At 36.2% G+C, this 134,938-nt stretch overlaps 4 protein-coding genes across 7 annotated transcripts; 2 read left to right on the top strand and 2 right to left on the bottom strand.

The window, feature by feature from the left end:
* Window positions 1-33,952: 33,952 nt before the first annotated feature.
* Window positions 33,953-54,682, bottom strand: PGAP5 (Per1-like protein PGAP5). The gene is made up of 10 exons (XM_069842498.1): window positions 54,546-54,682; window positions 53,322-53,439; window positions 49,485-49,627; window positions 48,720-48,790; window positions 46,133-46,274; window positions 43,418-43,584; window positions 43,254-43,336; window positions 41,399-41,521; window positions 36,910-37,050; window positions 33,953-34,369 (listed from the first exon to the last, which is right to left on the bottom strand). Exons 2-10 carry the CDS (start codon window positions 53,418-53,420, stop codon window positions 34,208-34,210), a joined length of 1,131 nt encoding a protein of 376 aa, XP_069698599.1. The 5' UTR covers window positions 53,421-53,439; window positions 54,546-54,682; the 3' UTR covers window positions 33,953-34,207.
* A 2,197-nt stretch (window positions 54,683-56,879) lies between these two features.
* Window positions 56,880-62,151, top strand: Prosbeta2 (Proteasome beta2 subunit). Its single transcript, XM_069842497.1, has 5 exons — window positions 56,880-57,032; window positions 57,229-57,556; window positions 57,806-57,973; window positions 58,658-58,809; window positions 61,963-62,151. Exons 1-5 carry the CDS (start codon window positions 56,971-56,973, stop codon window positions 62,087-62,089), a joined length of 837 nt encoding a protein of 278 aa, XP_069698598.1. The 5' UTR covers window positions 56,880-56,970; the 3' UTR covers window positions 62,090-62,151.
* A 4,217-nt stretch (window positions 62,152-66,368) lies between these two features.
* On the bottom strand, window positions 66,369-122,015 carry rt (Protein O-mannosyltransferase rt). Of its 3 annotated transcripts, none has more exons than XM_069842493.1 (13): window positions 121,728-122,015; window positions 121,253-121,434; window positions 117,342-117,466; window positions 113,981-114,157; window positions 111,422-111,596; window positions 105,606-105,855; window positions 99,243-99,593; window positions 98,905-99,018; window positions 93,376-93,529; window positions 88,670-88,887; window positions 88,268-88,394; window positions 78,895-79,069; window positions 66,369-76,203 (listed from the first exon to the last, which is right to left on the bottom strand). In XM_069842493.1, exons 1-13 carry the CDS (start codon window positions 121,935-121,937, stop codon window positions 76,017-76,019), a joined length of 2,445 nt encoding a protein of 814 aa, XP_069698594.1. In that variant the 5' UTR covers window positions 121,938-122,015; the 3' UTR covers window positions 66,369-76,016. The 3 variants fall into 3 exon arrangements, with proteins under 3 accessions (XP_069698594.1, XP_069698596.1, XP_069698595.1); XM_069842495.1 differs by lacking the exon at window positions 121,728-122,015 and adding an exon at window positions 121,569-121,697; XM_069842494.1 differs by lacking the exon at window positions 121,728-122,015 and adding an exon at window positions 121,548-121,696.
* On the top strand, window positions 81,515-86,760 carry LOC138711145 (uncharacterized). Of its 2 annotated transcripts, none has more exons than XM_069842496.1 (4): window positions 81,515-81,943; window positions 82,434-82,551; window positions 83,003-83,132; window positions 84,213-86,760. In XM_069842496.1, the coding sequence occupies exons 1-4, from the start codon at window positions 81,900-81,902 to the stop codon at window positions 84,326-84,328; spliced, it is 408 nt and encodes a 135-aa protein (XP_069698597.1). In that variant the 5' UTR covers window positions 81,515-81,899; the 3' UTR covers window positions 84,329-86,760. The 2 variants fall into 2 exon arrangements, 1 of the variants encoding a protein (XP_069698597.1); XR_011335350.1 differs by having other exon boundaries at window positions 81,516-82,001.
* Window positions 122,016-134,938: the final 12,923 nt, after the last annotated feature.

Here is a 134,938-nt window from a genome sequence, read left to right as displayed (position 1 = left end):
AAATGGCTTTTAAGGAACCCGAAGGTTCATTGCCGCCCTCACATAAGCCCGCCATCGGTCCCTATCCTGAGCAAGATTAATCCACTCTCTATCATCATACCCCACCTCCCTCAAATCCATTTTAATATTATCCTCCCATCTACGTCTCGGCCTCCCTAAAGGTCTTTTTCCCTCCGGTCTCCCAACTAACACTCTATATGCATTTCTGGATTCGCCCATACGTGCTACATGCCCTGCCCATCTCAAACGTCTGGATTTAATGTTCCTAATTATGTCAGGTGAAGAATACAATGCGTGCAGTTCTGTGTTGTGTAACTTTCTCCATTCTCCTGTAACTTCATCCCGCTTAGCCCTAAATATTTTCCTAAGTACCTTATTCTCAAACACCCTTAACCTATGTTCCTCTCTCAGAGTGAGAGTCCAAGTTTCACAACCATACAGAACAACTGGTAATATAACTGTTTTATAAATTCTAACTTTCAGATTTTTGGACAGCAGACTGGATGATAAAAGTTTCTCAACCGAATAATAACAGGCATTTCCCATATTTATTCTGCGTTTAATTTCCTCCCGAGTGTCATTTATATTTGTTACTGTTGCTCCAAGATATTTGAATTTTTCCGCCTCTTCGAAGGATAAATCTCCAATTTTTATATTTCCATTTCGTAGAATATTCTGTTCACGAGACATAATCATATACTTTGTCTTTTCGGGATTTACTTCCAAACCGATCGCTTTACTTGCTTCAAGTAAAATTTCCGTGTTTTCCCTAATCGTTTATGTAGTAATTTTGATTAGCGCGTTCGTTTCCAATGCTCGATTTTTTCCTATATCACGATTACTTCATATAATTAGAAAGTAACATCATTTTAGATATCTTATTTGTGTAGTGGCACTTCAGAGTGTCAGAAACCACTGCCTAGTGCTTCCGCGCTTGGCTGTGCTCCCTCAGGCGGCTGTATTACGTAACAACACGCCAAGTATCGAGTTCTGCCACAGATAGAGACGCGTGTGGTTTCACGACCGTCTAACCGCAGAGGAACCGATCCCAAGACCCACAACTGGGCGTGCTGCGTGAGTTTCATGTTTCTGATATTGAGGTAGAAATGTCAAAAAGGACAATAATGCAACAGACAACCCCAGTCACTTACGAAACCTGAGCAGGGCTTAAAATGTCACTTCTCTTATTTCCTTTCTCAACTAGCATAGCTGGTTCTTATATCTTAATCGAAAACCAAGGCATTCGAAAAGTAATGGCAACATAGTTACTGTTTCACACTACATTTATTTAGGTTATTTTTGGCATTACCAACTTCTAACATAATCTCTTGCCATGTCAACAATACGTTGACAAATCCTTGGAAGACGGCGGACTCCATCTGCGGCATCATTCCTGGATCTCTATATCAGTGACCGATTTAAAGCTCTTTGGATGTTAACTCTTGATTGAAAGCGAATGCCTCGTCTCTACCCATCTTGCGACAAGTTCGTTATGGTTGGACCTCTCTCCCACAACCTTCTTGTAATGCCGTAAAGCACTGCGTTGCTTTTTTCCTCTTGCAATTTATATTTTTAGGCGGTATTACTTAGTACAAATCAGACACAGACCCTGTATTCATAAAATACAGTCTCATCTGTTCGGGTATGGATAATATTAATTTATTATTTTTATTGGGTTATTTTACGACGCTGTATCAACATCTAGGTTATTTAGCGTCTGAATGAAATGAAGGTGATAATGCCGGTGAAATGAGTCCGGGGTCCAGCACCGAAAGTTACCCAGCATTTGTTCGTATTGGGTTGAGGGAAAAAACCTCAACCAGGTAACTTGCCCCGACCGGGATTCGAACCCGGGCCACCTGGTTTCGCGGCCAGACGCGCTGACCGATACTCCACAGGTGTGGACAATTTATTATTATAAAGATATTATGATAGTAGGAAAAATTTATTGCTGGTAATATTATGATTAAAAGATCGGAGTTTCCATAGGCCTATATGACAATCAACAATGCATAATCTGAAAGGACAAATGAAAATCGTAGATGATTAAAATGGCTACTACAAATCAACAGCGGACACAATGTGTTCTTTGGTATGCTAAATTTGAGAGTGTTAAAAGAGTTCAGAGGGAATTTCGACGTGAGTATGGTGTGCGTAATGTACCTAAATACGATTCCATAATGTTGTGGTATCGGACATTTGTAGAAAAAGGTTGTGTGTTAAAAAAAAAAAATATGCAATAGATCGCAGGCAAAATCCAGTAGGAGAAGTAGCTATCTCTTGGCTTGGCCCCCAAACTCCCCAGATCTAACCCCTCCTGACTTCTTCGTGTGGGGTTTTGTTAAAGACATTGTCTATTCACAGAAACCCAGGAAAACTGATGATCTGAGAGTAAAAATTACTCAAGCTTTTCAACAAATCACCCCTCTTATGTCACAACGGACATGGGCTGAATTGCATCACCGTTATGAGTTGTGCAGGGTGCGCAATGGGGGTCATGTTGAGCTCTGAGGAATCTCCCATCTTTCAGTGTTGTATGCACAAAGTTTCAACAAATAAAGTTCAGTAGTAAATGTTTTACGCGCTTTTATTTTATCCATACCCAAACGTAGCACCCTGTATGATTACTAAAATACTTTGAATATTCCACATTTATACAACAATCGCTCCTCTATTATGTATTAAAAGATTCTGATGCTCACCGCTAGGAGCGCTCATTTACAGTATTGTTGCCATTACTTATTGAATGCCCTAGTAGACAGTACTGTAGGCCTGTCAAGGGGAAAAGAACAACTTACAGCTTTGTTGTCGAAGCGAAGGTACTACGAACATACGTAAAAGATGTAAGTTCTCTCGCGTGGGATTCGTTCTCTCATTCAGAATAGCATGGATGGTCAGTATTAAAGTCTACTTATCCATGTATCTGTGATATGAACAGTTGCAATATTTATGCATTCCCGACGTAAAAGGTCATAAACCTCGATTACTTTTCATCTTCGTAGTATAAATATGACTTTTGATAAGTGCACAAATATAGCATGGCCTACATTATATCGCAGTGCATCGTACAACTCAAGAGACAACTGATTCAATTATTTTTTTCACACTTTTCTTTTAGTATCATTTTAATAGACGCTGAAACTGGTTTCATAAATCACTCGTCTTTAATAAGGGGGAATAAGGTTCGAGGCAAAATCATTCGATATCTGAGGAAAAGCTACTTTAATTCTGTAGTGCTCGGGAAAAGTGGTACAAGTCAAAAATGTTAATTTTACAGGAGAAGGAAAAAACCTGTCTTCACACTGGTTTATGTCGATTTGATTTTCTTCTGTATCAATTATTGTAATGGGAGAAATACTTACTGTTCTCCAACCAGGAGATCAACCGTGAAAGGAATGTGCTTACTATTGTGTCATCTATTGGAACGAAGTAGATTAATATTACCGTTATAACGCCAGTTTAAAAACCATGCGCTCTCCTGCATATGTTATTTCCTGTATGAAGAGATTAAAAGACCAGGAGATTAACTGTGATCTAATTTTGTACCTAGGGTAGTATCAATATGTGTGTATCAATGTTATGGTTTGTGCTGTGAGAGGTAGCCAATAGAGATGAGTACCCACGTGTGTGTGACCTTATGACATCTTATGACATCAACATTCATTCACAGCATTACCCCTCTTCGTCTCATCCGGCAGAGACTTTCTCGTGGTTGGAGCACAGTATGTATCTTTTCCCAAGCGAGCAGATGTTCCGTAAATTGTCAATAAATAAATAAAAAAATGTTTGTGGAAACTGACTTATGCCACTTTTCCAAAGCATTGCAGAATTATCAGACAGACTAACCACTAAGTTACAAATTGAAATCATTCATTCATTGTTTTCTGCCCAATGGCAGGTCTTTCACTGCAAACCCAGCATTCTCCAATCTTCTATTTTCTGCCTTCCTGTTAATCTCCCATTATGGTCCAAACAATTCGTTTCTCTCTTCCTGATCAGTTTCAGCATCATTCTTTCTTCACCCACTCTTTTCAACACAGCTTCGTTCCTTATTGTGTCTGTCCATTTCACACGCTCCATTCTTCTCCATATTCACATTTCAAATACTACCTTCACTTCGTCGTAATGTCCATGTTTCTACCCAACGAGCTAGAAATAAGAATATAGAGTGGCGATCACGCTACCATCTTTGAAACAGTTGAATCTATGCCCGCCAGTCGGCCTGGTTGGCGCAGTTGGTATAGCGCTGGCCTTCTATGCCCGAGGTTGCGGGTTCGATCCCGGGCCAGGTCGATTGCATTCAAGTGTACTTAAATGCGACAGGCTCGTGTCAGTACATTTACTGGCATGTAAAAGAACTTCTGCGGGATAAAATTCCGACACACCGGCGACGCTGATACAACCTCTGCAGTTGCGAGCGTCGTTAAATGAAACATATCATTTTTTATGCCCGCCATGTTTTAACTGGTGAACAAGTGGGTGTAAAACCCATTTCAGTTTGGTTGATAGGCTTTCCCCTCTACTCACACGTCCACACCTGTGGAGTAACGGTCAGTGCGTCTGGCTGCGAAACCAGGTGGTCCGGGTTCGATTCCCGGTCGGGGCAAGTTACCTGGTTGAGGTTTTTTCCGGGGTTTTCCCTCAACCCAATATGAGCAAATGCTGGGTAACTTTCGGTGTTGGACCCCGGACTCATTTCACCGGCATTATCACCTTCATCTCATTCAGACGCTAAATAACCTTAGATGTTGATAAAGTGTCGTAAAATAACCTACTCTACTCACACTCCCTACCAACAGTGAAGGGGAAGATGCTACTGTTCATCTTACAAACGTTTGACTAATTGGCTTTCTACCACTAGTGACAAATTTTATTTCTGAAAGTGTTTACCGGTACTCTATATTTCGAAAGTCTATACTAAGCGTTTATATTGAATTTTGTTGCTGTTTATATCAACTGGCACATTAAAAAGCTACTGACAACAGAAGATAAATGTTTTCTTCACCGCTAGTTGCTACTTTACAGCATACACAATGGGGCAATCTGCACTGTCTTGCTCCCACTGACTTCATAATATAAATTGACATTCCTAAATGTAATTAATTATTATTGGTTGAAAATATTGTAAGAACGGCACTAAAATATACTCTAACATGTAATTGTCAAACTTCTGTGTCACTGTATTTTATATCCACTCATGTACTTTATTTAGTATTTTATTTGCTAGTGTGTACAGCTTGAGGGGTGCAGGTATAAGAGGTAACAGCTACCGGTCTGTTACTGACAGACTAGGGCATGTAGAAGGGGAAAGAAATGCCTTCGCATCCTCTCAACTTGTATGAAATGCAGGGGCGGCCCGTCCTTATGTGCTACAGTGCTACAGCACAATGATAATTTTTGCTCAAATAAAGTGTTTGCAATACCATAGTATTTGATCTGCCATTTGACAATTTCCCGTTGTTATGTTCATGACGCGTTATAGAGTGTTAGTCTTCGCTCTCCGCTCTTTGATGCCTCAGGGGGTTCGTTGTGCTACTCAAAACTTACATGAGAATGTAGACAGTTAATGCGCATGTGCGAAGCTGAAATCACTGCCTTGATTGGCTAATTTTACGCGGGGAAGTGCTGTAGTCAGCTTCAGCACAACACAGCTTGGAGATTGCAAAAGTAAAGCGTAACGAAAGAATGCTTGTTTGTGGAGGAACTCGGAACTATAATCTTTTCGCTGTAAGAAAAATCCTAATGTAAACAATAGCACGTGATTGAAGTGAGGCTTCATTGGCCACCGTTTGGCGCCATAGATTCTCAGTACGTGTTCCCGCCTACTGTTGTACATTCTGTTTCATGTTAAACATTTCCCGTTACTCGTCAAGTAGGCCTAACCTCACTACTATGCATTCGTTTGCTGAGGAAACATTTACTTTATAATTACTACAATTAAATTATTTTCAAGTCCTATGTCTTCACAATGGACAGTTGAGGATACAGAAGCCATACTTCGGTACTACGTGCTTACGTCAGCATCTACGAGCTCAAGTGACGCCAGCTTGTTACAAGAACAGACTACCTCGGTATTACTGTTGGTATTCATCCGCGTTCATAGTACATAACAAAATATAAAAGTAGCTTTTCTTTTACATAGCGTTTTACACATGAGTGAAGTTAAATGTTTTATCGTATTTAACAATTAGAATTCAATTTTTTATTTCCAAATAATACAAGATTATGGTTTCCAAATACGAACTATATTTTCCTGCGTCATGTAAGTGTTTCGACTGGGAGCCAATCACGGGTATGACAGCAACGTGCTTATGTTTACATTAGGATTTTTCTTACAGCGAAAACAGTATATGTACAATGTATTTGGTAATTAAAATGTTCGACTGCTGCTGCCATCTACCAGTTTTTTGAGGTTTCTCCTGAATCAATCAGCAAGCGACGGAAAATTGAATCCCAGAAAATTGATGCCAAGGAGGTATGTAACCGTATAATTCTGGAAACTACTCATCGTTTCCAATCTTTAAGCTACCTAGACGCAACAAAATTGTTAAACAGCGAATTTTCCTGAACGCGAACTTGAAGTTGCTGTCAACAGCTATACTGTACTGAACAAAAGAATGTTAAAGACACAACTTGGAGTTCTATACGGAAGATCCGACTTCCGAAATATAGATGGCTGTTCAATTGTTACAAAACATAGTCTCCAACAATTCACGGGATCCATTCTGTGAAGTAACGAAGTTGTTAAATATTTTGGTTACAACACCAATGACCTCTGCTGAGCCAGAAAGAAGTTTTTCTTGCTTGAAACGCATAAAAACGTTTTTAAGGAACACTATGTCCCAGGATCGCCTCACTGCTCTTGCAATACTGTCAATAGAAAAGAGTATAATGTCCAGGATGGAGGGTTTAACACCAGGGTAATTGACAAGTTCTGCAGTAGGAAGGAACTTCATATTTCGTCACGAGGCGAATCTCAAATTAAGATAAATTCATATAAGTGTATACAGTAGGCCGATATAGAGATTGTAGCACACTCATTATTTTGACCACCAGCCGCTACTGATGAACTGTCGTTTAGTTCTATAGAATGAGACGGAAAGAGACTGTATAGAACATGTTGCATTTTGTGAATCTTATTTTTATATCCCATTTTCACTAACACTTCTCTATTTTTTATAGTCGTCAGTAAACACGACTATACTTGTTTTTTTTTTTAAAGATGGGACATTACAGTTAAGCGGCCGAGCTTGGAACTACAGTGCCATGTTGCCAATATGGACTACCACGCTGCCAGCTGATGGAAGCTAGCAATTGACGTTAAGATGGCTGATGTTAAAGCATTCATTGAGAATTGACGCGGACAATACAAAAATCGACAGAGAATCAAAGACGAAACGTACCAATGCTAACATTGTGTGCACAATAAACGTCGCCAAGAGAGCTATTAAGGGGAGAGAATGGTATTTTTTAAAACTTTTTTCCTATTTGGTGTAAAATATTAATTTTTTGTATGTAGAGAGCTCATAGCTGTGGCAACTCAACCAAATAAAATATTTTGAAAAAAAAAAATGATTTTGGGGGCCCAAATTTGAAAAAATATATACCCAATGCAGGATTGTACTAAAACCGATATATCTAAACCGTTTTTAAAGATAGATTCAAACGGTTTTTGCGATGTATTTGCAAAAGTACGTTCTACAAACTGTCTGTAACAGAATTTTGATATTAGTCCCTACGTTTGTAAAATAAACAATTAAAATTTAGTATCAATTTTCTGATTTCCTTTCTTGCAAACAAACGGACGTATTTCTAAAATGAAATCAATTAACAAAATTCTGTTACAGAGAAAAGTTTCCTAATAGTCTAAAGAATGTGTGTTCTAAATTTCATGCATGTATCTTTAATAGTTCAGAAATTATATTCATTTTGTCTGGCAATGTAGCAAAAAAAAAATGAAGTTACTGGAAACCGATAAAAGCGGGCGTGTGATTTAAAAATCCATAGCGCAGGAAGTTTAAAAATGACGTCTCAACATCCGATAAGGGCACAAATACCCACAAAATGTTATGCAATGCATTCCCACACATATCAAAGGGTGACTTTCGGTTGTTTTTCCGATCGCAACGCTCCTGGCATGTTCCATCTTTAAAAAAAAACAAGTATAGAAGTTTCTTTCCTTTGTAAATGAGGTGAAAAATCGAAGATGGCTGGTATTGCATTGGCCAGCAAACATTTCTTCTCGTTTATAGAGTACATTCGTTTATTCTCTAAATGTGCAAAACACAATATACTACACAATTGTTGTGGGATATAATTTATTCCTCTTCATTTTCGAAACCCCACTGCTTCGTTAACAAATTACTTCCCAACAGGAATCTGTAAAAACAATATACACATTATTATCTATGAGGATAGTACACGTCCCTTTCTACTAAGCGGGCTAACCAGTTAAAACATGGCGGCCGGTAGTTCAAGCTACAGCGCTGATACAGACGTGTTTGCCACTCTATATTCTTACTTCTAGCTCGTTGTTACCGCCCCATACAATGCCACACTCACCATAAAGCACTTCATTAGTCTCTTCCTTAGTTACTTTTCCAGAAGTCCGCAGAAGATGCTCCTTTTTCTATTAAAAGCTTTCTTTGTCATTGCTATCCTCATTTTGACTTCCTGGCAGCAGCTCATATTACTGCTTACAGCACACTCCATTGTCCAAGTGTCAAGATGGTCGATGTAAGCACAAGCGAAACAGAGAAGCAGCAATTGCAAGATGGCGGTACCTCTCACATCGTAAAATTATTTTGCAAAACGAAAAGTTACATTTGTTCGGATCAAATTTCTGCACGTTTAAAGGACAAAACTAAAATTCTTTCAATCATTTATTATCATAATACATTGCTCTCTTAAATTGACTGAGCATATTGGGAATTCAATCAATGGCATTCCCAAAACACGCTACGGAATATATATATATATATATATATATATATATATATATATATATATATATATATATATATATATGGGGCGGCCGGGTAGCTCAGTTGGTAGAGCAACTGGAAGGTCCGGGGTTCGATCCCAGGCGGTGACAGGATTTTTTCTCGTTGCTGAACTTTCAGAACGGCCCCGAGGTTCACTCAGCCTCCTATAAAATTGAGTATCGGGTCTTTCCCGGGGGTAAAAGGCGGTCAGAGCGTGGTGCCGACCACACCACCTCATTCTAGTGCCGAGGCCATGGAAAGCATGGGGTTCTACCTCCATGCCCCCCAAGTACCTTCATGGCATGTTACGGGGATACTTTTTTTTTAATATAACATATATATATATATATATATATATATATATATATATATATATTCTTATGAGGTCTTGCCATTCTCATTAAATAATCAATTACTATAAGTAGCCATACTGTAAATATCTATTAATTTGAGATCGCGTCCCAGTATGGCTCGGATGGAAAGAGCGCTCAGCGCGCACAGCTGAGAGGTCCCGGATTCGATTCCCGGTGTCGGAACGAATTTTTTTCAAATTAATAGACTTTATGAAATGTTTCATATAAAGCAATTTTTATCTCGACACGGAAACAAACTTTTTTGTTTGAAATATCTCAAAGAATAACCCACTGAAATTAATGACATTACTTAGGATTCACCCTGTATAAGTCTGCTTAAAAATAACTGTTTCAAAGATCACACACTTTCCACAGTAATAGATACAGGCACGTCAAGACAATAAAAAGCTTTCTTCTTTCTTCCTTCTTCCCCCCCCCTTTTATTTCGGGGAGGTTTGAGGTCCCATAGACCCCCAGCGGGTACGCCACTGCAGGGACTTATTTCTTTTAGAGCTCATCTGGACTATTTGTCTTAACATCTTAGGAAAACCACAGGCAGGACCAGTGGTCTCATCAGATATTATGTTGAACATCTTGAAACACGTAGCCGCCACCGCAGTCTAACGGCTGGAGCGCTCGACTTATAATCCTGCGGACCAGGGTTCGATCCCCGGTCTAACCCCGACTTATAACTTGTATTAGGCAAGCCCGTGATGCAGGTAACACAGGGGTTTTCTCCGGGATCTTCAGTTCTCCTCTGGAACCCCAACAAATCTCCATCATCATCTCATCGAGGGTGTAGCGTAGACCAGCCTCCTATGGCGCACCCTAGGCAACGACTCTGTCGGTAAATTTGTCTATACAACTGACTTTATATTCTCATTATCTGAAAAATGTAACAAACCTCCTACATCTATATTAAGTATTAAATTACATAATTCTGATTGTTGTCTTATACAGTGTAAATGTCCGATTATTAAAGAGTCCTCTGAAGTTTTAAGTATTTAGGCATAATTTTCGATAACACTGGTCAACAATGAAAATGTTTCTTGCTCAAAAATATCTAATTCTTATGTATTTCCATCTGCTGAATTCAAAAATCACCATAAAAATGACATATTAGCTCTTGCTTTGTAGATAAAGTGACATTTCATTTTTTAGAGTCAACATTTTCAATTTGGGGGAAATTTGGAGGAAATTTTGTTTTGGGAGTTGGCACACCTGTCAAATAACAAAAAAACAAATGTTCTTCAGCTGTTTGTAAGTTACAAACATAGGTATTGTTGCTGTGACTGTGAATTTCATATTGTTTCTGCTGTAATTAATGCAGAATTTCTGGTTTGGAAGTGTTTTTAAGGCGTAAAATTTGTAAAAATGCCACGAAAATTGTGTTTGAAGTAGAAAATGAAGACAGTGCGGAACAAGAAGAAGAACCCAACAAGCCTTCCACATCCCAGGACCCTGATTTTGAGGAAAAAAGATGATAAACAGCACAGACTGAGTCAAGCGGAATTGAACGATCTCATTAGAGACCTTGACCTGTCAAAGGAGAAGGCAGAAATTCTAGGGTCTAGACTACAGCAATGGAATCTTCTCGAACGTGATGTCAGGGTCTCACAGTACAGACAACGTCACAGGGATCTGCTTCCCATTTTTTTTAGAAGAAAAACAATCTTGTTTGCTGCGACATTAATGGCTTCATGAAATGTTTGAATTTGAACCATGATCCAATTGAATGGAGGCTATTCATAGACTCCTCCAAGCTTAGTTTGAAAGCTGTATTACTTCACAATGGCAACAGTCTTCCTTCTATTCCTGTTGGTCATGGAGTTCACATGAAGGATATTTATGCAAATATGACAGCCCTCTTCGACTCAATCGAATATCATGAACATAAGTGGAAAATCTGTGGTGATCTAAAACTCATTGCTGTACTCTTAGGAATGCAACTGGGGTACACAAAATATTGCTGCTTTTTATGTATGTGGGACAGAAGGGATAGGAAATCACATTATATTCAGGCAGACTGGCCTGCAAGAAATCATAACCCTAGCGAGAAAAATGTTTTTGCCGAGCCTCTCGTGGACCCAAAAGATGTTCTTCTTCCACCCCTGCATATTAAGCTGGGTTTGATAAAATATTTTGTCATAGGTATGAACCAAGAAGGACAGGCCTTTAAGTAAGTAAGAGAGAAATTCCCGAAATAAAGTGATGCCAAAGTCAAGGAAGGTATTTTTGTCGGGCAACAAATTCGAGAACTTGTAAAGGATCCTGCATTTGACCAAGTTTTGGCGGGGAAAGGAAAGGAAGTTTGGGAAGCCTTCAAGGGAGTTATTCATGGATTTTTAGGCAACAAAAGAGATGATAACTACACTCAGTTACTGACAGTGCTCCTGCAAAAATGCCATCAACTCGGATGCAAAATGTCCCTTAAAACCCATTTTCTCCACTCCCACCTAGACGTTTTCCCTCCTAGTTGTGGAGCTTTCAGTGATGAACACGGAGAAAGGTTCCATCACGATATTTCTGTTATGGAACAAAGATGTCAGGGCCGCTGGAATGAAACAATGCTTGCGGATTACTGCTGTCTTTGCGTAGGGATGCTCCGGAACTCACAAGAGGCAAGCTAAAAGACGACGATCTCATGAAGCCACACATGATTCTCTTCAGACCCAACCATCTGCCAGGTATTCTTCCATAAATTTAGAACTCTTAGAATGTAACTGCCACTTAAAAAAAATTAAATGCTCTTTCAATGTTGTTGGCATATGTAATTAAAATGTATCGTTTTCTCTTAATCCGTTAAACTGAAATACTTGCACCTATTGTTTATCACAGAAACTAGAGCTAAGAAAAATTTTTCATTGTCATATTCTTTTTTCTCAACACAAAATTAGTAAGAATTGACTAATGAAGAGCAAGAAACATTCAAAAAAAAAAATTTTTTTGTTGGCCAGTGTAATCATTTAAAATGGAACCAACACATTAATTACCTTTGTAATAAATTACGTAAAATAGTATATTATTTTGTTTTATTGAGGAATTAATTGTCAATAAGTTTATTACGCACAATATATTTAACTTTATTTCAATCGGTAATTATGTATGGAATTATAGGATGGGGTAGCTCATTTAAATCCAATTTTAATCCACTTTATTTATTACAGAAGAAAATAATTAAAATATGTCTTCATAAACCTATTGATTTTTCCATCTCAAAATTTGTCTTTATACTTTAATGTACTTAACGTAAGATAAATTTATTATATTGTATTAATAAAATTCATACATGAAAATCGAAATAATTTTGAATTGTATTCTCATAGTTATGAAACAAAAGGTATGAATTCTTTAAGATTGTTTGAACCAAAATGCAACACTGTTACACTATTTAATCATAGTAGTAATTTAGGCTCAAGAATATATAACAAATTTATATACTATAATTGCATAGTAGACATAAGACAAATTGTATTGTATAATTATTAATTTCAATTCAGGAATCCGCCCCTGAGCACGAGTTCTACTCTTTCAGGGGCGAGCTAAAGTTTTTCTGTATATATTATATTTTATGTTACAGTTATTAGCAAAATAATAAATAAATAAATAAATAAATATGTGTGAATTACGAAAACTTAATTACCTACCAACAGTAAAAAAAAAAAACAAATCTTGAAACAAGTCGTGTAAAATTAGTGCGTAGTTCTAAAGAAATTCAAGCCTTATCAGCTAACTGAATCGACCAAGAATGATCATTAATTTAATTTTTTTTATTTTATTCCGCAGAAGAAAATTCTGACAATGGCCATAAATGCGCTATGTAGCTCCTAGACAAAAAAAAAATTAAAATAAACTCAACTTTAGAAATTGGTATTATTCTAGCAGAACTTGTAATTCGAATCGAATAACACCAAAATGAATGCTGTATAATGTGTTGTTCCCGAGTTATGGCCATTTATTGGCCAGTGATACATTCTCCCTCCATACTTGCCCCCACCACTTCTATAGTGATGACTCATTGCTTGGACCGCACGTCAGAAACTTCGTCCTTATACCACAGTCTAGTATATATAGTCGCGAAGCTCAATACGTAGTAAATATGCAAACATCAGATAGTTGCTCACCACCAGGATCGCTAATATCGCTTCATTACAGGCAATGCAAAAGAGTACCATCACAGTCTATTGTTTCTAGCACCCTCAAAACTCAAGCTTCGTGACTGTATATAGTAGACTGTGCTTATACTCTAAAATGCAATTTGGTTTATTTGGATATCACTGTTAGTCACTTACACTAGAATTTTCTAATCTCGTCTAATTTCGAGGCACTTTTGAGTGAATCTGGCTTTCTATATGCAGTGTGAAGAGAGATATTCTACGTCAAAAATATGCAGGTTGCGGTGTCTTTTCTGCAGTTGTATTGCTGGGCTAAGTTGTTCATTTTTAAGTTGTTTTGTTCCTTTACAATACACTTACATTATTTGTGAATGAATATCACGTAATATTCAGTAATAATGTTCATACATACCAAAATAAAGGTGGATGCGTAGAAAATTCCATCCCTGTTGTTTTGAAATATGACAGCAATAATGTGGCCTCAATGAATTATGGGTAGGTTAGGAGACCTAGAATCGATACCTACTCGAATTTTCGAAAAAAGGACAAAAAGAAACAGAGAAATGCTCCTTGCATCAAAAATATTCTGAAAATTTGATGTACTAAGACTTCATTAAGTTTTAACATAACCCCACATGCTAGGTTTCTGCTCTCAGGGCGAATTACTGCGAATTGACAGACATAACACAGTCCGCTCAATAATTGCTAACAGATTAAGGGAACATGGTGAATACGAAGTATATGAGGAAGTTCAATGTCTTTCTGTGGAAGGATTTACACGGCGTGCTGACATTATAATAACTGACCGAGATAAAAAAAAAACTGGTCTCATTCTTGACCCCACTGTAAGGTTCGAAATTAATGAAGATCAACCAAAGTAGGTACATGAAGAGAAACGCGCTATTTACCTCCCATGCTGTGATGATCTCAGTCATAAATATAATATTCAAGATTGGAATGTCATTGGACTTATGTTTGATGCGCGAGGAACAATTCCCAAGATCGTCAGAAAATTAAAGGTTCCTGAAAAGACTCTTCAGACAATTGCATCAACCATTTTAAAATCTTCATTGAACATCATCAATCACCATCTCTATTCATCTTTATAATATTCAATGTATATTATTTATTTTCAATAATTTTTTATCGTTTTGATAGCTACCACATCTTGTCGCAGAATATTCTTTTTTAAAATTTCATTATGTATTTTTTTAACATTAATTTACATTTTCTTTTTTGTTCATTTGAATTGATCAGGATGCCGATATTTTAAATCCAAGATTTGGACGGCTATCATTTTGATTATGTATGTACAATATTTTCATCCAATTCCTATCGCTTCATATTGTAGCCATCACTGAATGCAAAGAAATGGTTAACTTCCGATTGAACAGCATGCATTTGTTTATTAGAACATAGTTTTCCCTATGCCAACAGTATCTTGTCTTTATGTTCGTTAATTTCCCTTGCATCAACAGTATTTTTATCGCTAAATTAAAGTTGAGATTCGTATTTTCTGTTTTGTTTGCATACTGAACGTCACAGCAACAGCTGTGCACCTGGATTCCATAGTCGTTCAATTTCTAGGCCTCCTCTATCATCATGAGAGAAAAAACAATTGCAATCGCAAGCCATAAGCTGCTGCACTGCATACTGCTAAACGAGATTTATTTCTTTAAATTATTTCACAAAATCAGAGCCTTCTTCAGTTACAAGCCGGAGCATGGGTAGGTTTGGCAACGCTGAGTGGAGGTGGGCGGAGACGAAATAAAGGCGTGACGTTTGACGTTTTAGTGCTTTGATTTCGTTGTCACATGTACATTTTCGACATTAATTGATACAAAACTAAGTGCATATCGTCACCTGAATGCAAGAACTAGGTAACTTGATTTTTCATATTTTGTGACATTGCCTATTGACTTATTAATTGCACTAGGGAATATGTCTCGTTTTCTTTTGCCTATTTGTTATATTGGAAAATAGATGTCGCTGGTATCGTTCGATCAGTTATCTAGTTCTTGCATTAAATTTTGTGCGATTTTTGCTATGCTATAAAAGAGGTAACTAAAAAACGCAAATTTCGAGTTACCTAGTTCTTGCAATCACGTGACGATATGATCAAGATTCAGTGTATTGATGTACGTAATTTATTACGGAATCCGAATTGGTATTTTATTTGAGTTTCAGAATACCGCGTAAGCACTTGCATACAGCCACTTATAACTAAAAAAAAATTAAAAGCATACGTGTTTTTTATTGACGGCACAAGGCAAGAAAAATAAATATTAAAAGAAATGTTACTTGTACCAAAAATAAATAAAATAACGTACTTTCGCAGTACCCTATTCCAATCAATTAACCATTATGTGGGTAGTAAATTGACAATGTTTTGCCGCTTAATGTTGTTTCACCTCTGACGTGAAAGGTTTAGGATATCATATACATTTTAATTTCTTGAGATTATCTGTCGTGTTTTTCTAAAAATATTTCACATGCCCAGGAAGCCAGTTTTAGTTTGAAGCTGGCCAATCACCATAACAATATTGTTATCCTAAATTATTTGTTATAAACTTTTTAAAATACGAAATAATTTTAAATAAATATAACTACAGAAAACAGGCTAAGAATATAAATTATCAAATAAAATAAAAATGTAAACAGAGGAAACTATTGACATATTAGGCCTATAATAAAGTATGAGGATGTAAATAAATACAGTTAGGCCAAATACAAAGATCTATGAAAAAATGAAGAAACATACCTTTAACATAGTAAGTAACAAACATCATTATTTATTAAGTATGTGCCAATTAGCGTAAAGTCAGTGAACTTTAAATCCTGTAAATACGAAGTGAAAAGAAACATGTTTATAACTAATTTTTTGTGAAAGAAATAATATTAATAAACAAACCTTGAAAACCAACAAATTGAGTGTATGCACCTACAAATTATAGATAGATCTGACGTATAGCAGGCATTCCGAATCTTCAACAAAACTGTAACATTTATGGGATCACAAAACAGCTGTTTACAATGAACTTGAAAATCAACGGCGTAACTTTATTGATATAGCAGGCGAGACCCAACAATTTGGCTAGAATTCTGATACACCACAAACCACAACCACAATAAAAATGTAGTTTATACAATATTTAATATTTAGAAGAATTGTCAATCACTTTGTCATTAATAATAACCGCAAAAATTGCCAAAGACTGCAGCCATATTTTCATTTATTGTCTTGTTTTTATCGCCAACACGCACTTAGTTTATAATTCATCAACAATTAACGTTTGGTACGACCGCGAACATAATTCCATCGACACACACTTATATTGCAACATTAATTTACATTGAAAATCGGCATTAGAACAAACACGTGTTCTGTATCGTAGGCCTCCGGTTGACAGTTAATTACAGTTTTGCCGACGTATGGCTCTGGCTTGTAACTAAAGAAGGCTCTGACAGCATGCATTTGTTTATTACCGGTATAACATAGTTTTCCCTATGCCAACAGTATCTTGTCTTTATGTTCGTTAATTTCCCTTGCATCAACAGTATTTTTTATCGCTAAATTAAAGATGGGATTCGTATTTCCTGTTTTGTTTGCATACTGAACGTCACAGCAACAGCTGTGCACCTGGATTCCATAGTTGTTCAATTTCTAGGCCTCCTCTATCACCATGAGAGAAAAAACAATTGCAATCGCAAGCCAAAGCTGCTGCACTGCATACTGCTAAACGAGATTTATTTCTTTAAATTATTTCACAAAATAGAAAGACAACCAAATATTCCATTCAGTGATTGAATTTAGGACAATCGATAATTTAAAAAAAAAAAAAAAAGTCGAAATAACCTAACGCGTCTAGATGATAACATATACCTTTTTCCAAAGTGTCTCAAATAGGTAATATTTGCTGTATTTCAACCAAAAAGAACCCCAGATATTACAGTTTTACCATGTCATATAAGGAACTAAAAAAATTACGTTTATAATTCAATATATCTTCAATATCTATAAACGCCACTGATACTGCTGCCGCCACTGCTACTGCTGCCGCCACAGTCACACCACCACCACTACATTTCTTCAAGAAATTACAAATAAAATATACCAAATTAAATTGATTTACCATGTGCCATGTTAATGAATGTATAGATGAATTACACAGTAATAAGAAAATGTATTCTGTTATATAATGTTACAACATATAATACAAATATTATATTTTGTACGGTATATATACAAGACAACTTTGTACCATTTTACAGTTCCCAACACATAACACTAATGTCTACCCTCCTCTTATAATCTTACAAAGGGCGCACAACACAAACAATTGCTTAGTTTACAACGTTTATTACCAAAAACAGTGCTACCAATTCTTGCTGACCATAATATAAAATACGTGATAACAAAAAAAAAAATCCCTATTTTTACATAACTCACGTTACCTGTAGAAAAACTCGAGGGAAGTGAAGGTTTCTGTATTTTTGATTATGAATTGGAGGGAGGAATCAACTCTGTTTTAGAGGTTTCGTAAGTATGATGTAAGAAATCGAATTAATTCGAACCTGTTTGAGTGGACTGTTGCTGCCACCATCTTATAATCGGTAAGAGATAACAAAACATTAAAATTCCTTAAAAAACACAACGGTAACACTGAAAAATAAAATTTCCACTATTTCAACGACAGACTAGTACCATAACACTTACAAACTATGCATAAATTTGATTCGATAGATAATCTTGAGCAACACAATTTCCTTAACAGAAGTCTTCTGAACGAACATAATTTAATTTTATTGCGCTCTTTATCACTATATATAGAATATAAAATGTAAAATAACTAGTTTGCCAACAGATTTAAAGAGAGACTCCACAGAATACCATGAAAATTTTCCAAAAAATGTTATTACAATGTATATTTTCATACTCAAATGGATTTAGTTCAATTCTGATTACAAATATGTTTAAGTTTTTTATAAAGTAAGGCTGTAAGGTGTCAAAATTATTTTTCCTTAAAGAATTCTTTTCTTTTTTTACAAATTTCTGATTACAAATTTAGCAACTTTTTATTCTAAAGTTGGCTCTCTGAAGTTACTAGATGAATATAGCGGAGGGGAATTTTAATTTACATAAATAATCATTTTCCTTTCAAATCCATTTTTTCGTAAGTTTATTTTTCTTGATTCAACATCAACTTTTTTTAAGCCAAATATTAATCAATCTGGTTGGAATTTTTACTGCAAGTATTTATGAGGTAGCTACATATATCTATGCATGTTGTTAGTTTATTTTATTAATATTTTTTTCATGAATTATAGGAATAATACAATTTTTTAATTTTCAAAAAAATATTTGAAAGTAAATAAATGAGATATTTCATATAATGAATGCATATAAATGTTTCACTACGTCTTGTAAGTCTAACAAAAAAAAAATTAAGCTTAAAATTGAGATCTTATACTAAAAACTTGAGTTTGAAAATATTTCTAAAAAGAATAGATAAAAAGTCAAAAGTCAAAATTCAAAAGCCAAAACATTTGGGAGTTCAAAATTTTCATTTTCTTAGTCCTTTACATAGTAAACATGCTCTCAAAATTTAGTTGAAAAAAAAAAGATTAGGAAAAAAGTTGGGGAAGATAACAGATAATAGATGGGAAGATAATATTAAAATGGATTTGAGGGAGGTGGGATATGATGGTTGAGACTGGATTAATCTTGCTCAGGATAGGGACCAATGGCGGGCTTATGTGAGGGCGGCAATGAACCTCCGGGTTCCTTAAAAGCCAGTAAGTAAGTAAGGAAAAAAGTTGTCATTTTAAGCGGAGTATCACCTTAAAATACACGCAATATAAACACAATATTTTCGGCTTCTCCCCTTCAAAATTTTCTAGAGCTCCTTCAGTGGAGCAGCATGACCCGGAGTGAGACAAGTGGCCAACAGGCTTGGAGCTCACATATTTAGTTTCTTTCAGCCCCGAACCCCTTGCAAGGACGCGTTTTGCGTACCTTTTAATTTTCTCCTCCCTCTTCACCTCTTTCAATTCAATTCAAAATATTTCACACAATATTAAACACAAAAGTTTTGATTATTATAAGATGTAAATCATTTCACCAAAATACTTCCGTATTGTAAACAATAAGCATCTAAAAACGAGTGTGATATCATATGGCCAGATTCATATGCAAATGCAAATTTTTACTTCCCAGATGAAAGTCATTAAAAAACATTTTATATGTGTTTTGAAAGTCTATGACGAATATGCAAATTTAGTCCCGCATATTTTAGGCGTTTTTACAAATAATAGACTAGGTATTGTAGCATATTTTCAGAATTTTATTGCATAAACAGAAAATTTGCATATTTTGTAAAAAAAAAAACACGTATCATTCACATAGTAAACCCTACAAAAATTGGATTTTGTATGTTTTTGCGTATTTTTTTGTTTTATTGTACATATTTCAGACTTTATTTGTGAACCATAACTAATGTCTAATTTCAGGGGGTTATTCTTGGAGATATTTCAAAACAGAAAGTTTAATACAATCTTGCTCGTTTTTGCTTCCTTTTCGAGATGAAAATAGTTTTATGAGAAATATTTCATTACGTGTTTTAGGAAAGCCACTAATTGAATTCCCAATATGCTCAGTCAATTTAAGAGAGCAGTGTGTTACGATAATAAATGATTGAAAGAATTTTAGTTTTCTCCTTTAAATGTGCAGAAATTTTATCCGAACAAATATCACATTGTGCAAATCTAGTCTCCCTGTAAAGCAGATTTGAATAATTTCAAGGGAAAAATTGTTCCGGGGCTGGGTATCGATCCCAGGACCTCTGGTTGAACGTACCAGCGCTCTGCCAACTGAGCTACCCGGGAACTCCACCCGACACCGTCTCAACCTTTCCCGGGTAGCTCAGTTGGCAGAGCGCTGGTACGTTCAACCAGAGGTCCCGGGATCGATACCCGGCCCCGGAACAATTTTTCCCTTGAAATTATTCAAACATCACATTTCTTCGGACTAAATTTCTGCATATTTAAAAGACAAAACTAAAATTCTTTCAATCATTCATCATCACAATACACTGCTCTCTTAAACTGACTGAGCATATTGGGAATTCAATCAATTGCTTTCCAAAACACACTACCGGTATGAAATGTTTCACATAGAACAATTTTTATCTCGAAAAGGAAGCAAAAACAAGCAAAGTTGTACTGAACTTTCCTGTTTGAAATATCTCAAGGGATAATCCTCTGAAATCAATACATTACTTACGGTTCACTTTATATAAATTCTGGCTCTAGATATCACAGTACACACGCAATTCCTTGGTCAGGCGCAGCCAACCTATGTTCTAGTTTAGGCTCTGTTAGCTATCTCATTGAATTGTTCACTACATTCAGTTGTTCGTTTTTCTTCTATACCAAGCTATAGTTAATGAAGGGTTTGATAAGTCATAATCTCTTGATCTATCACAGACGTATCAATTTATGTGACAGCTTCTTTCATAAAAGAGGATTATTGCTTTGCAACAGTCGAAATTCGGCATGCCAAGACCACAAGATAAACCATGGCATGGGCTTTTTTGATCAATTAATTCTGTTTACTGTTACAATGTGGGAATATTATCTTATAATTATCTATATATTTCACCTGACATAATTAGGACCATAAAATCCAGACGTTTGAGATGGGCAGGACATGTAGCACGTATGGGCGAATCCAGAAATGCATATAGAGTGTTAGTTGGGAGGCCGGAGGGCAAAAGATCTTTGGGGAGGACGAGATATAGATGGGAAGATAATATTAAAATGGACTTGAGGGAGGTGGGATATGATGGTAGAGACTGGATTAATCTTGCTTAGGATAGGGACCAATGGCGGGCTTATGTGAGGGTGGCAATGAACCTTCGGGTTCCTTAAAAGCCAGTAAGTAAGTAAATAATTATCTATATATATAATTTGAACTGGTAACAGAAATTACGGGAAAACGGCTGAATGGATTTTAAAGAATAACCCCTCATTCTGATGCTTGGAACCCAAAGTTTTTCAGAAAAAAAGTAACTTTCAGTGAAGCGTTAGTTTTGCTACATAATTTTTCTATTTTCCAAAATCCATCTTTCGTCAGTTTTGGGAATTGCATTTCAGAATAAAACAAAACACACACTACAATAAACAATAGGCTATTTCACGAAGGCATGACCTGCAGGATTGCTGACATATTTAGAGTTCAAATTCAACTGGTTATTAAAAACTTCAAGACTTACTAAAAATAATTTACAGGTCTGATTCTGCGGTGTGTAATTTTCTGAGTACATCTGTGTATTGGATATCAAAATATACAAAACTTGAGGTGGTTTGATGACATTATTACCATTAGAAATGAAATATTATAGTTAATGCCATGATGTGACTATTTTTCATTAATTATACATATTAATGCTATATTAATGATATGAAAGTGAAATGTTTTGGGGATATATAAGTAGATATAAAGAATATTTTAAATTACATATTCATTTCTATAATTTACTGAGTGGCGGCTATATATATAACTACAAGACTTACGTAAGATAATATTGTTTTCAAAAATCAAATTATTTATAGTTATTAATCAAGTGGGGTTGGGTCTTTTTCATATTCTTAATGATGGTGTGATGTAGATATTTATATTTATTTCAGTATTGGCTCGAAAGAGCGCAAAAATTACAGTTCCTAAGGAAAGACCAAAAGGTATTACTTACTGATAAAATAAGAGGCCTGCAAAAATTTTGTAGTCTCTCGATCATTTCAGCAAGATCTCTTAGCAGGATAAAATGATTTTACCCTCTTCATTTCAAGCTCTACATGCAGCAGCTATACCAAGATACTATAGCTATTGTTCGAAAGCATAGCAAACCTGACATTTTTTAACTTTCACCTACAATCCACAATGATCTGAAATAGATATTACTTTAGTCCCACATGAAAAACCCACTGATCGTCCTGACATTGTTACTTGCGTTTTCGTGTTGAAACTCAAAAACTAAGATGGATAGTTTCAAGAAAAAGTATTTGGCATAAAAAAACCATTCAGAAGGAGTATGTTTTATTATTATGGAAGCAAATAATTTTAAAAATGTCTGGTATTCTTCATCTATACTAATAATAAATCTGTAGCCGAAATTTTTCTGGTATTTTTCGATTTTCCAAAAATAATTGGCCCTAACATATATAATTAATCACCCTGAAACCGAAAATAGCTTTTTTGAAATTTTTGTTTGTATGTCTGTCTGTATGTTTGTTACCTTTTCACGCGATAATGGCTGAACGTATTTCGATGAAAATTGAAATATAAATTAAGTTCGTTGTAACTTAGATTTTAGGCTATATCACATTCAAAATACATTATTTAAAAGGGGGTTATAAGGGGGCCTGAATTAAATAAATCGAAATATCTCGCTTATTATTGATTTTTGTGAAAAATGTTACATAACAAACGTTTATTTAAAAATAATTTGCGATAAGTTTTATTCCTTGAAAAATTTTGATAGGACTGATATTTAATGAGATAAATGAGTTTTAAAATTAAAATAACTGCCATACAAGGCCGTGTAATGAATTAAAAAACAAATGACTTCGTCTATAAGGGGCCTTGGACAGCAACAATCGAAAGCTATGAAAGATAGCCTACAGATAATGTTTCTGTGTTTGAATGAAGTAATATCGGAAGCTAAATTAACCGATTTGTATAATTAATTATTAATTCACCATTGGAAAGTATAGTTTCTCTAGATGGACATAATGCTATAATGTTATTACAGTAACTTCTGAGTGAATCCAAGACAGGTAAGATTAAAATAGCTTCTTATGCACAGAAAACTTGATAGGCTATTCTGTACATTCATTTCCTGTATTTCCTAAAATAATTTTTATGACAAAATGAGTGGTCTCTGGATCAAAATGATCGCATTTTAATTATGCAAATACAATTTAAATTAAGTAACATAATAAACGATTTATCCTTATATCAAACACGAATGTTCCCTGGATCAAATGTCCTATTTTAATTATGTAATTACTTTATATTTATTTCTAACGGGTGCAGCGGAGCGCACGGGTACGGCTAGTTGAAAATAAATCTGAAAAATTTTTATTTGAACTTCTAATAAACTTAGTTTGCAGCATTTGCTGCACAGGCCACTAGTTTCCTATATTTCTTACAATGTTTGTCGACAAAATGACATCAATATGTCCAAGTAATCGTGAAAGTGACAAACGCATTACAAAGTCCAAAATATATCACTAACTACAGGCAGCGAGAGTGACGTGTTATAGACACTGACATAACATTTCTTCGTCTACATCTTTTATGCAAGAAATTATTATTATTCCACAATTAATGGAGGAAGCTAAACATTGTTTGAACAACCTTCAAATCTATGAAACTGAACACCTAACTTCTACGAGTGGAGTAATAAACACCAGAAAAATTAGGACCGAATTACGCCAGCGAGAGTACAACGCATGGTGCAACTTACCTCAAAAGGGAAAAGGCGTTACTCTGTACACTGAATTCACTCCCTCTAACAAATGGATAACTAAGCCCGATGGAACGACTAGCGGTGAATGGAAGGAGGCTATCAAGATGACTGCCAACGTAAGCGCTGTAAGAGCCATACCCGGTAGGTCTCAGGACAACCACTGCAGGCGATGCCTCAGTGAGATAGAAACCCTTGGACATGTCCTGGGAGCCTGCCCTTATGGCGAAACATTGCGTATACATAGGCACCATGCAATTACAACTAAATTGGCCGATGCCCTTAGAAAACTAAAATACACCGTCTATGAAGAAGTCCACGGAACCGCCGACAATGGCAGTAACAGACGAATTGACATAATCGCCATTAGCGAATCCCTTTCTCAGGGTATGATAATCGACCCCACCATCAGGTTTGAAACGTACAAAGGACAGCCCGAAGACGTACATGAGGAGAAACGAACAATCTACGTTCCAACCATCCCGTATTATAAAGATAAATACCAACTTCACGATATCAGTGTTACGGGATTGATGTTTGGAGCAAGAGGAACGATACCCAACTTCTCTTCTAAATTCTGTAAGACCCTAGGAGTGCACAAATCTTTTTGAATAAACTGGCCCTCCTCATAATTAGAGAGTCAGTCAAACTTTTACGGAACCACATATATGGACTCTAATTCAGTGTATGGAAAAAATTGACGCACATTTATCATTTTTATTTTTCCTTCTTAGCTTTCATTGATTCTTTACTTGAAATTTTTTTTTTTCTTCTGTAAACTGCCATTGTTTGTTTTTGTATTTGTTTGCCTTTTTTCTTACTCTTTTAGCTCTCATCATCTATTTATTCTTGTATTGTTTTGTATGCTTTGTCTAATGGCAGCCTCTAATTTGAGGAAGCTCTGATAAGTAAATAAATAAAAAGAAATTAACTCCCACGCATTACTATCAGATGAATTGAAGCATTGAGCTGTAATAAACGCTGGTAAACACGTGATATACAATAGTAATCAGTTCCTTTAATGCAGGAAGAGGAGACATAAATAGAAATGTAAGAAATAAAATAATGCAAGAATATAAAAAGACTTTGTATAACCTTAACACAACACCATAAAAATATGGTGTTTACAATGCCACAAAGCGATTTCAAGTTCCCATTATACTTCTTGGTAACTGAAAATTTTAAATATTAATTGTATAAGGATTTGCAATGTGTACCCAGAAAGTAAGTATTGTTGATTCTGAATAAAAGAAATATTTTCATAACATAAGGTTAACATATGACGCGGCTTCTCTTTTTTTTGCTTACCTACAGTAAGATATTTATGATCTTGAGGCACCAATGAATGCTAAATTGTTGTAAAAGGTGCAAATCAAGATTTCAGGTATAACTCCCTGTAAAGTTGATTTGAATAATTTCGAGGGAAAAATTGTTCCGGAGCCGGGTATCGAACCCGGGACCTTTGGTTTAACGTACCAACGCTCTACCACTGAGCTACTCGGGAACTCTAACCGACACCGATCCAATTTTTCCCTCTATATCCACAGACCTCAAAGTGGGCTGACAACCGTCAAGCAACCAACTTCGAGTGCACACTAACTCCGTGTGACTTAAATTGTGGTTTTCTGTTAACGAACAGTGACGTGTATTATGCAAATCAAGATTTCAGGTATAACTCCCTGTAAAGTTGATTTGAATAATTTCGAGGGAAAAATTGTTCCGGAGCCGGGTATCGAACCCGGGACCTTTGGTTTTGTTGTAAAAGGTGTTCGTACCTTGAAGAAATTACCTGTCTGTCAGAAGTTCGACAATGACGACGAGTTACAGAGTATATTTAAAAGTGCCCAAAATTCTATGAATAGGATCTACAATATCCTGTGCCCTGCTATGATAATTGTCTCACAAGACGAGATCACCAATGAGAAGGGATCATATTTTTTGGTAAAAGCGATATGCGCGAAATTTTCTACAACACCACATAGAAAACACAGTTCTACAGAAACAGGAAGATGAAGAATAACCCAATAAAGCTTTTAGGAAGGGCGTTATGAGCTATGAAACCCATGGGAAAAAAAAAGATTATTACCAGTTACAAACATGTCAAAATATATGTTTCGAAAACATGAATCTTCTTCTTCTTCTTCTTCTTCTTTGGCACTACGGCCCTTGTAGTCTAGCCTTGGCCTCCCTTAGGATCTTGGTCCATTCCTGTCCAACCAGAGCCTTCTGCCTCCATCTTCTCACGCCTAGAGTCCTTAAATCAGTGGCCGGCAGATGCTGCAGTTGTGACGTAAGAGCCAGTCAGATCGCAAGAGCTTGGGAGAGCGAGCAGTGGAGTCTGTCTACAGTATGTCACCCAATTACAGGCACGAATAAGTATGTACAAATATTAGAAGAGCTGAGTCAGGAATTTGATTGCAGATTTCAAGAGTTTGCAAATCTTCAATCTGATATTTCCATATTTGCGACAACATTTTCAGTGAATATTGACAGTGTTCCATCATCATTGCAACTGGAAGTCATTGATTTGCAAAATGATATTGAAATGAAAGACCGCTTTGAAAACAAAAAGGATCTATCTACATTTTATAGAAGATTTCCCCAAGCAAGATTCCCTCGATTGCATAAATTTGCTGCTAGGATGTTGAGCATATTCGGATCTACGTATGTATGTGAACAGTTCTTTTCTTGTATGAAGATCTGCAAACCACAACATAGAAACCACCTGTCTGATCTGAACTTGAAACATATTCTTCGCTTGTGTGTTAGCCAGATTATGACTCCAAATATTGCAAAATTAGTGTGCGAAAAAAGAGGAAAAAAATCTCGACAAAGCGTTTAGCTTGGGCACGGTAGTGACACAAAGTGATGGTGTGTTTCAAAAGTTGAAATATACTTTGCATACTACTCACCAAGATAGGGCCTATGTAGTTTAATCTGTATATTATGTAGAGAAATGTGTGTTAAAAACACTTGAACTGTTTTCAAGTTTCCGAGTAGACAAAGTGTTGCAGTACTGCTTAAAGTATTTATTTATATGCTTGTATGTTTATAGCAGTTTCGGAATTTCATTTATATATGCAAACGCTTCTGCAGGTGGCTGTATTATGAGTTTCATATTATTGTAAGTACATTAAATTTGATTACAAACCAATATATTTTGTTACATTGATTTATCAAGGTTGTACAGTTTTGTTTTCGTACAAATGTATTATAATTGTGCTGTTCCCATACTATCTCAGAAGAATGGTTCGCGCTCTGTCAGTGCATAGGCGCCGCACCACCACTGTTCAGATGAACCTTCTCTCCACGCTGTGCTCAGTATGCAGAGATTACCGAGCAAAGTGGCTACGTCGTATGACGTCACAGAGCACGGAACATGCCGGTCACTGCCTTAAATCTTCCTCCACTCCATCCAACCATCTTAGTTTCTGTCTGCCAATATTGCGCCTGCCTTCTGGTTTTGTGTTTAGAATCTTTTTTGGTATTCTCTGATCATTCATCCTGATTACATGTCCTAACCATTCCAACCTACGGGCTTTGATTTCAGCAACAATATCTGGTGATTTATATTGAGTTTTCAGCTCTGTATTATATCTAATCCTCCAGTGCCCATTCTCATATTTAGGACCATAGATTTTCCTTAGAATTTTCCTTTCCCATGTCATCAGTTGTTGTTCCATTTTCTTCGACAGAGTCCAAGCTTCACTGCCATAAAGCACAATTGGTCTTACGACTGTTTTATATAATGTGAGTTTTGCTTTTTTACTTATGCATCTTGCTCTCAAAGTTTTGTTAAGGGCTCTCAGGCATCTATTTCCCCCAGCAATTTTTTGCCTCATATCCGCATCTGCAGTGTTTTCTTGGGTAATTAGAACTCCAAAACATGATTCTACTGCAATACAAATTGACCGTCTTTGTTACATTTAAACTTCTAGGGCCATATTCAAAGACATTTTTAGCGCGGGTTTCCGGTGGATGATCAGCGTTTTTCGTATTCATAAACCAGTGTTAGCGATAGGATATGATTTGAATTCTGTACTAGTAACCAGTGGATGGCCGAGGCTAGCTTAGTACGCTCGTAGCACGTGCTGCAAAATGTCTATGAACACGGCCCTTAGATACCAAAAATACAATATTTAAGCAAAACAAAATCACGAAATTTGAAGTATTGTGCAAAATATGTTAATAGCCATGAAATATACTGCCTCTACAGTAAAAAAAATACGAAATATGCAGCAAAATTTTATTCAATATTGTTGAAAAAATATGTTCGTGACTTTTGTTTTAGTTATTTTGTCAACTACTTGGTAATGACAATATTTCTTTATTTCCTCTAAGGATATTGTATGAACTCACTTTTATTATATATTATAATATGTGAAAGAACAAAATGTAGCTACAATGGCATTTATTTCTTTTGAGAAATAATTGTATGTGTAACAGCCAAGAACCATACTAGGCCAAAATAATATGACGTCACTGACTGATTTGCGATTGTTTAAAGCCAAAACCAAACTACGCTATAAAATATAGTCCCGTAAATATTTAATTATAACTAACGTTTTTACACATCTTATTTTAATTCAAATCAATGTAATGTAATCCATTACGCTATATTAAAAGAAATCTAATGTGTTTATACATTAATGTGTACTTGATCTTTTTTTTTTTGTTTACCATGGCGTAGTGATACATTAGTTTGGTTCTTGGCTTGGATAGGTAAGTCGTCTTTGTTTTATAACGAACATTCAAGATAACCTCGTTTTTATAAAAATAACACTCTTCTTTTTTTTAATATAACACATCTTTTTCACAAAAAAATAATCTTACCGTTTGCAGGTCTCAATCTACCAATTACAGCAAATTTGCCATTAAACAGAACTTACTTTCTGGGTTCACTTCATACTACTCTGCCACTTTATGTGTTACTCAACAGCAATAATATATTATGTACAATTCGATACAAAATCTAATAACCTGTACAAACATAGATATGAGAACACTGATATGCATACACACAGACACATGTAAACTGTTGTGGCATTCCCCTCCTGTATGGCACCATGTCCTTCCCAAGTAGAATGACAAGAATGAGCCTCCATTTTAAATTCCACATCTCCAAAGAGAATGACAGAAATTTCATATTCGGTGTACAGAACACACAGAGGTCCAGTTATTCATGACTAGTTACTTTGAACATAACGACACAGCCAATGTGTTGTATACAAGAACAGGCCATAACTCCTTGCTTCTATACTACAATGAACAGCCTTCAATAAGTCTTAAAAAAATACATGAATCATCATATCAAATACTACTGGATACATATATACAAGAGGACATTACAACCGCAACGACAAGACAAGTATTCATTTTAATGTGTAACATCTATACTGAACTTTTATTAACAGAAAAAGATGAAAGAATTTGAATGTTTCATTACACTGACGTCATTCGAATTTGGTTGCCTTGGAAATCCTTATGTCATATCGATAAACTGAACAATGTGAACAAGTCCATTCCCATACAAAAGGGGTGTCCACATCTACAGAGTGAACCGTAATAATTCATTAAATCCAAGAGGTTATTCTTTGATATATTTCAAACCAAAAACTTTTAATACAATTTTGCTCGTTTTTGCTTCCTTTTAGAGATAAAAATGGTTTTCAAAGTGTGTTTTTGGAAAGCCATTGATTTATATTCGCGACGCTGCTATTCCCGGCGTGACTCCTCCTCTTTGCTTACGTCTTAGGAAGTGAAGGCTCTATAAAGTCTAGGTAGGGAGTATCGTTCGCCATTTTTGTTCTTTCGTTGCTGAGCTACCATACGAGGAATCTATTTGCCACACCGTTAAATATTATCATGTCGTAGCTCCTATGATAATAAACCAAACGCACTGTAATTCAGCAAATAATTGAGCGGTAAATAACGTCTTCGTGTGCTTTCTGCGAATGCCAACGAAAGAGCCGAAATGGTGGGCGATTATATTAAGTATTTATCGAGCCTTAAGAAATAAATAACTTCATCAGTGAATCCCAACACGCACATGTTTAAATGTAGCCGACCTGCAACATGATTGGCTGCCGGAAATTAGAGCGATGGGACTATAGTTCCCAATATGCTGAGTCAAAATTTAAGAGAACAGTGTATTATGATAATAAATGATTGAAAGAATTTTAGTTTTGTCCTTAAATGTGCAGAAATTTGATCCAAACAAATGCAACTTTTCGTTCTGAAAACGAATTTTATAATGTTACATTTGTTCAGATCAAATTTCTGCACATTCTGAAAACGAATTTTATAATGTTACATTTGTTCAGATCAAATTTCTGCACATTCTGAAAACGAATTTTATAATGTTACATTTGTTCAGATCAAATTTCTGCACATTTAAAGGACAAAACTAAAATCTTTCAATAAATCTATTCCCATAATACTCTGCTCTCTTAAATTCACTGAGCATATTGGGAATTAAATAAATAGCTTTCCCAAAACACGCTATGAAATGTTTTTCATATAAAATTTTTATATCAAAAAGGAAGCAAAAACGAGCCAAATTGTATTAAACTTTTTTGTTTGAAATATCTCAAAGAACAACCCCCTGAAATTAATGACACTATTTACGGTTCACCCTGTAAACATAATGTACTTGGAAGAGTTTATTATAATCCATGGGGGGAGTCACAATATATTTTTAAAAAATAATATTATTCGGTTGTGCTTTGACATGGACTTGAAAGAGACATATGCTCAATACATGTGTTATTATGCAAAGTGTGAAAGAGAACTGAATGTGATTTGTGAGGTCAATAGCCGACCATTGCAATGAGGAGTGATGCCACAGCAAGGAACTAGTGTAATGGTAGGTCACCACTCAAAACACTAACCAAAGCAGAGATGGAAATGTTGGTCGCTCAATCAGTTTCTGTTTGCTCCTTGTGCAGTATTAAATTGCTTGTTGTTAACTTCCTGTAATTCAGGCCTAAAACATCATGACGTCATAAGAGGAAACCCTTTAGAAACGGTTCATTACCTGATGTGAACTATTCATATTAAGAGTACATTCTTGTAAAAATCCCACATGCATTCGATGCTTTATGTTAAATTGTTAATATACAATAATTACTATCTTTCATAACATAAAAGCTTTTTGCCCCAAATCCTCTCATTCGATTTTAATTACTGCAATAAATTATGCGTTACTTTGTTAACAACTTGTATATGGGTTGCTTGGTTTCTCGCGGCCTTAGTAAATAAAAACTAAATAATTGATTAAATGATGATCTTACTCGTGTTAATTATGTAAGCATGTGCGGCTTACAGCTGTTTCAGTGCTTCTTCACACCATCCTCAGAGCCTACTAGATCTCGGCGTCATCTCGAACTTCGCTGCCTGTTGTGTGGGTGCGTTCGATTGTTGAAAAGTGTTGAAATGTGGTGTCAAACAGTGTATGTGTTCTCAAATTGATCTGTGTGTTGAGAATTTGATCAGGGCATGTTTTAGTGTGTTAGTATGTCTGGCTCTGAGGATGGTGTGAAGAAGCACCGAAACAGCTGTAAGCCGCATATCCTTACACAATTAACACGAGTAAGATCACCATTTAATCAATTATTTATATTCAAGTGTTAAAAGTAGTGTACGGAAGATTCAACATGGAAAATAAAAACTATTATTTTCGCACGATATGTCCATTGAACGTCAATAAAGTGTAAACCATTTCAAAAACAAATAAAGTACTTCAAAAAAAACCTTCAAGCATGTCTAGGTTAAAGGAAATCCCTAAACAGAAATAGACAAAATGCTAAAAACGACATTAGCGGTCTCAAGAATAATAAAATGTGCAATTCATTTTTTTTTACTCTCACAAGATGTCTCTTTATACTTGAGAAGGCAGCTAGCTGCTTTCTAATACTGGAAACTTGACAACTAAGTTTTGCTCTTTTCAATAAATGATCTCAAAGCAATTTATAATCATTTTAGTTTATACATTGGCAGGATGATCACACGGGTAACTCTGGCCCAACAAGAATATGAATTGACATGTTCCCACTCTTCTCGACAGAGGTCTCCACAATCAGTAAAGTGGTGATATTTGTTATCAATAGTAATGAAGGGCCTGGACATATAATCTGTCTTCATTTATCTTTATTTATGAACAAGGGAAACTTTTACACGTAGTAAATTCACTACATGAGACCAACTTCATTTCCTCAACCAAAGAAAGCTGTATTATAAGTTTCTTCAGCATAAAAAATTAAATAATTGATTAAATGGCGATCTTACCCATGTTAATTATGTAAGCATGTGCGGCTTACAGCTGTTTCGGTGCTACTTGACACCATCCTCAGAGCCTTCTGTGTCTCGGCGCTATCTCAACTTCACTGCCTGTTGTGTGGGTGCGTTCATGTGATGAAGAGTTGTGTCAAATAGTGTGTGTGTTCTGAAATTGATCTGTGTGTTGAGAATTTGATTAGGTTGTGTTTTAGTATGTCTGTATATTTCATATTATTCTAGTGTGTTGAGTTTTTGGTTTTTGGGTTGCATGTGTAGGATTTCCATGTCAGTATTTATGTTATTGTGTGTGTGGTTAGCATTGGTTATGTGTTCTGCATATGTAGATGTATTGTGTCCTCTGGTTATTGCTTTAATGTGTTCTTTGTAAAGAGTTTGGAATGATCTGCCTGTCTGTCCAATGTAGAAACTGTCGCAACTATTGCATGTGAGTTTGTATACGCCTGTGTGGTTGTATTTATTTGTTTGTGTTGTTTGTGTGTTGAGATGTCTTTGTAGTGTGTTTTCTGTTCTGTATGCTATGTTGTATTTCTGTTTTCTGAATGAGGTTGCGATCTTGTGTGTGTTTTTGTTTTCGTATGTTAGTGTGATGTATTTCTTGTGTTCTTGTGTTTGTGTTGTGTGTTTTTGTGTTTATTGAGTTTTTGTTTTGTCTTCCTTATGGTGTTGTCTATTATGTTTGGGTTATAACCATTTTCTTGTGCTATGTATTTGATTGTGTTCACTTCTTCATTGTAGTGTTGTTGGCTCATGGGTATGTTGAGTAATCTGTGTACCATTGTCCTGAATGCAGCATGTTTGTGTTGTGTGGGGTGATTAGATGTGTTGTGTACGTGTGTGGTGGTGGTGGTTGGTTTTCTGTGTATTTTGAAAGGTGTGTTATAATGTAACATAAAAAATTATTCACTCTCAGCAGAAATCAAACCCTTAACCCGGCACATGCAGGAGAATGACCATGATAATGAAATAGTAATATGCGTTACAAGAGCGGTATGTTGAAGTTTTCATGTTCGAGGAAAAGTTTGAAAAAGCGAAATGTAGTTGAGCTTTTTTAATTTCCGAGAAGTGAAAGAAAACATACCGCTCGTGTATCGTACATTATTTTGTGCGAAGATCGTTTATTACATACATGAAAGAGGAATTTCTAATTAGTTGCAATGAAATCTCCATCTTGGTTTCTGTTCAATGACGGCAAATTTGCAAAACAAAAATATCTATCTTCAACATGTTGCTTTAAAATGTTTTCTGTGTTTACTATACTCCAGCAGGCCGTGATATATTACGTCTGTCTTTTTTTTCCCCCAGTCTATAAATGCGAACTTAAAACAAACGGTAAGGTTATGTAATGATTTATTTTTCATTTTAATATTTTAACAATATTATTTATATAACATATTGCAGTAATAACATCGGCAAGTTTGTTGATTTTTTCACGGCTTCCTTAATGTTACTTGCATCACGAATGCAGTAACTTTAGTGGAGTTGTAGAGTTTACTTAATTTTTGCAAATATTTAAAAACAATAATTAACAGTGCAATTTAGGTGAAATTGCAGTGGTAAGTTTCCAATTTATAATTGTTACTATATTGAACGTCTCTAAAAATAATATGTTAAAAGCCTAAAGCAGTAAAATCAATATGTCACTTAAGCGGTAAGAAGAGGGAAATTGTTATGTGTGTTAGGTTGGGAATACTGAATGTGGAATTTTAGACTTTCCGCGGATTGGTTTTGTGCGGAAAACAAACAAATATGCACGATCTCGCACAAAAGTAAAATTCAGTAGAGCTTTTAAAATAATCTGTACACCCAATGTCCTGTAATTGTCTCATCGCTGTCAATTGCAGGTTGTAAAGCCACTCTTGCACTACACATAAATGCTCTCGTTTATAAATATCAGTCTGGAGAAGAATGTACATGTATACCAGCATTGCTTACTAGTTAGTCTTGAACCATCGTGCGCGTCGACATAACCTTCGATACGTGAGCACCAGGCAGCAGGCTATGAGTGCCGCACCAGACATGTACAGCCAGAGGACTGTGGACTCCTGCGGCATGTAGCACTTGGAAATTGCGAAGTTGTTTGGAGAGAAGACAGCCTGCAACAACAACGCAACCACCAAAAGGCTTCCCAATATCATTTGAATGCAAAAGCTGTAACAGAGGGAAAATGGGGAGTGGAAAGACCAGATGGGATGGATGAAATCGATCAGGATATTGACATTTCTATTGAGTGTCTGAAGGTGTGGTCACAGGTCACTACTAATGCAGTGTTACAGTACAAAATATTCCGGTAAATGCAGCATTTTCATTACAAATTTTCAGTTCTTACAATTTAGATGATAAACACATGGCTGCACTCATTTGTTGACAAAATGGTGGAATGAAATGTGCCATAAAAAACTGAAATTATGAAAATATTACATAAAAATACATTATTGTGAAGACTTTATAAATAAAACAGTAAGTATTGCTGCAATTCATTTTAAAATTTTAATAAATTCTTTTCTTCGTATTATTTCGCGAGCGAGTGAGTGAGTGAGTGAGTGAGTGAGTGAGTGAGTGAGTGAGTGTAGGAATAATGGAAGAATGAATGAATGGAAGAATTAATTAATTAATGGAGGAATGAATGAATGAATTAATTGAGGAATGGAGGAATGAATGAATAAATGAATGAATGGAGTGAATGAATGGATGGAGGAATGGATTACTAAATAGAATGAATGAATGACTGAATGAATTAATTAATTAATGGAAGAATGAATCAATGAATGTCATGTATTGTAGGTCTCTATCACCACGGCATGGCGCGTCCTCAGGTTGCGGATAGAGGAGACGGCCTCTAGATATGGAGGGTAGCTGCGAATATATTGAATAAGCAGTCGTGGACAGCCAATAAGGGGAGGTCCTCCAGCTTGGGGGTTGGGCAAAGGGCTAACAACCCATCACCGTAAAAAAACTGCTTGTTACGAATCCCTACAATAAGGCACGTATGGGCGAATCCAGAAATGCATATAGAGTGTTAGTTGGGAGACCGGAGGGAAAAAGACCTTTAGGGAGGCTGAGACGTAGATGGGAGGATAATATTAAAATGGATTTGAGGGAGGTGGGATATGATGATAGAGACTGGATTAATCTTGCACAGGATAGGGACCGATGGCGGGCTTATGTGAGGGCGGCAATGAACCTTCGGGTTCCTTAAAAGCCATTTGTAAGTAAGTAAGTATGAATCAATGAATGGAAGAATGAATGGAGGAATGGATTACTAAATAGAATGAATGAATGGAAGAATGAATCAATGAATGGAGGAATGGATTACTAAATAGAATGAATGAATGAATTAATTAATTAATGGAAGAATGAATCAATGAATGGAGGAATGGATTACTAAATAGAATGAATGGAAGAATGAACCAATGAATGGAGGAATGGATTACTAAATAGAATGAATTAATTAATTAATTAATTAATGGAAGAATGAATCAATGAATGGAGGAATGGATTACTAAATAGAATGAATGGAAGAATGAATCAATGAATGGAGGAATGGATTACTAAATAGAATGAATGAATGAATTAATTAATTAATTAATTAATGGAAGAATTAATCAATGAATGGAGGAATGGATTACTAAATAGAATGAATGGAAGAATGAATCAATGAATGGAGGAATGGATTACTAAATAGAATGAATGAATGAATTAATTAATTGATTAATGGAAGAATGAATCAATGAATGGAGGAATGGATTACTAAATAGAATGAATGGAAGAATGAATCAATGAATGGAGGAATGGATTACTAAATAGAATGAATGAATTAATTAATTAATGGAAGAATGAATCAATGAATGGAGGAATGGATTACTAAATAGAATGAATGAATGAATGAATTAATTAATTAATGGAAGAATGAATCAATGAATGGAGGAATGGATTACTAAATAGAATGAATGGAAGAATTAATCAATGAATGGAGGAATGGATTACTAAATAGAATGAATGAATGGAAGAATGAATCAATGAATGGAGGAATGGATTACTAAATAAAATGAATTAATGAATTAATGAATGGAGGAATGAATCAATGAATGGAGGAATGGATTACTAAATAGAATGAATGAATGAGTGAATGAATGTAAGAATGAATTAATGAATGGAAGAATGTATCAATGAATGGAGGAATGGATTACTAAATAAAATGAATGAATGAATGAATTAATTAATTAATTATTTAATGGAAGAATGAATCAATGAATGGAGGAATGAATCAATGGAAGGATGAATGAATGGAGGAATGAATGACTAAATAGAAGAATGAATGAATAAATGGAAGAAGGAATTAATGAATGGATGAATGAATGAATGAATGAATGAATAAAAGAATGAATGAGTAAAAGAATGTAGGAGTGAAGAAATGAATAACGGAATGGATGAATGAATGAATAAAAGAATGGAGGAATGAAGAAATGAATGAATCAATTAATTAATTAATTAAGTAAGTACAGTATAATGTTCAGATAATATTACATGTGTGGTAACACAATTACTGTTTTGCATAATATAACTGTGTTGTACACACGTTGACACCAAATTAAATTAAAAGCAAATGAAAATAAATTAAATGAATGAAACTTACAAGCATGAAGCTAGGATTATCCTTATTTCTCCAACTGAAAGAAGGCAGAGTCCATTCATGAATGTCTTCCCTGTGTATGCGATGGCACCCATGATGTGTATGCCCAGTCACCACAAGACGGGGCTTCAGTATGTCAAACAGCTGAAAACAATAATCAGCCAAAGTGACAATGAGTCAGCTAGTTTCCTACATCCATCAGGAAAGACATAAAATGTTTTTCTTATAAAATATAATTACATAAGAACTTTATATGGATAGCACGTGTGCTTCCCAACCAAGCAATCTGTGGTTCGATTCCCAGCATGAGTGGAGATTTATCTCCATTACATGGGACAGGGTGTTTGCCTTTTCTCTTATACTTGTCCTGTGACATTTCCATGGTACCCCTACATTATGCTGACCACATGGGAAGGGATGCCCGCATTTTGAGAGTCTAATGTTGGTCCAAAGATATGCCCTTCCCTACTGTCCATCCGAGTGATTATGTCACAGGGTCGTCGAAAGGGGGGAAATCACGCGACAGTTAGTTAACAGTTTTATAATAATAATAATAATAATAATAATAATAATAATAATAATAATAATAATAATAATAATAATATTAATAATAATTACCTAGATTTCCAATTCAGTACAGCAAATATTTTCAGGAAAGAGCCTAATAGTCCAGGCACTAGCCTTTACAGAGAGGCTAGCAGAAACCAGGATGCGACATAACCATTCGGACAGACTGTATTGGATTATTGTTGTTTGCTAATGCTCTCGATTTTGGATTTCTTTTATTTTTCATACAGCATTCCAATAGTACTTTGTTAGCTAGGATAGTGTATCTCCTTGGATTTTGTTTTTTGGTTTGTAAGTCAGTGCAAAAGGAGGAGTTTAAGCAATATAAAGAAAGAAAAAGAAAAGAATTACTTAGGAATACGATATATGGTGATTACTTTCCATGTTAATTTGAACTAAGTTTTTAAATATCTAGCTGACTAGTTTCGGCTTCACTATTGAAGTACTGCGTCTTCTTGTGTTTTCACCCCCCAGTGGGGGTGCGTTTGTGTTGTGTAGTGTGAAGTCGAATAGTGTGTGTGTTCTGAAATTCAGTTGTGTGTTGAGGATTTGTTGTGGGTGTGTTTTTGTGTATCTGTATATTTAGTAATCACCATAAATTGTATTCATAGTGTCAAAAGTTGTGTAAGTAAGATGTATAGAAAAATTAGTTCTATTAATGAGCTATTCCATCTCAAATCGACCGAAATATAGAGAAAATTGACCTTACAATTTTCAAATATAATGAAACTTTTTTTGTACGTAGAGAACTGTGATACAATGCTTTGTGCAAAGTTTGAGGCATCAGAACTTCATAGTGTTTAAATTTAAAATATGTAAATTTATCGCATTTTCATAAAATTAGCAACTTTAAACTGTTGTGGCTCCGAAACCCTTTCACCCAATGATCAAAATCATGGTTTAGTTTGATGCTGAGAAATTAAAGTTTATATTGACATATAAACAGATTTTCTTACTTTTTATGGAAATGGAGAAATTTAGATTTTTCCTCATTAAGATGCCTTTGCCAAGGAAAAATATTTTAAAAATATATGGTTAGATTCCGCATTGAAAATACAAATAAACACATATTTTTTACTGATGGTATGTTGATAAGAAAGTATTGAAAATATCAAATAAAGAAAATAAATAGTACGAGCGTGAACTAACCAGCTGACTGTGAGACGGAAACTAGCCGAGACAAGCAAAGCCAGGAGACAAAAACACGTGATGTGTCGTCTAACAGTGCATGGCTGTGCTAGCTTTATCACAGGTTTTCATAAACACAGGAGTAAAATGACGCCCAACGCTCGCTTATCTTCAGCTCTCGGCCAGTGTGTGCGGTACTGCACTGTTCAAGTCTAGGCGTATGAAAATAATCTATTTAATACCCTCGAAACTTATTGCCATACCACTAAGCAAACAATGCCGCATCCCTCTTAATAATACAAGGTTTTTTCTCAATATTTTTTTACATTTTTACAAATGGCCAAAAAGCCTAAAAGTAAGTAAAATCAGATTATCTGTGTACAATAAAAATAAGGTTTACTTCTCAACATAACCTACCAAATGTCAGCTTCAAAATAAGCTCTCGTTCAATGTTCTGCAGTAAATGGTTCCAGAGTTCTGAGCACTGAAAGAGGCTTGTTTTTATAAAATATGCTAAATTTGTCACTCAATAATACGAAAACTGTTTGACTTTCGATAGTATATTTTTGAAAATGCACTGTCCTCAGGACCTTGTATAAATAGGGAAAAAATTAGAGTATAAAAAATGCGAGGTTTTTTACTGATCGATTTCATATGGAATAGCCCTAATACTGAATGAGATTTCTGAGAGGAATTATAGGTAAAACTAGAATGGCTAAAATAAAAAATGAACAAATTAGAGAAGAAGTAAGAGTTGAACATACTGACATCCTTGGAAGGACAATGATTGAGATTAATCTTGCAGTGTAGGCTTTCACGGCCGGAGTCTATAGATGTAGATTCATTTTCCGGGCTGAGAGGCTGTGGTCTATTAGTTGGTTTTATACCAGACGTTTCGTCTGCAACTGCGGCAGACATCTTCAGTGGAGTGGTATCTGAGGTTGCCTCAGGTACGCCGAGAAGAGTCTTGCGACCTCGGATACCACTCCACTGAAGATGTCTGCCGCAGTTGCAGACGAAACGTCTGGTATAAAACCAACTAATAGACCACGGCCTCTCAGCCCGGAAAATGAATCTACATCTAATGATTGAGAGTGTTTGATCATGTGGAAAAGACAGAAGATGATGGTGACCTAGAAAGGTGCTGGAATCAATAGAAAGAGGAAAGAGACCAAAAGCAGATGGGTGGACAAGGTTTAAAGAAAAAGATTAGAATGATGTAGATGGATCTCAACTGTGGAGGACAGCGGAAAATGGACAGATTTTGAGTCAAACTGATTGGATGGTCAGGATAACATTATAAAAAAGGACAGCCTCATTCAAAATGAAACATATTGTTATCTTTAGGGCTAGGATTTTGATGAAATTGCATTTTTTTTTCTATTAAGTCATAAATATAGCTGCTTTAGTATTTATATGTTATGTGATAAACTGAGTGTTTTAAGACATATTTGTTAGGGCATTTTTTTTGCATTTTTTGCCTGTTTCAACTCATAAGAGCAACTCTTGTTTTATTCGGACATTTTTTAGGCATTTTCTTTTAATTTTCGCCATGAATCCACATTATTAATATAAAATAATGTTTATTTCCTTTGATATCTGTCTACATATTTTGTCCATTAATACCCTCTATTTTTTACTTGGTTATTTAACGACGCTGTATCAACTACGAGGTTATTTAGTGTCGATGGAATTGGTGATAGTGATATGATATTTGGCGAGATGAGGCCGAGGATTCGCCATAGATTACCTGACATTTGTCTTACAGTTGGGAGAAACCTCGGAAAAAAACCAAACCAGATTATCAGCCCAAGCGGGAGTCGAACCACCCGCGACCGAGTGCAACTCCGGTTCGGCAGGCAAGCGCCTTAACGGACCGAGCTACGCCTATGGCTAACACCCATTATTTTGTATAATATTTTAATCGTTTTTCTACACAAATATTGCCAGGCAAAACATCAAAATTCAAAATGGAAAGAATCACTCAAAGATCCAAAACTAATTCCTGATCTACCTCCAAAATCTCCCGTGGCTATGTTTAGATTGATTACTGGTCATGATTGCCTCAGTAAACACCTCCATCGTATTGGAGTACTGAATTCACCTAAATGCTTACTGTGCACCAGAGAAGAGGAAATGGAGATGGAGCACCTGGCTAATTGTGAAACTCTTAGGACATTTGTGGACCTTCCATTAAATATTTGGGAAGCAAGAAGGATGATGACTTCATTGTTAAATCCAGAGCATTACACGCACGCACGCACGCACGCACGCAAACACACAATATTGCCATTTTAACGTAGTACACTCCAACCACCCCTTCAATATAGACTCCTCTATACCTGCTAATTCCGGATAAGAGTGGCCCTTTGGTGAGCTATAGGGAAATTGCATCAGGTAAAATAATTAATTAAAGTGTACCACTTAGAAAAAATTATGTAAAATTAAATAAACTTAAATGTTGGTACTACTCGTAGAATTTAATTTAGTTACTAGTCTAAATATTAAGTAGTACAAAACCTCTTTCCTACTATGCCAATTATGTAAGAACAATTTTTAGGGCATTTTTAAGAACATTTTTGAAAGATTTTTAGATCATAAATGCGTTGTGTTTAGGACATTTTTTTCATTATTTATAGGTCATCAAAATCCTAGCCCTAGTTATCTTACTTAATATTGGACTAGAAAAAAAACTTTAATACTAACTTGAATTAGACTTGCTCTAGAGAAGAATGCTTTAACCTAAACATGGACAGTAAATCATGATACTTGTTGCCTAACTATTCTGAAAACAAACCTGTTCTGAAGACTCTTTGGAGAGACATTCCCACCGCTCACGAAACTTCTGTGTCTTCTCGTCTTCAGGGGCTTGGTCAGGCTCATTGCAGTCCGCATCAGACTCTCGATACATGGGGAAATGCTGTAGGCAGAAGACAAGAATAAAGATACAGTCACACGTCGCTACTTTTGCAGCGCTGCAGTACAAAAAACTGCGCAACTCTCGTACTGCGACGTGTGAACAACGGTGCAACCCGAAAAGTAGCGGCTGCCGAACCTGCTGCCCGCTACTTTTCCATGCTGCGCGTAGCTTAAAAGTACCGACGTGTGAAGAGGGTTCTCACGGTTGCAGCCGCAGCATTTTTCATATCGGTTTTCTTGAAACTTTTTCTGTGGTTGCAACCAGTGTTGCCACCCAAATGTGCCAATGATACTTTTATTGTTTGGATATATTTTAATGTTAGCTGTGATGAAAATAAATTATTTGTAACAGTTATTAAATGCACAACACAGTCTGAGCATAATTGCTGACGATATAATTCACTTTTTTAATTTTCTGTAGTGTAGTTTCAAACAGGAGGGTTGCCAACATTGATCACGTGAATATGCTGCTGGTTATCATTTAAGTATATAGGCGTTTTTAAAAGCTTTATAGTAAAAATAATGTCAATTTCTGAATACTAGATACGACAGAAAAGCAAATAATAGATAAGGAAGCTTTCGCATGAGTTTCTTAATAATGCGAACATAACCACAAAATGTATATTGAGAAGTCAACACGGAGATGGAAACCTGCAGCATGACTGCGGCTGCAAAAGTAGCGCCTTGTGTGTGAACAGACTCGCAACCTCCAGTTGCAACTTTTGCAGCACTCGGGTTGCGCAGCACGAAAAGTAGCATGCAGCGCGCTACTTTTGGCTTACGTGTGAACATGACACGCAACTTTTGCAGCTGCAGTACAAAAGTTGCGCAGCAAAAGTAGCGATGTGTGACCGTATAATTCCACCTCAAGGTACACAATTCTTGTCCTAAATTTTAATTAATATTTCTGACTTTATCACAAAAATACTTATAAAAATACAGGCTGGGACAAAAAACGGAAGATTTTTAAATGAGTAAAAAAATATATATATATATGTTTTATTTAACCAGGCTCGCAACTGCTGAGGTTAAATCAGTGAAGCCGATGTACCAGAATTCTGTCCCGCGGGAGTTCTTTTACATGCCAATAAATCTACTGACATGAGCCTGTCGCATTTACACACACTTAAATGTCACCGACCTGGGCAGGGGTCGAACCCGCAACCTCGGGCACAGAATGCCAGCACTCTGCCGACTGCGTCCCCCAGGCCGACTTTAAATAGTAAAATGAAACTTTAGATAATATTATTTTTATTATATTCAAATATAAAATATAGTACACCATTTGCACGTAATAAAAATGCGCGCACGCACGCACGCACGCACACACACACACACACACACACACACACACACACACACACACACACACACACACACACAGGGTGGAAGTGAAATAACCTTGAAGATTTAAAATTAAATTTACACGAAAACCGTCCACAATATTGAAATACGCCAGAGGGATAAATTATTCTTTATTAGATTTTTTATCGATATGGACAAAAATCACGATCCTACTCGCAATAATTACCGAATAAGAGGGTGTGAAACATTTAAGAAAAACATTTTTTTCTGAAAAGACTATAAACTTTCCACCACTATGATATAGTTTTTTGTTACATACAACATGAGCTATTCGCTCTGAAAATCTGCAAGGCTATTTCACTTCCACCCTGTATCTTATACAGGGTGAGACTATGTAACAAAATGGTGCCAAATACTGATAAACTAACCTGCAGTAAAATGGGGCGACTATACTGGGTCAGATCCATGCCCTTGTCGCATCTGCGCGCTCCCTTTGTACACTGCAATCTCCCTATAAAAATAACACGAAATCAGGCATGAAGGACAGTTATGCATGCAAGGTAGCAACAGCGACTTCCAACAGACGACTCACTGGAGATCTTCTGCAGCTGCAACTCAGCCGGGCGGCACAAGAAGCAGCCATCGCCTTCCATGGCCATGCTGTTCACCAGCACGAAGTGGTTGCCCTTGATGGACACCAGTCTCACTGACTGCGCGTCAAAAGCCGATGAGAAACGTTCATGTAGATATGGGCTGATCCTGTTAACACACCAGTACACCAGTCCTTACTCATGTACGCATATTAATGAGGATTGTTAATAATGTTACGTATAAAGCCTGTGTAAGTAGTAAAATTATGCCATTAGTAATGTCCAGGAAAACAGAGAGGGTTTGGAAATGAACATTAGCTGCTTGTTTATGAGGATGATTTGAATATGTTAGAAGAAAATCCACAAACTATTAGGGAAAAGACGGGAATTTTACTTGAAGAAAGTAATGAGATAGGTTTAGAAGTAAACGGCGAAAAAAGCGAAGTATATGATTATGTCTCGTGACAAGAGCATAGTATCTTATAGAGCACCTTGTTTACGATTCTTTCTTATTTTTAAGAATAATTGTAGTAATAAAAATTACAAATATTTCAAAAGGACCATGGCGGAATAATATTAAAATGGATTTGAGAGAGGTGGGATATTGCAACGGTCGGCCTCTGTTTGACTTGAATAGTTGGTATAAATAATAAGAAAATAATACTTAAACGATAAAGTTTTGGCCTGCCGTCAATCATATGATAGGGTCGATTGTCTCATGAGTGAGGTGGTACAAAAGAAAACACTCAGCATAAATAATCAACTATCTGTTTACATTTATTAATTAGCACTTCCGTTAATTGAATCGTTGAGTTGGAAACGGGGTCATGTCCTGAATAGTAAATTGTTCAGGAGAGACAAAAAAACTCTGGACATGACCCCTTCTCCAACTCAATACTAATCTAATGCACACTTCTGTGGACGGGACATGACTCCTTGTTATACCAAACAATGCGTACAGACATAGCAGTCAGGTATCGCCAATAAACGCCATTTTGAAAAATGATGGACTTGACCCCTTTTCCAACTCACCGATTCAATTGGAGAATGAACAAAAGAATGCAGTAGAAATACAGCCACCTATAACTCCACCAATGCATCGAAACTAGCTTGCCATAATCGTCACTCAACTGGCATTCACCATTACACACAATAGTAACACCATCTATACCCACAGATTGTAAGTATAAGTAACTTGCTAGACAAGTCCAAACTTGTCGGATGTGGCAGGAAGCACTAATACGAAACCAAACACAACCAATGTAAAATATACACTTGACGAATGCCAGCTTATTCGTGAATTACCTAATACTCTGTATGAAATCAAATATACTTCGACTAATCAAAAGAAACATACAATTACTGATGTAGAAAAACCTGTTATGATCCCTGGTAGGCCAGTCTCGAAACCAAATAACAATGGTCTCTCTTCAAGTCTCATGCCTCTGTTATCACACAGCACACCACACCACAGCTCGGCCACGCTTCTGCATGTAGTAAGACACTATCCCCAATCAAGCCCTGGCTACAGCAGTACATGTCCCTGCCCAGACTGGGTTATCCGTGATCCCATCACAGATAGCCGCTAAACAAAAACCCCTCAGCTCTCCACGGCTGTCACACAACCATACTCTTCGAGCGTCGACCCCAGACTGCACCGCGTCAAGCGTCCCTCTCAGGAGAACCGACGCTAATTAATAATTAATGTGAATAGGGGCAATGAAAATCTAATACCCATGTCACGTGATAACTTAAATTGGCTCCTTATACGTGAGAAGTAAGAGACCATGAATGGCGGAAAGAAAACGAGCTATTTATAAAAGGAAGAGGCCTAAAATGGCGGAATAGAATGCCATCTATGAGAAGTAAGGGTAACTAACAAGAAAAATGACATAAATAAGGAAGAAAAAAAGAAAAGAAAGAAAGAAACACAGAGTGCCGAAACAAAACGGCACAATATGATGCTAGGAACTGGATTAAACTTGTTCAGGATAGGGACCAATGGCGGGCTTATGTGAGGGCGGCAATGAACCTTGGGTTCTCTGAAAGCCATTTGTAAGTAACAAAATACTGCAATAAGCAAACATCTTCAATTAAGTTTGTGGTTGGTTAGTTTTTAATGCCAAGCACTTGGCCACTAACAAGGAGGAAGCTGTAACATGCATGTCAAAGATGTGCAGATATGTTGGCTTGGCTTAAAAAATTTACAAGAAGTTACTCTGAAATATTAACTTAAATTTCACTATTTAGGAGGTAAAATAGGAGTGCCATATCTGAAGTACCTACAGTGCCATAAGTTCAGGGGGTTCGAGAATAAGGTTTTTAGGAAAATATTTGGGGCTAAGAGGGATGAAGTTACAGGAGAATGGAGAAAGTTACACAACGCAGAGCTGCACGCATTGTATTCTTCACCTGACATAATTAGAAACATTAAATCCAGACGTTTAAGATGGGCAGGGTATGTAGCATGTATGGGCGAATCCAAAAATACATGTAGAGTGTCATCTGGGAGACCTGAGGGAAAAAGACTTTGGGGAGGTTCAGACATGGGAGGATAATATTAAGAATGGATTTGAATGAGGAGGGATATGATGGTAGAGAATGGATTAATCTTGCTCAGGATAAGGACCGATGATGGGCTTATGTGAGGGTGGCAATGAACCTCTGGGTTCCTTGAAAGTCAGTAAGTAAGAAGCAAGTGCGAAAGCAGAACTTACCCATAATGGAAGCCCACATCATGATTCCCCACAACTACAAACATCTGTGAGCCTGCTGGCACTCTGAACAAGTCGTTGAACCGGTTGACATAGTATGCAAATTCCTTCTCACTGCACCACAAGCCCTCGTCAAACAGATCACCTGCAACACATGCATCAATCAATCAATCAATCAACCAATATTTTTCATGTATCCAACAGGATGCTGATAACATAAGCTCTACTGTAGTCCACTGTAACCTTCAGTTAGGGCTTCTTCTAACAAATAAAGGATACTTATATCATTGTTCAACAAAGATGCCTGTTGCCACTAGCCAGAGTTGGCTGTAGTTAGTACAGAGTTAGAGTTCCCAGACGTCCCATAAAATACGAGATCGTCCCGTTTTTCGTTAATACATCCCGCTGTCCTGATAAAAGTCTTCGGGACAGCTTTCCATCCCGTATTTTAGAGTTATAAACTGAGAAAAAACGGAGAAATTACTATGTCTATTCTATATTACAAATTACAAACATCATTGCAGGTGACTGTAGATGGCTATTATAGAACAATATTATTGTGAGTTTAAAGCAGGGAGATGCAATATCACCTTTACTTTTTAACTTTGCTCTAGATTATGCCATTAGGAAAGTTCAGGATAACACAGAGGGTTTGGATTGAATGGGTTACATCAGCTTCTTGTCTATGCAGATGACGTGAATATGTTAGGGGAAAATCCACAAACGATTAGGGAAAACACGGAAATTCTAGTTGAAGCAAGTAAAGCGATAGAGTTGGAAGTAAATCCCGAAAAGACTAAGTATATGATTATGTCTCGTGACCAGAATATTGTACGAAATGGAACTATAAAAATTTGAGATTTATCTTTCAAAGAGGTGGAAAAATTCAAATATCTTGGAGCAACAGTAACAAACATATATGACACTTGGGAGGAAATTAAACGCAGAAGAAATATGGGAAATGCCTGTTATTATTCACTTGAGAAGCTTTTGTCATCTAGTCTTCTGTCAAAAAATCTGAAAGTTAGAATCTATAAAACAGTTATATTGCCGGTTGTTCTGTATGGTTGTGAAACTTGGACCCACACTTTGAGAGAGGAACATAAGTTAAGGGTGTTTGAGAATAAGGTTCTTAGGAAAATATTTGGGGCTAAGAAGGATGAAGTTACAGGAGAATGGAGAAAGTTACACAACGCAGAACTGCACGCATTGTATTCTTCACCTGACATCATAAGGAACATAAAATCCAGATGTTTGAGATGGGCAGGACATGTAGCACGTATGGGCGAATCCAGAAATGCATATAGAGTGTTAGTTGGGAGGCCGGAGGGAAAAAGACCTTTGGGGAGGCCGAGACATAAGTGGGAAGATAATATTAAAATGGATCTGAGGGAGGTGGGATATGATGGTAGAGACTGGATTAATCTTGCTCAGGACAGGGACCGATGGCGGGCTTATGTGAGGGCGGCAATGAACCTCCGGGTTCCTTAAAAGCCAGTAAGTAAGTATTATTGTGAGTTATTAATTTCTCAAGGCGAGTGATGGCAACACCAAATGTTTAGATGAAGTCTGGGTGGATTTTTTTAAAAGTACTGAAGGAGAACTCAAATTTGAAGAGGGTAGTGGAGTTCATTATGTGCATCCCTGGAACAAATGCGTGTGTCGAAGGATTATTCTCTCGCATGAACGCTTTATAGATGAGAACAATAAATTTTCTGTAAAAACAGTAAAATCAATGCTTGTTGTAAAATCATTCTTCAGTGAGGATTGTGTTGCTTTGCATGACACGATTCTTCAAAATAAACAATTGTTAAGTGAAATTCATTCTTTAGAGAAGTATTGCAAGGCCAAGATGGATTCATTCATAAGAATATTGTCACGTGAGTATCTTGATGTATTTTGTAGCTATTTCTGTAATAACTTAGTAAAAACAATTTGAAAGCAACTTACATAAGGAAGCTTAAACGTAATGCAAATATGCTCCCTAACAATTCTGTTTACTATTCGTTTACTTACCTTTAATTAGTTAGTAAAGGTTTGTATAGTAACTTTACTACACACACACTTTGAAAGATTGGCATATTTGATGGGTGCGCATACTAAACATACTCAGTGATAACCGATAAGTGTCTCGTATTTTTTTCCAATATGTCTGGGAATCCTATACAGAGTCTTCTGTATATAATGTCAAGGGACGTACAGAAACACTGCCTCCTACAGTGCCGTAAGCTCAAACGTTCAAGGGCACTTGTTGGGCATTGCACGCATGTAGTTAACTCAGTCTGTTGAGAGCTACTGAAGGGATTACTCATTCGTGAGTAATGCAGTACAAGGTATTGTTTTTTTTTTAATTGTATGAGAACACCAAAGGGATTACTCATCTGTGTGCAATGTAGTGGAAATTATTGTTTTTTTTTCTAATTTATTGTTTGAGAATGGTGTATAGAAGTGTTCCTAATACTTTTTAAAGGCACGACTCACTTTTGGGCTAACTTCAGTTTGCAAGACACTCTCTACTACCATACCAGTTCTCGAATCTTTATAATTTAAAAGTTAAGTCCTCCAAGGCATAAATATTATACAGACTTACCCAGTACAAAAACAACATCTGGCTTGTGTATCCCCATGGCTGTTTGGAAAGCACGATACATCTGCCATTCTCTGTAAAGACATTAAATTTTCAGATACAATTTTTACATATGTTGTTGTTGTTTTCTAATACCAGGCGTTTGACAATAAAGTCATTTGACCTCTTGCACAGTTCTTTTATTCACCTAAAAATTTATAGATATGAGGAATCACTTCTTAGGCATCAACATAAAATATGTTCTTTCTTCCTTGCCTTCTCTGATAAATATCTTGCTATTCTCTATTCCTAAAATAGAATCAAATATATACGTTCTCCCTTCCTTGCCTTCTCTGATAAAAGACTTGATACTCTCTAGTAAAAAACTAAGATCAAATATATACGTTTCCTCTTCCTTGTCTTCTCTAACAACAATTTTGCTATTTTCTATTACTACAGCTGGCGCCAGCGTTTTTGGCGTGTGTCCTAGAGTATAGTACCCAGTTTGTGAGCATGTTGCTAGTGCAGCTGAGAATGGTACCACTTCCTATACACGTCACATCAGCCATTTGCCAAACACAATTGTCAGACTGACTATTGCAAAGGTAAAACAATCATACTTAACATTCCCATTACTTACTTCACACGCCAAAAACGGTGACGCGGACTGTAAAACAGGATCAAACATATAGATCTCTCGCTTCATTACTAGCTTCGATGATGAGGCTGGAAGAATGACATTGTGCAAAAATAAAAAAATTGACTATTCTTTAGCCACTAAAATCTTACCTCCTCAGTTTGTCAAACCAGTGACCCTTCCGTGAACCTAAAAGATGTGTATCCGCTAGCAGGAGAGCCCGGACTGGTCGTTCATCTTGTCTTAAGTTGATAGTGTTGTCTGACTTACTAGGGTCCAGCTGGGGCCACCAACACTGCATATAAAACATTCATAAAAAATATATGTTACTTACCTATCATCGTTATTCCTGCAACAACTCCTATGTGACATATTTATCGATTTTCAGATTTTTGCTCTATTAAATAGCCTAACTTAAATAGCGATACAGCAAATAATAAAATCTCCTATATGTAATTATATTTCTTTTTTTCGAAAATGTAAGAATTCACAATCCCCTATGTACGGCTGTCATAGGATGAATTAATGTTTTTTTCCTCCTATTGAAAAATTGTATATTTTGCACATAGGAGTTATTGCAGGAACAACGACGATATACACAAAAGGTGTCTGGTTAACCAAACTAACTGGTACCAATGCTTGTTTGGATTAGCAAAATGCTTAGACTGTCTAGTGACTACTTAAAAAAGGTGACAGTAAAAACTGCAGCTTAAGGGGAGAGGATGGTATTTTTTTTAACTTTTTTCCTATTTGGTGTAAAATATTAATTTTTTGTATGTAGAGAGCTCATAGCTGTGGCAACTCAACCAAATAAAAATATTTTGAAAAAAAAAAAAATTATTTGGGTGCTCAAATTTGAAAAAAATATACCCAATACAGGACTGTACTAAAACCGATATATCTAAACCGTTTTTAAAGATAGATTCAAACAGTTTTTTGTAATGTAGCTATTTGCAAAAGCATGTTCTACAAACTGTCTGTAACAGAATTTTGATATTAGTCCCTACGTTTGTAAAATACCGTAAACAATTAAAATTTAATAACAATTTTCTGATTTCCTTTCTTGCAAACAAACGGACGTATTTTTAAAATGAAATCAATTAACAAAATTCTGTTATAGAGACAGGTTTCTCAATAATCTAAAGAATGTGTGTTCTAAATTTCATGCATGTATCTTCAATACTTCAAAAATTATATCCATTTTTGTCTGGCAATGTAGCAAAAAAAAATTAAGTTACCGGAAACCGATAAAAGCAGGCATGTGATTTAAGAATCCATAGCTCAGGAAGTTTAAAAATGACGTCTCAACATCCGATAAGGGCACAAATACCCACAAAATGTTATGTAATGCATTTCCACACATATCAAAGGGTATTTTACAGAAAAAAAATTTTTTTGAAAATTTAATTTACCGGAAACAACAATAAAAGTGGACGATTTAAAAATCCATAACGCAGGAAGTTTAAAAATGGCGACTCAACATCCGATAAGGGCACAAATACCCACAAAATGTTATGCTACGCATTCCACACATATCACAGACTATTTTAAAGAATTTTTTTTAATTTACTCATTTTTCACCAAAAAATACCATCCTCTCCCCTTAAACCCTAAAAACCACTCCAGACAGATTTAATTAGAAGCAGATTATGAAACTGCCGAAAATTTCAGATGAGGAGGAAGATTCCCATTTGCAAAGCAGTTTAAGGTGAAGTTTCTGAGTGGCCCACAGTTGATATCCATAGTTTTTGACACCAAAATTAAAGTGGCAACAAACTTGTAAACAGGGTCATGATGGCTAGGACACAAACAAACTGTGCGTTTCACAATTTCCGAACTCTCTGAAAATTTCCCACAAATTTCAAGGACAAGTCTCTATGAAATTGTTACGGCAAGGTTAGGTTTCCACAAATTTTGTGCACGATGGGTGCTGAAAAATCTCACTGACCACCATAAAGCTCAGACAATGATCTCGGCCTTAATGTTCCTTCAGCGTCAACACAATGATGGTAATCAATTTCTGGACAGATTCGTGACGGGAGATGAGACATGGGTATAGTTCGTGACCAAAAAACAGTCAAAACAGTGGTTACACACCCAAATTTATTGGGTTTTCATTATTTGACTCCAGTTAAATATCTATATCAATTTTCTTTCGTTCTACCAGTTGAATCAATTATCAAATTAGGTGCTGCCATTTTCATGTACAAAGTTATTAACAATTTAATACATAGTAATATTATATTTCAGTTTAATAAAGATATACATACTTATTTAACAAGACAAAAAGACAATATATTTTTTTCTCAGCACAGCTCAGTAACTTATGGAACGAAAGGACATTTTTAACAACAACTTTTAACCAACTTTCTTTAGAATATAGAATTTTACCATATTGCCGGTGTTTTAAGAATTGTTTTAAAAATACGTTTTTGGGAAGATTATTTATTTTAATTCTCAGTTGATTTATTTATATCATGGTTTCAAACTTTTTCTTCTTTCTGCCCAAAACTTTATGTCATCTTATTATTATTTCTTATTTTGCTTTCTTTCTTTGATAAATTCTTGTGTTATTGTTTGTTTTCACAGACAGTAGTTTCATGACTTTTCAATTACATTGTACAACATATGTATGTGTTCCTGTATAGCCCCTACATATGAGTTATACTCATTGGGGCATACTCAATAAATAAAAAAAAATAAAAAAATCCCCAAACAAACCAAAAAAATTCAAATAAACATTGTCGAACCGAAAGATGATGGCTGCAGATTTTTGGGATCAAAAAGGAGTATTGTTGACAGAGTTTATGGTGTCTTTTTTATGTTTTTTTATTTAACGACGCTCGCAACTGCCGAGGTTATATCAGCGTCGCCGGATGTGCCGGAATTTTGTCCCGCAGGAGTTCTTTTACATGCCAGTAAATCTACTGGCATGAGCCTGTCGCATTTAAGCACACTTAAATGCCATCGACCTGGCCCGGGTTCGAACCCGCAACCTTGGGCATAGAAGGCCAGCGCTATACCAACTTGCCAACCAGGTCGACATTTATGGTGTCTGGGATCAAAATAACAGCAGATGTTTATTGTGAAACGCTAAAGAAGCTTCGGAGAGGAATCCAAAACAAATGCCGCGGATTGCTCTCCAAGAGTGTCATTCTTCTCCATGACAATGTGAGGCCCCATACTGCTGCTCGCACAAAGGCTTTATTGGACAAGTACACATGAGAAACTTTCGAACATCCTCCCTACGGTCCAGACTTGGCGCCGAGCGACTACCACCTCTTTCCCAAGATGAAGAACTGGTTAGTCACTCAGTGCTTCAATGACGAGGAGCTCATGGACGGAGTGAAAACCTGGCTGAGTACACTTTCGAACATTCCCCCTACAGTCCAGACTTGGCGCCAAGCGACTACCACCTCTTTCCCAAGATGAATAACTGGTTAGCCACTCAGCACTTCAATGACAATGAGGAGCTCATGGACGGAGTGAAAACCTGGCTGAGTACATTTTCGAACATCCCCCCCTACAGTCCAGACTTGGCACCGAGCAACTACCACCTCTCTCCCAAGATGAAGAACTGGTTAGCCACTCAGCACTTCAATGACAATGAGGAGCTCATGGACGGAGTGAAAACCTGGCTGAGTACACACGCAGTGTCCTTTTTATGAAGAAGGAATACACAAGCTAGTCCCAAGCTATGACAAGTACTTGAATTTATATGGCGACTATGTTGAAAAATAGTGTCACTATCCAGAAACGTTTTCCAGGAAATAAATAGTTTGTAACATTGTTTGTGTTTTTTTTTGTAGCCAATCGGAAGTTGATTTCTGAATAGCCCTCGTATAATGATAAGTTTATGATTATGATTACTGGCATTCTACTGTACATTTATTTTCCTATCAAAAATAACAAATCATGTATTAAGTGTGTTCCACGCAACTTGAAATTATTTTACTGCAAAAACAAGTCAATCTGATCTCCACACCCACCTGAAGTAGGACGATGTAGTAGATGAGGAATTCACAGTAGAAAACAAGCCCTAAAACAGCCACCAGAAACTTCGTGAAGTATGCAAACTTGGGACCCATGTTTCATCTTGTATACAACCTGCAAAGATACCAAACACTGTTAATGCATCTAAATAAATAATTGCAACATAGGCTATCCAAAAGTTCAATGGCTGCTGGTAGAAACATGGCTTCAACTATGGCTTAAAACTTTACAACAAATTAATTTCTCAGTACCCTGTTTTAGCTAACATAAGTACGATTAAATTTAAACTTAAAATTAAAGAAATTATTAAGGGAACTTAACATAGGGTTAGATAATTCATTGTTAAATATTAGGCTTATATACTTGTGAATATTGGTTATAGGCCCTAAACGTTTTCAGTTGTGATTGTTCTTTATCATATAGGCTCTTGTTTTTGTAACATGTGCTATTATATTGCTTATATTGTTTATTGTCTTCTTCTTTCTTCTTATCTACAGTGCAGTTTTGAACTCCCTATCACAAGCCTTTGCTCATATGGGGGTAAATTCTTTAATTTATATTTGTTTTATTTAAATATTTGACATGTTCATTCTTGTTTGATGTATGTAAGGGTTAAACGAGCGTTGAGCGACTTCCGCCGATTTTGGAAGACACAGATGCACTTAGGTTAGTTCAGGCTTTTAATATCCCGTCAAGGTGAAGGTGAAAGCGATTGAGTGTATGTATGTACTTTTAGCCCCGTGAAAGACACGATATTCAATTCGACACAAGACTAAATAGAGTCGGAGCTGTTCTGGAACTTTCGGCAATGAGAAAAATCCAATCACTCGGAATTCAACCCGGGACCTTCCATATTCTAATGAACATCCCTTCATAACTTCCTACTGTCTTTGTCACGTTATTACATTACAAAAACTGAAAGCAACAGATTCAAAGAAATGCAACATCTCCCATCCTTTTACTAGCCTATATTAGGCCTTCTCGATATTTTCTTTATGTAAATTATTCGATATGTATATAAATATATAAAAACAAATTCCAAACGTAAATTCTTTTATCATACACACTGTGCGCTCTTCACTCTTAATGCTATATAAACACTGGTATGTAATTAACGAAAAGAAACCTTGCACATTCAAAAACCACCTAACCTAACCTAGAGTGATTTCTTGGTAAGTGGCTTTGCGACGAAACGACATCAAAATACGTACAGTATATACCTGGATGCAATGTATTTTCGAAACTATACAATTAAACTTCTACACATAATTTTCTTCCAAGTACACTATTCCAATGAAAAATAGTAATTATCTCAATATAATAGGACATGGGCAAACGGTCATAGCGCAACGTAGGCCTACCACATCCAAGATGGACTTGGTAGATCACGTCATAACCACTTGACGGTTATCTCTGTGAATTCTGTGATCAGTCACAGTATAAAAACGGGTGCATTCGAGTGTATTGCAGAGTGTTTATGTTTCTATCTCTCAGGTTACAGTTTACACTTCAGGCAGTAGGTGATAAAAGTATTATCCCTTTCGCGTTATCGTCATCAAATGACGAGAAGCAAGCAGAAGATTATTTCGTATCCCACTTCAGATCACATGCGTGCAAGGACCATTCATTTCATTTAGTGTTCTGCCCAAGGGCAGGTCTTTCACTGCAAATCCGGCTTTCTCCAATCTTTCCTATTATCTGCCTTACCGGTACTCTTCGTTTCCTCATATTATCCATGTACCTTAATGTCGTCTATGATCTGATGACCATCTATTATCTATTTTAGTCCCTCTTCAGGGGAGGGCACGAACTGGGCCTGGCACACAGGCCGCTCGGGTGGGCTCACTATACCACCTGGGATGAAATGGTGTCCATGCCCTAAGGCCTCCCGTGCACCGCCTCCGAACTCCCCTAAGGGTAGGTACACGTTGGAAGAACGATAAACGATAAAAGAAATGAGCTAGCGACGCTTTGGTATTATCAAAGAATCAAGTGTTCATATCGGAGCAACGAGGACGCGGGAAGCGAACATTTTGATTTATCAGTAGAAGATATTCTATATATCCACTTAATGAAAGAAGATATAAAGGAAATATCAGCTGCTAGGCTCAAGTTTAATATAACTTAAATACGTACAAAATTGAACCCGTTTCTCATCCCAAAGGTAGTATAAATTCGTTGTGCTGTGATTGGTTATTGTGATCGATAATGTATCACGAATAAATACACAACTGATCAATTTGCCAATATCTACAACAATTAATTTAATATGCCGAAGTAATAATAAATCTATTAATATTCGGATATATTGATAACCACCGGTCATTATACAGATCAATATTATCTTAATCAGAGATTATATGAACGACAAGAGCGAAGAAAATGGAACTTATCTTTTTCGTCGCTTTTATCGTGTATCTTCGCTTTTATCGTTACTCCAATATGCACACCTCAATGACAATGCATGCTTCAATTCTCTCTGATATAGCATCGCTGCTTCTTTTATCGTTTATCGTCGCTCCAACTTGTACGTGCCCTAAGGCCTATATGATCCCTTTACCTTTCTACCGCAGTCCCTCAGCCTCGGTCCCACGAGTGCACATGGACCCTGTGGACAGCTCACGGTGCATAGCACTACCACAACAACGAATGACCACATATCTACGGGGACCAAGTTTGGCGGCGGCGGATTGCAGCCGATTCTACATCAGAGCAAGTCCGAAACCTAGGAAAAGAAACTGATGATGATGATGATGATGATGATGATAAAAGCGGGGAAGTGTAATTATAATGGTAAAATGAATCAGAGGCCCAACGCCAAAAGTTACCGATCAGTTCTGCTTCGATTGGTTAAAAAAAATAATAACATAATAAACTCCTGACTGTTTGCTTTCAGCTTCAAATAGCCTATTTGGGTTGTACTGTACTATAAGCAGTAACATGAGCTGCTGCCAAGAAGTTAAAAGGACGATAGCAATGGAAAGAAAGCTTTTTATAGAAAAAGGAGCATCTTCTACGGACCTCTGGAAAAAGAACTGAGGAAGAGACTAGAGAAGTGCTTTGTATGGAGTGTGGGATTGTATGGGACAGAAACAAGGACATTACGACGAAGTGAAGAGAAGCGAATAAAAGCATTTGAAATGTGGATATGGAGAAAAATGGAACGTATGAAGTGGACAGACAGAATAAGAAATGAAGCTGTGTTGGAAAGAGTGGGTGAAGAAAGAATGACGCTGAAACTGATCAGGAAGAAGAAAAGGAATTGGCTGGGTCACTGGCTGAGAAGAAACTGTCTACTGAAGGATGCACTAGAAGGAATGGTGAACGGGAGAAGAGTTCGGGGCAGAAGAAGATATCAGATGATAGACGACATTAAGATATATGGATCATATGAGGAAACAAAGAGGAAGACAGAAAACAGGAAAGATTGGAGAAAGCTGGGTTTGCCCTTGGGCAGAACACTAAATGAAAATGAGTGTTTGCTTTAAAACAGTGTGGTGTAAACGAGTTACGGATTTCTGTTCAAATCTCCGCGCAAACCAACGATGCAGCTACAACTCTGGTGGCGCAGATATGAAGTGAGGAACAGTTGACATTCGGAACTGCGAACAACGTAACAACTGTAAATAACGTCAAATCATAATCATGGCGTCTGTGTTGGTTCCGGACTTCGATAGACCTGGTTTTTCATTCGAAAACTGCATAAGGTAACAGTACTTCATCACTAAATTTAATTATAGTACCTTTGGTCTCATTAGTATTATTATTGTGAAGAGTACTATGTTGCTTTTTAAATTGTGGGACGTGTGTCGCCGAACTCAACATGCTTTGTCATGTTCGAAAGAAATTACAGTGAATTTCACGTTACTTCATGAGAATGATATTATTTTTGTATTGTTTTAGGAATGAATTCCTTGCAAAGAAAGGCTTTCCTATATCCAAGGCGAAAAAAACTGGAACAACAATAGTGGGGATAATGTACAGAGATGGCATTATACTTGGAGCTGACACTAGGGCTACTGAAAATACTATTGTAGCAGATAAAAACTGTTCCAAGATTCACTACTTAGCTCCCAATATGTACTGTTGTGGTGCTGGTACAGCAGCTGACACTCAAATGACTACTCAGCTGATTGCATCACAGTTAGAGCTCCATCGCTTGAACACAGGGAGACTTGTACCTGTAGTTACCGCAAATAAGATGCTGACACAGATGTTATTCCGTTACCAGGTAATACTTTTGGAAGCCATTCTCTTCGGTAGATGTCGGTAAGCACTAATCTAAGCACTAGCAAAGCTAACCCACCCAACTTAATGTAGGAAAAGTATGTGACTGTATGACTTCAAATATTCTCATAGCCTATTTGTTTCTGTGATGTGATAAAATTTTAACACAGTAAATAGTGGGAAGATAAAAAGAATATCAGTAACCTGCCAGCGTATATGTCTGTATTCTAGTTGTAAAAATGCATTATTACAGGGATATATCGGAGCTGCTCTTGTCATGGGCGGCGTTGACAACAATGGATCGCATCTATACTGCATATATCCTCACGGTTCGACTGATAAGCTACCATACGCAACAATGGGATCTGGCTCCCTTGCAGCAATGGCAGTGTTCGAGTCCAAATGGAAGCCAAATATGACCGTAAGTGTGCATTCATATCACAAGGCTCGTGCCCGATAACTAAGGTGAAGGCTAAAAGAATTATAGGTAATTTCATAGATTCGATGGGTAACGTGATGTCATTGATGACGTCGTGAACATATTTGTGAGCTATATTGTTTCCAGACGAATTGTAATTTACATTGTCAAGTTGATACATTTAATTTTTGATACTGTTTTTTTAAGGTAGAATTTTTATTTTTTTATTTTTAATTATTGAAATACAGTAGAATCCCTCTTATCTGGCAATAAAGGAACCAGGCTAGTTCCGGATACGAGATTTCGCCGGATAATTGAATAAATACCGGTTTAACCGAAAAAAGTTCGTATTTCATGGTGCCAAGTGTTGAAACCGCAACCATGTGAAACTTATATCTTTCTATCACTTGCTCATAACTGAATCAACATAAAAACTGTGTGGATTTTCATTATTAAAACACATCACACAACACAAATAATACACTAATTCTAATTCACTGAAAATGAAAGTTCGTGAGCACTTCCTAATGTGGCAAAACTAACGGCACAGACTATGGAAATGTGGCTGATTTAAACATTTTTTTTTTGCCCACCCAAAAGTGCCGTTGTTTTGGTATTTCCGGTTATTTGGGTGCCGGATACGAGGAATTTTACTGTATTCTCTTAACTCGATTATGTTTCACGCAGGAGGAAGAAGGCAAACAATTGGTGAGGGATGCCATTGCTGCAGGTATCTTCAATGATTTGGGCTCAGGAAGTAATGTGGACCTCTGCATCATCCGTAAGGACAATGTGGACTACTTGCGTCCATACGACTTGGCGAATGTGAAGGGGACAAGGTGAGACTTCTACATCACATTATTCCATATACCCTCAACCTATTACCTAACCACACAAGAAAAATGACACTTAAAAGTGCTGTCATGGTGTCTAGTGGCTAGATAATCCTGAGAATCTGGGTTCGGTCTCCAGCATACCCCGATTTAGAACTTGTGTTGGGCAAGCCCATGGTCCAGGTAACACAGGTTTTCTCTGGGAGCTCCGGTTCCCTGTGGCATCCCAACAAATCTCTGTAATAATGTCATCATGAGTGCAGTATAGACCTATGACACACTTCAGACAACTGTCAGTAAATTGGTCTAACTTACAGGTCACCGAGGCATTTGCCTTCTGATCCGGAGCTGCTCTTGGGTGCGTGTTCGATTCCCGCTTTGATTCATTACCTGGTTGAGTTTTTTCCTAAGGTTTCCCCAACCATAAGGCAAATGTCAGGTGAATCCTCGGCCTCATCGATACAATTTCGCTATGATCAATTCCATAGACGCTAAATAACCTAGTAGTTGATAAGTTACAGCATCGTTAAATAACCAACAACAAAACATTGGTCTACACAACGGCTTCATATGGTTGAATGACAGTCAATTACCTCTCCATTAGTTAAAAAAAAAAAGATTGCTTAACATGACTTTATGAAGGTGACAACTCTGTTGTCATATCATGTAAATTTTGCACGTTTCTTTGTGTCTCGGTAAAAAGAAAAATAGAAACTTCATATTTTCATATTTATTGAGAGATTTCATTTTATGTAGAAAGTGAGAACACTGAATGTAGAATAATTATATTCATGTATAATGACTGGCAGTTTTAATTTGGCCAAAAAATTTTACTGTTACAAGTTTCATACATAGTGTTCTACCCAAGGGCAGGTCTTTCACTGCAAATCCAACATTCTCCAGTCTTTCCTATTTTCTGCCTTCCTCTTAGTCTCTGCATAATATATCTTAATGCCGTCTATCATCTGATATCTTCTTCTGCCCCGCACTCTTCTTCAAAACTTGAACTCTTTGACCCACTTTGTCAAAAGGAGCGAGATTCCTTGGTAATGTGGTTAGCATGCCACAAAGCCACTGCTGACACAGGTCAAACACAAAACAGTTGCCAAAAACTTCTTCATAGGAATTCAGTTGTACTACTATAAAAATTTTCGGAATACACAATGTAATAATTATTATGCACTGTAAGTTACTGTAATAATTAGGGCTAGGATTTTGATGACCTATAAATCATGAAAAAATATCCTAAAAACAATGCATTTATGACCTGAAATTAGTAAAAAAAATGCCCTTAAAAATTTCCTAAAAATTGTTCTTAGATAATTGGCTTAGTAGGAAAAAAAGTTTTGTACTACTGCATATTTACACTAGTAATTAAATTAAATTCTTGTAGGCCTTACTTACTTACTTACAAATGGCTTTTAAGGAACCCGAAGGTTCATTGCCGCCCTCACATAAGCCCACCAGCGGTCCCTATCCTGTGCAAGATTAATCCAGTCTCTATCATCATACCCCACCTCCCTCAAATTCATTTTAATATTATCCTCCCATCTACGTCTCGGCCTCCCTAAAGGTCTTTTTCCCTCCAGTCTCCCAACTAACACTCTATATGCATTTCTGGATTCGCCCATACGTGCTACATGCCCTGCCCATCTCAAACGTCTGGATTTAATGTTCCTAATTATGTCAGGTGAAGAATACAATGCGTGCAGTTCTGTGTTGTGTAACTGTCTCCATTCTCCTGTAACTTCATCCCGCTTAGCCCCAAATATTTTCCTAAGCACCTTATTCTCAAACACCCTTAACCTATGTTCCTCTCTCAGAGTGAGAGTCCAAGTTTCACAGCCATACAGAAGAACCGGTAATATAACTGTTTTATAAATTCTAACTTTCAGATTTTTGGACAGCAGACTGGATGATAAGAGCTTCTCAACCGAATAATAACACGCATTTCCCATATTTATTCTGCGAATATATTGAATAAGCAGTCGTGGACAGCCGATAAGGGGTGGTCCTCCAGCTTGGGGGTTGGGCGAAGGGCTAACAATCCATCACCTTAAAAAACAGCTTGTTATGTACCCCTATAATTCTTGTAGGCTTATTTAATTTTACATAATTTTTTCTAAGTGGTACACTTCCATTAATTATTTTACCTGACATAGTTTCCATGTAATCCACCACAAGGCCACTCATCCGGAATTAGCAGGTATAGAGGAGTCTATATTGAAGGGTTGCTTAGTTGGAGTGTACGATAAAATGACAATATTTGTGTAGAAAAACGATTAAAATATTATACAAAATAATGGGTATTAGCCACCAGCATAGCTCGGTCGGTTGAGGCACTTGCCTGCCGATCCAGAGTTGCGCTCGGTTGCAGGTTCGATTCCCGCTTGGGCTGATTATCTGGTTGGGTTTTTTTCCGAGGTTTTTCCTAACCGTAAGACAAATTTCAGGTAGTCTATGGCGAATCCCCGGCCTCATCTCGCCAATATATCGCTATCACCAATTCCATCGGTGCTAAATAACCTCGTAGTTGATACAGCGTCGTGAAATAACCAAGTAAAAAAATAATGGGTGTTAATGGACAAAATATGTAAACAAAATATCAAAGGAAATAAACATTTTATATTATTAATGGGGATTTATGGCCAAAATGAAATGAAAATGCCTAAAAAATGTCCAAATGAAACCAAAGATGCTCTTATGAGTTGAAACAGGCAAAAAATGCAAAAAAATGCCCTAACAAATATGTCTTAAAACACTCAGTTTATCACGTAACATATAAATACTAAAGCAACTATGTTTCTGGCTTACTAGAAAAAAAGATGCAATTTCATCAAAATCCTAGCCCTAATAATAATACAGGATGTGCTGATGACAACTGACTTGCTGGTCACTGGAGCCAGTTGTTCACACATTACTTTTTACTATTTATTCATGCAGTTATAGCTTGTTCTTTGTTCCAGCATTAACTGTTATCGTTAAAAGAATGTGTGAGAATTGTGTATTGGAAAGAAGAAATTTCTATTTGGTATTTTGTTTCGAGTTTCATTAGACCCATAATTTTTTTTCACGTGGCTGTAGACCATGTTTGGATAAATAAATTTCTTATACTCTTCTTGTATAAAATTTAATTTTGATAATCTGTGCGTGTTTCAGGCAAGGATCGTATAGCTTCAAGAAGGGTACTACTGCTGTTCTGTCAACCAAGACCATGCTTGTTGACATCGAAGAAACGTCAGTCCGCCCTGTTGAGTCAGCTGAATCCATGGACACATCAAGTTAAATGCAATTATTGCTGTATTTTCATTCAATAAAAGTATTTGCTGTGTTTACTGGATCATAAAATGTATTTATTAGTTGCCTACATTTTCCCCAATCCTTTTAAGTAATAATAATAAATAATAATCTGTGGCACTACAGCCCACGAAGGGCCAAGACCGACTAGCGGCTGCTGACCTCACGGCCACATGCAGAAGCAGAGGTGGACGATCATCCATCCAGAATGGAGATTTATAGCTGGTTTGCATAACCAGATTTCGCTATCTATCGTAGCTCCCCAAGTGCCTCACAATGATGGGTGGGCACCATCCCATACACTGGCCGAAATTCCATGAGAAAATTTCTTCCCTCTTGAGGACTCGAACTAGCGCGCATTCCGTAAGGCGAGTTCTAGACAGCATGCCTTTCACCACGGCGCGGGACAATCATTTTAAGTACCTACCATTAAATTTATGGTGCACAGTAAAAAGCGCTTAGTACGTCAGAAATTGGTGATTTTGAGTTATGACTGCCATGTGAACACAAATGTATTTCAGCTGGTATAGAGGGCACATGTCTATCCTCTTTCATAAGGAGGTACAGCATCATATTTCCAGCCCCTGCGCAGAAATTTTAATTACTTCACCTTTTATAAACGACATAGAATATGTTCAAAACCAAGCTCTCAGATTCATTACTGGTGGAATCAAAACAACTCCAATAGATTCTATGAGATTCCTCACTAATATTAACAGTATCAAAATGACAATAGAAGAAAAAGCACTGATTCAAAATGAAAAACTTCTCAGATTACCAGGAAACAATTGGCATTCATACAGTCCTCTCTGTAGATTGAAAACTCAAAAAAGTTTCATATCCATTGTTCAAGAATTAAAACAGAAAGTCAATATCCCGAATTTAAAAGAAAACTTACAAATTAAACCAAACCCTTTAACTCTATTAAATATAGAATATAATCTAAATTTAACAGAAGAAATACTGAAATCAGAAGTAAACACTGAAATACTAAAACAATTGTTTTTAGAGACAATTAATGTTAGGTACCCTTTGACTAGCCTCATGGTCTAGAGGTCAGAGCTTCTGGCTATAGTTCATGAGGTCCTGGGTTCGATTCCCGGTTAGAGCACAGGAATTTTTCCTTAAAGGGGATTATTCCTGTGTTCGTCCATGGTCTGGAATTTAGGTTAAGTTAGATTTAAGACCTCTCCTGGCACCACATCATCCTATCACATCATCGGGGTAATGTAACTCCGCCTTCCAGGCACCCCAACCTCAGAAGTGGGTTACAACTAAGCCGCAGCCAGGAGAGAAGACCAGCAATATCTAAAAATTTTTTTTTTATTGGGTTATTTTACGACGCTGTATCAACATCTAGGTTATTTAGCGTCTGAATGATATGAAGGTGATAATGCCGGTGAAATGAGTCCGGGGTCCAGCACCGAAAGTTACCCAACATTTGCTCGTATTGGGTTGAGGGAAAACCCCGGAAAAAACCTCAACCAGGTAACTTGCCCCGACCGGGATTCGAACCCGGGCCACCTGGTTCCACAGTCAAGACGTGCTGACCGTTACTCCACAGGCGTGGACTCAATATCGAAAAGACAACCTGGTGGCATTGGATAAAAAAAAATATATATTGGTTCTCATTTAAAACTTTCCTTTTGCTCTACTGAAAATTTGCAATTTATGACTTAGCCCTTTTTACCACTCATCATAAAAATGGTCCAATAAGAAATGATACCAAAAGTGCCAATAAAATATGAAGGATTTTAATAATTAATAACCTTAAACTAATTTTATATATTTCAATTATTACTCCACATGTTTAAAGACAGGACATGGGAGAGTCATGCACAATGAATAATATTTAAATAATGACCTCGAATGGCAATACATGACTTAAACATTCTTTAAAATTGTCAATAACTCTGTAGCACATGTCAGATACAGACTCTGTGAAGTTCTCCACGTTTCTCTTCAGCTCACAGATGGTTCTAAAACTGTTATAACCATTTTAACTTAAACATAAACTCCCAAGCTTGCTTTGTGTTCAAAAACCCCATGAACAAATTACTTTTCAATATTAACAAAATAAAATCATTCATACTTTATTGGTGCTCTCTGTATCCCATGGAAAGGAATGAAGATGGACGATGTTTTTGATGATATGCAGCAGAAACCACTGGTATTTGGCTTGGACGTGTCAACAAAGTGAAGGAATAGAAACTTATGAATTGGGTGTTATATTGGAAAATTCGTCTGCTAATAACTTTATCGCTAAATGCAATGCATTAAAAACCAAACCACCACCAATATAATTGAATCAATAATTGGATGGACTACAGCTATTGTGAAAATAAGCACATTCCCAACTATGAGGTACTTCTGCTAAGATTGGTACAATTGCTGAAAATAATCTTGAAACACATTTTATTTCGAACTCACCAAAAAGCCTGCTGGAGACTACAATTCCAATATGATCTTCCACAACACAAAAATTACACGGTGCCAAGCCAGGGGAGTATGGAGGATGTGCTAACACTGTGATATTGTCAGCATATGTTACTATTCTGTCTTGCTTTTAATACTGCAAATTCGCTAGTATGATGTATAATACAAGCAACCCATTGTGTTATTTTAAAGTTTATTTTCACCCAAATTTCCTGTCCCTCAGTATAAAGAAATGGGACCTGAATTTGGGTATAATTAGTGCTTTTTTTCTGGCAGAACACACCTTTATCATCAAAGAACCAAAAATTGTGAGGCTTTCCCAACTTAACTTCGTTGTCTCTCCACTGAGATCATCCCTGCTAGTTAACACCATGAGAAACCTGATTCTTATTAGAATTGTTGGGCCACCCTTGATCAACTTCAACCCTGACAAGTATGTTAAATCTTTGTTACAAGGCCGTCATGCTCCAACAGACAGCACAGAAAAGAATGTAACAGGAAAGAAGAAAACACTGAAGATATGGCTATGCTGTGGAAAATCTCATAATACGTTGAGTACTGGTATGTAGTTTACTGAATGCTTTTGTTGCAAACCAACTTATTATTTAGTTAATCCAAATTGAATCAGTTTATACTAACACGAATTTAATTTGTATTTGTTCTGAAAGGCGCATTAAGATGTAAAAATAAATTAGGGTTATTTATGTTTTTAACGTGATTTTTTTTCTGCATTCCGTTTAGGCCCTGAATTCCCTGTGCATTGGGTAGTAATCATTTATCCGACCATTCCAACAAATGTATACAGAGTTCGAGCAACTTTCTCTTCAGAAAAAAAAAGCGCTGGGTATAACACTATAAAATGCAGGTTTGTCCAACTTTCACACTGTGAAATGTGCTGAATCACACTATACTAAACACCGGGTTATGAACCGACTAAACAGGAAGTAGTTGGCATGGCGAAAGGAAAGTGCGGGTTAAAGGGGTAGCCTCTGCAGCGATGACACAAGTGTCGGGGGTTGGAGGGGAAAAGGAGTACGGAGCTTTTCATTGGACATCACGTGAAAATGTCGTCTGCTAACGAAAATCTGGCAACGGAATCACGGAGACAGTGTAGCCAAACTGCCCAGTTCATTTGCACTACCACGTGTATCACGAGTCGTATTTCGTACCAGCGCCATTAGCTCGTACTTTCTTCTTTTTTTTTTTATTGGGTTATTTTACGACGCTGTATCAACATCTAGGTTATTTAGCGTCTGAATGAAATGAAGGTGATAATGCCGGTGAAATGAGTCCGGGGTCCAGCACCGAAAGTTACCCAGCATTTGCTCGTATTGGGTTGAGGAAAAACCCCGGATAAAACCTCAACCAGGTAACTTGCCCTGACCGGGATTCGAACCCGGGCCACCTGGTTTCGCGGCCAGACGCGCTGACTGTTACTCCACAGGTGTGGACTCGTGCTTTCTTAAAACAGTAATTTTAATTACTAGTATTGTTGATAGTGTTATCGAGAACAATATACAGTAATTATTTTAAACATATCGGTGACAAACGCTAAATACGCTTTGAATCTCGCGCCACCATGTGGCAACAGAGCTTACAAGGAGAGCAACAGAACGTTGCTTCCGGTTTACTCGGTTCATAACCTGGCTTTTAGTATAGAATGGTGGCAGTAAGTGAATGTGCAATGCATTCTGGAACAAAATGACGAAATACAAAACAATGCTGAACAGCTGCTGGTTCATGACAAGAAATACTGAAAATGTAAAGCTCGTAATTATGAAGATTATATGTATAAAGAATATTCCAAATATACTCGTAAGAATTACAAATAATTTTATAAAAATTAAACTGTTTATTACAAAAATAACTATTCTTAAATTAGGCAAATATCTTCCACCAAAATACAATTAAAACAAAGTAATACACTTCCAAGAGTCACATACATTGAGAAAACTTGCATACATATAATTACACTGACATACAACATGAGTCATATAAGACAATTCAAGCACTCATGAAGTACTGATGTTTTTAACAATTTGAAACTTGTGTATCTTTTTACGGATGACGCCTCTTCTTGACTTCAAAACTAACTAAAATTTTCAATTCACGAAAAAGTGTAACACTACCAGACAAAGAATTGTATGTCAGATATTTACTTACGGCACTCATAATTCATTACGGTTAGTCTTAAATCATAAAGAAAGATGTTATGTTTTTTAATGACACTCGCAACTGCCGAGGTTATATCAGCGTCGCTGATGTGCCGGAATTTTGTTCTGCTGGAGTTTTTTTACAAGCCAGTAAATCTACTGACATGAGAATATTATATATTTATTAATTTGTCCTACAGAATAATCTCTGTAATGTTGACAATTAATATTTCAGGAGAAAAATTCGCTCCGGCACTGGGGATCGAACCCGGGTCCTTGGTTCTACGTACCAAGGGCTCTGACCACTGAGCTACGCCGAATTCAATCCACAGCACCGGATCGAATCTTCCTCCTTCAGTGTTTCCCTTTGTGGCCTGACTCCAAGTTAGGAATATATGTTGACGTATATGTCTAGTGTCAACTGCCGGCGCCGGAGCGAATTTTTCTCCTCAAATATTAATTGTCAACATTACAGAGAATATTCTGTAGGACAAATTAATAAATCCATAATATTCTCATAGCTAGCAGTGCATCATAACTGCGGAATCCTGGACAAATAAGTCACTCAACTGAGTGCGCTCCTAGTATAATGGCAGTTGACACTAGACATATACGTCAACATATATGCCTAACTTGGAGTCAGGCCAAAAGGGAAACAGTGGAGGAGGAAGATTCGGTCCGGTGCTGTGGATTGAATTCGGCGTAGCTCAGTGGTCAGAGCGTAGAACCAAGGACCCGGGTTCGATCCCCGGCGCCGGAGCGAATTTTTCTCCTCAAATATTAATTGTCTACTGACATGAGCCTGTCGCATTTAAGCACACTTAAATGCCATCGACCTAGCCAGGAATCGAACCCGCAACCTCGGGCATAGAAGGCCAGCACTACTGGGTGTTCATTTCAAAGTGTGTCATGACGTCACTGTTGTTGGGTCACCGATTTGAAGCGAGTTTCAGTTTATATGTTAGAGAAGTTGCCTATTATTTAAGGCGTTCTTCAATCTGAACTTGAGAACGTGTACGGTATAACTTGAACGTCGTAGCAACAGATGGCGGTCTGTACGGTCTGTGTGCTACCATAACCTCTTTCGAACTGTGTTTTGCGCCGGCAAGTCGTACGCAGGGTATTTGCTATCATCGGTTGCGTACGGTAACATTCCACAACACAAATCAAATGCTCCGTGTCCATGTTGACCGTCGAAGTTAATGTCAACAAATACGTAAGTAATTGTCTTAACCCTCTCCCCATATCTTGACAGTACGTATTTCCAAACAGTTCACATTCCTGCCACTACCGGCGTTACCGTACGTATTGGCACGTACTTCAGAATGAAAGCCGTACTTGCTAGCAAACTTCTCTGCCTCTTAGATTATACACCCGAGCTGCGGAAGTGTAGGAAGATTGAATTCTCTATGCTCATCAGCTAGCCACATGACGGTATACAGCGAGCCATGACACATTTTGAACTGAACACCCAGTATACCAATTACGCCAACTTGGCCAACTCTTAAATCTTACAGAAAACGTTCTTTATTACAGTCATTTAACTCATAGCTAGGGATCTAATATATGCAAAATGCGTTAAGAACTTAATTTTATGCATTCAAAATGCAAATTCCTTTATTAAAGACCAAAATTAAGTGAAATACAGAGTGTCCCTAAATTAAACCGACAAATTAGGGAGCAGATAACCTTCGTGGAAGCATATTTTGTTAAGGAACCCATGGGCTGCGACGCTTCGTTTCATTGCAGAACAGATAATCACTCTTTTCAGTCCAAGAGGGGTGCGTCATTACTACTGTCACTCGGTTTGTTTAGGTCCAGAGCCCAGTATCATTTGGTATCGATTACAGCAAGTTTGTTTACTTCCATTGGTACGACCTCTTGTTATCCGCATTATTCGTCTACGTAGTTTAGTACTTGTACCGCACTCATTCTGTTGTAATGTTCAGTGCAGTTTAATGCGTCGTTGGTTTCGTTTTTCTGTACGTATTTTTTCTTTGTTTAGATTAACACACAGAATCATGTGACAATCGCTTGTTATTTCCGCACATCATTTGAACAAACCTAAACTTCTGGAAGGAATATCATCCTCAGGGAAAAATCATATTTCGCACAATGATAAAATGAAACCAGTAATGGCAGGGCTTTATAGCATTATTGGGCTATTCCATCTCAAATCGACCGAAATATAGAGAAAATTGACCTTGCAATTTTTAAATACAATGAAACTTTTTCTGTCCGTTGACAACTGTGATACAATGCTTTGTGCAAAGTTTGAGGCATCAGAACTTCATAATGTTTAAATTTAAAATATTTAAATGTATCGTATTCTCATAAAATGAGAAACTTTAAACTGTTGTGGCTCCGAAACCCTTTCACCCAGTGATCAAAACGATGGTTTATTTTGATGCTGAGAAGTTAAAGTTTATGTTGACATGTAAACAGTTTTTCTTACTTTTTATAGAAATGGAGAAATTTAGATTTTTCTTCATTAAGACGCCTTTGCCCATGAAAAAATATTTTTAAAATATATGGTTAGATTCCGCATTGAAAGTACAAATAAACACATGTTTTTACTGATGGTATGTTGATAAGAAAGTACTGAAAATATCAAATAAAGAAAATAAATAGTACACTCGTGAACTAACCAGCTGACTGTGAGACGGGAGCTAGCCGAGACAAGCAAGGCCAGAAGACATAAGCACGTGATGTTTTGTCTAGTAGCGCATAGCTGGACTAGCTTTATCACAAGTTTTCATAAACACAGGAGTAAAATGACGCCCAATGCTCGCTTATCTTCAGCTCTTGGCCAGTTCGTGCGGTACTGCGCCGTTCAAGTCTAGGCGTATGAAAATAATTTATTTAATACCCTCGAAACTTATTGCCGAGCCACTAAGCAAATAATGCCGAATCCCTCTTAATAATGCAAGGTTTTTTCTCAATATTTTTTACATTTTTACAAATGGGCAAAAAGCCTAAAAGTAAGTAAAATCAGATCATCTGTCTCTGTGTGTACAATAAAAATAAGGATTACTTCTTAACATAATCTACCAAATGTCAGCATCAAAATGAGCTCCCGTTCAATGTTCTGCAGTAAACGGTTCCAGAGTTCTGAGCGCTGAAAGAGGCTTGTTTTTATAAAATACGCTAAATTTGTCGCTCAATAGTACGAAAACCGTTTGACTTTCGATAGTATATTTTTGAAAATGCACTCTCCTCAGCACCTTGTATAAATAGGGAAAAAATTAGAGTATTAAAAAAATGCGAGGTTTTTTACTGATCGATTTCATATAGAATAGCCCTATTGTTGCAGTATTTTGAACACTTTAGTAATGTATTAGATACTGTTGATTTGTTGACTGAGTAGTGTTTTGTTTATATACAGAATGATTCACAAAGATTGTGCCATATTCTAGAATCTGATTCCTGATATCATTGTGAAGAAAAAAGTTGATAAATACATGTGTCCGATTTTCAATAGTTTTCGATAAAATCATGGTTCTTCCTTCTGTAACTTGCATCCTTGTGAACTTCTCTCTTTCTCTGGACATCTGGAGCTGTGTGTGTTACAGTACAGCTGATAGCAGCGACACAAAGTTTCATGACATTAGGGTCAAGGTTAGAGATAATGCACCACCAGTACAACGTATCTACCTAGCATCTGAACAACAGAAGTTAGGGAATGCGTCATGCACAGTTCATTTTTGGGCGAAAACTGGGTTTAATACAGATTTTTCAGGTGAATAATAATGTGAATGTTCTTTAATTAATTTATAATACATTCAGTGCCATTCTCGTAAATAATTTAAATGCTTAAACCTTCACGTTTATGTTTAACATTCAGGAAGATTAATTCACTCGATTTTTAAAATATGACATACGTTTACATGAAATTTTTTCATCACAATGTCAGAAATCAGCTCCTATAGTATGGCACAATCTTCGTGAATCATCCTGTATATATTATTATGAATATATATGAATATATTACCATAGTCTAGCATATACAGTCACGAAGCTCAATACTTACTAAATATGGAAACATAGACAGTTGCAATATGCATCCATAGATAGTTGCTAACCACCAGGGTCGTACTATCGCCTCATCACAGACCCTTTCCCCAGCAGACGATAAAATGTATTGTACTTTCGATATCGTATTCTTTTGAAAAAATTAACACCTTCCTTCCACTATTGAAATATGAAATATATAAGGTTTATATATTATTTTCATAAAGTATATATTATATTTTATAAACTCACCTTCCTGGATCTTTCGGAAGAAGGATAAATCTGACCTCTATTTCTTACAATATTTATAGTACCACAAACGTCTCCTTGTCCCATATTATTATTCAAATTATTGTATTTTAGCCATTTACAGTTATTACAACCGATAACGAACATTTCACAGTTTACACAACTTTTCACAACAATGCGAAATACAGCACAGTCAATGCCTTTTCGATCTAGACCAGGCTGTAATGTACGTTCGGGTTTTCTATTTCAGTGTATGTAGCTCAGTGAAATATTATATTATAACTTTATTGCGTATCATTGCTAAGTTTTATTTAGTGTAATGTGTCCATAAGTTCTGTTTACTTCTTGTTGCATAATATGTTGCAGAAATAATTACAAAACTGTGTTTTTTTAGTGTGAAGAGAGTTTTACGTGTTAACATAATCTGTTCGCATCAACATTTTAAGTTTAGAATGGAAGCTATTTTGAGGTTCAATAAAAACGAATTTATATTGTGATTTTAATTTAGCACATCTACCTTCCTTAATTGTAGACAGAAAATTGACCATGCCACTCCTATGAAATTAATGTATGTACGATTGTGTTACTTCATCTCTTAGGTAGTAGATAAATACAATAATTCAGTACTCAATTGTAGTATTAAAATACAAATAGAATGTGACGGGTATCATACATGACATTATGTTTAATTATAATGTATAATTGCGAATATAGGAATATAAGTTAAATAAAGTAACATAACCTATACTTTCCATATGACATAACATACATATGTAGTGGCAGGGCATTGGAGATCACTAAAATTAGACAGAAATGGGCAACTGGTACAGTAAACATAACCTATAATTTCAACATATCTAAATATTCGTGCGGTGCAACTGAAAATTATTGAATCGTGCGTAAATGAATGTACAAGAATTTCGCAATATTTAATCGAAATAAAGGCAAGTATTACACATACGAACAACGTAATTTTCACACCAAAAATAATATTACACCTTAACTCGCAAGGAATTATGTCTGAAATGTCTCCTAATCATTGTTTTAAATTTTATTAATGCAATTACACTACATTTTAGAGAAATATATGTTACTCTTTATGCATTCCAATTAATTTATATGGTTGAAATGCCGCCCTTCGTGATCGGGTTAAGCGAGTCATATGGTCTGTATTAGATCACGATGGCAGTGACACAGTCTATTGTTCCTAGTACTCACAGCACTCCAAGCGGCTAGCAACTACCGTGAGAAATGCAAAAAATCACCCCAAGCTTCGTGACTGTATATAGTAGACTGTGATATTACTATGGCAGTTTTCAACAAATTATAAAAAATAAAATTGTAAATAGTCAGTCTTCAAAACTTGTTTATAATTTTCAAGAATATTTCTCACCCCTTGTTCCTGTGACAAATTGTATCGTGAACACCATGTCCTCTACCTGCAAAAGATTTGGCAACACTGACTAACATTAGATAACAACTCTTCTTCAATAAGAAATGTCGTAAATCTGTGACTAGGAAATTAAGAGAGGAATTAAGAAATACAGAATTCGAATCTTGCAAAGTAATGCCTGGAAGAGGCAGAGGTGTAGAATTGTACAGCCAAGTACCTAAAGCCAATGCCTGGATTTTTAATAAATCTGGACTATCTACATCTGAATGGGTAACCTGCCTCAAAATGAACGCCAATTTAGCAGCAGTTAGAGGGATACCTGGTCGCTCCTTGGACGGATCCCGGTGCAGACATGGCTGCCCAGAGACTGAAATCCTTGCCCACGTCCAAGGTCAATGTAACAGAGGTTTACCACAGTCTACAATATACAGTCGCGAAGCTTGAGGTGATTTTTTGCAAATCTCGTGATAAAGCGCTCCAAGCGGTTAGCAACTAGAAACAATAGACTGTCCACGGTCGACTTTGGACTGTGTCGTATTTCCATCGAGTGCTAGCTCGTTGCGTATTTCACATTGATGCTTGTGAAATGTTCGTTATTGGTTATAATGAAAATGTTAATGGCTAAAATACAATAATTGGAATAATAATATTTTACTAGAGACGTAGAAAAATTAAGTTTGTTTTGATGAAATTTATTGATCACATTTTATTTTCAATTCTGGTGGGATTATTATTGCTTAGGCCTACTTTTTTTTTTCAAGGATATGTTTTAATTATAGCTGTTAATTTTGTTGTTATTTTTATTTGTTACTTTACTAGAGACGTAGAAAAAGTCTGTTACAATAAAATTTATTGATCACGTTTTATTTCCAATTCTGGTGTGATTATTACTGCTTAACCTCATCCCACTTCGTTAACTACGTAAGCTTACACTACAAGTACCGGTACACGTAAGTTACTCCATTAATTCATATTTCCATTATTATTGTTGTAAAGAGAAATTCAAATTAATATTTATTGGTTTCATAGTTAATTATCGCTATAATCTTGAATGAGTGAAGCTATTATAGTAAATTTCAGTTCGTTTTGCACAAACAAAAATTATATTAACTTATTTCTTGCAGGTATCTTCGAGTTTATGGTGGAATTTAATATACTTCATTAAAATAATAAATTAACTTTATGCATTTAATATTTCAATAATGGAAGGAAGGTGTTAATTTTCCCAAAAGAACACGAGAACGAAAGTGTAACATATTTTGTCGGCTGCTAGGAGAGAGATCTGCGATGATGAGGCGATAGTAGCGATCCTAGTGGTGGGCAACTACCCATGTTTGCATTTTTACTACACATTGAGCTTCGCGACTGTATATAGTAGACTGTGGGTTTACTCCTCCGAAATGCCAGACACCATCATGTTCGATCCTTAATTGCAACTGTTTTGAAAAAAAAGTCTTGGACAGTAGAAGAGGAAGTTTTTTGTCTTGCTACTAATGGCTTCTCTAGACATATTGACATCATAGCGTATTCCCAGACTACCAAGAAAGGATATATAATTGATCCTTCCATATGGATTGAAATGGGGAGTAGCCAGCCGGAGGATGTCAATCAAGAAAAGATCAACATTTATCTGCCAACAGTTGATTACTTCAAAGCAAAATACCAGCTTGAAGACATTGACGTGATTGGTCTTCTTATTGGAGCTCTTTGAAAGCTTCAGGAAGACTTTAAACTACCACAGACACTTACTACTGACATCATAACTTCAGTTTTGAAACGCTCTTGCCAAATTCTGAGTCATCATATTCACTCTGTTCAATTTCTTTTTCTTCACTTTATAATTCATACTAGTGGCTTGTGCAGCAAATGCTGCTGCAAACTAAGTTCGTTAGACGTTCAAATAAAAATTTGTCAGATTTATTTTCAATGAAGAATACTTGTCTTTTTGATAGTTATTTGCTTCCATAATAATGAAACATACTCCCTCTGAATGGATTTTTTTAGGCCAAATACTTTTTCTTGAACCTATCCAATTTCAGTTTTTGAGTTTCAACGCGAAAACGCAAGTATCAATGTCAGGACGATAGCAGTAGCTATTTCAGGTCATTGTGGATTGTAGGCGAAAGTTAAAAAAATGTCAGATTTGCTAAGCTTTCGAACAATAGCATTTTCGTATAGCTGCTGCATGTAGAACTTGAAATGTAGAGCATAAAATCATTTTATCCTACTAAGAGATCTTGCTGAAATGATCTGGAGACTACAAAATTTTCTAGGCCTCTTATTTTATCAGTAAGTAATACCTTTTGATCTTTCCTAAGGAACTGCAATTTTTGCACTCTCTCGAGCCGATACTGAAGACAATGTCACATATCAATATCTACACTACACCGCCATTAAGTATACGAAAAAGACCCAACCCCACTGGGTTAATAAGTATAAAAATATTTTGATTTTTAATAACAATATTATTATCTTACTTAAGTTTTGTAGTTGTATATAGCAGCCACTCAGTAAATTATAGAAATGAAGATCTAAATTAAGATATTCTTTACATTTACTTACATAACCTCAAAACGTTTCAATTTCACGTCATCAATATAGCATCAATATTATGTACAATTAATGAAAAATAGATGCATCATGATATTAACTATAATAATATTTAATTTCTAATGGTAATAATGTCATCAAACCACCTCAAGTTTCGTAGATTTGAATGTCCAATATACAGCTGTACGCAGAAAATTATACACTGCAGAATCAGTTCTTAATAACAAATTGAATTGAGCTCTAAATATGTCGGCAATCCTGCAGGTCCATGGCCTTCGTGTAATAGCCTATTGTTTATTGTAGTGTGTGTTTTGTTCTGAAATTCAATCCAGTCGTTCGTGATTCAATAACATTAGTTCTCAAAACTGACAACAGATGGGTTTTGGAAAATAGGAAAATTATGTAGGAAAATTGACATTTGCCTGAAAACTACTACTTTTCCGAAAAACTTTGGATGTCAGGCATGAAAATGAGGGGTCACTCATTAAAATCCGTTCAGTCGTTTTCCCGTAATTTCCATTACCAGTTCAAATTATATATATATAGATATGTTTATTTTAATTTTTTGTCAACAAATTTATGTAAACATTTAATATTGTAAAATTCATGTAGGAGAGTATACTGAGTCCTTCTGGGCTACCTCCAACGGGAGGCAGTTAACAATTTAAATTTATCATACTTAAATAACCCATATTCACTTCTTTATTGCACAGTTAAGAAACAATCTTAGTCCTTACGTTAAAATTCGTGAAAAGGAATGGAGAAATTCTGTTTTGTGTTCAGATAAATATTCTTTAACATCTCTATGGATACTAAAAAATTAAGAAAAGAATTAAGTAAATGGAACAATTCTGGAAAATTTCATGTGAAATTTCCAGACCTCATACTCATAAATTTGTGCATTTCAACATTAATAAAATTATTGACACAAGTTTCATACTGTTATCATTACACAACTAGGAATCGTTAATTTAAGTTAGTATACTTACTGTATAAAAATAATAGGAACCAAAGAAGGAGAAGAAGTATCTTTCGCCATAAATGACTTGAGTATTAGAAACTGCTTAGTAGATGTGAATTACTAGACAGGCGGAGGTTGGCTGTAATAAGGCTCGCTGTCGCACTCATTGTCTGTGGAGAATGAAGTCCCACGAGTCTCTCCACCGCAGTCGGAGGATGTCTGTGGCCGACAGAGGAGTTGTGCCATAACTTAACACAGAAAACCGTCTGAACACAATGAGCACTGCAATCAGCCACGCCCCCATTGCTAGCTTGAACCCTGCCAAGCCTAGTCGCCAGGACAAGGTGTCACTGCAACAACAAAATATATCCATGTTGATTCTTTCGTACACTACTTTTAACACTTGAATATAAATAACTGATTAAATGGTGATCTTACTCGTGTTAATTATGTAAGCATGTGTGGCTTACAGCTGTTTCGGTGCTACTTGACACCATCCTCAGAGCCTACTAGATCTCGGCGCTATCTCAACTTCGCTGCCTGTTGTGTGGGTGTGTTCGTGTGATGAAGAGTTGTGTCAAATAGTGTGTGTGTGTTCTGAAATTGATCTGTGTGTTGAGAATTTGATTAGGGTGTGTCTTAGTGTGTCTGCATATTTCATTATTGTCCTAGTGTGTTGAGTTTTTGGTTTTTGGGTTGTATATGCCGAACACATAACTAATGCTAATCACACATACAATAACATAAATACAGACATGGAAATCCTACACATACAACCCAAAAACCAAAAACTCAACACACTAGAACAACATTAAATATACAGACACACTAAAACACACCCTAATCAAATTCTCAACACACAGATCAATTTCAGAACACACACACTATTTGACATAACTCTTCATCACATGAACGCACCCACACAACAGGCAGCGAAGCTGAGACAGCGCCGAGATCCAATAGGCTCTGAGGATGGTGTCAAGTAGCACCGAAACAGCTGTAAGCCACACATGCTTACATAATTAACACGAGTAAGATCGCCATTTAATCAATTATTAACAAAATATAATCCTCTGCAGCACAAGCAGGAGACAGGTATATAGTAAAATCCCTCGTATACGGCACCCAAATAACCGGCAATACCAAAACAACGGCACTTTTGACTAGGCTAAAAAAAAAGTCATTCATGTGAAAGGGAAGAGTCGGACGAAGATGGAGTGGTTTTCACGGATCGCACATGCCACATATTGTGTTTACTCTTTACAGTGTTCACGAGTGAAGACATAAGACAAAAAAACCCGTTATGTCCCTGGAGTATATCGGGTAGCATCGGTAAGCTGTCACTTGGACCTTGCAAACAATGCACAGAGACGATATCTTTCAATTTACCACTTGAACTCACTCGTTTCGAAGGGATGTTGGATGAGTCTAAATAGGAAAGTGTGAAATTCTCTGTTCCTGCAGTGCGCAAAAATTTTGAGTGATAATATCATGGCTATTACCGCTAAGCGCTGCTATTGCACAATGGATTCTGCAAAATGCAAGCAAAATATTCTTACTCTCAAATCATCGAGTGCTACTTCATCGTCTTCATAGTTCGATGTTGGCTACAATGTTGTTAATGTCACATGATTCGCATGACTGCCATTTAAAATTGTCACAAGGTTACGAAAACTTTTAGTATTTTGTACGCTATTTTGTAAATTATGAATTGATGAATGTACATTACCGTATTCAGTACTAAAAATAAACATTGTACGTATTTAAAAAATTTATTTTTAAATATCTATATGAAAATTCCTTTAGTCGCAACACTGTTATTCCCGGTGTGACTCCTCCTCTTTGCTTACGCCTTAGGAAGTGAAGGCTCTATAAAGTCTAGGTAGGTAGTATCGTTCGCCATTTTTGTTCTTTCGTTGCCGAGCTACCATATGAGGGATCTATTTGCCACACCTTTAAACATTACCATGTCGTAGCTCCTATGATAATAAATCAAACTCACTGTAATTCAGCAAATAATTGAGCGGCAAATGACGTCTTCTTGTGCTTTTTGCGAACGCCAACAAAAGAGCCAAAATGGCGGGCGATTATATTAAGTATTTATCGAGCCTTAAGAAATGAATAACGTCTTCAACAGAAAATCACAAGACGCACACATTTAAATGTAGCCGACCTGCAACGTGATTGGCTGCCGGAAATTAGAGCTACGGGACTGTAAATTTCAACATGGAAAAAAATGTTTGTGCAGTACAGTGTGTCGTATTTTCCAATTATCCGGCACAGGCTTTGTCCCACAGTTGTCGAATACAAGGAATTCTACTGTACAAAGAAACAGGAGATTTTAATTTTGTTGTAGGTAGTACAGTTGTTGTTTTCTAATGCCAGGCGTTTGACAATAAAGTCATTTGACCTCTTGCACTCCAATATTTTTCAAAGATATTATCATGACCAGCCACTGAAGAACAGATTTTGAGGTGTTCCGAATCCATTTCTTGGTTTGAGTTGCACAATGGACAGTTAGGGGACTGATATATTCCAATTCTATGCAGGTGTTTGGCCAAACAGTCATGGCCTGTTGCCAATCTAAATGCAGCTACAGACGATTTTCGTGGTAAATCGGGAATTAACTGTGGATTTTGGTGCAGAGAGTTCCCTTTTGTCCCTTGGGATTGTGTTATCAAATTTTGTTTGTTGAAGTCTAAGTATGTAGATTTAATAAATCTCTTCACAGAGTAATACGTAGATTTAGTAGTACAGTAGAATGATTATTTTAATAGGCTTAGATTCATTTCATTGTTTAGCCTGATTATTGCAATTTATTGAACATGGTGCATTGGACTGATGGGCAACAAGGATATGCTGTAAATTCTTATTATCTAAATCAGTCATGTCAGTATGAGTCCCCTGAGTTAGAGGTGCTCACCGAGTGCATTGATGCCTTTCCCCTTCTTATGCCACAAGAGGGGCGGCAGAGACAAATAAGTACACGGTTGGTACGAATCATACAATTTCTTGCTTTACAGTACCTACTGAAAACTCACCTGAAAAGCTGGTGTAGGTGTTCTACCAGTGCAGCTGTCAACAGCACTTTGAACGTGAAAGCTGGCAGGTAATGGTGCAGGAACAATGTGCGCTCAACGAAAAAGTATGGCAAGTAATGGAAGAGAAATCCAGACAGCAACACTTCGCCCATTGTGAGGAAGTTACGCCAAATCTCTGCAACAAAAAGTACAAGATACTGCCAATTATTTGTACCCCGATTATGTGTCAGGTGTAGATGGGGAAGGGTATGGAAGACCTAAATCTGAGATTACGAGGGGGATCCAGGAAATAACGACCATTCGCGCATACCCGCCACGCAGCTGACTCCCCTTCCTTGTTTGAAGGTCAACTGGCTTCCTTAACATGTGTTCTCATAATGTTGTGAGTACTGGTTGCAACAAGTCGCCATTGTGCATTTTGTGTTACTTCAAAATGAAAGACGTGATTGATAATCCCGCCGACTGTGAGGTGAGGAGTATGATTCGATTTTTGAATGCCCGACATTTGAAACCTGCAGAAATTTACCGGCAATTGAAAGAAGTGTATGGCGATACTGTAATGAATGAAAGAAATGTGAGAAAATGGTACGAAATGTTCAACAATGGGCGAACAAATGTCCACGATGAAACTCGACCCGGACGCCCATCACTCATCACAGAAGACCTGAAGACTAAAGTGAACGACAGAATCTTGCAAGACAGGCGCACATCACTCGACGAATTGCATATTTCCTTTCCTGACATTTCTCGTTCTTTGCTTGGTGAAATTGTGTCGCAACATCTTGGCTACCACAAAATCTGTGCACGATGGGTTCCACGGCAACTGAGTGACCAACACAAAACTCAGAGAATGGCCTCAGCATTGACATTCTTGATGTGATATCACACAGATGGAGACGCCTTTCTTGATCAAATTGTGACTGGTGATGAGACCTGGGTGTCTCACAACACCCCAGAGACCAAGCGCCAATCACGTCAGTGGCATCATCCCTCATCACCCAAGAAACCGAGAAAATTCAAACAGACTCTCTCAACACAAAAAGTCATGGCTACTGTCTTTTGGGATCGCAAAGGTGTTCTTTTGCTGGATTTCATCCCAAAAGGCACTACGATCAATGCAAATCGTTATTGTGAGACTTTACGAAAACTACGGCGAGCCATCCAAAACAAGAGGCGAGGAATGCTTTCAAGAGGAGTTGTGCTTCTTCACGACAACGCCTGCCCGCACACTACTGCTTCAACTCGGGAATTGCTGGATCAATTCGGTTGGGAAATCTTTGATCATCCACCCTATAGTCCAGACCTTGCTCCTAGCGATTTTCACTTTTTCACTAAGTTGAAAGACTTTCTGGGTGGTACGCATTTTGGAAGTGATGAAGAGTTGAAGAAGACAGTGAACACCTGGCTTAATGAACTGGCGGCAGAGGAGTATAACACGGGAATTCTAAAGCTGGTGAACAGATACGACAAATGTTTAAATGTAGGTGGTGATTATGTAGAGAAGTAAAGGAAGCTTCAGTTATGTAACAGACTGTTTTTTCAAGTAAATATATATTTTTTTAATTATTACAACAAAACGGTCGTTATTTCCTGGATCCCCCTCATACATCCTATTCTAGTAACCATTCTCGTTTCACAAATGAGATACTTCCAACAATACAATGCAAATAACTGAAATCTCTTAATTGTTCAACTGAAAAGAGCTTTCGAGATTAGCTTCATTATCTGACATTATAATCTGGCTACCTACAATTAAAGCTGAGCTTAAGGCTATGGATCTGTGAAATTTCTAACTTCTACATTTTTACACCTTACTTACTTACTGGCTTTTAAGGAACCCAGAGGTTCATTGCCGCCCTCACATAAGCCCGCCATCGGTCCCTATCCTGAGCAAGATTAATCGATTCTCTATCATCATATCCCACCTCTCTCAAATCCATTTTTATATTATCTTCCCATCTACGTCTCGGCATCCCTAGAGGTCTTTTTCCCTCCGGCCTCCCAACTAACACTCTATACGCATTTCTGGATTCGCCCATACGTGCTACATGCCCTGCCCATCTCAAACATCTGGATTTAATGTTCCTAATTATGTCAGGTGAAGAATACAATGCGTGCAGTTCTGTGTTGTGTAACTTTCTCCATTCCCCTGTAACTTCATCCCTCTTAGCCCCAAATATTTTCCTGAGAACCTTATTCTCAAACACCCTTAACCTATGTTCCTCTGTCAACGTGAGAGTCCAAGTTTCACAACCATAAAGAACAACCGGTAATATAATTGTTTTATAAATTCTAACTTTCAGATTTTTTGATAGCAGACTGGATGATAAAAGCTTCTCAACTTCTCTACATTTTTACACCTATTAATCTGAAACTGTTACCACATATTTATTATAATGTGGATATGCACTACACAAATTTTGATTCTGATATTCCAATTACATTACTTATAATTAATTATTGTTGTTTTTTTAATACTGAATTATGTTGTTGTTGTCTGCTAATGCCGAATATCTGACAACAAAATCATTAACTCTCTCGCTCTCCAGTACTTTTTCACTCAAGGACGCCAAGTTGATAGTGGCTGGGCAGTGTTGAAGATGATTTTAATCAGGGGGGTTTAACTCAAATGATAGATGTTGGATGCTCATAGATGTTCCATAGTTTGCCGCATGTGGTCAGGACAGCGCTGGCTGTATTTCGATAACAGAGTTTGTAAAATTAGCAGTACAAAACTCTTTGGTTTCGAAAGTTCTTTGGTTTTAAGTTTTGCCAATATGACAGTTTTAAACAGATATTATTAATATCCATTATTTACAGAATGTGTCAGTTTTATAATATTCGGATTATTATTACTATTACTATATAGCTAATTTGCATTTTCATTCGAGGACAAAGTAGCCATATTAGTGTACTGTGTATGACCTATTAACCTCATTTGTTCAGTTGATCAATTGTTGGATGTTGGCATTCCTATTCTGTTTAAATCTTGTATAAATTATGGAATGGACGAACATGGCTGCTTAAGGAAGAAATTTGAACAGATCGAGTTAATTGAGAAGTTACTGGTGCTTTCCTGCAACAAGAAATAATTCGCAACGTTAAAGGTAAGAAAGAAATATGTTTGAGATTACATCTACACGGTTCAACTTCACACATCCAAGCAATGCCTGCAAGATTGGTATTTAATAATAACGGAAGTGCACACAATGTGCAGGATAATATATTATTTTAGCTTTCGCTGCTGCAGAACTTGGTCAGTGAAACTATAATCGGTTTATACACTCCATCACATGGTATTTTGGTATTTTAATTTTAATATGGCGTACCTTGTAGATAGGAAATCTTAATGTATCTTAATTCAACATGCGCTTTAAACTTGATTCTTTCAATATTCTTCCCAGACTGCGTGCGTACGAGCATGAAAAACTGAACCGTGTAGATGCAGCTTAACTGCACCGTCATGTTTTCTAATTTAAACTGAATTCTTCCATCATATCTTAAACGTTTATTAAACTGAGATCTGTAATTGTTTTCAGGGATAAACTTCAGAACGCGATTACCTTCCTTCTATCACTACCACATGATGAACTGACTTCTGTGTTGAATTACAACAGTGTATTAGGCCTAACTGCAATTACGCCAAGAGCTTTAAAGGTAAGCTAACAGAGTTAATATACACTTTGGGTATGAACGAACATCTTATTTTTGTATATAGCTAAGTTAAGTTGGTCAGACATCTTAAAATTCGTGGGACAGAATCTGATATGACTAAACATGTTGTTCCCGGTGTAATTCTTTACAGTTGCGTTACCAAAGGATGGCGGGGTACCTTAGCTCGGTAACGCAATAGTAAAGAAGTGTTGTTCCCGAAAAGATATATTTTAGAAATTTGACTTTACAGTTAACAATAGTACCTTTACTGGAATAATTTTGATAAAATAAAAAGAGTTAAATTGCCGGAGATATTATTTTTATAGACTCGTGGATAGAATTCTTCCAGGAATATTTTACAAACGTTGATTATACTGCAATCCTTCAATTGTACTATGAAATGTAGTGTTATTAATGCATTATATGATACTAGGCTACTGCTGGTTTGTTTCAGTTAATAGAAAGACAAATGGCGGAGTTTTACACTGTGAATGTGCTGCAGTGTACTGTCAGAAATCGGATAGTAATGAGGAGACCTGGTTATTCCTGTTTCCTGCGCCAAGTAATGCAGCACAGCTTAAAAGGTAAGCAATGGCATTGGCATAAGCTCAATGCAAAGATATCCTTATATATCATCAGTAAATAGTCAAGGTTGGTAAACTGTAGTGATTTTTAAATTTAAGTGAGAATTATTTGTCAAATTCGTATTTGTTTATTAAAATGAGTTTTTGCCTTCTTTTGTAATTCATTTAAACTTAATTTGTGCATTAGTTCCTACATAATTGTGTATTTTGTTAATGTGTTATTTTAAGTAATTAATAATAAAAAATAATTTACTATGTTTACACATAGGCCTCATTGTTAATACATGAAGAGTTACAGCACTAATAACCTGCACTTAATGATAATAATAATTAGCTTGGACTTAGGCAAGATATTATGCTCAGTTTGTTATTCACTAGAAAAGAATTCAACTATTTAGGGAGATTAATATTTACAAATAGATTTATCAGAAGAGCTTAGCATTGTGTGTTTTCAGAATAAATACATAGTCCATTTGGCATTGTGCAACTTTTACTTTGAATATTGTTATGAGCTACAACTATTCATTTCAATCCTCAGCATCATACTGTGCTTTAATTAGGTGGTGATTCCGAAAGTAGGCTCTACTTGACTACCTGTACCATGTGTTCTGTTGCTCCTTAATTAGGAGTTGGGAAAAGACACATGAGAAGCAAACTTTCAAAACCTGTCCATTTCTTCAGAAAATGTTAGAATTATATGTCTGTAATAAACAAAGATTTTTCTGTGGTGAAATTTTATATGAATTCATAGGAAGAAAAATATATTTCACCATAGAAAATATTTTGTTCATTGCAGAGATGAAAGTTTGCTACTCATATATATTGCTAATAGTTTTAAGAAGCAGCAGAACAGTCATATGTAAAAAGTTTATATATATTTTTTTTCAGTAAGTTAATTTCTCATCTTAATCATGTTAGGTGCATATAATTTTAATCTGTGATTTAAATAGTAACAATTATTTGATGTAAATAAAATGAAAATTATTTTATTAACATCATGATTAAATCATTAATTTAAATTAATACCAACCCTGGTTTGTGTATTTTTTTAAGATAATAATAGAATTTTGATTGTAACAGGTACCACATGTGGGCAGCTGTGGCAGAAAATCCTCATCCTTACAGAAGGGCCTATATATGTGCAAGCCATTTTCGCAGTAATCAGTATAACGGTGACTTCAGATATAACTTACTAAGAGGGGCCATTCCATCAAGGGATGCTTGGTATCCCACTCAAGAACTGCGACCCACTTCATCACCAGCCTACTTACATTAACCTTTTTCACCACCTAACATAATTGCTTCATTCATTGCACTTCACTGTGGCATCAATTTGAACCTGTATTCTCTTTCATTGAGTGATTCATTCATTGTCTTTATCTTTTAACAAAATTGTGTTTAATTTTGTTGAAAGGTATATGGTAATGGACTTCATTCATTATTATTATTATTATTATTATTATTATTATTATTATTAAAGGTAAAAGGTAAAGGTATCCCCGTAACATGCCAAGAAGGCATTTGGGGGGCATGGAGGTAGAGCCCCATGCTTTCCATGACCTCGGTACTAGAATGAATTGTTGTTATTATTATTATTATTATTATTATTAGAGGTAAAAGGTAAAGGTATCCCCGTAACATGCCAAGAAGGCATTTGGGGGGCATGGAGGTAGAGCCCCATGCTTTCCATGACCTCGGTACTAGAATGAATTGTTGTTATTATTATTATTATTATTATTATTATTATTATTATTATTATTATTATCATTGTTATCTCATTTCGTTTAATGTGTTGATTTCTTCAGTCAATTGAAGGAAAATAAGGGGAATTCATTCATTCATCTGAAAAAAAAAAAAAAAAAGTAGAGTACTTGACTTCTACATTATGAGCAATATAATTTTTGTAATATATAGGGCAATGATAAATCTAACGATCTTTAAGACCCTAAGTTAACATTACATAGTAATATAAATACAAATAATAATTACTAGTACAATGAGCATTTCAGTTGTGTCATCTATAGGGCATAGGAGAGAGTCCAGTGGCAGCGATACGAATCTGCAGCTTCTGCAACTGGTGAGATTTGGGTGCATTATTTAGAATTTTTAAAGAGTAAATATGTTGTTGTTTTCTAATGTCAGGCGTTTGACAATAAAGTCATTTGACCTCTTGCACTCCAATATTTTTCAAAGATATTATGACCAGAGTAAATATGTTGATATTTTCTAATGCCAGACATTTGACAATAAAGTCATTTGACCTCTTGCACTCCAGTATTTTTCAAAATTATTGTCATGGTCAGCCACTGAAGCACAGATTTTGAGGTGTTCCGAATCCATTTCTTGGTTTGAGTAGCACAATGGACAGTTAGGAGACTGATATATTCCAATTCTATGCAGCAAAATAGTCCCCCAATCGGACTTCTGGGCGGGACTACTTTAATGGTACAGAAGCAACTAAATTTTTTATAATGGAATGCTTGCATAACATCAGCTAAGAAGAGAGTAAATATGGTACAATATTTTGTCTCTTCTCACTTTATAGATCTCTTGGATATGGAACAACAAGTTTTGTCGGAGAAATCATTGTAATAAGTGAAAGTCTCAGGAATCTTCTATGCCACATCAATAAATTTAAGAATGCAGTTATATTGTCAGACTCCAAAGCAGCTATTCTATCAATAGTCTCTAAATACATACTTTCATTTCAAACAGCAGAAATAACTAAAATGCTCTCTCAATATCACTCAATAAAAGAATTGTATTCCAGTGGATACCATCCCATTGTGGAATCCTGGGAAACGAGAATGCTGATGCTTTAGCAAAGAAGGGCAGCAGTGCTACTTACAGACCTGTTACTAAATCTACGTATTACTCTGTGAAAAGATTTATTAAATCTACATACTTAGACTTCAACAAACAAAATTTGATAACACAAATCTCAAGGGAAAAAATGGAACTCTCTGCATCATAATCCACAGTTAATTCCCGATTTACCACGAAAATCGTCTGTAGCTGCATTTAGATTGGCAACAGGCCATGACTGTCTGGCCAAACAAACACCTGCATAGAATTGGAATATATCAGTCCTCTAACTACCCACTGTGCAACTCAAACCAAGAAATGGATTCGGAACACCTCAAAATCTGTGCTTCAGTGGCTGGCCATGATAATATCTTCGAAAAATATTGGAGTGCAAGAGGTCAAATGACTTTGTCAAACCCCTGGCATTAGAATACAACAACAACATATTTTGAGCAATGGGGCCACAACCAAATCAAACACTCAGTATCAAAGCTCAAAATTAGGAAATGTTGCGAAGTATAGACTTATCTCTAATAAATTGTATTGCACTTTTTCTAATATGTTCAGTGTTTTAAATCAACTATACATCAGAGAATGAAAAATAATTTTTTTACTTGTATTTCTTAATGGTGTTTTTATTAAAGGTCTAAGTTAATTTTATGTCTGTTGTAGACAAATAGTTTTCTTTGTATTCTTTATCAGTGGTGATTATTGATTACTTAGATTTTTAATATCCATATATTAAACTAATGGCAGTTACTTTTAAAAATAGATGTTCAGCTCTGACGGTGTAAAACAAATAAAGTGGTGTTTTATAAATGTTTATGAACGTGCGTTGTACTATGTCACAGCAAAACATCTTATGATTATTTTCGAGCTAATGTTTGACATAAAAAAATTAAGAGCAAATTATAATTATATAACTGACCAATAATAACTTCGAAGTCAATATTCCAAAGTCAATCTTTGTTTTTATTTTCCAATACATGATACATAACATTATTTAAAAATAGTGCTTAAGGTGTTTTGGAGAGAAGTATCCTATCCTATTCGCTTCCTGTATCTCAATTACATATTTGATCTAGAAGATGCAAAAACTTTTATTAGTCAAATTTGATAAATTAATTTAATAAAAGGGTATTTAACCCTTTTATTAAATTAATTTATCAAATTTGATGGTGTTAAAAGAGGGAGTGTGTTAATGGTTTTCAGTTTCATGTTCAACCATTTTATTTATATTCACATATTAAAACAAAAATGTAATATAAATATTGTGGTTAAACATGTTATTTAAACTGATAAACCATTACACACTCCTTTGGCGATATGAAAAATACCAGTATGTGTTGGTATAATAGGTATCTGCAGTACCGATCGTGCTCTAATGTTGGCATAATGGATACCTGTAATACCGATCAGGCCGTATAACAAGGGGTGTAGTTCCGCATTCTGCCGCTATGTGTAACGAGATGTAGTTCCGATGTTTTGCCGCCAAGTGTCTCGACGTCGCGTCAATAGCGTGTCGAAGGTAATGCATTGAGTTGGGGGTCTTTCTATTTATTTGTCTATGATTTTAATACTGAATTGTAACTGTCCCAATTTTCAAAGTTTACATAATTTTTCGTTAAATTTACATTTTATTTATTCCTGATAGATGTATGTAAAATATGACACATGCTTTTCATACTTTTCCAATTACTTTTTGAGAAACAGATATTTACCCTTTTAGTTGTTAATTTTTCAATTTTTTTAAACTTATCACATCCTCAACACATGGTGATCTGAATACTTTCAATAGCAGAAGAAAGCACATGTGTCAGTTTACTTCACATGCTTTTGTGGGCTTCTGTGCAAAATTTCACTGAGATTGGAGAAAAACTGTATTCATTAGAGCATTCTGAATGTTACAAAATGTTGAAAATTTGAAAATCGAGAAAACGAGTATCAGAGTACAACATGTATATGATATACACTATTGATATCCTTCGAGGTCTACCACACACATTTTTCTCCTACATAACAGAGTGAAATAGGAACTGAATGAAAAGTAAAATTAGTTAGAATGAAGTACAAAGTCAAAATGACAGCTGAGTATCAGTTTAAAGGGCTGTAGCTCCATGCACGCGCTGGTCTCTTTAAATTCGTCCTTATGGGCTTTAAATTGTCATAGGGCCAAAATAAGCACAGATTTAGAAAACTGAAACATTTAATTTTTTTTTTTAGTTGAAAACAAAATTGCCATTTTTTACGGTTTTTTTTTTTTTTTCGTTATTTCACCGATCCATAGCCTTAAATGAGAAACAGAATCTAAGTATTACAGTTCGACTCACCTGGAGAGATGTCGAAGCACTGTCGACGTCGACGAATTAGATAGAATGTGAGCAGTACACAGTACAGCATGATGCTGGCAGATCCTGACAACCACACTACCAAGTTGCCTAGCAGGTGCACCTGAGCCTGCAACAAAACAGTTTTGCAATATAATGTGTATGTGAAATAATCACGCAAATTTTCAGAGAAAATTCTTCACGTTGTATATAACAAAAAAAAGTCTAATACCATATTGATGGGAAGTTCGTAGTTTTCTCAGAGAGAAAAAAAAAGTAAAACATTTAGCACAATCTAATTCGGTAACTATTGCGAAAATGGTCTGTGGAAATGACAACAAAATTTCCTCCAAGGCAAATATCCCTCAACTTGTCAACTGCTACAAACTACCATGAATCACTTACATTGCTGTGGGGGCTGACCCAGTAGGCAATGCCACGAGCCATGAGTGGCCACTCCAGGGGTTCACTGCTGTACATGTGGTTCTGAACATTTTCCTGGTTGGCAAACAGCATTTTGTACTGCAGTTCGATGAATTTCTCCCAGAAGCTGAGTGTCGTAGCCCGCAAAGGAATCATCTCAGCATTTACAAGCTCTCTCTCCCGGTCCTTCTGATCTTCATCTGAAGAGAGAGAATATTATGATTAACTCCAAGTTGAGGTGCAATGGAAATAGAGCAATCCAAAACTTTTATAAGCTGCTACAAAGAAACTATTCATTGTATCTCATTTCTAGATTAGTAGCAGTTTTAATGCAGTTTCAGTGGGCCATGTTTAGAAATTAGCAGGCTTTGACAATCTGTAAAATAAGAGAACATCAGGCTTTCACCTAGTAACCATAAATGATGTTCTCTTGTTTTACAAATTGTCAAAGTCTGCTAATTTCTAACTGATTGAGTAATTTCTTTATTGTTTTTATACATAGGTTTCTTATGGCAATGTTAAATTGGTATGGCCTATATCCAGAAAAACACACGATATTTATAAAGTGGATATAGAAAGATCGAAACTGTGACTGAGAAATATTAGTCTATGATGTTCCGTGGTAAGAATAAACATGAGAATCTATATATATAATTTGAACTGGTAATGGAAATTACGGGAAAATCGCTGAACGGATTTTAATGAGTGACCCCTCATTTTCATGCCTGGCATCCAAAGTTTTTCGGAAAAGTAGTAGTTTTCAGTGAAATGTCAATTTTCCTACATAAATTTCCTATTTTCCAAAATCCATCTGTTGTCAGTTTTGAGAACTAATTTTATTGAATCACGGCCGAATTGATTGAATTTCAGAACAAAACACACACTACAATAAACAATATGCTATTACACGAAGGCCATGACCTGCAGGATTGCCGACATATTTAGAGCTCAATTCAATTTGTTATTAAAAACTGATTCTGCAGTGTATAATTTTCTGAGTACAGCTGTGTATTGGATATTCAAATCTACGAAACTTGAGGTGGTTTGATGACATTATTACCATTAGAAATTAAATATTATTATAGTTAATATCATGATGCACCTATTTTTCATTAATTGTACATAATATTGATGCTATTGATGACATGAAAGTGAAACGTTTTGTGGTTATGTAAGTAAATGTAGAGAATATCTTAATTTAGATCTTCATTTCTATAATTTACTAAGTGGCTGCTATATATAACTACAAAACTTAAGTAAGATAATAATAATGTTATTAAAAATCAAATATATTTATACTTATTAACCCAGTGGGGTTGGGTCTTTTTCATATAATTAATGGCGGTGTAGTGTAGATATTGATGTGTCATTGTCTTCAGTATTGGCTCGAGAGAGTGCAAAAATTACAGTTCCTAAGATATTACAGTACTTACTGATAAAATAAGAGGCCTAGAAAATCTTTTAGTCTCCAGATCATTTCAGCAAGATCTCTGAGTAGGATAAAATGATTTTACGCTCTACATTTCAAGTTCTACATGGAGCAGCTATACGAAAATGCTATTGTTCGAAAGCTTAGCAAACCTGACATTTTGTTAACTTTTGCCTACAATCCACAATGACCTGAAATAGCTGCTGCTGTCGTCCTGACATTGGTACTTGCGTTTTCGCGTTGCAACTCAAAAACTGAAGTTGGATAGGTTCAAGAAAAAGTATTTGGCCTAAAGAAATCCATTCAGAGGGAGTATGTTTCATTATTATGGAAGCAAATAACTATCAAAAAGAGAAGTATTCTTCATTGAAAATAAATGTGAAAAATTTTTATTTGAACGTCTAACGAACTTAGTTTGCAGCAGCATTTGCTGCACAAGCCACTAGTATAGTATATACTGGACTTTTTTTAGTATACAGTGAAACCTCTTCTTACGGACACCTCCAAGATAAGGACACTCCTCATATACGGACAGATTTTTATGTCGCAACTGAAATAATATATAAATAATGTTAAATTATACTCTCGTTTACGGACACTCTCAGACACGAACACGGACAGCTGTTTCACAGTCCTAAAACTTGCTTTACCTCCTCACTGCGGACAGAATTTGGATTTCAAGACTAACGTGTTACGAAAGTGGAAAAATTAGTACATAAGTTCCTTAAATGAAAGAAGACAATAAGGGTCTCGTAGGCTACCACTAGCCCAGCCGGCTACCCCTTGTTAGCTGGAAGCGGGTGGATAAACAAAGTCATAAAATTTAACCTGTCTGATGGGTCCAAGGTTTCCGCGATCGTGAAATTGTATTGGACACATGATAGGGTTAGTAGGATTATTCTCTTCACTTCAATCAGTTGTTCTGTTTCGAGAGACATGGCACCTGAACGTAAAGGTTAAGTTGAAAACTGTAAATTACAGTACTGCATAACTGTAGACCTAGAATAAAATTGCATGGCACAGTACTATATTTTCCTTTTTCGGTCTTATCGACTGTAGTTCAAAGTTGCAAATAATTTACTACAGTACACTATACTGTATTTAGAATTAAACTACAGTAATACATTTCATTTAAAGCGTGAAGGGATACATAATGCATATTATAAATTTACTGTTAGATTGGGGAGCCTCCCTCCCAATAAAGGACACCTCCCAGATGCGGACAGATTGTTACGTCCCTTCGATGTCCGTAAATGAGAGGTTTCACTGTATACTCTTGTTAGTAAGAATAAAAACATTTGAGTACCTACTCATTTTTGATTACATACTCATAACATGGAAGCATAGTTGAATATACTCAAGTGTCCATCTTGTACAGAATATATACTCATGCTTGATAAGAATAAAAACTAGTATATTCTCATATTTATAAGTTCGTTCTCATGTTATTCTGAGTATGGTTTGTAGCAGGCTCAATTCTGAGTATTTGTTGATTTGTGTTCAGTTTAAAGTTAAATAAAAAAAATGGCAGAATTTATGAACGATGTAATACATCATGAAAAAATATAGAAAAAGACGTGAACTTTAGAAGCCTTTAACGCTTCACAAGAGTGAATGTGAAAAAGGTTAAACATGTATTTGTTATTCATAAAAAACATAACCTATAAAAATATTAATGGCTATCAAATTATAAGGTTAGATTGTATTGTTAATAGTACATTATGCAACGAGCCTATAATGATAGTAATTAAGAATCGAGTATGGATATTTATGAAACGAGCGCAAGCGAGTTTAATAATTTTCATACGAGCTTCTTAATTACCATTATAGGCGAGTTTCATACGACTTTTTATGCTCGACCATATTTCTAACTTGAAATTACCGGTATTCAGATGTATACATTTTATTTGTAGGTATCTGACAAGGTCGGAAGTGACCTTGTTCTAGGTCGTGAATTGTGAGATGTGCGCAGACGCGAAAGTATTGATTTTTTCCGAGGAACAATAAAGTCATTGACCTTGACGTAGTCCCGTTAAACTTGATAATATTATAATCTTGATTATTGAATTCGACATTGAAAAACGAGTTGACAAATTGAATTTATTTGAATATTATTTACAATTAACGCTAATTATTATAGTAACAGAACATAACCTTCTGCGACAGTATTGGATTTCCAGCCTCTGTGACTTTTCGCTAATTCTCTTTCGATTGCATATCCGAGAATAATCGATACTTACGGTTTTATAACGGTACAAAGCTGACTTGTCATTGGCTGAACACATGTAAGCTGAGTTATCATTGGCTGAAGACCTGTACTTTAATGAGTAGGTGTACTTTAATGACGTGCATTAAAGGACTGCTACCAGATGTATAATTAGTACATTTCGGCATGGTCGAGCATAAATATAATTAACAGTTTATTTTGTAAAATTTGAATTGCAAAATACAGTTACTTGTAACTTTAAATTATATATATATATATATATATATATATATAACTCTCTATAATAAAAAATAGAATTAGCATAACTGGAATTCTAGAAATGGATTGTAATCTCTGTCCAACATCCCGTAATGACGATTTCCCAGTACTATTTTCTTGTTTCCTGTTTATTAACGTTTATCTGATTTACTCTCTCTTTCATGTTCATTTATTTATTCATTTATTTACTTATTTGTTTGTTTATTTTATTTAATTAATTAATTTGTTTGTTTATTTGCTTATTTATTTATAAGAAGCAAAACACAAACAACTACAGCATAGGGATAGTATGTGAAAGTCTATATAAAAAAAAAAGAAAACTGAGCATCACGGTGCAATGTGGTCAAAGAGGATAGGTAACACGAGTACATACTAACTTTTAAACAATCAAGAAGGCTGTAGAGATGAGTATATATTCGCGTTAGGTAGAATGTCTTTATTCTTACGAATACGAGTATGTTCTAGTGGTTACGAGTATATAATCACAGGAAGTGCTCATACTCAAAAGTATAAACCTTGAGAAAGTACTTAAGCTTTATTCTTACTACCCGTTAGTTATTTGCCTAGGAGCACTTCCTCAAAATACGGCCTGCAACTGATTGCTAGTCAAAATCCTGAAGCTGGCTCAGTTTCAAAAACTCAGTTTTTGAAAGAATGGTTGATCATGCCTTTAACCTAGGAGTGTTGGAATTTACTCATCCTACAATATGGTATTGGTTCCATTAAAATATTGCGTTCCAGGTTGTAACCTCTCCTTGATAGTAAGTCACTCACTTTTAGTGTACCGGTGCTCCTCTACGTTCCACACAGTGTCATCTTGATGCAGGATGCGATCGGTCACAATTTCGTGCTGGTTGAAGCCCCAGTCGGGCAGTTGTCTACCACTGAACTTCAGTGCTTGGCTTGAGTTCACGTGTACAAACCGCACCTGCGATCACAAGATGGAATTCAGTGGTCAACAATCTTGTAAGAAGTTGGAACTGGTTACTACATCCAGCGCTCCAAGCACAATATCTGATTTCTTCATCTACATGAAGTATGGACGAAGAATTACTATTCTCCTGCCATCCTACTAAAAACTGGAGACCAACAAAAGTTACAGGAACAAAACTCTCCCATTGGTTACTGGAGAAGTAAAACGACTAGCAGAAGCATAATGTAGTTCCCATTTTTTAAATATAATTTAATGCTATATTATTATTATTATTATTGAATTTCCAAGTTTATAGAACCCTATTTTACCCGAAGGTATATTAGGGCTGTAATTAAATCATACATATTATAGCCCTGTACAAATAGTTACATAAAATGTATACATAATTATGACATAAAATACACATATTACATTAAATGTGTATAACAATAAAAATCATATTTATATTATACGAATACAAAGATATAAGATAAAATAGATATAATATATAGAAATAGATACATAATATATGAAATGCAGACATATTACAGACAGTACTTTCCCAGGACATATCACACAAAGACTTGTTACTTACAAAATAAATAAATAAAAAATAAGAAAAAAAAAGTATTTCGTAGAAATATACATATTACTTTTAAGGACGTATATGACATAAAAATGACATGAAATAGATATGGCATACTGGTGCATGTTCAACACATAGGACATAAACAAATAAAAGGAAAATTACATAAAAACATATATGATATGAAACAGTGATATTATAGCTATTATTATTATTTATATATTGATGTACCGAAGTACATATGATATTTCCATGCAGATATTCTGCGTCATCACATGATGAAAGAGTGATGGAGCGGAGAAAAATTCTCTCCGGCGCCGGGATTTGAACCCGGGTTTTCAGCTCTACGTGCTGATGCTTTATCCACTAAGCCACGCCGGATACAATCCCGACGCCGTTTAGAATCGTCTCAGATTAAGCTCCATCTCTTGGGTTCCCTCTGGTGGCCGCCCTCTGCACTACGTCATAGATGTCTATGAACGCAGGACCGAAGTCCATACATGTGTTGAGGTGCACCCAGATGAGTGACTGATTGGCCGGGATCCGACGGTATGGGCGCCGTCTTAAATCACAAAGTGATTTATTACGCATATCATATATATATTGATGTACCGAAGTACATATGATATTTCCATGCAGATATTCTGCGTCATCACATGATGAAAGAGTGATGGAGCGGAGAAAAATTCTCTCCGGCGCCGGGATTATTATTATTATTATTGTTATTATTATTATTATTATTATTATTATTATTATTATTATTATTCGGTTATTATTCGGTTGAGAAGCTTTTATCATCTAATCTGCTGTCAAAAAAATCTGAAAGTTAGAATTTATAAAACAGTTATATTACCAGTTGTTCTGTATGGTTGTGAAACTTGGACTCTCACTCTGAGAGAGGAACAGAGATTAAGGGTGTTTGAGAATAAGGTGCTTAGGAAAATATTTGGGGCTAAGCGGGATGAAGTTACAGGAGAATGGAGAAAGTTACACAACGCAGAACTGCACGCATTGCATTCTTCACCTGACATAATTAGGAACATTAAATCCAGACGTTTGAGATGGGCAGGGCATGTAGCACGTATGGGCAAATCCAGAAATGCATATGGAGTGTTAGTTGGACCGGAGGGAAAAAGACCTTTGGGGAGGCCGAGACGTAGATGGGAGGATAATATTAAAATGGATTTGAGGGAGGTGGGATATGATGATAGAGACTGGATTAATCTTGCACAGGATAGGGACCGAACATATCATGAAACTATTGCTGTATATAACTTATTCAGTACAATAATATTGATAACTCGTTGTCATAGCAACTCCACATGTAGAGTCAGGTTTTGTTATGACGTCATGTCCGGCAGCTGTAAGTGAGCACTCATTACGTGAAAATAAGTGTTGTCTATGAATTCGGAATTGACTTAAGGCTTCCCTTATTATAAGCAAACACTTATTACTTAAGGGTTCACTCATTTTATAAGTGACGACTATGAATTCCACCCTAAATAAATTAGTTATGCAATTAGACTTATTTATAACTTTTTTTTTCAACAATAAAATACATAAAACTCGTGAGTCATTATTACTTATTATTATAACACCAATTTGATGGTTTACTACAAGAGAAAACAAAAATTCCACTATCTAATTTAGATATCGTAGAAGCAAGTTGTATCTGATTTTGCTGTAAAAGGCGAAAACGTTTATACATTATTTATATTTAACATGTATTAACAAATATTAATATTACATTGATAAGTCATAAGATTGAACATTTCACATTATTTATTTTTATTTATTTATTTTTTTTCGTTGTTGGTAACTCTGTAGCATCTATTAGATGCTTCATGGTTGTGCTAACAGATGGAGTTATTTGTCAACAATGTGACGCTGAAACGTGTGTTCAGGTTACTGCCCAGTGACAGTCCTGATGTATTTTTTTTTATATTTGTGATGATTGGTTAATTAATATTAACCCGGCACACTCACAATCACACTCACATTCATACAAATTTCCAGACTCTAGACACCCAGGGAATTCCTCTTCAAGAAAAATTCACCGAGAGCCGATATCGAACCCGGGACCTCCTGATCTGGACCAACACACCATGGAGGCAGTCAATTATTTATTGTATTTAATATTTTAAATGCTCATTGCTGTCAAACTATGAAGAATATAAATATAATATTGGGTGAAATTCATATTTAGAACGTACAAATAACCTACTACAGTGAAACCTGTTCAAGACAGAAGTGACATGGTCCTAATTTTCTTTCCGTTGTGGACAGGTTTCCGTATTATTCAGGTGTGACATTGAAATGGAATATTTTGTCACTCATATACAAGAAAAACAAAATGGCATGTCCCAAATTGCAAGAAGTACAAAATATTTCATTTAACACTCATCACATTAAATCAGCTTTCTGTCGCTTATTACGTTGGTGAATCATCTTGATTAAAATCTCATTTTCTGTATAAATATTATCGTAACTCACTCATTAGTTATCAAACATTACTAAAGTTTACTAATCTCATTCTATTTAATATCTAACACTATACTCTAATACTGTACTGCATATCACTGCACATTATTAATTAATTAGACTAGGAGCCATCTATTAGAAGCTTTGCAGAACAGATCCAGAAATTGGCTTGTTCTTTGAAAGGTCATGAAGAACCCACACTCACAACAGTTCATTTATTTCCACATAAACAGCTGCTTTCTGGTTCCTTTTGTGTCACCAATATTGGCCGCACGCCACTCACTCATTATGATCTTTATTTTTTAAAGTGTCACACCTGAGTTTTCCACGACTGTACTTCAATATTATTTCACATAGACTTTGTTTCTAATTTCCTTTATCTCGATAACTTTTACTTCATCACTTAATGTTAATGCCACATTTTATGCAACTGTTTTTTAACCTGGAAATCACTACACTTGCGCTCTGTTTAGCTATGACAGTATACGGGTGTGAAGCATTGAAAATCTTTGAAGGGACTCGTTTGCCTAGTCAACAGGGTAATAAAATTTATGACCGACAGGCCAACACACCCTGGTACCCTCTAGAATTTTGCAAAGAAAACTTGTTTTTATCTTAGTGACCTACATATTTCGTATATTCCTTGAAATTACACGCTGTTTCAAAATATAATTACAAAATATAGTGTGTCCAAAATATTGTTTCCGTTTTGAACAGTAGCAGACAGTTTCTGTTTCCGCGTTGGACAGTTTCCGTTTTATTCAGGAAAAATTACACATAATACATACAAATTTCGCTGGGACCAATAAATTGTTCCGAAATAGACAGGATTCCGGATTATTCAGGTTCCGATTTGAACAGGTTTCACTGTACAATATTTTTAACTTTTGAGACATCATGGTTAAAAAACATAGTCTTTTGCATGGAATGACCTAGCCGTAAGTAATGATCCCAATGAGTAGGCTTCTTTCTCACCTGATGACGAAGATAGAACCAATCTTCGAAACATCGTGAAATTTTAATTAAATTTCATATTCAAATCAAGATTTCAGGTATAACTCCCTGTAAAGTTGATTTGAATAATTTCGAGGGAAAAATTGTTCCGGAGCCGGGTATCGAACCCGGGACCTTTGGTTTAACGTACCAACGCTCTACCACTGAGCTACTCGGGAACTCTAACCGACACCGATCCAATTTTTCCCTCTATATCCACAGACCTCAAAGTGGGCTGACAACCGTCAAGCAACCAACTTCGAGTGCACACTAACTCCATGTGACTTAAATTGTGGTTTTCTGTTAACGAACAGTGACGTGTATTATGCAAATCAAGATTTCAGGTATAACTCCCTGTAAAGTTGATTTGAATAATTTCGAGGGAAAAATTGTTCCGGAGCCGGGTATCGAACCCGGGACCTTTGGTTTAACGTACCAACGCTCTACCACTGAGCTACCCGGGAACTCTAACCGACACCGATCCAATTTTTCTCTCTATATCCACAGACCTCAAAGTGGGCTGACAACCGTCAAGCAACCAACTTCGAGTGCACACTAACTCCGTGTGACTTAAATTGTGGTTTTCTGTTAACGAACAGGTTGGTACGTTAAACCAAAGGTCCCGGGTTCGATACCCGGCTCCGGAACAATTTTTCCCTCGAAATTATTCAAATTTCATATTTTATCACTAGCAATGAAAAAAATCCACTCCACTCCATCACTAAATAAAAATACTCATGTTTTGCTGAGAGAATATGTAGGAAACATTGTATATGGAGGCAATATCATGTAGCAAGAAACAAATACTATAGTCGTGACACTGTTATTCCCGGCATGACTCCTCCTCTTTGCTTACGTCTTAGGAAGTCAAGGCTCTATAAAGTCCAGGTAGGTAGTATCGTTCGCCATTTTTGTTCTTTCGTTGCCTAGCTACCAGACGAGGAATCTATTTGCCACACCGTTAAACATTATGATGTCGTAACTCCTATAATAATAAATCAAACGCACTGTAATTCAGCAAATAATTGAGCGGCAAATAACATCTTCATGTGCTTTCTGCGAACGCCAATGAAAGAGCCAAAATGGCGGGCGATTATATTAAGTATTTATCCAGCCTTAAGAAATGAATAACATCTTCGTCAGCGAATCACAAGACGTACACGAAAATATGTTAAAGAGCTTATCCCCCATAACATTAATATTAATAAAATAAAAACTAAAAAGATAGAAATATAATATAAAAATGTAGCCGACCTGCAACGTGATTGGCTGCTGGTAATTAGAGCGACAGGACTATATCCAGGTACATACAAACAAAGACTGAACATACCAGTGACTCAATGGTGTGCCAGATGTCGCCGACCTGGTCCCTGTTGATGATGTCAACACGCCAAAGGTTCTGGGCAGGCATTGAGACGTTGTAATCAATGTAACAGCTCACCTCCTGCAAGGAAGACACAGACAATGAACCAGCACTTCATAAACTCCAGTCTAATTAAACATAGTGAATTTTCATATATATGACTATCAGTTTTAAAAGACCAGACACACGGTCAATTGAAGACTGAAGCACTGATTCTCTACACAGAGACGTGAGTTCAAATACTAGCGAGTTTAAGAGGAATCGGTAGGATGAGAAATAGTCAGATAACATTAAAGGTGTATTACCTGGTTTTGTGGAGACATGGGAGCTGCAACGTCATGAGAATTCAACGCCCGGCTCGTCATGCCATGCACGAGTTGTATCACATCTCCGTGGCGGATGGCATCCACAGGCTGTGACACCACGAGGTCACTGCGTCGAGGACGCTTCACGATCCACCAGTTGTTGACGTCTTTGAAGGAGTAGCACGTGACCTGCTGCTGGTGCGAGCTCCCTCGCTTGTCTGGGTATCGTATCGGGTACACATGCGTGTGTGAGTGCATCCAGCATGTCCTGCCGTGCGAGTGTCGCAGTGTGATCTGCGAGCCGTGCGCCACCTCGAGGGGCTGACCCCGTGTAATGGACGCCAGGCCACCCTGCAACCAAACAGTCCGAATTACTGAACTTCTTAAGTTGTGATAGATGTAGTTACATGTAAATGTCAGACACTAATGTAAAATTAAGGATGAACTAGTGCTGTGTTAAGGTACGGTCACACGTCGCTACTTTTGCTGCGCAACTTTTGTACTGCAGCTGCAAAAGTTGCGTGTCGTGTTCACACGTAAGCCAAAAGTAGCGCGCTGCACGCTACTTTTCGTGCTGCGCAACCCGAGTGCAGCAAAAGTTGCAACTGGAGGTTGCGAGTCTGTTCACACACAAGGCGCTACTTTTGCAGCCGCAGTCATGCTGCAGGTTTCCAACTCCGTCTTGACTTCTCAATATACATTTTGTGGTTATGTTCGCATTATTCAGAATTTGGCATTATTTTTAGTATAAAGCTTTTAAAAACGCCTATATAAAGAACGGATGGATTTCAAACTATCGATACGCAGCGAGGGGAGGGATATAGTGAGGGGGACCACGACTGTTGGGTCAGCCAGAGAATGCTGTTTTAGTTGAGAACATGGTGCTGGTATGACGTACAACGTGCTTTCATTGTAGAGATATTTTTGAAAAATGAAGAGTCTGTGATCGCCACTCAGGACTCATTTCGACATCGGACGTCACGCTATGATTCCAACTTGGAATACAATTTTGCGGTGGGTGGCTTCATTTCGTATCACAGGTTCAACATTAAAGAAAAAAATTACCTGAATGAACACGGAGCGCATGTACACCTGCAAATAACGTGGAGACAGACATTAGGTTTTCCAGCCACCTCAAAGATCAGCCCGCAAACATGCTATTGCACTGAGATTGTCCGAGGCTACGGTAAGATCTCGCGCCCTGCGACTTCTTTCTTTGGGACCATTTGAAGGCGTAAGTTTGTAAACATCGATCACATATAATGGGTGAACTGAAGACGGCGATTCGTGAAGAAATCGTGGCAATTGCACCAGCTATGACTGTGAAAGTGATGGCGAACTTCAGAAAAAGCCTCGATGCCTGTATTGAAAGCCAAGGACATCATATGGATTATGTTGTTTTCCATAAATAAACTGCATGTATTGGTGAATATGTTGATAACAATAAATTTTTGATTTGACGAATCCTTACAATTTTCTTGCCATGTGAAATCCATCCGTTCTTTCTGACGCACCCTGTACTTAAATGATAACCAACAGCATATTCACGTAATCAATGTTGGCAACCCTCCTGTTTGAAACTACGCTACAGAAAATTAAAAAAGTGAATTATATCGTCAGCAAATATGCTCAGACTGTTACAAATAATTTATTTTCATCACATCTAACATTAAAATACATCCAAACAATAAAAGTATCATTGGCACTTTTGGGTGGCAACACTGGTCGCAACCGCAGCAAAAGTTTCAACAAAACCAATATCAAAAATGCTGTGGCTGCAACCCTGAGAACCCTGTTCACACGTCGCTACTTTTAAGCTGCGCGCAGCATGAAAAAGTAGCGAGCAGCAGGTTCAGCAGCCGCTACTTTTCTGGTTGCACCGTTGTTCACACGTCGCAGTACGAGAGTTGCGCAGTCTTTTGTACTGCATTGTTGCAAAAGTAGCGACGTGTGACCGTACCTTTAGTTCCTCGTATTCTGCTTATACACCTTCAAGTGTTTAGAGCTATCTCCTCAATCATACCAACATAACTTTGGTGAAATTACAAAAGTTTCACGCTAGTGTACACTCACGCTATGTCTTACATATATGAATCTGTGAGAGGTTAGGTTAGGCTTTTCTTATGTCTTGCATAAACAAATCTGTGACAGGTTAGGTTAGATTAGGCTTTTGTTATGCCTTGCATATACGAATCTGTGGCAAATTAGGTTAGATTAGGTTAGGTTTTCACTATGCCTTGCATATACGAATCTGTGACAGGTTAGGTTAGATTCTTGTTTTAGCTCGCATATACGAATCTATAAAATTACGTTAGATTAGGCTCTTGTTATGCCTTGCATATACGAATCTGTGACAGGTTACGTTAAGTTAGGTTTTTGTGAATATACGAATCTGTAAGAGGTTAGGTTAAGTTAGGTTTTTGTGAATATACGAATCTGTAACAGGTTAGGTTATGTTAGGTTTTCGTGAATATACGAATCTGTGACAGGTTAGGTTAAGTTAGGTTTTTGTGAATATACGAATCTGTAACAGGTTAGGTTAAGTTAGGTTTTTGTGAATATACGAATCTGTAACAGGTTAGGTTAAGTTAGGTTTTTGTGAATATACGAATCTGTAACAGGTTAGGTTATGTTAGGTTTTCGTGAATATACGAATCTGTGACAGGTTAGGTTAAGATAGGTTTTTGTGAATATACGAATCTGTAACAGGTAAGGTTATGTTAGGTTTTCGTGAATATACGAATCTGTAACAGGTTAGGTTAAGTTAGATTTTTGTGAATATACGAATCTGTAACAGGTTAGGTTAAGTTAGGTTTTTGTGAATATACGAATCTGTAACAGGTTAGGTTAAGTTAGGTTTTTGTGAATATACGAATCTGTAACAGGTTAGGTTAAGTTAGGTTTTTGTGAATATACGAATCTGTAACAGGTTAGGTTATGTTAGGTTTTCGTGAATATACGAATCTGTGACAGGTTAGGTTAAGTTAGGTTTTTGTGAATATACGAATCTGTAACAGGTTAGGTTAAGTTAGGTTTTTGTGAATATACGAATCTGTAACAGGTTAGGTTAAGTTAGGTTTTTGTGAATATACGAATCTGTAACAGGTTAGGTTATGTTAGGTTTTCGTGAATATACGAATCTGTGACAGGTTAGGTTAAGATAGGTTTTTGTGAATATACGAATCTGTAACAGGTAAGGTTATGTTAGGTTTTTGTGAATATACGAATCTGTAACAGGTTAGGTTAAGTTAGATTTTTGTGAATATACGAATCTGTAACAGGTTAGGTTAAGTTAGGTTTTTGTGAATATACGAATCTGTAACAGGTTAGGTTAAGTTAGGTTTTTGTGAATATACGAATCTGTAACAGGTTAGGTTATGTTAGGTTTTCGTGAATATACGAATCTGTGACAGGTTATGTTAAGTTAGGTTTTTGTGAATATACGAATCTGTAACAGGTTAGGTTAAGTTAGGTTTTTGTGAATATTCGAATCTGTAACAGGTTAGGTTAAGTTAGGTTTTTGTGAATATACGAATCTGTAACAGGTTAGGTTATGTTAGGTTTTTGTGAATATACGAATCTCTGACAAGTTAGGTTAAGTTAGGCTTCTGTTATGCCTTCCATATTCGAATCTGTGACAAGTTAGGTTAGGTTAGGCTTTTGTTATGCCTTGCATATACACTGGACAAAGCCTGGTGAGTTTTTGTTTTGTGATGTAAGTACTGCTCTATAATAAGGTAGTGTAATGGCGGATTTTCACATCTGAATTGCCCTGGGTAGCGCAGTCGGTATAGTGATGACCTTCTGCGCCTGAGGTTGTGGGTTCGACCCTGGCCCAGGTCGATGGGATTTAAGTGTACTTGAATGTGACAGACTCATGTCAATAGATTTACTAGCATGTAAAAGAATTCTTGCAGGACAAAATTTCGGCACACAGGCGACGCTGTTATAACCTCGACAGTTGCGAGTGTCGTTAAATAAAACGTAACTTTAACTTCACATTCGAAATCACCAGAATTAATTCACTGCTAGTTTCACAAAAATTAAGTGAACTTGTTCAATTTTCATATACTAGAAATGACATGTTTAGTGGTATAACATAAAAAATAAGAAGTTGATAGTTGCATGTATCGGTCGCCATTGTCTGCTTCCAAATAAAAACCCATCACTTTTTTTTTTTTTACTAAAAGTTCTTATATTGTATGTGTACCGATTTACCATGAAAATCGTCTGTAGCTGCATTTAGATTGGCAACAGGCCATGATTGTTTCGCCAAACACCTGCATAGAATTGGATATATCAGTCCCCTAACTGCCCACTGTGGAACTCAAACCAAGAAATGGATTCGGAACACCTCAAAATCTGTGCTTCAGTGGCTGACCATGATAATATCTTTGAAAAATATTGTAGTGCAAGAGGTCAAATGACTTTATTGTCAAATGCCTGGCATTAGAAAACAACAACAACAACAACATATACGAATCTGTGAAGGTTAGGTTAGGTTAGTTTAGGCTTTAGTTATGTCTTGCATATACGAATCTGTGATAGGTTAGGTTAGGTTTTTGTTATGCCTTGCACATACGAAACTTAACAGGTTAGGTTAAGTTAGGCTTTTGTTATGCCTTGCATATACGAATCTATGACAAGTTAGGTTAAGTTAGGCTTTTGTTATCCCTTGCATATATGCTGGGCAAAAGGCTAGTGAGTTTTTGTTTTTCGATAGTACTCGTCTGTAATAAGGTAGTGTAATGGCAGATTTTCACATCCAAAATCACCAGAATTAACTCAGTGCTAGTTTCACCAAAATTAAGTGAACTTGTTCAATTTTCATACATTACAAAAGACATGTTTAGTGATATAACATAAAAAATTATAAGTTGATGTTTGCATGTATCAGTCGCCATTGTCTGCTTCCAAATAAAGACCCATTACTTTTTTTTACTAAAAGTTCTTATATTGTATGTGGGGTAAAGCAAGGAGATGCACTATCACCTTTACTTTTTAACTTTGTTCTAGAATATGCCATTAGGAAAGTCCAGGATAACAGAGAGGGCTTGGAATTGAACGGGTTACATCAGCTTCTTGTCTATGCAGATGACGTGAATATGTTAGGAGAAAATCCACAAACGATTAGGGAAAACGCGGAAATTTTACTGGAAGCAAGTAAAGAAATAGGTTTGGAAGTAAATCCTGAAAAGACAAAGTATATGATTATGTCTCGTGATGGAAATATTGTGCAAAATGGCAATATAAAAATTGGAAATTTATCTTTCGAAGAGGTGGAGAAGTTCAAATATCTTGGAGCAACAGTAACAAATATAAATGATATTCGGGAGGAAATTAAACACAAAATAAATATGGGAAATGCCTGTTATTATTCGCTTTAGAAGCTTTTATCATCCAGTCTGCTGTCAAAAAATCTGAAAGAATTTATAAAACAATTATATTACCGGTTGTTCTTTATGGTTGTGAAACTTGGACTCTCACGTTGAGAGAGTAACATAGGTTAAGGGTATTTGAGAATAAGGTTCTCAGGAAAATATTTGGGGCTAAGAGGGATGAAGTTATAGGAGAATGGAGAAAGGTACACAACACAGAACTGCACGCATTGTATTCTTCACCTGACATAATTAGGAACATTAAATCCAGACGTTTGAGATGGGCAGGGCATGTAGCACGTATGGGCGAATCCAGAAATGCATATAGAGTGTTAGTTGGGAGGCCGGAGGGAAAAAGACCTCTAGGGAGGCCGAGACGTAGATGGGAAGATAATATAAAAATGGATTTGAGAGAGGTGGGATATGATGATAGAGATTGGATTAATCTTGCTCAGATAGGGACCGATGGCGGGCTTATGTGAGGGCGGCAATGAACATCCGGGTTCCTTAAAAGCCAGTAAGTAAGTATTGTATGTGTAACATTCTTAGATGACTTTTATTTAAATTTTTTTTATAGAAAACATCAAGAATTCAATATAGGCGGAAAAGCATATTGCATTTTGTATACACCAACATGTACAATTTGTCACCCAGTTTCGGGAATGAAGCTACAGTTGTATTGATTTCAATGTTTTAGTTTTGTTTCTGTTTACAAATGGATAGTATGGATCTATGATAAGAGAAGTAATGAAGGGCATGCAATATATTTTCTCTTCATATGAAGCGACATTCTGAAATTAGTCCCAGCTAACACCAAAATTCATCCAGTATGATTCAATCGCTTAAATATTGCAGAACTTGCGATTATAAATCACACGAAACACAGACCAAAGAGAGGATTTAGCTCTCTTATCACATAGAGAGAGAGAAAAAAATCTTATATATATATATATATATATATATATATATATATATAAGAACTCACCTCCAGACTGGCTTGGAAAGCACTCGTCATGACGCTGTCGTGTGGGCCTGCACGACTCAGAACAGACAAGTGGATGTAGAAGATAGTCAAATAGATGGCGGCTGGGATTGCTGTGAGCACGAGCAACCGCGCCAGAAGCTGACACACGACAGCGCCATCTGTAAGGCGGCGATCACTCAGGAGCTTCCAAAAGTCGCGCCCCACCACAGAGGCGCCCAGGCAGCAGGAGAAGAACCCAACGTACTTCACACTGCAACACAACCAGCTTCAATATAATCTGCTTACTTACTTACTGGCTTTTAAGGAACCCGCAGGTTCATTGCCGCCCTCACATAAGCCCGCCATTGGTCCCTATCCTGAGCAAGATTAATCCAGTCTCTACCATCATATCCCACCTCCCTCAAATCCATTTTAATATTATCTTCCCATCTACGTCTCGGCCTTCCCAAAGGTCTTTTTCCCTCCGGCCTCCCAACTAACACTCTATATGCATTTCTGGATTCGCCCATACGTGCTACACGCCCTGCCCATCTCAAACGTCTGGATTTAATGTTCCTAATTATGTTAGGTGAAAAATACAATGTGTGCAGTTCTGTGTTGTGTAACTTTCTCCATTCTCCTGTAACTTCATCCCTTTTAGCCCCAAATATTTTCCTAAGTACCTTATTCTCAAACACCCTTAACCTATGTTCCTCTCTCAAAGTGAGAGTCCAAGTTTCACAACCATAAAGAACAACCGGTAATATAACTGTTTTATAAATTCTAACTTTCAGAGTTTTTGACAGCAGACTGGATGATAAAAGCTTTTCAACCGAATAATAACAGGAATTTCCCATATTTATTCTGTGTTTAATTTCCTCCCGAGCATCATTTATATTTATTACTGTTGCTCCAAGATATTTGAACTTCTCCACCTCTTCAAAAGATAAATTTCCAATTTTTATATTTCCATTTCGTACAATATTCTCGTCACGAGATATAATCATATACTTTGTCTTTTCGGGATTTACTTCCAAACCTATCTCTTTACTTGCTTCCAATAAAATTCTCGTGTTTTCCCTAATCGTTTGTGGATTTTCTCCTAACATATTCACGTCATCTGCATAGACAAGCAGCTGATGTAACCCGTTCAATTCCAAACCCTCTCTGTTATCCTGGACTTTTCTAATGACATATTCTAGAGCAAAGTTAAAAAGTAAAGGTGATAGTGCATCTCCTTGCTTTAGCCCATAGTGAATTGGAAACACATCTGACAGAAACTGCAATATAATCTGCTACAAGTATGAATTTAAAACAAACATTCACCAAAGTGTAAGAAGTCTAATAAAACAGATAATTTAAAAAAGAATGTGTAGCAGCATAAAAGTACCTGGCATGTTAAAGTTTGTCTTCTTCTTCTTCTGCCTGACAAGTAAGTGTTAGGCCACAAGGCCTGTTACGGTCTCACATAAAATTTTCACGCCATCTCTTAGCAGGACAACCCACAATCTTTGGCCATGTGGTACATAATCATAAATTGCCTTTGGGAGTCTACTATTACTCATTCTTTCCAAATGATGTTTCCAATTAGACTGATATTGAACAATGTAATCTAAAACTGGTTGAGTTTTCAGTTCCTTTAAAATTTCAGTTTCTTTTCAGAGCCCATTTAGTATAGCCCGCTGTTCTTCGCATGAATCGCATTTCACAAGCCGTTATTCTGCTTTTATCTGCTTTCCTCAGTGTCCATGCTTCGCTGCCATCGGTTGTGCCAATGTATTGTAGAGACGTATGCGGGTGTGTTTCTGAACCAAGGATGGTTTCATCACACTATTTATAATGCCCATAGCTCTTGTGCATTTATTAATTTTCTGTGATATGTCCAATTCTTCAAAAATGGAAAGATTGTAACCTAAATATGGGAAACTATTACATCTTTCTAATATTTTATTATCGAGACAAATTTTACTTTGTATTGGGTATTTCCCACAGAATCCCATAATTTTTGTTTTATCTGTTGAAATTTTCATATTGTATGCGGCTGCTACTTGCTGCAAATTATATATTGACTTTGGAGGTCGTCTTCTGAAAGTGCTAATAATACGAAATCGTCTGCAAAGAGAATTGAATGCAATTTAAGGTGTCTGTTAATTTGTATATATATCCATGGCGACTTTGCTTCCACTCTTTAATTACTTGGTTCATATAAATAATAAAGAGAATGGGTGATAATCCACATCCTTGTCTTACACCAGTATTGATGGGTGTCCAAGATGATAGCTTACCATCTTGTTTAATTGCTATTTTATTTTGGTTATATATGTTATGAATATTGTGCATAAACTGTTGTGGAACATTGTCATCTAAAGTTTGTGAAGTGAAATATAAGCATTATTCACAGAATTAAAAACTACAGTAATTTGTAATAGAAATTTTAAAATCACAATGTTTTATGAAGCAGGAACATGGATAAAGAATTGAAAACAAAACAGAGTAACAATGCGATCCTGTCAGAGTGCCAGAATTTATTCCAGTCTCTAAAATGACTGGTCCTAAAGCAATGTGTATTTGCCAGTTTGCCATCAGCCAAGGCACTGTTGTCATATAAAGGCACGAGATTCGATGTCTGTTCAGTATCTTTAAGTTTCCAGGCCAGTATATTAATTAAATTAAGATTAATACGAAACATTTCTCCTTCTTTTACAGTTCAGGCTCGTAGCCTCTCAAGGCATATGCACTGCAAATGGGAGTGGGCATATAAGCAACGGCCAGAGCATGATGGTTCCTATAGCAACCGACATCTTTACAAGATGGCTACTTCCAAGAGTCCCAGCATAGTAAGATATACCGGGTGTATTCGACTCGACCAGCTACGATGGAAATTCTAAAGAGAAGAATTAGAGAAAAGAGATCGCCGCTGTGTCCCAGGAAGAACTGCGGAATTCCATGAATCGTGTACTTTCCAGGGTAAAACAATGTCTCAATTGTAATGGAGGCCATTTTAAAGCTGTTGTTTTAAAAAAAATTAATTAATCTGTTTCTACACAATTCTCCCAGACTTTATGGTCATTTATATGTCTCTTTGTATAATGTTATGCTAATATTTTATTATTTACTAGCCATAACCGTGCGCTCTGTTGCACCTGTTAGAAATAAATATAAAGTAATTACATAATTAAAATAGAACGTTTGATCCAGGGAACAACTTTTACAACAGCGCAAGATAATCTGCTTCGCTCATTACCCAATTTTTTTTGCATTGCATTTATTGCATATATATTTTATGTATTTTAACACGATTCAATAGAGCATAGTTAAAATTTGAATTATAAAATAATGGATTGCTAAGCTAACGTACTATTACTGCATACTAAATCAATACACTCTCGTTGTTCGTTAATTCTCTAAGATTAAAATGAGTGTACATAAATATTATTTTAAGAAATACAGAAAACGAATATACAAAATAGCCTATCAAATTTTCTGTGCATAAGAAGCTATTTTAATCTTACCTGTCCTCGATTTACTCAGACGTTACTGTAATAACATTATAGCATTATGTCCATCTAGAGAAACTACACTTTCCAATGGTGAAATAATAATTAATTATACAAATCCGTTAATTTAGCTTCTGATATTACTTCATACAAACACAGAAACATTCTCTGTAGGCTATGTTTAATAGCTTTCGATTGTTGATGTCCAAGGCCCCTGTTTCGATTGTTGTTGTCCAAGGCCCCTTATAGACGAAGTCATTTGTTCTTAATTCATTGCACCGTCTTAGATGGCATTATTTTAATTATAAAACCCATTTATCTCATTAAATATCAGTCTTATCAAAATTTTGTAAAGAATAAAACTTATCAGAAATCATTTTTAAAGAAACTTTTGTTATATAACATTTTTCACAAAAATCAATAATAAGCGAGATATTTTGATTTATTTAATTCAGGCCCCCTTATAACCCTCCTTTTGAATAAAGTATTTTGAATGCCATATAGCCTAAAATCTAAGTTACAAGGAACTTAATTTATATTCCAATTTTCATGTAAATCAGTTCAGCCATTATCGCGTGAAAAGGTAACAAACATACAGACAGACATACAAACAAAAATGTCAAAAATGCGATTTTCGGTTCCAGGATGGTTAATTATATATGTTAGGACCAATTATTTTTGGAAAATCGAAAATTACCAGAAAAATTTCGGCTACAGATTTATTATTAGTATAAATTAAGATTTAAAATGTGTCAGTACTTTCGCCAGACTCATTATGAGTGTGGGCTTTCCCATTTAAAAAGCTTGGAGAGTTTCTCTCTCTCTATTGACATAAAAATTACCGTTATATGAGCCACTGGCGTAGCTCTGTTAGCTAAGGTGCTTCTTTGCCGATCCGGAGTTGTGTTTGGGCGCGGGTTCGATTCCCGCTTAGGCTGATTACGTGGTTGGGTTTTTTCCGAGGTTTTTTAGTAGGTTATTTTTCGACGTTTTTGGTTATTTAGCGTCTGAATGAGATGAAGGTGATAATGCCGGTGAAATGAGTCCGGGGTCCAACACCGAAAGTTACCCAGCATTTGCTCATATTGAGTTGAGGGAAAACCCTGGAAAAACCTCAACTTGCCCCGACCGGGAATCGAACCCAGGTCACCGGTTTCGAGGCCAGATGCGCTAACCGTTACTCCACAGGTGTAGACTTCCGAGGTTTTCCCCAACCGTAAGGCAAATGTCAGGTAATCTATGGCGAATCCTCGGCAACATCTCGCCAAATACCATCTCGCGATCATCAATCCCATCAACGCTAAATAACCTCGTAGTTGATATAACATCGTTAAATAACCAAGTAAAAAAAATGTTCACAAATCTTGCTTAGGTAAGACAGTATTATGAAGGCCATTCCATGGCACTACCTAAATAGATTAGATGAAACCTGAACCATGATCCATTTAGAAAGGAGAGCAATGAAAAAGATGGCTGATAAAGGAAAGTAATATAGACACGAAACATATTGTGACAGCGACGTGAGATTCGAACTCACGACCAGCGTCCCGCAAGAAAGCAGATCGCACAGGCTCCACGGAACATTGAGTGACGTCGCGCGGTGGAGAGAAGAGAGAGGGTGTATTACGTCAACGCGACGAGTTTGCGCGCGCATCTGGTGCTGGTAGAGAGGAGAGGGCTCTGGATTTCTCTGGAGTGCCATCTCTAGAGACGCGTGGAACTTTCGAGGCTACGTCGCTGTGGTTATAAATTACGGTCGCGAAGGAACGACAGCAGTTTTTCAGTTGATTAGTCAGCCAGTCAGTGAGAAAGCCAGAGCAAGCAAGCCAGCCAGCCGGAGTTCGACTCGAGTGTGCGTCCGCATCTGCGTCAGCATCCGAAGGCCTGAGTTCGAGTGCAGTGGACCGCAGTTGGAGGGACCTGAGTTCGAGTGCAGTGGACCGCAGTTGGAGGGACCCGAGTTCGAGTACAGTGAACTGTCTCTGAAGGTCTGTGGTTCGAGATACCGTGAACTCGAGTGACTGAGATAGAAGAACTGTGAACTGAGAACTGGTAGTTCTGATTTGTAAATAGTGCTTTGTAAATATTAGTTAAGATTAACAGTTCATTGTTGTGCGTAATAGTCCAAGTAAATTGTCATTGTCGTCGGTGGAGTGCTATAACGAATACTGTGTTAAGTGAAAATCCAATTGTTGACGAGAGCGTTTAAGGCGAATTGTAGAAAGGAATTATTGTTGTGACGAATAAATTACATTGTTGTTACTAATAAAACTCACAATATTAAAGTCTCCTCAATCCAGTCACCATCTCTAACTAGGCCAACAATAAAAAATAACTCACCAGAGTGCACAGGTAAGGGATGCAGCACCTAAACTCAACCACAGCCACCATTGCAGGCAGTAAGGGTTGCTGTGGTAGCGTCGATATTTTAGAATACACAACAAGCCGAAGAGAGCAAATAACAGCAGCATGGACTCCATCAGGATGAATCTGGACTGCGCCAGCATGGCATTATCTGTGAATAAGGTAATTCGACATTACCAACCAGCAACACTTCTATTCCTTACCTTGCATGATAACTTTTACTCATAATTTTTCTCGCAATTATTACCCATGGCCATTTTCTTTGCTACTGACTGTTTTCAAATAAATTTTGAGGATAATGTTGAGGACTGATTTCCACTAAGCTGACTGTTTTTTTACTACTGGTTTAAAGTCACAAACCCAAGCCTCATCAACAGAGATAATGCATCTAAAGAACATAATATCACTTTCTTGTTGCTAGCAATTGGGTACCGAAATACCTTTTATTTTCGTTTGTAGATTTGATTTCTAGTTTTACTTTTATTTTCAGGTTCTTTATTTCTTCTCATCCTTTATTATCTGTAACTACAGCATATTTTTGTCAAATAGGGGGTATACATTACCTTCAGCAGCCACAACACAACAGAGAGTACCGTGACAAGGTTAGAGTGGGTTAGATGAAGGGATAGCTAAACGACAACCTTGACACAGTCCTCGACATCCTGTCATTCCCTCGTCTAACCCACTCTAGCCTTCTTGTCACAGTCCTTAGTGTCCTATCACTTAGCTATCCCCTCATCTATCTCACTCTGACCTTATCATAGTCCTTGCTGTTGTGTTGTGGCCACTAAAGGTGAAGTTTACCAATATGGCTAAATAGCTTGGAGATTCTATAATAATAACTACATTACACAATTTTTGGACAACGCTCATGGTACAATGCACAGTCTGGTCAGACTATGTTTAATAAGTCAGCACAAACTGATTCAAAGAAACACACTTCTCAAAACAAAGAATAACTCCAGAACTATTTGATTTCAAACCATAATCACATGATCTTTTTATCTAACAGAACCTAATAAATAAACTACATAAGCGAAGCTATACTATGTGGATCATTCTGATGGCGAAGCTGATCTGTAGTTCCTCATACGAGGGGGATCCAGGAAATAACGACCGTTCGCGCATACCCACCGTGCAGCTAACTCCCCTTCCTTGTTTGAAGGTCAACTGGCTTCCTTAACATGTGTTCTCATAATGTTGTGAGTACTGGTTGCAACAAGTCGCCATTGTACATTTTGTGTTACTTCAAAATGAACGACGTGATTGATAATCCCGCCTACTGAGAGGTGAGGAGTGTGATTCGATTTTTGAATGCCCGACATTTGAAACCTGCAGAAATTTACCGGCAATTGAAAGAAGTGTATGGTGATACTGTAATGAATGAAAGAAATGTGAGAAAATGGTGCGAAATGTTCAACAATGGGCGAACAAATGTCCACGATGAAACTCGACCCGGACGCCCATCACTCATCACAGAAGATCTGAAGACTAAAGTGAACGACAGAATCTTGCAAGACAGGCGCACATCACTCGACGAATTGCATATTGCCTTTCCTGACATTTCTCGTTCTTTGCTTGGTGAAATTGTGTCGCAACATCTTGGCTACCACAAAATCTGTGCACAATGGGTTCCACGGCAACTGAGTGACCAACACAAAACTCAGAGAATGGCCTCAGCATTGACATTCTTGATGCGATATCACACAGATGGAGACGCCTTTCTTGATCAAATTGTGACTGGTGATGAGACCTGGGTGTCTCACAACACCCCAGAGACCAAGCGCCAATCACGTTAGTGGCATCATCCCTCATCACCCAAGAAACCGAGAAAATTCAGACTCTCTCAACACAAAAAGTTATGGCTACTGTCTTTTGGGATCACAAAGATGTTCTTTTGCTGGATTTCATGCTAAAAGGCACTACGATCAATGCAAATCGTTATTGTGAGACTTTACGAAAACTACGGCGAGCCATCCAAAACAAGAGGCAAGGAATGCTTTCGAGAGGAGTTGTGCTTCTTCACGACAATGCCCGCCCGCACACTGCTGCTTCAACTCGAGAATTGCTTGATGAATTCGGTTGGGAAATCTTTGATCATCCGCCCTATAGTCCAGACCTTGCTCCTAGCGATTTTCACCTTTTCACTAAGTTGAAAGACTTTCTGGTGGTACGCGTTTTGGAAGTGATGAAGAGTTGAAGAAGACAGTGAACACCTGGCTTAATGAATTGGCGGCAGAGGAGTATAACACGGGAATTCTAAAGCTAGTGAACAGATACGACAAATGTTTAAATGTAGGTGGTGATTATGTAGAGAAGTAAAGGAAGCTTCAGTTATGTAACAGACTTTGTTTTTTTCAAATAAATATATATTTTTTTAATTATTACAACAAAACGGTCGTTATTTCCTGGATCCCCCTCGTACATTAGAAACTTCCCATTTCACTATACAGTGAAAAACTTAAAATATATACCACGATCAGTTTATAACATTGTCAGTTACAAGTGCATTCTTAAGACAGACTCGTTATGTACCACATAGTAACAGGAATCCAGCGAGGGCAGCTGTCCACTGGGTAAGACCAAGTTCCAGCATGAGGTGATATGCCGTGGGGATGACCAAACTGCCACACAATGCTGGCACAAGCCTCAGGGCGAACAAGGGGACAGTGTCAGAGTAAGAGCTGCCAATGCGGTCGAATTTGAACTGTCCTGAAACAAACAACACTCAACTGCAATAAACCCAAAGGACGAGCAACCAATCTCGCATATCTTCTGTACATGTTCAGATAGATTGAAAATTTGCTACAGCGAGATCACAAGATGCACTACAACGTTGTCCTTATAACCAGGGATAAACAAATTGCAGGTGCCAGGTCGCATGGTGCCTAAAAGTTTTTATGTGGTGCCTGAGTTTTTTAAGTTCAAAACATATCTCTCAGTCTCTGGACACGGTCACGAATTACGATTGTTGTTTTGCGCGTTAAATTACACATACTGTTATTGCAAGTTATCTTGAACTTTCTGAGTGGGGACAGAGGGGCAAAGGGGAAGGAAGCGTGTAACGTGGGTGGAGCCAACTGAGTTGTTTGCGCATGCTCCGCATCATAATCTCTTGTCAAGAAACATAGAGCTATTTCCTTCACTGCGTACCGGTAGTGTTACCATGGAGCAGCAACCACAGGGTAGTAATTATGGTGAAATCACACCACCGCGGAGAAAAAGTAACGCTGTTATCCACAGCGGAGAAAGAGAAATTATCGCAAATATAATTAAATGTTGAGAGGAAGAAAAATTAAACAAATGTTTGCTGGAACCTCTTGCTAAGGAATATGAGAGAGCGGCTAAATGCTTTGGCAGAAGTATTAGTTCCGTGAAGAGAATTAAGAAGAATATTGCATTACAACCGAATGAACCTCACACTACTCTGGGAAAGAATAGGTATGTAATGTTTAGAAATTATTGCTATAATAGTTATGTACAACAGTGTCTGTATTGAGAGCGACATAATGAATTACTGTTGCAAGTTATTATTTTCTTATAGTTCTACTAAACATATTATTTCATTCCAGAATTAGACATGTGTAAAGTTGAAGTGGACGACTTTGATCAACATGTCATTAGGGATACAATCAAAGAATTCTATCTTGTTCAGAAAGTAGTACCTACGATTAAGAAGATAATTCCGAATGGATGATGCCATTGACGAAATAATCATTAATTTTGGACCAAGCAATGATGGCAGTAATGATAGGGATATGTATTGTTTACAATTGTTGTTGTTGTTGTTGTTGTTGTTGTTGTCTAGTGCCTTGCATTTGGCAATGAAGCCATTAGCAGTCGTGCTTTCCAATACTTTTGAACTGTAGTTTCTTCTGATCTTAATGCTTCACAGGTCTTCAAGTGATCTTCATTCATTTCTGCTGGATCGTTAGACTACACAGGACACATATGGGTGAAGCTGAGATACCTATTCTGTAGAGATGACTTGCTAGACAGTCATGATTTGTCAATAGTCTGAAGGCTGCAACTGCTGTTTTCCTTGGTCTCTGGGGGATTATATCTGGGTTGGAAAGTAGTGTAATCCATTTTTTGTCTTTAGCATTTGATTCTATTTCTTGTAGGTATGAATGAAAAAATTTTGTAGTGATCAAGCGTTTTATTGAGGAATATGAGAAATTAAATTTTAGGCTTTTGTTTTATTGTTGTGCCTTTCTTTGCAAGTGTGTCTGCGGTTTCATTCCCCATACCTCCACAGTGTGCTGGAATCCATTGGAGATGTACAGTTGTAAATTAATGTAAATTCAAATAATAAGCCTGTAAAATATTGTTATAAGAATATGTACATATCAGTTCTAGGTATAAGTTATGTAGGCCTATATAATGTATAGAAATAGCTGGAGTAACTCCTCCATTGCCGGTCCCCAGCCCAGATGGGAGAAGAGGAGTGTACACACGATTATATTTAAACTAGTGGCTTGTGCAGCAAATGCTGCAAACTAAGTTCATTAGACGTTCAAATAAACATTTTTCAGATTTATTTTCAATGAAGAATACCAGACATTCGGAAAGTTATTTGCTTCCATAACAATGAAAGATACTCTCTCTCGAGCCAATACTGAAGAGAACCACGCATATAAATATCTACACCACACCACCATTAAATATATGAAAAAGACCCAACCCCACTTGATTAGTAACTATAAAAATATTCGATTTTTAATAATATTATTATCTTACGTAAGTTTTACAGCTTTCAGTAACATATACTATATATACTATATAGCCGCCACTCAGTAAAATATAGAAATCAAAATCTAATTTAAGTTATTCTCTATATCTACTTATATAACCACAAAACGTTTCACTTTCATATCATCAATATAGCATCAATATGTATAATTAATGAAAAATAGTCACATCATGGCATTAACTACAATAATATTTCATTTGTAATAGTAATAATGTCAACAAACCACCTCAAGTTTTGTAGTTTTTAATATCCAATACACAGTTGTACCCAGAAAATTACACACCACAGAATCGAACCTGTAAATTATTTTAGTAAGTTAAGTTTTTAATAACCAATTTAATTTGTGTTCTAAATATGCCAGCATTCTTGCAGATCATGGCCTTCGTGTAATATTGTATACCGGTACTGTAGTGTGTGTTTTGTTTTATTCTGAAATGCAACACGGCCGACTTGATGCTCGGTTCGCTTCTCCTGAATGCAATTAGTATGTTCTTAAAACTGACGACAGATGGATTTTGGAAAATAGACATTTCACTGAAAACTACTAATTTTCCGAAAAACTTTGGGTTCCAAGCTTCAAAATGAGGGGCCATTTATTAAAATCCGTTCAGCCGTTTTCCCGTAATTTCCATTACCAGTTCAAATTATATATATAGATATTTACTCACTACAGGTTAATTAAAACCTGCTACGAAGCCATGTTCTCCTCTCAAAACCGGAGTGTCGTGAGATGATGATATCTGTAATGAACCAAGTTCTTTTACAGTAGAGAGCAGTGAAGTGAAAGAACCAACGTTTTCTGAAAAGGGTCACATTACCCGAGGGAGTGGCATCCTTGCCGTGCCGTTACGTTGATGAGTACATGCAGTACCGAGCTGTTCGAAAGACAGACTAAGGGGGTGTAAGGTTCAAGATAACATGCAATAACAGTATATGAGGTTATGAAAAATTTTAGGAGTTGCGCACAGCATAGCTAGGAGTTACTCAGCAACCCTTGAAACTCTCTGTGGTTACGGCCCTGCCACAGGCTGAGTAAAAGAAGGAAACACTGTGCCCTAAAAATAACAGCAAGCAGTACAGGAAGTATAATATTCAATTGCATTTCAGTATGCAATTCAGTCTGATGCAGTTAGCTATACTCACCATCAAATCCTGCCAGGTAGGCAACCGCAGCTATGAGCTGCTTGCCAAATGGAGGATGGGAATCAAAGAAAAAGGTCCTCTTCATGTACAGGCTCACATATTTTCCATAGTGAAGTTCATCAAAACTGTAACAGAAATATTATGTGCAAAATTTCACCCCCAATCATATTTCTTTATACTAAAGGCCCATTCCCAATGAAAATTAAACATAACCGTAACATAAACACAGAAGTTTGCGCCCAGGCTACCAAATGGGATCATTCACAATGATTCACATAAGCATTGACATAAACATTACCGCAAGACATTAACATGAAAGTTTGCAAACTCCAAACTTTCATGCTTATGTTTACGTGATTTGAACAGAACACAATCGCGGAGCGCTGAAGTATACGACAGAATATGAGAAAATGGCGTCGTTGTTATGTTTCCATGGTTACCAAGTATGTTTGCTGTTATGTTTATGTTCCCATCGTGAATGATGGTATGACTTCTTGATTTTAATGTAACGTTTATATTCTTAAGTCAACGCTTACGTTATGTTTAATTTTCATTGTGAATGAGCCTTAATACCGCGCATATTGACGTGTAGACATTTGTGCCTCTGCCTACCTTTCTGTTCTGAGGTTGGGGTATCATTAGATCAGATTCTGTTAGTCCTGTATGATAGGATGACATATGAGTATGGAAGTAGGCAGGATGGATAAAGAAGGTGATAATGACGGCAAAATCAGCACAGGTTCCGGCTGTATTTAGAAGTGGAATTTGTAGTGGATTAAAAGGATAAATTCCTATAGGTGGCCATAAGGATCCAATATCAATAGTCCCAGCATTTGCTATTAATGGGTTGAGGTAAAACCTTGGAAAAAAATCCTAACCAGGCAACTTATCTCAAACAGGATTCGATCCTGGATCTGCTAGTTTTGCAGTAAGACAGATTGACCACTACTCCAATGCAGTGAACAAAATTTGTTGCACCATGTCTGCATTCCAATGCAAGATCTTTAATTGAGAAGATTTGCCTTTGTTTATCAATATCTTAGGTTATTTAGCTTCTGAATGAGATGAAGGTGATAATGCCGGTGAAATGAGTCCGGGGTCCAGCACCGACAGTTACCCAACATTTGCTCGTATTGGGTTGAGGGAAAATCCCAATCTCAACCAGGTTAACTTGCCCAGATTCGAACCTGGGCCACCTGGTTTTGCAGCCAGACGCGCTAGCCGTTACTCCAAGGTGTGGACTTGCCTTTGTTGTAAGTCATAGTTTTCATAAGGTTTGTTATGCGTAACATTCAAACAGCTCTATGTCCACATCCACTGACAATTTGACACATGTTTATAAGAAGTTTTTCACTCAGAATAATCCATACTACCATCCTCTAAGATATTTACTGTTTCTCCTGAATTATCCTGTATACCTAAGGCAACTAAAAGAATTTACTATCCACCACTATAGAGTACCGGTTAGTATGTCTGACCGTGAAACGAGCAGGCCTGGGTTCAAATCCTGATAGGGACAAGTTACCTGGGTGAGGTTTTTGAATTTTCCCTCAACCCATTAAGAGCAAATGCTGGGTAACTTTCGGCAATGGATCCTGGTCTTATTTCGCCAGTATTATCACCTTCATCTTACTCAGACATACTAGATAACCATAGTTATTGATAAAGCGTCGTAATATAACACATCAAAAAAAAATTTAAAAAATGTACTCACTCCAAATATTTTTTTTGATAACACAATCTCAAGGGAAAAAATGGAACTCTCTGCATCATAATCCACAGTTGATTCCCGATTTACCACGAAAATCGTCTGTAACTGCATTTAGATTGGCAACAGGCCATGATTGTTTGGCCAAACACCTGCATAGAATTGGAATATATCAGTCCCCTAACTGTCCATTGTGCAACTCAAACCAAGAAATGGATTCGGAACACCTCAAAATCTGTGCTTCAGTGGCTGGCCATGATAATATCTTTGAAAAATATTGGAGTGTAAGAGGTCAAATGACTTTATTGTCAAACGCCTGGCATTAAAAAACAACAACAACACATTTTTTATCAACATATATATATATATATATATATATATATATATATATATATATATATATGTATATATCTTACTGAGGATTGGACCCTTTCACTGCAATAACATCAAGGTGATGTAACGAAATGGAACTGAAAATACAATAAATTACATTCAGAGATAAAGTCACCATGGTAATCGAGTGGCTAGAGCACTGGGCTCATAATCATGTGAACCCAGGTTCGATTCCCAGCGTACCCCAATTTAAATTAAGACTTGTGTTGGACAAGCCAGTGGTTTTCTCCAGGAGCTCCGGTTCCCCTGTGGCATCCCAACAAATCTCCACCAACATCTCATCTCATATTTGTAGCATAGATCAGCCTCCTATAGTGCACCTGGGCAATGACTCTGTCGGTAAATTGGTCTACATAACTGACTTCTGACTTCATATGGGTGAAAAAAATTCTGAAACACTGTATTTCCAACTGTGTAACAACTATCTGGGTGAACCATAAATAATGTCATTAATTTCAGAGGGTTATTCTTTGAAATATTTCAAACAAAAGAGGTTTAATACAATTGAAGACATAATATTTGATAGCTGTCCCAACCAGGGTTTAATAATCAGCCTCCTAATCAATTCTAAATGAATATTTATATTTAATTCAATTTTTTCTTTAATAGAAACCCTAGTTAGGTAGGCTATCATTGAGAAATTTATTGCAAATGCAACAAACAATTTAGGTTACAAGACAAATTACATTTTATAAAGAATATAAGTGATGATGAATTATGCAAATCGATGACTTCAGTGCAGTGGAGGATATCATGTCCAGGGTGCTGTCAGGAACTTTTAATTTTCGGAAGACTTCTAATGACTCCCATGGGATTGTGCCTCTAGCCCCAATCATAATTCCTATAACGTCCCATGTCTTGATATTATATTTGGTCCCCAAATCGCTGCAGCATGGCAGATAAAATACAAACCCTTGTCAAAATTACTATTTTTCAGGAGAACAATAAAAAATAAAAGAATAACACGTCAGCTATTTCCGTTCAACTTGTGTTTTATCCTTGTGTCTATTTCACTTGACATGGACCGTTTTTGGAGTCTATAAACATTTAAAATAGTAGCAAATGTGTCCTTAACTCAATTTCATTAAAAATAACTAGGGCTGTTTTTGTAATAATGTCTTCAATTTTACTCGTTGTCACTTCCTTTTCGAGATAAAAATTGTTTTATGAAACATTTCATAGCATGTTCTGGGAAAGCCATTGATTTAATTCCCAATATGCTCAGTCAATTTAAAAGAGCAATGTATTAAGATAATACATTTATTTCACAAGAAGGACTTAACTGGGACTGACATCTACGGCTGAGCGATAAGATCGAAAAAAAAAACTAAAAAAAAAAAAAAAAAAAGAGTATTTTTGTTTATCATGACAATGAAGCTTGAATGACAGTGTGGGGAAATGACCATAGTACTTACTACTCTTGTTGTAAACGAACAAATTTTTTTAGGTTAGGTTAAGTTGAATTAGTTTAACTTAGGTCAGAGATTTTGTTAATTTTTAGTAACTTTGAACATAAACGTTCTCTTAATGCGATTCAGTGTTTCAAATCACTTATTCTCTACATCATAACTACACATTAGATGATTTCATGAAAGACTAAGGCTGATATCGAAATATATTTTATTTATTGGACACTAATGATTCAACTTTTTAAATTTTATTTGAGGTTGGCACTCATGAAAAGTTTAGGCCTAAATGATCTTAAAAGAATGCATACTCTATTGTGGCTCAAAAAAAAGAAACATAATTTAGTCCTTATTACAATTCTCAGTCCCATAAGGGATTGAATATAGGTAGAACTGTCACTCACACAATGCTACGAGGTTCCTCTAATCTGTACATCCGTGTTGCAAGTCCAGCCAGAAATAACATTAGGGCCATTACATCCAATTCTATGTTAACGTGAAACCTGCGTGTTCTACCGCAGGTTGTATTTCTGCTGGATGTGTATGAGTCTTCACTGTTAACTTCAGGGACAGATTCTCCATCACCCTGTAAAATAATAATAACGTAGGTACTTAATGCAAACTGATCTAGATAGACAATAGCCTACCTAATGCTTACATACCCCAAGCTACACAGTAAAATTCAAAACATCTCTTAACCTTCGACAGTAATAACAGTACCGAACAGGAAGAATGTTAATGGGAATGTTTCAAGTCCTTGACAATCTGGTTACTCGCATTCCAGTCTCTTTGCACATATTAAATATGGATATTATAGTATGCCGTGTCAAATCCAAATATATTCTAATCGGGAAGCTATTATGTAATTTATCTTCTCACCTCGTCCCGTTGAATCGGAGGCGAATCATGTTCACGTGTATCTTGTATTTTGGACTTCAAACACTCCGCCCCCTTTCCAAGAGATCCGCCTATGTCTTCCATGCTCGATTTCTTTCCAAATATTGCAAAATTTGATTTTCCTTTCGCATATTTTCGTGACGACTTTTGTGTGTTCTGTGTTTTCTTATTACGCTTTTCTAATTCCATCATATATAGACACGAAAAACTAATTTTTATTTCCTATAAATGCCATCCACACTCAAGGGACAGGCGCCATGTCACTTCATACGTCAAATAGGTCATTGGCTTGAACTAACGGTATATCATCATTTAAATTCCTTTGCCCCGAGCTATTCCACGTCTTGTAAAAACCGGCAAATTCATAATAGATATATTTATTTAAAATAATTTAATAGTAGTTAATTTTATTGAGAAACATATGTGAAAGATATGCAACAATGTTCTATGAAGTCTGACTCTAGCGGTAAATCACGACTTCCCGCGAAAAATTTAAATCCTTATGTTGCCATAATATGATTTTTTTGCTATTTTTATAAATATACTAGCCGAAAGCACCCGGCATTGCTCGGGTTTTCCTTTTTGCTTGAATTTCTAATTAAACTGGTTGTTAGATTTTTCGTAAATCCCATAAACTCAACAATATACAACCAAAACAAATTGTCTTTACTAATTTCCTTGTTCATAAAGCTGTATCTTTACATAGCGTTACTTACATGAATTAACGAACTTCTTAGCCAAAAGCCTGCCAGGATTAATTCAATCTGAAACGACTGTAGACCAGGCACCAAAAAGAAAACATTTCATAATGTGCCATATGTTCAACTGTTTTTTTAAATTTTTGTGTGTGTGTGTGTGTGTATATATATATATATATATATATATATATATATATATATATATATATTGTATGACTTGAGGCTTTCCCGGCGTTTGATATAGAATAACTCTTCTCGGATTAGCTTCCAAGCTTTCAACAGCTAGCTCTGCCATCTTCTTCAACTCTCCTGGCTGAGAATCCGAGAAGAGTTATTCTATATATATATATATATATATATATATATATATATATATATATATATATATTGTTTATTTATTTATTCTGGTGTAGTTAAGGTCATCGGGCCTTCTCTTCCATACTACTGAAAATAAAGTAAAATAATAGAAAATCAAACTATAAATAAAGTAAAACCAAACGAAAATATACACAACCTTGAAATAATTAGCATTGTCTTGAAGTTCAGCAAAACAAAAACACACTCCTCAGTCCCTAAACGCCCACTTAGCGTTGACTCAATGTTCTAAAGGTCTTACAGTTCATCTCTGCCGGTCAGTGACCGTTAAATTTCAAGTGGCTTATTTTATTCATCAACACCAGCATATTTAAAAACATTACAATCTTTCTGCCGTCTTCTTTCCTCCCCACCGCAAATGTGATGCTGCAGAGAGGCGGAGATAAATAATTATAAGATTTGTACATTGATCTGAAGCTGTATTGACATGCATTTCACGTAATTTCATGCCTATTTGTGCAATTTCAGAGACAGCTGACGATAACTTGGGAATTCCCTTGTTCCAAGTCTGAACCCATTGGATGTCAGCGTGAGCCAAAATTTATCTCTCTATCGATCGTACCAAAGAATAAATATGTACGTAAATAATTTAATTTATATTGGAAGATTTTTTACTCCTTGATAACTGTAAACCCGACTATATCATACCCAGGTTCTTTAAATATTACTTGAGAAAATTATATCTCACAAATTCAGAACATGTTAATTACCAGTATATTATCTTTTTATATACAGAATACAAAAGGTACAGTACCTATAATTTCGCAAGAAGTCATTGTTTAATATAAAGAATAATATTCTGAGAGATGTATATTTTAGAAATTAAGAGATTGTTCTTTCCACAACGCTTAACATACTACATTGACAACATCATTACACAGATAGAATTTCGCAGTAACACATTTTTGGAGATGAAGAACAATATTTGAGAGATATATTTTAGAATTAATGCAGTATTACTGGGGGAAAGGAACTGGCCACCCTATTCCATTATCTTCTGGCCTAGTTGTCTCATAAGTGGTGCCTTCTTGGTATCACTTGTGAGGTTCAGACCTGTCTTCGGACAGTTGACTAAACAATAACAGTGTTACTTTCAGTGGGCTTACGCACATTCACATACTACATTAGGAATATGACAAGAGTATCTTCATTGGTGGGCACCCACACTCTTTTAACACTTTTATAGTCAATGATTAATGTTATAAGATAACTTATTTACTGTCTTAATATTAGAAAAATTACCTCGCTGATTAATTTCAATGTGGTATCCATCATTGTCAGAAGCTTAGTGAGGTCCTGCGCTATCTTCTGGTTTTCTGTTGTGGTGGGGTGTGTTCATGATAGTGTCGAAAAGGGTGTGCGTTTTCAAATTCAGTTGAGTGTTCAGGATGTGCTGTGGGTGTGTTTTATTATGTTTGTAAATTTCATATTGCTCTAGAGTGTCAAGTTTCTGGTTTTTTGATTGGATGTGTAGTATTTTCATGTCAGTGTCTATGTTGCTGTAGTTGTGATTGGAGTTTGTGATGTGTTCTGCGTAGGTTGAATTGTTGTGTGGTTTGGTTATGGCTGCGATATGTTCCTTGTAACGTGTTTCAAATGATCTTCCAGTCTGCCCAATGTAGAAGTCGTTGCAACTATTGCATGATACAGGGACATCATTTTATTTTTACTTCAATTTTTATTGTACCTGAGTTTTTGAATGTACTTCACTCCCACCCCTTCTACTAATGAAGTTCCAACTGTCCTCCAAAAAGAACCAAGGCCGCATATAATATACAGTACTGAGTTAGTGAGTATAGTACGTTTCAGAAATATGTTCGCGTTTTCCAGTGACGAAATAGCTTTCAATATTGAATCATAATTTGCACAGGTACTGTCGTCCGTTTGCCTACGTCGCATCCCGTTTTCCCGCACTGCTTCTGCTCGCCCCTCTGTAAAGGCTAGTGGCTGGGCTGTCTTAGCTCTTTTCTGAAAACATTCTGTTAGGAATTGGACGTCTACATAATATTATACAACTGGTTAAAATAACTTAAATAAAAGGGCCTCATTAAATAATTAACTGTCACGTGATTTCCCCCTTTTCTACGGTCCTGCGACATAACCACTTGGACGGGCAGTAGATAGCATGTCTGAGTAATTTTATCTTTTTGGATCGGGCAGAAGTGAAGATTGAATTTACAGTATGTAAGGTACTCTTTTATAGAGTAGGTACACAATTATTTCAACATGAGTTTCTAGTACGAAGGATGAAACTGGTAATTGGAATTAGGTACAATAGTCTATAGTGCGATAACATGCACAAAAGAACTGAAGCCTGTATCGAAATGAACGGTCACCATTTTCCAAAATATGTTTAAATATCCATATTTTGATAATTTCTCAATTTAACTTCATTCTCTATATTGTACGCTAATGTGCTGTAGACAGTATAATATACACTGCTTAATGCAGGGCCAGGCATGAGAGCGGCTCAGTCTAGTCAGCCAGACCTGTTCTCGCTTCGCAAGGCACTTTAATTCGAAGCCAGAGCAGAACGCTCATGCAGTGGCGGACTCGCATTACAGCTACCTTCCCTGCATTAATATAACAAGAGCCACGGTTATTCTAGTCATTCAGTCTGTCAGTACATAATAGTTTATAAGGATATTACATCAATCCATTGTACATTACAGAATTTATAACACTCTTATTAATTTAATGAAATAAACTTCGCTCTATACACACACACAAATCATTAGACTTATTTACATAACCCATACGCACAGACTGCAATCTCCTCACCACGGTTCTACGAGAAGGCGTATGGCTTCCACTTCCCCTACTTGTTGTGGACAGAGTTCATCTGCCAATATAATTAAACATCGCTTGATGAATTCACCTTCGTTGAATGTTTTCAATTCCTTTGCAATTTCGTCGCAAATTTTGTAGCTAATTCTCATAGCTGATTCACTAAGTGCATTATTGTCATCCTGTTAATATATAATATAATATAATATAATATAATATAATATAATATAATATAATATAATATAATATAATATAATATAATATAATATAATATGATATGATATGATATGATATAATATAAAATGATGCGATGCGATGCGATGCGAGATATGATATGATGTGATATATGATATGATACGGTATGGTATGGTATGGTATGGTATGGCATGGCATGATATGATATATGATATGATATATGATATGATATGATATATGATATGATATATGATATGATATGATATATGATATGATACGATACGATATAAGATATGATTTGACCATAAATGAATACAACTTAAAATGTTTCTCAGGTACATTATATTAGAGTATCTATTCGATATTTATATTGCATTATAAGTTACAGTATTATAGTACATTTATAATATATAATTTTAAATTATACAAATATATCATAGTATAGTATAGTATATTACAGTTCATGATATATAATATGATATATGATATACCATAATACTTGTATAGTTTAAAATTATATATTACTAAATGTATAATAACTTATAATGCAATGTAAATATCAAATAGATACTCTAATATAAGGTACCTGAGAAACATTTTCTTTAAGTTGCATTAATTTATGGCGTTCATTACCAACATATTAGTCATATTCAGTAGCATGTTGTAAAGAATAATGTCGTTGGATATTGAACTCCTTAATCAGTTGGAGTGTTTTATGACAAATTAAACACTTTGCTAATCCACTGCTCTCTACCAAAAAGAACTCCTCCTCCCATGATACATTAAAAGCATTGGGAGTAGCGGGTCGCTTTAATGTATGAGTGGAAGCTCCGTCTTCAAAGTTCGTCATCACACTGCAGAGTCACCACTGTACCGACACTGAATGACGTACAGTATGCATGTCACAGCGCTCGCGAGATCTGCTCTTTAAAGCACACAGCGCTCATTTCTCAGAATCACGTAATGTGCCCAGCCCTGGCATAATGAATACGTTCGCATGGAAAGCTCAGTTCGTGAGTAAAAACTCTTATTGTTAATATAGTAGGCTACTGTATTTTGATTAAACAAAAACCTAATGAAAATTATCGAACTCAAAATCGCGATGTTTCCTAGTTTACGTAAATGGATGAACTACTTTTCTTCCCTCCTATACTTAGTAGAGTGATTTGTTTGTATTTTACGCCAGTATCATCGAACTCCAGTTGTGGAAGTGGGTAGTAAACGGTACTTCCGGTTCTCAACTATTAATCCAAAGGTATAGCCAGGTTCATATTGAAAATGTTAGTAAAAATAAAATGATGTCCCTGTAGTTTATATATACCTGTTAAGTTGTATTTATTTGTGTCTCTTGTCTGTGTGTTAAGATGTTTTTTTAGTTTGTTCTGTTCTCTGTATGCAATGTTGTATTTTAGTTTCTTGAAATCTTGTATGTGTTATTTTTTTCATATGTTAGTGTGATATATTTGTTTTGTTCTTGTGGTTGTGTTGCGTTTTCTTATTTATGTTTAATCTTTCTTATGATGTTGTCTATTATGTTGAGGTTGTATCCATTTTCCTGTGCTATGTATTTGATAATGTGTATATTTGTTCCTTATAATCTTATCAGCTGATAGGAATGTTGATGAGTCTGTGTATCATGGATCGGAATGCTGTGTGTTTGTGTTGTGTGGGGTGATTGCAGGTGTTGTGTACCGGTGTGTGTGTTACAGTGGTAATGGGTTTCCTGTATATTTTGAACATATTTGTTGTCTGTTTTTCTTACTGTGATGTCTAAGAAATTTATGGAGTTTTTGCTTTCTGTTTCTAGTGTGTAGTGTAGTTTTGGATGTATTTTGTTTATAACAATTCAATAATAATAATAATAATAATAATAATAATAATAATAATAATAATAATAATAATAATAATAGTGGTAATAATAATAATAATAATAATAATAGTGGTAATAATAATAATAATAATAGTGGTAATAATAATAATAATAATAATAATAATAATAATAATAATAGTGGTAATAATAATAATAATAATAATAATAATAATAATAATAATAATAATAATAATAGTGGTAATAATAATAATAATAATAATAATAATAATAATAATAATAATAATAATAATGAGGTATATGCAATATATGACCAAATACTTTTGAAGATTCTCGACTGAGAAATTTTTTTCTATTGTCTCTCAAAATACATTTGAAGGATGAAATAGTACATTATATAACGAGCCTATAATGATAGTAATTAAGACGCGAGTATGCTTGTTTATGAAACGAGCGCAAGCGAGTTTCATAATTTTCATATGAGCGTCTTAATTACCATTATAGGCAAGTTTCATACGACTTTTTATACTCGACCATATTTCTAACTTGAAATTATTCAGAAGTATTCATTTTATTCGTATCCGACTGAAGATCGGAAGTGACCTTGTGCATAGCTCGTAAATTGTGAGATGTGCGCAGACGCGAAAGTATTGATTTTTTCCGAGGAACAATAATGTCATTGACTTTAATGTAATATAGAGAATAACATGAACTAATTTTGATATAACCTGGAAATTGATTTAGAATTGAAAAACGAGATGACAAATTGAATTTATTTGAATATTATTTACAATTAACGCTAATTATTATAGTAACAGAACATAACCTTCTGCGACAGTATTGGATTTCCAGCCTCCGTGACGTTTCCCTTGTTGTCTTTCGATTGCATATCCGAGAATAATCGAAAACCTGAACTTTAATGAATAGGTGTACTTTAATGACATGCATTAAAGGACTGCTACCAGGTGTATAATTACTACATTTCGGTATGGTCGAGCATAAAAGTTCTTTTGACAGCACATAACGTCATAGGTGCAAATTTCATCGCTGCCACTGCAGCAGATACCCACCATAACTGACAATTGAAGCTTTCCTCCTGGAAAATGGAGCACACTTCTTTCATTTTTTCAAACCTTGGATTCCTCTGCAATATTTTCTTCAGTTTTAATGTGACGGCTTCACCCACTTGTTTCTGTAGAAGCGAGTCAATGACACCAATTGCATCTTTCAGTTGCAGCGACGAAGATTTCAAGTACTCAATATATTTTGGAAGGTCACTGAAATGTGCCTTGAGGAAAGCAAGGGAGCCATAGATGTTGTCACTGCTAAGTACAGATTTTGCCTTAGGGATTGAGGCAACCTCCTCCATATCGAGAGTATTCTTTCCTCTCTCTCTCTTTTTCAAAATGTATTGATATTTCTCTCAAAATAAAAAAAAAATCAATATGTAACACAGTAAATACAGGATAACACTTATCAACAGTGATTTAGGCTTTTTTAGGTACTAAGGTCCAATTTAGATTTTTCTTTTTTTGGTCCAACAGAATTCACATATACAACTCTTACGATCATGATTCGAAAAAGTATTGAAGTATTGAATAAATTCATTATAACATTCTTTTTTTCTACATTCATAATGATCATACTTACTGTCCAATTTTCCAGTATGGTAGTACGGTAGTAAACTGTGCGATTGTCATATCTCAGAATTAATTCATCCTGGACCCAATATAAATGGAAGGTGATTCGAGATACTGTCTAAACAGCAGCTCTTTAGCCATGCTTGACTATGGTGCCGCTCTTCAGGTATGACATGGAATTAATTACGTTTGTACATCTTGATTACACAACTTTTAACACTATATCACTTAGGAATACAATGTGTGGTGATCACTTTCACGTGTTAATATTTAACTAAGTTTATACATATCTAGTTGATTTGTTTCGGCTTGGGAGCCATCTTCAGAATTGGTGAGATCCTTGCGTCTTCTGGTGTATTCATTTGTGAATTTAAATACTATTATACTGCGTGTTCAGTTCAAAGTGTGTCATGGCTCACTGTATGTCGTCATGTGGCTAGCCGATGAGCCTAGAGAACTCAATCTTCCTACACTTCAGCAGAGGTGTATTACCTAAATGCGAGAGAAGTTGCTTAGCAAGTATGGCGTTCATTCTGAAGTATGCAGAGTCCGTGGATACCCACGGACCCTGGAAGTACGTACCGATATGTGCAGTAACGCCGGTAGTGGCAGGAATGTGAACTGTTTGGAAACACGTACTGAGATGAGTTTTTTCTTACTGTCGGGATATGGCGAGAGGGTTAAGACGATTACTTATGTATTTGTTGACATTAACTTGGACGGTCAACATGGACACGGAGCATTTTGATTTGTGTTGTGGAATGTTGCGGTATGCAACGGATGATAACAAATACCCTGCATACGACTTGCCCGCGCAAAACACAGTTCGAAAGAGGTTATGGTAGCACACAGACCGTACAGACCGCCATCTGTTGCTACGACGTTCAAGTTATACCATACACGTTCTCAAGTTCAGATTGAACGCCTTGATTAATAGGCAACTTCTCTGACATAAAAGCTGAAACTCGCTTCAAATCGCTAACAACAGTGACGTCATGACACATTTTGAAATGAACACCCAGTAGTCACAATCATGCCATGGTATGAAAGAAAAATTTCACAACCTCGAGCGGGAATCGAACCTGCGACTTCCTGTACTCCGGTCAGGCGCTCTACCACTGAGCTATCGAGTTCGTCTCACGCCAAAGGCCTGACGGGAGTACAGGAAGTCGCAGGTTCGATTCCCGCTCGAGGTTGTGAAATTTTTCTTTCATACCATGGCATGATTGTGACTATAATAGTATTTAAATTCATTAATATGTCACATCAACGGACGTATATACGTCACCAAACATCATAAGATGAAGATTATATTCATTTGGTTTACTGGGGGTGCATTTGTGTTGTGTATTTGACTGTTTGACAAAACACTACACAGCTAGGGTTGCCAGTTCTGGAGGATGGAAATTCAGGACACATTAAAAAAATAAAAAGCACATAAACTTATAATGAATTTCAATATAAATACACTTGTATTTTGACGCTCAATTAATCAATTAGAATTACCTTCATGTTATTATTTGGTTGTAGCGGTGTACATAAGTCTGTACACATCGAAAAGCACAGGGGTTGGTAAGTAAGGGAAGCAGTCAAGATGAATGCGAACGTATCAGCTGTGCGTAGTGTACCTGGCAGATCTTCGGGCAGTAACCTCTGTCGACGTTGCGACAGGGAGGTTGAAACCCTTGCCCATGTCCTGGGGCCTGTCCACACAGTGAACTTCTATGAAATACGCGGCATCATACAGTAAGATCTATCATAACAACTGCCTTAAGGAACAAAGGTTATTCAGTATATGAAGAAGTACACGGCATATCCAGTGAGGGCAGTAATCGAAGAATCGACATAATTGCATTTAAACCTCCCTCTCTTGAAGGTTACATCATAGACCCTACTGTGAGATTCGAATTGCACGAACACCAGCCAGAAGAAGTACACGAGGAAAAAAGGAATATATATGAAACTTCCATCAGTTTTTATAAGGACAAATATCATCTGGAATCCATCGTCATTACGGGACTAATGATAGGAGCCCGTGGGACCATACCCCAGTTCCTAGTCGACTTCTGTAAATCTTTTGGCCTGCATAAAAATATTTTAAGAGATCTAACAATTGCAGCACTCAAAGGCTCAATAGCTATTTTCAGGCATCATACATATGGACCGTGACTAATTCGCATTTCCTTGACGTTACTTCGTTTAACATCATGTGTTTCAATCTGATTCAAATTGTTTTTCATTCTAATAAACAATGTATCACTAAGCCTCAAGGCATTTACTTTATTTATTGTATCATGGTACTCTTTGTCAATGGCAACCTGTAGTGGTTACAGGAAAAATCTATACTAATAATAAATCTGTAGCCGAAATTTTTCTGGTGATTTTCGATTTTCCAAAAATAATTGGTCCTAACATATATAATTAACCACCCTGAAACCGAAAATATCTTTTTTGAAATTTTTGTTTGTATGTCTGTCTGTCTGTCTGTATGTTTGTTACCTTTTCACGCGATAATGGCTGAACGGATTTCGATGAAAATTGGAATATAAATTAATTTCGTTGTAACTTAGATTTTAGGCTATATGGCATTCAAAACACATTATTTAAAAGGGGGGTTATAAGGGGGCCTGAATGAAATAAATCGAAATATCTCGCTTATTATTGATTTTTGTGAAAAATGTTACATGACAAAAGTTTCTTTAAAAATAATTTGCGATAAGTTTTATTCCTTGAAAAAGTTTGATAGGACTGATATTTAAATGAGATAAATGAGTTTTAAAATTAAAATAACTGCCATCTAAGGGCGTGTAATGAATTAAAAAACAAATGACTTCGTCAATAAGGGGCCTTGGTCAGCAACAATCGAAAGCTATGAAAGATAGCCTACAGATAATGTTTCCGTGTTTGTATGAAGTAATATCGGAAGCTAAATTAACCGATTTGTATAATTAATTATTATTTCACCATTGGAAAGTGTAGTTTCTCTAGATGGACATAATGCTATAATGTTATTACAGTAACTTCTGATATAATATAATATAATATAATATAATATAATATAATATAATATAATACAATATAATATAATATAATATAATATAATATAATATAATATAATATAATATGTAATATTACGGTATATAATATAATTTAAATTATTTGAAGGGTTCAGAACCATAGTGGGCCAAGCTCCATTTACAGAATACGTAGAAAACAAGGGTTAAAATTAAGTTATTACCATAATTCAATGGAAACCTATAACAAGTAAAGTAAAATATACACATTAAATCTAAATGATGTCAATGTTCATTAAACTATGGTTGCATGTAATAAAAATTAGAAACATGTTAAAGGAAATGTCATTGCATCAAATGAGTGTCTCTGGACCAAAATGATCGCATTTTAATTATTTGGATGCAATTTAAATTAAGTAACATATTAAAAGATTTATCCTTCTATCAAACACGAATGTTCCCTGGATCAAATGTCCTATTTTAATTATGTAATTACTTTATATTTATTTCTAACGGGTGCAGCGGAGCGCACGGGTACGGCTAGTAAATAAATAAATGTCTCTACACTCTGCATATTAACATTGTTTGGAAGAATACTTTTTGCTTTCTTTGTTTTTCTTATTAGTTCTTTGTTTGTAATATAATAAAAAATTCTCTACACGACATATTGAAGTTCGTCTTTAATAGGAGTTCTGATTTTACAGGTTCTGGCCTCATCCGGTTCCTCTCGTTAGTTCAGAAATTCTTCATTTTTTAAGAAAACTCACTCCACATGAGCATTGCTCATTGGAAGAGCATGTATGTGTTCAGCAATTTTCTTTAAGTCTGGCACACTACATGTCTTCAAAACAGAGTCCCGGCATTCTTGAGGAGTTGATAGATCTTTCAGTATCGACATCATCTCTTTCAATAGGCAATACTCTTGTTACAATGCATCACCACTTTCAAAGTCCAGTTCTATATTAACATGCAATATATTCACAATTTCAGTAAGGACACTGAATGTGAAAGTATCATTAAGACTTAGAAAAGTGATTTTCTTAAGAAGTGAAGAGTAGTAATCAAACCATTTTTGCAAATAGTCAAAGGCCCTCTGATACACATTCAGTGCTTCCTTCTTAAAGAGATGCACGTCAGAATCACTCCAGTTATTCAAATGCTGATTTACTACCAAGCCATGTCACCAATGAGTGCAACGAATTCACTTCTGTGTTTTATCCAAAGAGCTTATAATACTTACAATTACATATCTTGCCATTACCCTGTATTTATATTTATGAAACCTTAAATTTTATCAAATAATAATTTGCATAGCTTTCCTACAAATTCAGACACACATCAGTACAATACAAGAAATAAAGATAATATTTTTATTGAAAGTTTTAACACTACTCTATATAAAAACAGTTTCATTCATGCTGGTCTTCTTATGTACAATAGCCTACCAAATTATCTTAAAGAAATATCTGCATATCAGAAATTTAAGAAAGCTCTTTAGAAAATTTTAATCAAAAACTGCTTTTACAGTATGAATGAATTTATTGAAAAATGTCATAACTGAATAGAAAAAGAATGCCTTACTTCAAAAGTCTTTACTTCCTCTTTTCTAGATCCTGACTTCGAGAAGTATGTCTTCTCATGAAAGACACGATGGTTAAAATTGACTCCTGTCTTCAAGAAATACTGCAATAATAATAATAATAATAATAATAATAATAATAATAATAATAATAATAATAATAATAATAATATTTATTTGTCAGAAACCAGTGTACAAGGCCTGGATATGACATCGTCAGGTTCGATAATATACACACGCACACATACACTCACACATGCACAAACAAACTTAGCACAAATAAATATAGACAAGTAAACAAATAATTACAAGCAAATAAACATACATAGTCAGATAAACGAACACTGAGAAATAAACAAAACAAACAATGTGAGATATACAGAGTATGCTGTAGGTTAACACATTTATATAAGGACAAAAGGTATAATTAAAGTACAAAGAGACAAATTAAAATATAAAGAAAGGGTTACATTTCTAAAATACAATATTTACATCACACTCCATGAATTCATTCACTGAATAAAAAGGTCTGTTCATCAACCATCTATGTATGCAGGACTTAAACCTATTTATTGGTAACTTTCTCGCCTCCAATGGTAACTTATTACATATATTTATGGCATTAAAAAAGCAGGTATTTGAGCTCACACTCAATCTGCACCTGTGTAATCTAATTTATCTTTATTTCTGGTATTGAAGGAATGTATATCTGATCTTACTTACTTACAAATGGCTTTTAAGGAACCCGAAGGTTCATTGCCGCCCTCACATAAGCCCGCCAGCAGTCCCTATCCTGTGCAAGATTAATCCAGTCTCTATCATCATACCCCACCTCCCTCAAATCCATTATAATATTATCCTCCCATCTACGCCTCGGCCTCCCTAAAGGTCTTTTTCCCTCCGGTCTCCCAACTAACACTCTATATGCATTTCTGGATTCGCCCATACGTGCTACATGCCCTGCCCATCTCAAACGTCTGGATTTAATGTTCCTAATTATGTCAGGTGAAGAATACAATGCGTGCAGTTCTGTGTTGTGTAACTTTCTCCATTCTCCTGTAACTTCATCCCGCTTAG

Source organism: Periplaneta americana, chromosome 12, assembly GCF_040183065.1.
Source record: "Periplaneta americana isolate PAMFEO1 chromosome 12, P.americana_PAMFEO1_priV1, whole genome shotgun sequence".
Taxonomy (NCBI): Eukaryota; Metazoa; Arthropoda; class Insecta; order Blattodea; family Blattidae; genus Periplaneta; species Periplaneta americana.
Note: the sequence above shows the minus strand (reverse complement) of the source record. Positions and strands in the feature narration are given on the sequence as shown.

Coding starts and splice junctions, on each gene's coding strand:
- rt (XM_069842493.1), bottom strand. CDS start 121,937: ATGATGGAATTAGAAAAGCGTAATAAGAAAACACAGAACACACAAAAG. Junction 99,019..99,242: donor CCATGTCTCCACAAAACCAG/GTAATACACCTT, acceptor TCTTCCTTGCAG/GAGGTGAGCTGTTACATTGA. Junction 79,070..88,267: donor GTGCTTCGACATCTCTCCAG/GTGAGTCGAACT, acceptor TTTTTGTTGCAG/AGATTTGGCGTAACTTCCTC.
- LOC138711145 (XM_069842496.1), top strand. CDS start 81,900: ATGGACGAACATGGCTGCTTAAGGAAGAAATTTGAACAGATCGA. Junction 81,944..82,433: donor AAGAAATTTGAACAGATCGA/GTTAATTGAGAA, acceptor AATTGTTTTCAG/GGATAAACTTCAGAACGCGA. Junction 83,133..84,212: donor AATGCAGCACAGCTTAAAAG/GTAAGCAATGGC, acceptor TGATTGTAACAG/GTACCACATGTGGGCAGCTG.
- Prosbeta2 (XM_069842497.1), top strand. CDS start 56,971: ATGGCGTCTGTGTTGGTTCCGGACTTCGATAGACCTGGTTTTTCATTC. Junction 57,033..57,228: donor TCATTCGAAAACTGCATAAG/GTAACAGTACTT, acceptor GTATTGTTTTAG/GAATGAATTCCTTGCAAAGA. Junction 57,557..57,805: donor AGATGTTATTCCGTTACCAG/GTAATACTTTTG, acceptor GCATTATTACAG/GGATATATCGGAGCTGCTCT.
- PGAP5 (XM_069842498.1), bottom strand. CDS start 53,420: ATGGGTCCCAAGTTTGCATACTTCACGAAGTTTCTGGTGGCTGTTTTA. Junction 41,522..43,253: donor GTCGCCCCATTTTACTGCAG/GTTAGTTTATCA, acceptor TTCTGCCTACAG/CATTTCCCCATGTATCGAGA. Junction 34,370..36,909: donor ATAATCCTAGCTTCATGCTT/GTAAGTTTCATT, acceptor TTGTTGTTGCAG/GCTGTCTTCTCTCCAAACAA.